Source organism: Eschscholzia californica, unplaced genomic scaffold (genome assembly GCF_041429995.1).
Source record: "Eschscholzia californica isolate CP2 unplaced genomic scaffold, dmEscCali1.0.p SCAF_5, whole genome shotgun sequence".
NCBI classification, from domain to species: domain Eukaryota; kingdom Viridiplantae; phylum Streptophyta; class Magnoliopsida; order Ranunculales; family Papaveraceae; genus Eschscholzia; species Eschscholzia californica.
Window position 1 is genome coordinate 21015236 of NW_028238472.1, and position 118546 is coordinate 21133781.

Below are 118546 nucleotides of genomic sequence, written 5' to 3' on the forward strand. Positions count from 1 at the left end.
TCTCCATCAAATCTCTATAATCCCTTTTGATTTCTTTTTCTATCTAGGAATATCATCCTTCAACCTATTTCTCTTTCTACTGTAAAATGAGAAATCAATCCATCCTCTCTCTGTCTTCAACTTAGGTAATCTTCAATCAACCGAATCAATCCTTTCCTTCTCTGTTTCTGTTTGTGATCTTCAAATCTATTAACCAAGTCTCTCTCTATCTAAATATAATTCTTCAACCGAATCTTGCTTTCGATTTCCAATCTTTACCAATTATCAATCTCTCTCTAGAATATATCATCATAGAGAGAGAGAGAGAGACAACCGATCAGCTATCACTTTACCTTTCTCTATGTTCTCTGTTTTGTAAAGAGAAACTTTCTCTTTCTCTCGTATCTTCTTTTCTCTTTGTTTCACGCTCTCAATCTCTCTATCTTCTCTTTCCTTTCCTTCTTAAACTTTCTACTGGTTCCTTTAGTTTTAAAGAAAGAAATTTGAAGAATATCTTTCTCCCTCTTGTTTCTGTAGGTTGTGTTTGATTCTAAGTTAGGGAAAGGAAAAAAAAAAGGGGAAAGTAATTCTCGGAGTAACAATTTCTCCTAGAAAATGATTCCTATGAAACATTTTCTAAGTTTCTACTGTTTGGTTTAGCAAAGGAAAATTAAGTTCTGTTTTCTTCTTTTTGCGGGGTTTTTACTTGTATGCTTAGTGTTCTTAATCTTATCAACCCAAACTATTATAATCCAAACTCCTATTATTTGATTCTTTTAATTAATGGAGAAGGGAGTAGCTCTATTGTGACCATTCTTTTTTATGGGGCTTCAACTGCTTATCCAAAATGGTTATAATTCCATGCATGGGTTTACTTCATCAGTGAAGATGGTGATGATGGAAGATGAAATTATCCCAACTCCTACAACCACCATTGTTACTTCGTCAACAATAAATCAATGTCTGATACAACACCAGACTATCCAAATTAATCAAAATGCTTATAATTTCATGCATGGGTTTACTTCATCACCATCATAAGTGGAGATGATGATGATGATGATGATGATGATGATGATGATGGAAGATGGAAATATATGAAAATTGATTTATGAAATTTATTGATGATAAATTAATCAAAGTGCTAGATCTTATCTTGGTCTTGCTTTTGTTTTCTTCAATTTGTTGCTCTTATATAGCTTCTATTTAGAGAGAGATTGTGAAACCAAATATAATATTGTTGTGATCTATATGTTAGTCGGTTGAAGAATATAGCGTAGTGGGTGAAAAGAGTAGATTCAAGGAGAGAACATTGGAAATACGGTTGAAGGGGAAAAATGGAGATATTTTTGGAGGATTTTGGGTTGGGAAAGAGATTTTTAAGGTGGAGGAGAGTAACAACTTTCCCTTATTTTGTGGAAAATTGGGAAAGTTCAATCACGTGATTGAAAATTTATGTTTCCTTAAAATAACTAACAAACAAGTGAAAAATCTTATTTTAGAGTAACTGTTTCCATTTTCCCCGTGAATTTTCCCAATCAAACAGACCCTTAATAGTAGTAGATAGGAGAGAATAAATTAACGGTCATTCCACCCTTCCTATAACCGTGGGACCCAATAGCATGTTGCATAGTTGGCTGTCACGAGCACTGATTCGTTGCTTCTCGAACTGTCAACTTAGTGTGTGACACAGTAGACTGACCGTCAGATGGAAGCTTGTCATCGCTTACAATTCGATCTTCGCGGACTACCTTTTAAACTACATCGCGTCACATGCAATCAGACTTGTGAGGGGATCCTGAATAGACTCCGTGTTTGACCACCACTGTACCGAAATTCTCCATCATCGTTGGACTGTTCACCACGTGTCACTGACCGTATGTTGACCTTATTTTGACCCAAACTTTGACTTGCTCTAGTTCTCCCGTGCGAACTCCGATTGGACTCCCGTTTTCGTCGTTGGGTTCGTCTTGGACTCTACTTTCTATCAGAGCATCACCATTTCGAAAAGTTACCAGACTACCCTCATCATCAAATGACCAAAATACCCTCAGAATGTCTTTCTCCTGATTTTATCCGTTTTTCACATTAAACTCCATAAAAGACAACTGAGAAAGATAAATAAACAAATCATCAGAGTAACTGCTCGAAATGAACTAACTAGCTCAAGTTAAGAGATTCAGATGAGACATTTTCATGTCTCATCAATAAGTCAGATTCAAGAAATCTTCTTGACAAGTAATTTCAAACCGTCTCTTAATAACACCATTATAGCCCTCATTCCTAAGCCCAGATCTCCCACCAGAGCAACAGACTTTCGGCTGATCGCCTTATGTAATACGTTATATAAGTTCATCACAAAAGCCATAGCTAACCGCATCCGTCCTTTCCTTGAGAATTGCATTAGTTGGACTCAAAATGCCTTTGTTCCTAACCGTTAAATTCTCGACAATATCATCATTACTCAGGAACTTCTTCATTCCATGCATATTTCTCATGCAAAAAAAGGGGGGTTTGCCCTTAAGGTTGATATGGCTAAGGCCTACTATAGAGTCAACTGGACGTTTTTAGAAACCATCATCTCGGCCACTGGCATTCAAGGCCTTATTTTAGGCCTCATAATGCATTGTGTTACCTCGGTTAACTTTAATATTCAGATAAATGACGGCCTTTACGGAGATTTTTCTCCGTCCCGTGGGCTGAGAAAAGGGTGCCCCCTATCACCCTATCTCTTCATTATTATGGCCCAATCTCTATCTCTACTAATTTCACTATACGAGTTACAGGGTACATTTACAGGATATCAGGTGAATAAAAATTGCCCTTGCATCTCTCATCTACTTTTTGCTGACGACCTTATCATTTTCGGATATGCTACTTCTCAGAATTTACAGATAGTTACAGAGATAATCACTCGGTATTCAGATTTCTCTGGACAGGCAATCAACCTCGACAAATCCTCTTTATATTTTGGTTCTTGAGTCCTCAACGACATCAAACAATCCTATGCTCAGGAACTTTCAACACCTTTGATGGATGACCGAGCCAAATATCTAAGCTCCTTAATACTCAAACCTGGCAACCGTATACAAAGCTATGAATGGTTAGTAGAGAAATTCAGCAAGATGTTAGCTCATTGGAAGAGTAAAATAGTAACACAAGCTGGAAGGACTACCCTTATTAAATCGGTACTGAACTCTTACTGTACCTACCCATTTAGCCTACATAAAGTCCCCATAACGGTTACTCCCAAATTGGAATAACAAAAAAGATCGTTATGGTGGGGTCACAACATAAATGAGAGGAAGATGCACTTCATTAATTGGGATATTATTTCTAGTTCGAAGTCAGATGGAGGACTGGGAATCAGATCCTTAGACAAAGTTAATGACTCTTTGGTTGCTAAACTCATCTGGCGATTGTTAACTAACCCAAATACTATCTGGGTAAAATTACTTAAAGGCAAATACTATCCACATGATAACTTCTGGACTTGTAAGCCTTCCAAACCTAAGACGAGTTTATGGCACTCTATAGTGAAAATCAGAGAAACAATGCACCAAAACACCTTATGGATGATAGGTTCAGGTAAAGACATAAGTATCACCGAAGACCCTTGGATCCCAAACTTACCTTTCCACTTACCTACCCTACACACTGATCTCCCAATTCATATTAACAAAGTAGCAGGTCTCATTGATAGTACTTCAAACACATGGAAAGAAGATATTCTACAATAATATTTTCAACAAAATACAATAGATGCTATCGAGAATAACAATTTATCTCACATCAAAATAGAAGACAATTTGATCTGGTGCCCACACCCAACAGGTAAGTTTTCTCCCAAGTCTATCTATACTACTATTAAATCGAGACCTATTTTCCATGAAACCATTTCAGACTTTCCCTGGAATAAGCACTGGAATATTCAAGATATGAGCCCTAAGATCCAATTATTTATTTAGAGGCTAATTCATGATGGTCTAGCAGTACTTAACAACATTAGTATTAGAGTACCACACATCAATAATACATGCATCATGTGTAACAATGAAACAGAGACAATAAACCACCTCTTTGGGACGTGCCCTAAATTCATTCAACTACTCAACTTATTCAACATCAATTTAACAAACCAACATGCTTTAGATCCGGTCATTACTACTACAAAGACACGTCACAGTTATAACGGCCATACCCGTTACAATAGGCCGAAAAAGCCGTTATAAAAGGCTTTTTGTAACGGCCTAGAACCGTTATATAAAAAACAAGAGCCGTTATAAAAAATCCCGTTGCAGATACAGTTGTAACGGTTCCGGGACGTTACAATTCCTCTTTTTATAACGGCTTGGTGTGGGGTTAGCCGTTATAAAAGAGCTCACCAAACTGGCGGGAAATGTGATGGCGCCAAATGAGAAGGATAATTTGTAACGGCAGTTTTGAATATGACCATTATATATGCCTCCTCTTGTAACGGTCATTTTGAAGGTAGCCGTTATAAATGCCTGATTTGACAAAAAAAATCAAAAGCTCTGGAATCCAGCTGCAAAATATTGCAGCTTTTACTGATGACCCTGTTTATAATTTAGAAAACTAAACAAAAGAGACATCTCAAGCTAACCACACAATAAATAAAACGAAACAACTGTATTTGATTGATATTCACACAAGTTTCAAGCTCATGCATCAATCCAACCCAAACGTATTACATTATATAAAATCAAAATCTCACACGCTTATCCCTTCACATGGTACATTCAGATCATCAGCAGGAGTTGGACCACTTCGTACCTCGACCTTGTATAGCTCCACATTTCATCATCTTTAACTCCTATAGCTGTTAAAAAAGAGTTACAACACAAATTAACCACATTTAGAATCAGAATTTCATACAACATATGCTCAAGCTTGTCTCTCTGCCATTTCAGCTTGTCTCTCTATCATTTCACCCATTGCAGTTTGGCCTTCCTTAAGTTGATCAACTTCCTTTCTGAGCTAGTTATTTTTATTTTGAAGATTTGAAATGACACCCGAGTTTGGCTTTTTAAAACCTGTTTCCTTTGGTGAAATAAAGGGCATGAGTCGGATTCTCCCACGTGTCTCGGGTGGCATCTGGCTCCCGAAAACATCATTTGGACCAGGGGTGTCGATGAACTTGCATCCTGAGGTGTTCTCGCTTCATTGTTGTTCCAGGACGCTCTCACACTATTCCTGTTAATATTATACACACTCGATAAGATTGACAAAAACCACATGATATGAAATAAAAACAGTAATTAAGTTTAATTAAAATTTTATGACAAATTTTGCTGCTTCCTCGGTAACCCAAGTTCCATCACTTTTTAATCTAGTCTTCTTCCAAACTTGAAATCGACTAGCCTCGGTGCCATATTTCTTTTCAAGCTACAATATACAAGTAAATGAAAATTATCATTTTAGTACAAAAGTAATTGAATTGACACAAAAAAACGTAAATGAAACTGAAAATGTTACATCATGGTATTGTTGAGCCATAGATACACGCCCTCCATAGTACGGGTACATTGTTTTAGCCTTATTTCTCCTGTTGGTCTCTGCTACCTTCTATATTTCAAAAAAAATATCTTGTTAGTACATAAAAGTTTAACTAATATAGATATGGATCGAGAAAGAATATAACCTGTACTGTGTCCTTGCTCCAATAGTCGACTACTCCAAGCCATTGAGTAGCGGCAACACCTGGAGGGACACATGATTTGCACTGCTCTATATTTGTAAAGTAAGGTGTAAAATATTTACGCTTCACTTTTGCTTTCCAGGTTCTCCTTCTCTCATCAACCCGAGTATAAAGGGTTGTTCAACTGTTGTAGCAACCTTTCAAGGTATTTGTTTTCAACCTCGTTTGTCCCACCCTCTACATCTACTCCAGAGTCTTCGTGAACCCCATAAACGTCTCACACCAACCTTTCAAGGTCGTCGATAAAGACTTCTTCGTTTGCCACCTCTACCGGTGCAGGCATAGGATTCGGTGTTGTCGGTCTAGCTTCTCCATGCAAAAACCAGGTTCCGTAATGTTTCGCCATCCCGTAGTAATACAAATACTCCATACCATTTTGTCTAACTCCGTACCTAGAGTTATTACAATTACCACACGGACACTTTATTTGATCACCTCCCAAAACAGGTCCGTGGGCAAATGCAAAATCCAAAAACACCTCTACACCATCCGCAAACTTCTTTGAACGTCAATCATCATCGATTTGCCAAGATTTGTCCATGAATTCTAACTATCATCAAATATATAAAGTTTTGTCCATGAATTATAAGTAAAAAGTAAGAAAATCAATGTTGAAGTTTCGTAAAGGATGCACATTAGCAGTATAGAAATTCATTTATTTAAAGTACTATTTGTTTTCTAATAAGCATGCATCCAAAAAACTTAAAAACATATTTGAGATATATATATATATATATATATATATATATATATATATATATATATATAGTACGCATAAATATCCATACTTAGTCCACACAAGAGTTTTCCGAGCAATCAGAGAATTGAGATATATGAAGTTGTATACTTAAAAACACATTTGAACAACACCATCATCATCATCATCTCTCATTTTCACATTAATACAGTGGTTAGAAACAAATCTTGATATTCTTTTCTGGTTAAAGTTATGTTACATAATGTAATCATATTTCGACAACAAATTTGTGAAGATGAGAATGGTTTCAAGTGCTCTAGAAATTTGGGGTGGAAGATACAAGTTCAAAACAAATGAATGGACTCGGAAGGATGATAATCAAGCCCTGGAATAAATTGTATATGAGAATAGTAATCTGTTTAATTAAAAGTCAAATCTAAGCTTTTTACCTGATTATATTCTTAGAAGTGATTCTAGGAGCTTTGATCGCAGCACCAATCAAACTACTACCAGTTATATAAATTCCCATATAAGATTCAAAACCCACAATTAAAAGAAGATCAAATGAAATTTAAACAAACGACAACCCAACTCAGAACTGCAACCTAGACCTAGAAGTTCATTAAAACATAAATTAGATTTGATAAATTCAAACAAACGACAACGGAAGATTAAACTAACTCCTTCTTGAATCAGCGTTTTATCTTCTTCAATATAAACCTTCAAATCCCTTAAAATGTAAGCAATGTGGTATACAACTAACTTAATATAAAAGATTTATCATACAAAATTAACCTTCAAATCCAGAAGATTTAATGCCTCTTTCTCAAACCCTAATTACTCCTGACCTAGCTTTAGCTTTTGATATTAGAAACCCTAATACTAATAATTTAAGTCCTTAACAACAACAACCTAACCCTTAATTGATTGTTGCTGCTTGAACTTCTTCAATTGATAAACTTCTCTAAAATTCTTGTATAAATCAAAAGATGAAATTCTGAACATCACAAATTATACACATTATCCACCAAAAGCGCAGACCCACTTGTCAATATTCAGCCACAAAAAGAAGAAGAAGAAAACCCTAGAAGACAGAAGAAATGGGGTTTGGGGGGTTTGCCCTAGAATCAGAAGATCCAACAACTAAACCCGAACATATGATGTTACTACTGGGGTGTTGTCAATATTGAGTTATCATTGAAGTTAAAGTAAAGAATGTCTTTTGAAACCCCTCAAACTCAATTTACCTCAATCCAGAAACTTCTTCTTCTTCCCCTCCAATTGAAACAAATGAAACTTGAATCGAGTAACATTAATGACCTAAGAAGTAGGGAAAATGATAATCTAAGCTAATTTTGTTGGCAAATCAGAAATTGGAATGAAGGGGAAAAATAAGGTTAACAGAGAGGAGATGCTGCTACTGCTACCTAGAGGAAAGAAGAAAATAAAGTTCTTCTAGATAATGAAGGTTAACAACTCACTGAAATCCGAACCTAAACCTAAACTAAAAGAAACCTTAATTGATTGTTGTTGCTTCGAATCCGAACCCTCCCTCTCTTTGAAATCCTCTTCTAAACGCAGTACAAAGAGAAAACCGAAATAGGAAGAGAACTGGGCGTGTGGTTTCTAGGGCTCACAATAATAACGGCCAGAAGTACGAAAAACCGTTATATATAGACTCAGTTGTAACGGACATATGCCGTTATTATATATCCAACTCATTTATAACGGCTACGCCAAAAAAGCCGTTATAACAAGTGTCTGTTATAACGGAAAAACACCCGTTATAATAAAACGACAACACGCCAGAGGTGAGAAATAAATAGGCGCCATTGAAATGTTGGCGCTAACTTAAATAGTTAATTTGCAACGGTTATCCATATTAAAGCTATTATAAAAGAGTAAGGTCACGTTTGGATGAGCTTAAAGTCGGCTAAAAGCCGGCTTTTGGCTATTTTAAAAGTGTTTTTCAATTTGGTAATGTTTGGGTAAAAAAAGTAGTAACTTTTTATAAGCTATTAAAGCACTTTTAGACGAAAAAGCCGACGCTACAATTTGTAGCTTCGGGCTCATTGCTCTCTTGGCAAGCCACACGGAGTAAAATTCGGAAGGCTCAACAACCCAAAACAAAGTAGGGTTTTTATCTTTTTTTTCTCTCCCTCAAGAAACCTGCCGAAAAAGTACAAGAAAAAGAAACTCAGGTATGTTCTTTCTTTCTCTACCTCTTTATGATTCATTAATGCATGTACTTTTTCACTCTCTACATTGATTGATTGTACTACTACTTTCTCTCTCTCCTTTGATTTTTTTTATGTTTCTTCTCTCTCTTTTCTCCAAAATAATATACTAGTACTGACTTCTTTATATGATCATCAAACAAGAAAAGTAGTCCAACAAAAAAAATCAAACAAAAAAAGTAGTCTTCTTTATCTCTCCTTATTAATTGGTAAAGTACTATTTTCCTTCCCTCATTAATGGTCATCATCTCTCTACATTGCATATGTTTTAATTTTTTAATTATTCTTTATCTACATCAGGTATGTTTGTACTAGTAATTTCTTCTCATGTTATTCTTTGAGTTTTTAATTTAGCTAGACACAATTAAATCCGATTCATCGTATTCTAAACACTTATTGAACTTTAATTATCAACTGAAGATGGCGGGAACTAGCAATACAACTAGGGCACACTGGACTCATGAACTTCACAAAGTATTTGTTTACTTATGTTTAGAACAAGTACAAAAAGGTAACAGACCAGGGACACACTTGAACAAGGAAGGGTATCAAAATCTTTGCGATAAGTTTTTCACCAAGACAAAGAAGTCATATGATAGAAAAAATGAAAAACCACTGGGTACCACAAAAGAATCTTGGAAGTTATGGCACCAGTTGATTAACAAAACAGGTTCTGGTTGGGATCCGATAACCGGTACAATATCTGCTAGAGATGATTCCTGGAATGATTTTATCAAAGTAAATTATTGTATTAATATAATTTCAGTGGTTAATAATTTTTATTTTTATCTAATCTATATTCATCTTGACACAGACATACCCAAAGGCTGTAGAATTTCGAGACTCGGGCCTAAAATTTGAAAAAGAACTCGACTATCTTTTTGGCGATACAACTGTTGTTGGCAACACGACATTCACTCCTAATTCTGGTGAAATGCCATCATTTCTTCAGAATTTAGAAGTAGAAACCCGAACAAATGCAGATATCCATGAAAGACGATATACGGTTGATACCCAAACTTATGAAACGCAACAACAATCTTCGGATGATGATTTTGTGTTAGAGACAAATGAAACTCAACGTGGTACTGGACAATCAATACAAGGTCAAAAGCGAAGAAGATTGTCTGGAGCCTCTAAGATCAGCAATTCAATGGAAAAACTAGTTGAGGCAGTTGAAAACAGGACTAAAAATACGGAAAAAGTGCATACAATTAAAGAATGCATTGACACACTAACCGGAATGGAAGATGCAATACCAGTAGGAAGTGAATTGTATTTTGCGGCCGTAGAGAGTTTCATGGACAAAGATGTAAGGGAAGTGTTTATGTCGCTTCCACCTGAAGTTCGATTTGATTGGTTACAAAGGCGACACTGCAATTAGAAGATGATATTTCTTATTTAATTCATACAATTTAGATAAACTTTATAGATTTCTAGCACCCAAGTATGATTTTTTTTTATTATTCAATTATATTTCTAGTTATTTATTGAAAGATGTTCAAACAATTTTCATATTAATATGTTATTTCGCCTTCGACAGAGTCAATGGATTCAGATGAAGAAAATGCTATTATTCTTGCAGTTGCTAGTGTGGCAGAGTATTATAGTCAGACATATATAATTAAGAATCCAGTTAGGAAGTCTATTTTAAGAGGGCATGCATACGTAATGGAACTCTTACATGGGGACCCTCAACCATGTCGTGATTTGTTGCGGATGGATCAACATCTGTTCATACGCTTATGCCACACACTTATAGAAAAAGGGTTTTTGAAGAACACAAGACATGTGTCCATTGAAGAGCAGATGGCAATATTTCTCATGACTATTGGTCATAACGAGAGAAATTCAATGATGTGCGACCGTTTTCAACACTCTGGAGAAACCGTCAGTCGCCATTTCAATTCTGTTTTGGAAGCCATGTCCAAATTTGCAACTTTCATTATGAAACCTCCTTCACTTGATGTCGTCCCCTCTCATATTCGTCATAATTCAATGTATTGGCCATTTTTCAAGGTAATAACTTTACTTAATCACTCTTATGTAAAACAATTTAATTTATGCTACCTAAAAATATGAATTTATTTTTAATTGTAGGATTGCATTGGAGCAATTGATGGGACACACATAAGTGCACACATTCCTTTGGCAAAACAAGTACCTTTTAGAGGGAGGAAAGGCCAATGCACACAAAATGTGATGGCAGTATGTTCTTTTGACATGAAGTTTACTTTTGTAATGGCAGGATGGGAGGGAACATCTAATGATTGTCGAGTTCTGTTGGAAACAATAAATAACCCTTCAACAAATTTTCCTCATCCACCAACAGGTAATTTCTCAATTTGTATTTTTGCTTTTCACGACATAAACTTATCAGTAAATTTATCTTATCATTGGTAAATATTATGTGGTTGATGTTGGATATCCTAATATGAATGGTTATTTGGCTCCATATCATGGTGTACGGTATCATCTTCTTGATTTTCGTCGTAGTAGTCAAGCAAGAAATCGAAAAGAATTGTTCAATCATCGTCATTCGTCACTACATAGTGTTATAGAAAGGTGCTTTGGAGTATTAAAGGCGCGATTCCCAATTCTTAAATCTATGCCTCCATATCCATATGAAAAACAAGTATTAATAGTTGTGGCTTGCATGGCGGTCCACAACTTCATTCGCCAAGAGATGGCTACTGATTGGTTGCTACAAGAATATAACGATGAAACAGTAGAACATAATGATGACAATCCTGAAGAGAATGAAGAAGACCGCGAGGGCTCACAACCAATTAATCCGCAAAACCAGATACAAATGGACATTGTTTGTGATTCCAAAGCAAATGATATAGTTACTGGAAACTGGGAATCAAGTAATTAAGTTACAAATTTATTAATTTAGACTTTATTCTAATGTTGATTAAGATACAATAATTATTTTTAATGATTTGGTCTTATAAATTGAAATAAATCATTTAATAGATTCATCTTATAAATATGGAATGATCTTTGTTTTAATATACAATTATTGCAGAAAAGCAATTTTAGCTTATTTTTGCCAAATGCGCCACGAAATTTGTTATGTAACAAAAAGCACTTTTTAATATTGTTACCAAACGTTCAAATATAACTTTTTTAAAGCACTAAAACTTAAGCGCTGAAAAAAAAGCTGCTGCTGAAAATTTTCGCTTATCCAAATGAGGCCTAAATACTTATAACGGTACTAAAAAGCCGTTAAATTTACTTTATTTGTAACGGCTCACGTGGAAGCCGTTACAGATAGGACGTATTTTTGTAGTGTACACTTAAAAATCTACTGAATCAAGGTAGCAGATCTAAAAAAACTTGGTTTGATTATACTTATCTGCTTTATGCTTGGTGGAAAGCTCGAAATAATAAGCACTTTAATGGAGGAGAACTGAATCTAAATCAGATCTACAGAGCATCTCTCCTCGAAACAAGGTACGTCCCTTCGAACTCGACTAACACCTCTGACCCTATCTCTAGTGATGAACAAATACACCAGTGGGCTCCCCCACCGCCTGGATCTATAAAAATCAATGTGGATGGAAGTTTCTCATCTTCTAGAGGAGCAGCAGCAGCTGTTGCTAGGGATTCTTGCGGTGAAGTTATCGCAACTCTGAAATCAGTCTTCAACCCCATCTCGGTTTTACACAATGAACTGAGTGGAGTAAACTTGGGGTTGAAATTTGGGCAACAACTTGGCAAAAGGGGTTTTATAATCGAGTGTGATTCATCGCTAATCGTTGGATTTATATCCAACGATCTACAAGACCCCCCGTGGCGTCTATCGGATCAACTAACGGATACAAGAGCTTGGTTAGATGAAACGGAGGTCCCCATTACCCACTGTTTAAGGGGATGTAACCAACTAGCTCATGAGTTGGCTACGTCATGATGTTTTTATTTTCACGCTAATGTTATCTCCTATCCGGTCAAAACTTTGTAATTGACTCTTGACTGTAATTTTATTGGCGTTCCTCAAAAAAAAAAAAAAAATCTGGGACCTCTGCATTGCAGAGTAATGCACTAACCAGCTGGGCTACCAGTTGTTGGCAAAATCCATACTTTATTGAATTTTGATATAAACAAGATAAATTTATAAATAAGTGGGCCCTCGTGTCCCACAAGATGACCTTGAGATTCTTTATATGACTCTCAACGCACAAGATGTTTTTGAGATGGTAGTTACTAAACTTGTTTAATTCATGGTGTAATATGTTCATAATGTATTCATACCATGTAATAACTCTTGGGTGCATATAAAATACAAAAAAAATATGATTACCACACTTTTTCAATAAGATATTAGCTATTTGAGTCAAAATAATATTTCAAATAAGAAAAAATTGTCTACAAATATTTTCGTAATTATTACCTAGGTCAAAATATTTACAAAGACTAAACTTTAAATCTCGCAAACTCAATTTGTAAAACACAAACTCAGATTGTAAAGTTCAAATTCAATTTGCCAATCTTAAAAAAATTGGTTTGAGAAATGCAAACCTAGCCTGCTAATTTTGCAAATTTCGTTTGTGAAATGCAAGCCCGATTTGCAGATCTTGCAAATTTCATTTGCAGAATGCAAGCTCGATTTGTTGATCTTCCGATCTTCATGTGCCCAATGCAAACTAAGTTTACAGATCTTGCAATTCCGGTTTGTAGATGTTTAATAAAATAATCTGAAAATTTTTTCTTCTTCATATCTGACAAAGCTTCTTGTCCAATATGTAGTTGAGCTCTGAGATACTTATCTGATGGAGAATTTGTATGGACTTTTTTTCGGTGCGAGTGATCATTCTATTGAATTTTGGATGAGTATTTTTGGAGAAATAAATATTAGATTTGCAGTAATTGGTCATTTGACTCAAAATTCCAGAAGATTTGAGAGCGGATTTGAGAGTATGGATTTCCTCTAGGTTATTTTTACCGAAGATAATGCAGCCAACCGCAAATAAAAGTTGATAGATATATATTGAGGTTCGGATTAGGAAATAAAAATTCCGGAAAGATTTATAAACCAAGGTTGCAGATAGAAGTCCACGACTGAAATGAAAAGAAAAAGGGACAGGGGATCTCCTTGTCTCAATCCCTTGGTTGGGTGAAAAGTAAGACATGGCTGACCATTTATAAGAATCGCAGCTAAATAGGTCGAAATGCAAGTCTTGTTGAGATTGCACCAGTGAGAGGAAAAGTCCATTGGGTGTTGACTAACGCTCAATCAGATCTTTCTTGAATGTAATTGTCATTGTATTGACGATTAAACCAAGTGAAGGGATTGTCGATATATCCCAAATTATCAATAATCCTATCAATCTTAGATGACTGAGATGGGAGAGATCCAACTCCTTCTTCCTTTTTATTAGGGTAAAGGATGCTGTAAAAATCTTCGGTAACGACCCAGAGGTCGGAGATGATCTCTCCTAGAGAGTGGATAGTTCTACATGTGATGTGATGATCCAAAAAATGGTCATCAGTTGGCTGAGGTCAATGAGTCAAGAAAAGACCCAAAGTCTGCGGGTCAACCCGTGTCGAGTCAACAGGGAGGTTGAATCTGGACGAGGTTTGTCGTTCAAGCCTAGAACTAGGGGTCGGTACGATTGTCCTAGGTGCCTTAAGTATTGTCTTGACTCAAACACAACCAGGTCAGCCTTGGGATTTACGAGAAGGGAATTACGTGTATTTAACTAACTTAGGCTTCAATCCCGAAACATGGGGGGTAGAAGCGTGCTCAACCCTTACCGACTTAATCCTGAATCTAACCAAAGATCCCAGTCGGTGAGGATGTTAAATATTTAACTAACTTGGGCTTCAAGAGTCTTCCAAGGAGGAAACAACACCTAAAGGATTTACAAATTCGTAAACATATTTATCAAAGATTGTTAAACGAGGGAACTCCTAAATACAAAGTTACGGGATAACCTCAAAGGGAACCCCTAATATCTTCTAACTACGAAATAATAGTTTCAATTTAACACAGTGGATCTCAACCGCCTCAATTCACCGTCTATCAACAGTCACCTAAAGCAGCCTATAAACATCAACTAGCCTCGAAGAAGGTACGAACTCAACGATTCCCTCAATACTCAATTTTTTTAACTGCAATGACAATCTGATTGTCTTGAGTGTTAGAGATGTTGCATAGCTCCTTGCAGGTTTTCCCGTAGGTTTAGCAGAGGAGAAGCGGGAACAAGATTGATTACAACGGGATCCAACATCACGGTCTCATCATTCTGAATGATACCAGATTGATAAATTTTGACATCAGCAGGATGAGTTTACCCTTTGTGTAAGGGTTTCCATAAAAACCAGGAAAGAATAATTCTGTTTTGAGATCAGGTGAATATGATTTGTATGTTGGAATCGGGAGCCAATTTTGGCTCAAATCGATTCGTCCAACTCAGAACTGGAGTATATCGTTGCGTTCATCTCATCGAGCTTTTGAGTTTAGAACCAAAAATCACTAGAACCCGATTTTGGATGAATGATATATTCATCCAGAATTTTATATGAAGTTTGATTAATTAAGGGACTAAACGACAAAAATAAACAGTTAATTCAGAGCGCATTTGGCAAAGGAGAAATCACTAAGATCTAACGCTTCACGTTGGTTCCGTGCAAAAGCGATAAGAGGCTTGCGTTCCTTTGTTGGGCACGCTTCGGGAAACCTTCTAGAAGGTCTCGAAGCGCCCAGATCAATGGCCGAGATCTCCTCTCTCTGGGACAACTTTGATATCTGGTGTTAGATCTAACGGATGGCGTTAGCTTCCGCTTTTCCTTTGGATATAACGCCACATATCTAGTCCCAACTGTCACCTAACGCATCTTAACGCCAATAGATGTGTCCCTTTGACAATACCTATTCGATTCCTATAAATTGAACCAAATGGACTCCAAATGTGATTTCGTTTTCACCTATGCATTCAACATTAAGAGCTCTATATTCTTGTGTGTCAAAATTATAAGTCAATGGAGAAAGTCAGGAGTATTCTAGTGTTCCTAGAATAACACCTCAATGGGCCAGAATGTCAGAAGGAATTCTTTTAGTCTCCCCTTCTCTTTTGAAATATTATGCATTCCATGTGTGTTTTGAATATAAGTCTTAATTCAGAAGATGAAAATCAAGATCAGGAATCGAAGGCATTCTAGTATGTCAAGATTACGAAATCGAGAGCTTTCCAATATGTCTAGAATCTAGAAATCCAATGCTTTCTAGTTTATCCACAAGAGGATTATACTGAATCTCGAAATTAGAGTCAACACCATCCTATTATATCTAGAAGACAAAACCGAAGTTAGGAGTTATCTCAAAACCAAGTCAGAAGTTATAACCAAGTCAGGAGACAAAAGTTATCAAGAAGGTCAAGTCAAAGAGTTCACATTGCTGACGAAGGTTCGTCCGCTTTCAGATCTGTGAAGTACCATCACAACCCCGAAAGGAAGTCGTTGAATCCTGGGGTCATACACCCAATCGTTAGTACTGTTCGTCCGCTTTCAGATCTGTGAAGTACCATCACAACCCTGAAAGGAAGTCGTTGAATCCTGGGGTCATACACCCAATCGTTAGTACTGTTCGTCCGCTTTCAGATCTGTGAAGTACCATCACAACCCCGAAAGGAAGTCGTTGAATCCTGGGGTCATACACCCAATCGTTGGTACTGTTACTAGTATGTAAAATGTCTTAAGGAAAAATATCATATTATCGCCTCGACCTAACTTTACTTCTATCTCGGTGATGTCCGAGTGAATGCTTATTATTACGCAGAAATGTTGTCGATCTCTCTAAGAATTAGAGAAAAGGCTATTCTGATCCTAGTACAATAAGAAATTTTGTTTAACGAAACAGATAGACTGACAACTCGAACATAGCCAAACAATTCTACTCCTACTAAGAATAGAAATTCGATTTTAATGAGTAAACCAGATAGCGCGAAGACTCAGATCGAACCAAGGAAACAACATTGTATGAATCATATTGTGATCTAAATGAATGATATTAGTATTGATGTTGTCTTTCCTGTAGAGGTTAAAGCCTCTGAATCTCTGAATAGGATTGACACACTGGAACTTATAGATTTCTGGGACGTACACAACAAAAGTTATAGTAAGCAAATCCCTTTTCTCGCTGTCTGCTTGTATCTTTGTATAATTCATTGATATTATTTTTCTGAATACTTTTTTCGCTCTAATTCACTCAAATCCCGAAATAGTCTTGGAGTATGCGTGGTTGCAGGGCCGTGCGGTGCCCAGTGCGGGCAGGGCGCCCGCACTGGCCCCCCCACTCAGGTGGGCCCAAAATTTTTAATCCTTGTTTCCATTTCCTAGGTTCGAAAGTCAAAGTTTTACTCTTTAAAAAAGAAGCTCAAAGTTAAAACGCACTTAAAGAACTACGGTAAATTCACGTGGGCCCCCACTTTACATTTCCCAATTTTTTTCCCTCTCTACTTTGCACGGGTAAAGCAACTAGGGTAAATAGTACACTCATGTGAACGTGTTAAATTTTGTTCTCTCCCTACTTTTCTTTGGTTATTAAATTTTCCTCTCTGATTTATTTTGGTATTACATCACTATTTTTTTTTTACACTTTTTTATTGATCATATTTTATTCTATATCTATATTTTATTATTATTACATATTACGACATTGTTTTTTCTTCTCTTCTTTCCTTATTGTAAATCCTCTCTTTTAGTGAAGACCAAATTTCTTATCAAATTGATTAGTCTATTACTGTTCTTATTTGTTAGTTTTTTCTTTATAAATTGTGAGTGCAACAATTTTTTCATTAGCTTTGTTGAGCACTGAAAGTGAATTCTTAGACAAGATTGATTACGAACCGTTAGTTGATGATTTCGCTTCAAAAAACACAAAGAGAAATTTTTTTTTTATGCTTGGAATGCCTTTTAAATACATTTTGAGTTGATAACTAAACAATCAATTATCTTTTTATGGTCAAATTATTTTGAATCAGTGTTTATTAGTTTGTGTATATTTTTTTATATTTTGATTGTACAAAGGGCCCAAACCAAATTTTGGCACTGGGCCTTCAAAATCTCAGGCACGGCCCTGCGTGGTTGGAAACTGAAATTATATTTTGGTAGAACTATATCATCATAAGTAATGAGAAGTGCCCAAACAATATCGATATAGTGGGAGAAATTTTGTGAAATTGCAATAATTATATTTAGTTATGCATAATCTATTACTCTCCATCGGATATGATTGCACCACATTAGACATGAGAATTCTGTCAATAGTATTGTCTCCATAAAAAATTAGAAAATTGATGTTTCCACTTTGAGCCCTATTGCATTAATTTAAGAATAACCTCAGCTTGGCTTTCTTTATTTGATCTAGCTTTTAATGATTGGCTTTGACTGAAATGAAATCGTGTAATAGTAGAGCCATGATTTAATGAGCTCAAGCTCATAGGGAGAGTTATGAGCTTGAGCTCCTTGTCCGTTGATCTTCTAAGATCAAACAATATGGAAATAGTACAACTGTACTCCTTGAACCAAGGTAGAATCAATATTTTATAAGTCACACTTTCTCAGTTTAATTACAAAATTGCCACCCAATCTCTCATTCGCCTCCACACCGTCCCATTCTTCTTTTTTTTTTTTTTTTTATTGGAATTGAAACTTCATTTATAGCCATAAGGCAACTGAGATTACAATGAAGTTAAAAGACAAAATCCAAGAGACCTGAAGTTCCAGGGCAGAAAGTGAATTTGAAGAACTAAGAAGGATGTAAAGCAAAAATTGCCATGTTATGGGCTGCAGTGTTTGCCTCCCGCGGGACCCAATGAAATTCACTCCTTTCAATTTTTGCCACCTGTTCCTTAATCCCTCGAATTATGCCGTTGATCCTCCACGGTGTTGTCTCCTCACCGTACGATGTTGCTAGGATTACAATCCTTGAGTCCATTTCAAATACCACTTTTTGAAACCCTAGCCTCACCGCTGTTTCAGCCGCATATAAGAGAGCCCGTGCTTCACTATCCAGGGACGAATTAGGGTTTAGCGTTCTTCCCTCTTGGTAAAGGATTTCACCATTTTCATTCCTAACAACCACTCCAATAGCCGCACCATGAGTCCCAAATGCTCCATCAAAGTTTACTTTAACCCACTCTGCATGAGGCGGAGTCCATAACCGATCTGGTATATTTGGTGCGTTTGTTCCTTCTCCATCTGAGCTAAGACATGCTCTTAATGTTTTGGTGATGATACTTGGGAGGTGAAGATAAGATCCATTAAAGTGTATGTTGTTTCTCTCCTTCCAATAAAACCAAAGCAGGTAAATATAGAACTTTACTTTTTCCTGGTTTCTCTTGCTCTGATTGATTAGTTCTCTGATCAAATTTTCTGGTTCTTCATCTCGTGTGAGGGGTTCGTGAACTTGAGCAAGCAACCAAAGATCTCTAAATTTTTGGCACTCACTAAATAGGTGAAGAATAGATTCTGGTTCTTGATTGCAAAGCACACACACTGTTGATATATGTCGGTTCCCTCTGGAGATGCTGGTTGGCACAGGTAGGCCTTGATTAAGTAGCTTCCATATGAACTGTAGAATTTTTGGTTCCACATAAGATAGATTCCAGAATTTTGACCATGGGAAATCAGCATCTGTTCTTGGGTTCTGGTGGTGTGGTGTAATCTCTTTGAAAAAAGATTTTGGTGTAAACTCCCCCCTGACCGTAGGTATCCAGATTAATCTATCTAAAGGAGTGAGTATAGAAAGATTAATTTGCTGAATTGCTGCAGTAGTAGCTTCATCAAAATAAGTATTCAAAACATCCACTTTCCATATCATATGATCTCTCTCTATAAGGTCTGAAACCCAATAAATGTTTGCAGGTAAAGGTTGGGTACATCGAGGGATGAACTCCGGTAACTCGGGGATCCAAGGGTCTTCAGTTATCTTCAGTGTGGATCCATCCCCCACTTGCCAACAACTCTGTTTACGCAGGTCCTCCTTCACCTCCATTAACGCAGACCACAAAGGAGATGCATTCTTTTTTTCCTTTCATTCCAGAATGTATTCGTGCTGTAATACTTAGCAATAATGATTTTTGCCCATGTAGAAATAGGATTGACCAACAGTCGCCAGGCTAATTTAGCCACTAAAGACTGGTTTACTTTTGCCAAAGGCCTAATACCCAGACCACCCACCTGTTTAGACCTCTGGATGAGTTCCCACGGAAGAAAATGCATTTTATGTTCCCCTTCGTCTTGATTCCACCAAAAATTCCTCTGTAACCTCTCGAGTTGATTAATTACTCCTTGAGGTAGTATAGATAAACCCATGAAATACGTGCATATAGGGCTCAAGGATTAGTGAGCCCAGGTATTTCTCTGAATCATTCATCAGTGGGGCTTGTAACTCCGTAACATATCGATTTTTTATTACTGTTGACGTCCTTGAACTAAAGAATAGAGAAGATTTTGAGAAATTAACCGCCTGTCCCGAAAACCTGCAATAATCTTCAATGATCGATTTGACCGCCTGTAGGTTTTTATCGGTAGCCTCCTCCATGATAATTAAGTCATCTGCAAATAGGAGATGGGAGACTCGAGGCGCTTTTCTGTTTACTCTGTATCCGTCAAATAACGATTCCCTTTCAAACTGCTCAATAAGTATAGATAAGGCTTGTGAGACAAGAATGAATAAATAAGGCGATAGGGGACAACCTTGTCTGAGACCCCTAGTCGACCTAAAATTCCCATATTTCTTCCCATTAATCAATACACTGAATGTCGGAGTAGTTACACAACACATGATTAAGTTCAGAAGTTTCCCTGAGATTCCGATTGTTGCCAGCACCATTTTTAGGAAGGCCCAATCGACTCGATCGTAAGCTTTAGCCATATCCAACTTTAATATGAATGCCCCCGCCTTGGCTTTAGATAATCTCATCGAGTTGAAATTGTATCTTCTATATTGGTTGGTCTATAGGATCTTGATTTTTGTTGGTCTTTAGGACATATAGGTTGCTCTGAATTACCGTAAGTTGACAACTAGTTTCATTGCAAGGCTACAATGGAACCAAATGATGAAGAATTCTTGGCTCAATTAGCTTCATTATCAACAGAAGAGCCAGAAATCCAAGTAATCCAGGGTACTCGAGAAGAAATAGAGACGTTTGACTATAAACGTCACTGTGTCATCAAGGTTCTAACTTACAAGACAATATCACTGGATCTACTATACAAAAGACTCAAAGGTATTTGGAATCTACCCTTCCCTTATGAGTTTAGTGATATAACTGCCAACACTTTTCTTGCTAAATTTGGCACTACTGGAGAGGTTGAGTACGTAACATCAAAAGCACCATGGTTCATCAAAGATGACATTTTCTTGGTGGAACGATGCTGTCTGGAGAAGTCCCCACTAGAACATGATTTTGCGAAGGCATGGTTTACGGTTCAATTTCACGACTTGCCCTACCACTTGTTGAATGCAAAAACAATTAACTTGCTAGCACAAGGATTAGGGAATTATGTACAAGCAACACTAGCTGAAGCATCCAAATGGACATCATATGGTCGGGCAAAAATCGAGGTATCTATTGCACAACCCCTACCTCAATCGGTATACTTACAAATTGTTGGTGGTGCCACTAAGAAAGTATCATTAAGGTTCGAGAAGCTAGGTAGGTTCTGCATGTTCTGTGGATTTTTAGGTCATTCGATGGGATTCTGTCAACGGAGGCTGAAACTGTTGGACTTATTGGAGGAAACTACTTCGACGACAAGAAAAGAGGCAATCACGATCAAGGCAAACGCGAAGTGTCCGGAATTTTTCAAAGTTCCACAAGTCTGGGAGGTGACGGTAAGAAAGAACAGAGACAGAGAGCTTGAGAATTAGAAATGGCAAGATTCTGACCTGCCGGAGGAGGCGACGTCGACGGAGCAGTACGATGGTAACGATTCAGTATGTGGTAACGCTCAAAATCAGGGGAACAGGTCACTAAACCGTTTCTGCTCAAAGTAAGGGAACAATTATGACCGAACCTCATGCTTCCTCTAGTGGGCCCATTAATGCATTTGAGGCGTTAAGGTTGGACAAAAACAAAAAGGTGGTGGACCCAAGGCACATTAGTGTGACCCCACAACGTGAATTTCCCCCACTATATCGAAAATTTAAACCCACTAATCAAGGCAGGGCAAACCAACTAATAACTGGTGAAAGCCCAGTACAAGGGGTAAATAGAGAAGAGGATCAGGTTGAACCATCAAGGGCGAATCTCAAAAGACTAGCAAGAGGCCAATCAGGGCGGGATACTCTACCCGCTAAAATCTTCAAAAACAATTCTTTAGATGTGAAAGAACATGACAGGGTCGTGGCGGCTGCTCCCAAAGAGCCGCAAGGCCAATGTTAGTTTTATCGTGGAATTGTCAAGGATTGGGGAACTCCTTGACTAACCATACTCTTCACCAGTTCCTCCGGTCAGTAAAACCAAATGTTTTATTTCTGGCTGAAACAAGATTACAAGCAAATGATCGGTTATTCAATCTTGACAGATTTCACCTTTACAATAAAGTTGTAGTCTCCTCCGTGGGTCGAAGTGGGGGAGTCACGGTGCTCTGGACTAACGAAGTCAGCATGGAAGTGGTGAGTCAGGACTCAAACCTGATTCATATGAAAATGTTGAATCAGGCCGGTGAACATTTTTGGGACTTGCTATGCATTTATGGGCCTCCTCGAAATGAAAATAGAAGGAATTTCTGGGATGGAATCCAGGAGACCCTGCTACATCTTCCTGTCCCATACTGTTGTGTGGGAGATCTAAACACAATTAGGTCGTTGTCTGAAAAATTCGGTGGTACTAACTCTGCACCATTCATGGACCAATTCAACACTTTTATGAGCAACTCGGGTCTGGTAGATTTGGGCTATAATGGACCAGCCTATACTTGGTCAAACAATAGAAGCAATGGGGCTCTGATTCGCGAAAGGCTAGACAGGGTGCTAGCATCAGTTAATTGGATGGACTGTTACCCTAATGCAGGTGTGTTTCACCTGCCAAGATACAATAGTGATCACTGTCCAATCTTATTAAAAACAGAAATACACGCTCTTCCAGTCGAGTTGAAGGCAAATTTGAATCTTTTTGGACCAAACACCATGATTATAAAGAAAAGTTATACCATTTGTGGCAGCAAGATGATATGGATATGAGTTGTAGATTAAAAGGGGTCAAGGAGAACCTACGGCAATGGGGTAAGGATTGTTTCGGTAATCTGGACAGAAGGATCGCCACACTGAGATTCAGACTAAAAAATGTACAAGCTCAGCCTATCTCAGATTGGGTCCTACAACAAGAATCTAAAATACAGGAAGACTTACTGAAGCTGGAGGAGTATTAGAGAACGAGACTGGAGCAACGAACAAGACAGTTTTGGGCCTTAAACGGAGATAGAAATTCTAAGGCATTCCATGTTGCAGTCTCTAATAGAAGAAGAAAGAACCATATTCAATATCTTGTCCAAACTGACGGTTCGAGGATTACAACCAAAACGGGTATTGCAGAGAACTTAGTCGCTCACTTTCAGAACTTGTTCACGGCGGAAGAGGTATGTTCTACCCCCCTGAGGTGTTATTCCATTATAAGCAGTTTTCAGCTAATAGCCTTCTATCCATTTCGATGAGTCCATCGGCCGAGGAAATTAAAGATGTGGTATTCAAAATGGGGGCCCTCAAGAGTCCGGGCCCAGATGGCCTACCATGTTATTTTTACCAAAATGGGTGGAATATAGTGGGACTCGGAAATCATAAGGTTTATTCAAAATTCGTTCCTGACAGGTTCGTTCCCCCCGGCAATTAATGAGACCAACCTGGTCCTTATCCCAAAAACCGATCACCCGTCGAAGACTGCTGACTATAGGCCAATCGCTTTGTGCAACACCCTCTATAAGTTCATCACAAAGATCATTGCAAATAGACTGAGGCCACTCCTAGATTCCTGTGTTAGTTGGAACCAGAACGCTTTTGTACCACACAGACAGATAATCGGCAACACACCGTCCCATTCTTCAATAATCTTCATCGCCACTTAATTCTTCTCTCTAAAACAATAAATTGTGAGTCTAAACAGAGCTTAGAGAGACAGAGAGATAAAAGGGAAGTTAGAGAGAGAGGGAGAGGGAAAAATTCAACATTTCTTGGAAAGACCCATTTCCAGCTTGTGAGCAGGTTTCATCTATGAGTCTCAAAATTATGTTACCTTTTGGTAAGTTGATGTTATGAAGATCCCTTGACATTGTCTACAATCTTGAATCTGCCCACATGATCATTTATATGAGGTACATGGCTAGCAGATATAAAAATCTTCTAAAGTGGTTTCTCCTCATCTTCCTTGGTGTTCAACTATTCATGAACTTGGAGAAGAAGAAAACGATGATAATACTCCATGAATTTATTTCCAAAAAAAAAAAAAAAATATACTCCATGATTTCAGATCGTGCCTCAGCTTCAATCACCCATGTTTACGAATTTCAAGACGTGTAGTGACTACAATCTAAACTCTTTTCATCGGAAGAATAATCGGATCCACTCCACTTTGAATTAAAGTGCTTTAAGAGATAGATTTCGAACGTTCTTCTTTTCCGGCTGGAGAACAAGAGAAATTAGAATAAACTCCCTATCTTTCTCTCTCTCTAACTTCCCCCTTATTTCTCTCTCTCTCTCTAATCTCTGTTTTCAAGTGACTTACTTTGAAACGGTGAAGAGAGAACGGAACTGTGTAACGGGAAGGGGAGACAATGTGGCAATTTTGTAATTAAACTCAAAAAATTGTCCTATAATATATTGTTTTTACCTCCTTTTAAGGAGTACAGTTGTACTATTTCCATATTGTTTGATCTTAGAAGATCAACGGACAAGGAGCTCAAGCTCATAACTCTCCCTATGAGCTTGAGCTCATTGAATCATGGCTCGTAATAGTATACCGATTCTTACGCCTTCTTTCAAAGATTTAAATTACGCATAAATAATCATTTCCTTGCATGGCGATGTAGGGGAACTCAATGAGAGCTATTAGTCCAACGCATCAATATTCATTTCTTTGGGGAAAGCCAACTCTTCCTAATATCGTTCAGGGGTGAGCAATAATATGTTGAAAGAATCAATTACATCTAACTTTCCAAATAAACCAAAGAATAGTTTTATATTGTGATTCCAGATCCTCATCATACTGAGAGGTTGAGTCCCTCCAATTCAGTTTCCAATCATTCGAGTAAATAGATTAGGCATTTGTATAAAAATAAAACCAAATGCTTCCAGCAAATGTACACTGGAGAAGCGCATATTTAATAGTTTCTCTATGATTGCAAGAATCACCATTCAAGTTGCTTCCTATGTATTTACCTATCCGTTTCTTAGTTGGAAGTAGGGCTGGGAAAACGGTCCGGGAACCCGGGGTCCGGCCCGTTCGGCCCGGACCGTTTTGACCCGCAGCCCGAGTCCTACCCGAGCCGGGCATACCCGGCCCGATGGCTCGGGCTTATTGGGCCGGGACTCGGACATACCCTCAATTCCGAGTCCCGGCCCGTTAGGTCCGTCCGCCACCCGCCCGCATCAACCCGCCCGCGAGAACCCGCCCGCGAGAACCCGCCCGCGAGAACCCGCCCGCGTCAACCCGCCCGCGTCAACCCGCCCAAATCTATTATAAAAACCCTCCTCTCTTCAACAAAGAAACCCTAATATCAACCTAACTTTCTCTCTCTGCCTCTCTCTCTTAGCCGCCTCCTCTCTCTACTCTCTCTCCCCTTCTCATCTATTCAACACCATTTAGTGATGTTGGTTGATGAAGTTGATAAAATCCATGAAACCCTTGTTCTTGTTGATGAAGGTGAAGATGTGGGTGTTGATGAGTTAGATCTTCTTCTTCTTCTTCGTTTTCTTCTTGATGGGGATGGGTCTGATGATGATGATGATGATGATATTGATGGGGAATGACTTATTCATCACCTTTCCGAGTATCTTGAAATGTCCGATCTCTTTAGGCGTGATGATATCTTCTGGTTTTTTTTTTTTGTTGTTGAACCTGATGATATCTTCGGTTAGTCTATGTAATGGAGTTGCTTATGATCAATCTAGTATTCAAAAATGGCTTGATAGTGGTAATAATATAATACATTTTTCTAGGGGTGGGAATCTAGGGTTTCAGAAATAGTTAGGTTAATTAATAAAAAAATCTTCCCAAAAAAAAAAAAAAAAAGGAAAAAAAAAAAATTCTCAAAAACCCGAGCCCGCCCGACCCGAGCCCGTTGAAACCCGTTCGGGTAGTCGGGCTCGGACGGGCTACGGGCACTTCAAGTCTTTGATACGCCCGGCCCGATCCGCCCGGCTCACTACCTCGGGCTCGGCTTATCCGAGCCCGATCCGCCCGAGCCCGGCACTTGGTAGCCCGAGCCCGACCGAGCCCGCCCGTTTCCCACCCCTAGTTGGAAGTGCTTTAGTATAAAATTCCCATAAAAATAAATTAATGCAAGGAATAATAATTCATTTTCCAAATAAAATTCCGACTGACCGTGTCTGAATTACCTGAGTAATAAGTTTATTTTTCAACCGTGATACACATCCCGACACGAAACCCGGCCGAAACCCGGCGGGGTGACGTGTCGGGCTGTGATCTAGAGAGAGAAAGCGACACGTCACCCCGCTGGGTTTCGGCCAGGTTTCGTGCCGGGATGAGGGTCATTTTCCTTTATTTTTATGCCTTTCACCCAACTCAAATAAAACTTGAGGTTACGTCCCCAAATAATTCCATGAGAGAGAGATACAAGGGTCTTCAAGCTCTCATTCTTATTTTATGTATGAAATCTCTAATGAATAATGGGAGATGATACATGATGGCTGCCACATTGGAATAACGACCATAAGAGAACCATGGCTGTGGATTTCTCTTCAGAACTGCAGCCACAGTTTTCTTTGCAAATTCTTCTCCTGGCGTCGACCTTATACCTTGCGAAAAATAAGTTCTTGCACGAATCAAATTCTCGTACGGTTTGTATAGCTTCCATTCGGCTCCCATCCTGGTATAGTTGGCTAGTGAAGCATTGCCTATGTTCGATCTTATTGCACCTGGAACTACAGTCATGACATCGATTCCAAAAAGTCCAAGTTCCAATCTGCAAAAAGAATATCGACACGACAATGACGTAAGTTAATGTGGATAAGTTTATGTATTTGAAGCAACTAAATTATGCTCATTAGATTCTTCTCATCATTTATATCACTAATTCTCCTCGATCAGTACGTATTATTCACAACAATAGTAAACTATTATTCACAACAATAGTAAACAGAGGCGAAGCCACTAGTGGGCTCCGCCTGGCTGCAGCCCGGGTCTAAATTTGAATAACTAAAGAACACCCTAAATTCATTCATTCATGGAAGCTTTACAAATAGGTGGCAAAGAGATGGGAGATATGTTGCTTAAAGGGACATGTGTTCCAATCCTCCTCTTACCAGTTTTTGCCCTTTGTGCCCAATTAAATTTGGCAAGCTCAGGTTTGGTTTTGTACCAAAAGAACCTAAAGGACAAGTTGTGTTTGGTTTTTTCTGAATTCTCAATTTTCTCTGATATATTCCATATTTTTTCTTTCGTTTTATTCACCAAATCTTAAATACCATAACTACAACTATTTTCTACTTTTTGTAATTACAAAAAAAAAAAGAGTATGAATTAAGCTAACATAAGTGTAATCATCATATATATAGCTCAAATGTTGAGTATTGATAGTAATTGAAAATTCGACCTTTTCATCTTCATATTATATTTGATACATTCCATGAATGGTGAAATAGGATTTACGATATAAATAGTTTAATCTGTTACAAAATAGGTACGTGGATTTATAGGTAATGAATGAAAATTGACTAGATACGTAGAGTAAAAAACTCCTGCATTATTGATATTAGAAATTATTTTTCTATTAGTTCTTATTTTCAGCCCGTCCTATAGTTAATTTCTGGCTCCGCCTCTGATAGTAAAAGAGCATCAAAAGTGAGCCATTTGAAGAGATAATTGCCGAAAAAGATTAGGTTGATACAAGAAAGAAGAAAGAGGTTTTACTAACCTCAGGGTATCGGTTAGGGCATGAAGAGCAGCTTTAGAAGCAATATAAGGACCTACCCATGGTCCAGAGGTCAAAGCTACAACACTTCCTACATTTACTATCTTTCCTTTTCTCCTCGCCACCATGTGAGGAATCACAGCTTGGATCAACCTCATCGGACCTTATCAATGGGAAAAAAAACTTATATCAGAGATTTATCCTACTGTCATGAAGCAATTCTAGACTTGAAAATCGAAACTGTTTTGATTCAGGCGGTTAAGAAAAAGACCAATATAAAGTAAATAATAAAGAGAAATGAAGTTATGGTCTCTTTCTTTAGATTACTGATTGTCCCAAATCGAAGTAATTCTAGGTGTATTGAAAATATCTAAATGTGAAGAAGCACATATAATGAGTTAATTAGATCCTTACCTAATATCTAAGAGGCTAAGACGACCACTGCCTAATCACATCTTAAAAAGGAAAGCATATTTTCATTTCATGACTTCAAAAATTGATCTAGCTGGGGGACAGTTGAAGGTTGGCAACAAGATAGCCAAGCTTATTATAGCTGGTTTAAGGTATAACAAGTACAGAGACATTCAAGATCAATTTTGCTAACAATGTCAGAACAAGAGATAGGAAATCCTAGAAATGTTGGTAAATGATTTGTCACTCCTTTGGTTTTTGAGATAACAGGAACAAATTTTGATTCTTTCATACGACACAGAAGTTCAACCAGCAGAATTAATGATGCCAGGAGAACCGATGACGTCGTCCCAATTTCATTATCATATATGAAATACATAATTAAACTACGGAAGCCGCAAATGTAAAAGTTAACAATCAAAGAATTCATAATCAAAATATAACATAACATATAATGTGAGTGACACCGAAGAATCATATCTAACTTACAAATTAGTATGGAAAACTCTCAGAATTAAATGATGGATCACTAACAGAAAGAAAATGTAAACGGAAAAAAAAAGGAAACAGAATCTTGCAATACTAGTTCGTTAAGTCACAGAAGTGCAACAATTTTGTTGAATAAAACAGGATTCAGTCCTTTTAGTTAGCAAAATATGATTTTCGAAAATATTGCAGAACAATATGTGCGTAAAACTAATACCAACTGCTCAAGTGCCAAAGAACCCACATTCAATAGTTTGAATCTTGAACTTCGGAGTTTTGGCAACCACAAGCTTCGATCTTGGCAAAGAAACAGGGGCATGTTTAAGGGGGTGCGACCGGTATGGTCCCACCGGACCCCCCTAAAACTTCTAGCCTCAAGCATGACGTCACAAGTTCAAAACTCCCCCTTGTCAATTTTTCTGTTTATTTTCTCAACTCGTTATTGTCTGACTATTAGTGACAAGAACAACTATTAATTATGGATAATCAATTACTTTAGTTTATAAGCTTAAAGATTAGTTAAGAAATTCAATAATTACTGTTTAGTTTTTTTCATAGAAGGAATGTAGTTCAATGTGTATTGTCATATAAATATTCGGGAGCAAAAAAATACACATCTTCGATCATCTAAGATAACATTTTTTTTTTTTTCATCTTAGCTCAATTTGAATTTTTGTTAAATGCATTACGTTTAAAACGAAAAAAAAATTACGCTTTAAGGTTCTCAATTAAAATGCCCCAAATTCTTGTTCGCTCCCTCAAATTTTAGGCCACACCACTGGTAAGAAAATTCTAATTCAACTACTAGGAAATCATGAAATGTGATTGCTACTTTTGTATATTGAACAAACTTAAAGACATTGAGAAAAATAGTGGTGGGCTAGAGAGCCTCAACTTTTGTGTGTAAAATCTATATAATCCAAGCCCATTCTCTTATCAAGCATTTGTGTTTGCTGATATTTTTGTGGGGCTGAAATTTATACTCATCCCTATCTATTGTTCGCATTCTACCCATTAGCAAAAAACATCAAATTAACAATTTAGAGAGTTATTAACATAATTAGTAGGAATTAGGGCATGGTAATCATAAATAAACAAATCATGGAGGAATTATGATTAACAGGAGCAGATTAAACATTGAACAAGAGAGAGATAGAGATACCATAGACATTGGTGTTGAAAGTATTTTCAATAGCAGAGAGAGGGATTTCAGCAAGAGGACCAACACAATGAACTCCAGCATTATTAACAAGAATATCAATCCTATTAAACTTGTCAATAACATTACTAACAACTTTCTTGATACTTTCTTCAGATAAAACATCTAATTCTTGAAGAGAGAATCTATTTTGATCCTCACTCTGAAGGTCTTTCATGGAAGATAAAGACCTACTTGTTGCCACAACTAGACATTTCTCAGAAGCGAAAGCTCTTGCTAGACAATTACCAATTCCTCCTTCACTACATCCAGTTATCAGAACTACTGGTTCATCTGAATCATCCATGGAATTCAAAAGCAGATTTTGAAGGGTTTTAATTCCTTAATGAAACTGGTTTATGGGTTTAATCTCCCAATTGTTTTGTGTATTTTGAGTGATTAGGAAGAGAACCCATTTCTCAAAAATTAGGTTTTTATAAAATTCGACAAGGACAAGATCATGTGGAGGACTGGAGGGTATGGATTTAATGAATTAAAAATTGAATGACAGAAAAAAAAAAAAGGAATATGTGAACATGATAATTGGAAAGCACCCCTCTACCAAATAAGCACTTATTAGTCTCTTTTAGTGTTAAAGCCCATGGCACTCTGTCAACCGAAACACAATAATTAACAAATTTATTGGGCTTTAAGTTCTATCTTGTTGGGCTTCAGGCCCCTTTAATTATCGGTTTAAGTTAAGCTATCATCATGTTTATCATATCTTGATGATGTATCAATATTTCGTAAATTGTAATGACTATCGTAGTTCGTAGTCGATTTTTCACAAAAAAAGATTATCAACACGAATATGTTTATTTTATTTATTTTTTTTTGTTGAAAGACACAAATATGTTTACAGTGTAGAGTATTACATATGTATATTTAATTAAAGACGAAGCTATAATTTTTTGTTAAGGAAAGTTGACCATAAGTTAAAGAAAAAAAATTAATTCATATGATTAGTTTTGGAATCCATCACTTATAGACTTGTGTTAAAAGATATAAATAAAATAATGCCGATGTGGCTTTTACCCCTACTATGATTGCCTTAAAGGGTCTATATATGGCTTTTACGACCCATGATGTGTCAATATTTCTTCCAATTCTTCAAACCCTATTTTCTTCTTCTTATTCTTCAAACCCAATTCTCTTCCACTTCTTCTTCTTCAAATCGATTCATAAACCTAATCACTGCATGATTCATAAACCCTAATCACTGCATAATTCATGATTCATAAACCACATCCAAGAACAAAAACATTCAAGTCAAACACAAATTCTGATCTATAAACAAGTATCAAAATAACTGGGTTTAAACCATTGAAGAAATAAGGGTGGGGTTTTCATTGCTTTTTAGTTCATAAACCATTGAAGAAATTAGGGTTTTTAGTTCATAATCGATTCAGACTCAAGTCAAACCTAATTGATTCAGATTCATAAACCATTGAAGAAATTAAGGATCTTTCAGTTCTAAATAACTGAGGATTTATAGAGATTAGGGTAGGGTTTTCCGGTTTGAACAAATTGGGGGATTATTACTATTTGGCAGAGATTCCTGGTTTGTATTTCATCTTCTCTTTTATTCAAAATACTAATTAGATTTGATAAAAAGTTTTATTGAGATACATAAATTTGCTGGACAGAGATGAGAGCGAATGAGAAAGAAATCTTTAGGAGAGAGACGAGTCCGATTGTGAGAGGAAGAAATGTAAAAAGAGTTTAGACAGAGAAAGTCTCGAGGAGAAAAAACGCAACATTGAGTGGGTGAGAAATATGTTTTCCCACCTTTTGAGTGGGAAAAATATCAAGCCTTTTGCCCACTTTTTTTTACCACGAGAATTCTACTTTCCCATGTTTTGTTCCAATCAAACAGTGGAAAATCGATTTTCTTACGAAAATCGATTTTCTTACCCACTTTACAAGTGTATCAAACAAACCCATGTTTTGTTTATCACCCACTTCTTTCTTCTTCTTCTTCTTCTTATTCTTCTTCCGACGTACTGTCGTCGGCCGGTCATTTTCGGGCGGCGACTGTACTTTTTTTTCTTTCTCTTCCTTCTTCTTCTTCCTCCTTTTTATTTCTCCTTCCTTCTTCTTCCTTCTTCCTTTCTCTTTTCCTTCTTTTTCTACTATCTCTCTATAACTCTCTGACGATGAGCCTCTCCTTCGTCGGAGATTTGGGGAACCAGACCTTATTTTGTTGCGCCGGGTGTGCGGTAGAGATTACAATGAGAAGATGGATGTTTGGAGTGAAGGATATTCCTTTGTAAAGGAGATGTCCTTGAAGGAGATGTCCTTCGACCAAATATGCAATGCGAGCAATTTGTCGGATAGGACAATTGATGAGGAAGATTATCAAGTCTGGTTAATTTAGGGGTTGTAGTGTTTAGCTAGAAACCAACTACGATCGTCGAATTACGAAGTAATTCGCGGCTAACTTCGACCGGATCCTACATCAGGTTACACATAAGAATGACGATTTGATCGGATGACATGACTAATGAGAATGAGATATATAATCATGGGAGAGTCCCATAAATATGTCTCATTGGCCTAAAAGAAGTTTAGGCAAAGATAGCACAAAAGGCCCAAAAAGAGGGATTTTGGGTCGGGGCACCAAAAGGGTGTTTGGACCCAAAGGGGTGACCGACCATGATCAATGGGGTGCCCATAAGGGGTCAGCCAGATCTGGAAATTCTCCCTTAAAGGGGACGGCCACATCAAAGGAAAAGAGAAAATAGAAACTAGTTTCTATTTTCGACTATTTCCTTAATCTTATTCAAAAGGGACTTTATAGGAATCTAATTAGGGTTGGACTCTAACTTAGAACTCTATATAAGGCCTTTTAGGGACTTGAATAAGGTGTGTAATTTCTCATTAAGCTTTCTTACTCTACCACATCAAGTAGAGAAGAGAAAGTGAGCTAATTCCCAAGCTATCAAACTAGTCAATAAAGAAGAAGGTGTTCTTCGTATCAAACCACCATTGAAGTTCTAGCTAGCCACAAGGTGGGAGATCAATAGATCATTCGGGTGTCTTGAGTAGAGGAGCAACACGTGGGGCTCTTGGTCTTCGCATTCGATTGGAAAGGTTCGAGGAAAAACTAGCTATTAAGGTAATTCTAAACTCTTAGTTAAATATTAGCTTATGCATGATGATCTTGGGACCATACTAGTGTTAGAAATGAGATGTCTGAGATTCCGCTTAGAACACTAGGTGACACCACAACCCAACATGGAGTGCTGGTGTTATTTTGTATATAATGTTGGCCGAAATTCCTTCTTTTTATGGTGAATCGGCCACTGAAATTTTTGAAACGATTCTTAGAGGAAATCTGGGGTTTCCAACTCGGATCTTTCATTCTGTTTCATCTTCTGTTAAAGATTTGTTGAGAAGAGTGATCCGGAAGGATCGTTCAAAGCGTTTCACGACAGGACAAGTTTTAGGGGATCCTTGGATTACAAATGGAGGAGAGACAAGATGATCAGTGATTGATCTGGCTTGAAGAATCATATTCTTGACTAAGCTTGAGGACAAGAACGGAAGCCTACCGGAATCATCATCATCATCATCGTAATCATCTTCAGAGGAAGTGTTGAATGTGGAGTAGCAGCTGAGGAGGATTAATGAAGTACTCCCTCCGTCCCATATTGAATGACCTAATTTCTATTTTAGGTTGGCCCATTTTAGTGTCCTGTTTCTAAAAATAAAGAAAAGAACTTTTCACTCTTTCCAACAATACCCATTACCATAAATTTAATGACAACTTTATTTAAAAGTAAATTCAACTTTTTCATTATAAATTACAAAAGTTAATGAGGTGTTACAATTGGAAAAACCATGTTATTTCTTAAAGTCAAACTCTAATTAATGATATTCCCTTGAAAAGTTGGGTTTTCAAGGTAGGTCATTCTGTTTTTGGACTGAGGGAGTAGTTATTTTCTTTGTCCTTCTTTCTTTATTCACTAGTGAGAGAATAATAGTTAATACATCATCATCCTTGATCACTGTTTTTATTGGTTCATATTAATGTCACTCCTCTTTGTTGCTATTATTTTAATTATGTGGGAATGGTTGACTGGCATTGGGTTAGGTTTGTGTAGGGACATAATTATTAAGTAGTAGGAGGAAGAAGAAGAAAGTTTTTTTTCTTGATTAAGGTCGCCGGTCAACGATCTCTGGACGGTGACACCTAACGGCGTCAATTGTACCGTTAGGTCAACCATTAGATGGAGTTGCCTCCTTTGCATTCATTGCCTTTAAGGGTGTGTTTGATATCTCCCATTTCCATGGAAATAAAAGAATATCCATGGAAATAGGTATTTCCACCGTTTGATACGAAATGTAATTCCATGACTTTAATTCCCTAGGAAATCTATTTCCATGAAATAATCCACTTTTAATTCCTTGCCCCCCCTAAGAATTAGTTTCCGTGGAAATTCAAAAATTAAAATAAAAATATTTTAATATGTTCGGATACTTGAAACTTAATATTTATGTCCATATATGTTCAAAATGATATTTTTACACATAAAATTTTGCAAAATAAATTTTTACTTATGCATTGGGCAAATGACATTTTTGTCCTTCTTACGAAATGACATGTTTGCAAAGTTGTCAAAATGACATTTTGGATTTTTATAGCCAAAATTACATTCTTACCCTTTTATAATATCAAATTGACATTTTACCCTTATGTTGTCAAAATGACATTTTCACCCTCGTATAATATCAAAATGACATTTTTACCCTTAAATTAGTACAGTGACACAAGGTTAAATAATTGTACAAGATAGGGGTAAAAATATAATTTTGAAAACATAAGGGTAAAAATGTAATTTAGACAACATAAGGATGAAAATGTAATTTTCGCAAAAGTAAAAATATCAAATAGACTACATAAAGAGTAAATAAAACTCTTAATTGAATATTGTATTGAGGTTATATTCGTAGAAGTTAGTTGTCAACCAAATAATAAAGTTCGTAATTCCACGGAATAATAAATGACTACCAAACGAAAGAACTCTTATTTCCACGGAGTAAATTCCGTGGAAGACTTTCCATGGAACTATTGAATTTTCATGGAATTGTTTCCCTGATATCAAACACAACCTAACTATTTCAGGAATTGTCCTCAGCAAACTTGCCTTTAACAAATTTGGACATTGCCTGTAAAACCTCCCGTTACACAGTTGCCTCCCTTCTTCAACTTTACTTTCGCTTCTTCTTTTATTCCAAGAATCACCCAAATCAACCCTAATTTCCACACCTGTGCCCTCTAAATCTCCTTACCCTTATTCAGGAATCACCTAAATCAAACCCTGATTTTCAAACCCTTACCCTCTAAATCTACTCACCGTTACCGGGGATTCACCCAAATCAAACCTTCTAAATCTCCTCACATTTAGATCTTCTAAATAAATATTCAAATCATCACCATGCCATCAACAGAACCAGATGATCTGACACGAAAATGTCACATTTGGAGAGTCTAACTTAGACTAATTAGTCCCTTTTCGAGTGTTATCAATAATATTTTATGTGTTTTCATGTTAGGTACCTATTTTGGAGTTAAACATGTAAATCGGAATAAAGGGAACGAATTGTCACTATCATTTCATGTGCCGAAAACGAGAGAAAAAGACTTCAAGCAAATCAAATGACAAGAGGAGTTAATGACGAGTCCGACAGTAAAAACGGAATTCAATTCGGAGTTCGGACGGGGAAGATGTGAAAGATAGAAGCTAAGGTCTTTTCTTGAAGGCACCCTCCCTTTGATTCTAAATGTAAAGACAAGATGAAGGCACTCGCTTGGTTTCTAAACCAAGCCCAAAGCCCACACAAGCCCAAATAAGATGACAAGGAAAAATCTTGGAGGCACCCACTTTATGGTTCAAAGTAAAGTCTGAGTCAAAGTCAAACATTGACTAGGGTTTTGAGTCACAAAGAAAGGATCACAAGTAGTAAAGAAAAGAACTATTCATCTTCTTCTTGAATCATCTTCAACCTTGGAAAAGAGTTAGGGAGAGAAAGAGGCAAGAGGGTTAGGGTTCTTCATTATTTAGTAGAACTTAAGGATTCATCTTGAAGGTTGAAAGAGAGAGAAAAGAGATAGGCAAAAGGAGTTCTAGGGTTTGAAGGGTTCAAGAGTGTGAAAGAGAGGGAAAAAGAGAGAAGAAGGAGGAGGTCGGCCAAGCTAGGCCGGCCAACACTAGGGCCGGCCTAGTCTTGGCCGGCAGCAACTCGGGATTTAGCATCAAGAGCTGCTCGGGTAGCACGGACAGCAGCAAGAACGGCGCTTCCCTATGCACGGAACGGCAGCAGCTATCGGGCGTGCACTGGAGCACCTTCCGGGACGCATCAGCAGGAGCTCCGGGTTGGACTCACGGGAGCTGCTGCTGCTAACGGGAGCACCAAGACGGGTGCGACCAGCAGCTTCCTTCTCATGCACGGGAAGCTTCCAACACGGCTGCAGCTCGGAACGGCCGGATGCTTAGGGTTTTGGCCGGATCTTGATTTTGGCCGGATTTTGACAAGCTTTGACCGGATTTTTATGTGTTTTCCGGCCACTTTCTTGGCCGGATATCTTAGGGCTTTTACTCCCCATCATCTTGGCTAGCTACCCATGTGGTTTGATTTGATTTTGGGTTACAAATTTCTAGAGAGAGAAAGCTAGGGTTAGCTTTAATGGAGGTTGTGTTCTAAATGGAGAAGATGATGGTGGTCGCTATGGGGAACCCATAATTTGCTAAGGGGAGATCGGCTGAACCTTAAAGACTCATATTTTCCGACGATCTTAGCCTCGAACCACATCGAAAAAGGGGGATTCTCTCACCATTTCCTTTCCATTTCTTATTCAATCGCCATGTTAGCTAACTTTAGTGTGTCGATTATATGAGATGAAATGTGATGAATTCGTGATTATGTTTAATATGATTTGATGTTTTGATTGTGAATTGATGTTCATTTAATTCGATTATCGTTTTGATCGTATTTTCATGTGTCTTGTCAAGCACTTCGCATAGTTAATAGACGAAACGAAGTATTCGATATCGATCGTAGTCTAAGTCATATTTTCATGTGTCTTGTCATGCACTTCACATAGTTAGGCGACTCGACAACACTTTCGTTGACTCGGGAATAATCGATTATGATGTTTGTTTGACTAAGTATGATCTCCGGATATACGTAGTGCTATAGACATCACTTTAGGAGTCGAATATCGATTGTACCTCGACACATCAAATCGGACTACACATAGTCGTAAGTTTATCATTATGGATTCCCGGACTTCGACACCTCTCTCACTTATTTATCTCCCGACTCTTGTTGCCTCCCGACTCTTGTTTCTCCGACACTTCTCTCGAATCTCTCTCGCCCGTTTACTTTATTGTTTAGTTTTACTTGCTTTATTCTCTTTTTGTTGCTTATTCAATCATAAACCCCCATTTACCTTTGTTCATTTCCTTTTTAGCCTAAGTTAGTATTTGATATCTAAACCAGGATAAGACCCTTCGTTATCCAAACTACCAACTTATCCTTGGATCGACTCCGGTTTTACCGGTTACTACTTGATACCTCCGCTTGGGTGTGCAACCTTTTCGGGTGCATCACCAGACTTCTCAAAATCAACATCAGTTTTTTATTTCGGATATCATCAGTAGAACCAGAATTCTAAAAAATGAACCCTAATTACCATTTTCCATAACGGGAGTGCTATAATGAAAAAATCTGTAACAAAATTCTTGACTTACTGACTCATTTTCACTAAAAGACAAAACTTTTTCAAAGTTTTATAAAGTTTTTCAAAGTTTGACTTTAATCTAGACTGTTCTTTTATCTGTGTGACTCATCGAGTCAAGTATTTTGTCAAAAATTCTTTGTATACTTAGCATTCTCCTTTCCATAATCAACTTCAGTATCAAAATCAGCGAAACCAAATTCTCAACCTGCAATTTTTCATGATCTGTTTTAATTTCGGGCTCCTTCGTTTCTTTGTTTTCAGAATCTTCACCATTAAATTTGAAGAATCAACCTTGGATTCAGACCCATTAGATACATCATCGTCACATCCCAACCTTTAATCATCATCATCAACCTTGGATCATCAACGTCATCCTTCAATCAACATGCGAGTTTCAATGAGAAAGAACAGGAAAAGAGACTTTTAGGAGGTAGTTAGGAGAGAAAAACATGAAGAGGGAGAGAACTACCAAATATGGGAGGAGGATAGAGTGCATCAACAAAAGAAAGGGTGTGAAAATCGTTTTCACACCTTTTTTGTGGGAAAAAATTCAGACCTTTTTTTACTTTATTCCATTAGAAAGTCGTTTTCCCACTAAATGAGACCAACCAAACGATAGACAATCGACTTACTTAGGAAAATTGATTTTCCCATCAAATTCTCGCACGTATCAAACATACCCTTAAACAAAGGGAATAAGAAAAAACAGTTGTTTCAACATTTTTTTTATGTGAAACCAAACTTAAATGAACATAGACATGGGGTAAACATAGGGATGTAAACGGGGCGGGTTTGGGACGGTTCATCCCTTCCCAACTCCGTCCCGTTAGTAAACAGGTTTTACCATAACCGTCCTAATAATTAATCGGGGTGGATATTCAATTATCATAACCGTCCCAATTAAAAATTGTTAAACCATTACCGCCCCGCCCCGTCCCGTTTAATATAAATGAGTCGGGTCGGGTTCAAAGTATTTTGTTTCACAAAAGTTATTTTAGTTTGAAGTAACATAACAATTATTAACAAAATTTTGTAAGACTTTGAGTTTATCAATCATAAACACTACAACTACTTAAATAATATAAAACATAAAATAATTAAATTGGTAATATAAGATTAAAGTTTTAGAAACATAACCTTAAATAAAACATATATTTAATATATAACATACTAATCGGTTCGCGGCGGGGCGGAGTTTACTATCTAATACCAAACCCGCCCCGAACCCAATTAGTTTTTTTAACTTCATACCAAACCCGAATCGTTTAATTCACATGGCGGTAAAACCTGTCCCATTAGGGCGGGTTTGGGAAAAAACCCGCTGGTTCGGACCAAATTGCCACCCCTAGGTAAACATTGTTGAACTTTAACATGGAGGCAGTGGTGGATCAGTCGAATGCTCGAAAGTACGACTCACCCGAATAAGTTCGAGGGCTTTCCGATCCCTAATTCCAACATTAAAATTAAGCACCTCCTCTTCGCAGATGATTGTATCATCTTTGGTCGTAACTCACTTGATAACATTTATAACCTTAAACAAATTCTGACGGATTTCAGTGTTGCTTCGGGCCAAATGATCAATTATACTAAATCCACCATTTTCTTCTCCAAAAACTCCCATCCCAAGTTCAAGAAAATGCTCATTAGAAATCTGAAAGTCCATCAATCCTCCTCTCTTGATAAATATTTGGGCACTAATCTCTTCATCAATAAAAATAAGAAACAAGTCTTCTCGTCTCTTCTGAATCAAATCCAAAACAAGTTCTTCAAGTGGCAAACCAACCTTCTCTCACAAGCTGACCGCTCTGTAGTTATCTCTTCTATAGTTGCAGCCGTTCCCCGATACCAAATGCAATGCTTTGCTATTCTAAAAGGCACAAGCATTCGCATCGGGACCCTCCAAAGGTCTTTCTGGTGGGGAAAACCCAAAACCATCCACACCATTAACTGGTCCTCCATTTGCAAGCCTCGCAAATTAGGAGGATTAGGTTTCCGATCTCCTCATATTGATAATGATGCTTTCTTGAGTAAACTAGCCTGGAGAATGATCAATAATCCTCAGGAACTTTGGGCTCGTATCCTGAAAGCTAAATATATCCGAAAGCTCATAAACCTAACCCTCCTAAGTCCAATCACTCCTAGCCTTGGGAGTCTATTTGTAAACATTACGAGCAAGTGGCGAGTCTTATTGTCTGGGATATTAATAAAGGCACCAAAGTGAATATTTGGCTTGATAATTGGATTCCCAACCACCCGCCTCCAATACCTAACATCAGAAACATAGAGCTAACATGGGTTAGCCAGCTTATTACTAATAATGAATGGAATATGAATATCATAAACAATTGTTTTACCATTGATATTAGAAATGTCATTACTAGTATTAACTTGCAGATGGATGTTGATGACACAGCAAAATGGCCGCTAAGCAAATCGGGAAATTATACTATTAAGTCAATGTACAATTATCTCAGAACCAACAGGTATGCTTCGAATAATAAATTACCATAATTGAACTACATTTGGAACATGAATACGATACCGAGAATTAAACTTTTCCTTTGGAAATGTTGTACCAATAGTCTACCCGTGAGGGAGAAAATAGGTAAGTTTATTGGAAATGTCTTCACTTGTATTAACTGTAACGCGAATGAAACGATCGAGCATTCGCTATTGCATTATCACTATGCCAAAGCAATATGGTTGCATTTTCAGGTTAGGATATGGAACATCTAAGTTCGGTTAAACAATAGATTCTTCTTTGGAAGGATCTAGATGAGGAACTAACAAACTTATATGCTAAAATTATGTGGTTTATTTGGAAAGTCAGGTGTGAAACATGCTTCTCAGCAAAAAACCAAACTCCTATTCAATTAATCAAAGGCTCTTCAACAGTTCCACTAAAGATTGCCACTAAAGGCAAAGAACCAAAGCAACACCAATGGAGCCCTCCATCGACACCATTTCTCAAAATTAACACAGACGCATCCTTCACAGACTTAGGAGAACCAGCAGGGATCGGATGCATTATCTTTGATGCGGAGTCAAACTTCAGATCATCGCTCGCGGATACAGTCAGAGGTCAAAATGCGGAAGAATGTGAATGTTTAGCTATCAGATCGGCGCTCCTATGGGCAATAGATCTTCAGTTGCACCACGTACATATAGAGAGTGACAACCTCAACGTTATTTCTTATTTGGTAGATCAAAGCTACTCCACTCAATGGCAATCCAGAAAGCACTTAGCCGAAATCCTCAACTTGAAAAGCGAATTTAGGAACATCGAATTCTCCTACATTTCGAGATCTATCAACGTCAAAGCGGATGCGTTAGCTAAATGGGGAAGGAAGCATCAACGAAAGAATATTTGGAACTCCCTCCCGGCTTTCATTAAGGATGATGTTTAATTTCCTTTTTGTTTTCTTTTCCTTTCTTTGTAAGTTCAACAAAAAAAAAGGCAGCGGTGGATCCAGGATTTACATCGAGCGGAGGCTAAAATTTGAGACAAATTTATGAAAGAATGTCATTCAATATATGTATTTTTATAGGACAAATTTAATTTGTCATAATCAACACTTCTAATAGTTTCGTGGATTCTTATTCTCCAATTTATGCAAATATCACATTTCCAGTACTTGAACCTCTAAAGAAAATTGCAAGTATACCATTGAACTGATGCCTAATTGAAGATTATTTGCGTTCGACAAAGAAAATATCATACTTAGAGGATAAAAATGAAAAAAAATCAATATGAATATGAAAAAATTCTAATCATATTGAGACACATAAAGAAAAAACTCAAAGATTTATAACTATAATTTGTGTTATGGTTAGCGAAATAAAGTGGAAAAATACGATTTTAAAAATAAAACCTGAAAAAGAAAATTTGAACATTATCAACGACAAAATGGACGCCACACAGGGCCGACCCAAGTATATCGGAGGCCCCAAGCGAAATTAAAAATTGGGGCCCATAGAATGGATATTAGAAAACAATTAAATAAAACTTAAACAATGCAAAGGGTAGGAATCGAACCCTTAACCTTTTATCCAAGATCTAAACTCTTTACCACTAAGCTACACCTTAAATTATGTTTGAACTTGGTTTAAAGTATGATTAGTTTTTCGAAAGTTACATACGAAATAGGAAACATGAGGCCCTTGATTATTTGGGCCCAAAGCGACCGCTTTGGTGGCTTTGGTCACGGGCCGCCCTGATGCCACAAATTTCAATTTATTTATCGCAAGAAGCTAATTGTATTTTTTTAAAAGCAAAATCTAACGTACAGAGGAAATGAAAGTATCGACAATTTACGAAAGTCTTTTTAGTTAGATAGTTACATATAAAACTCTAACTTTGAGAGAAATATAATAAATTCTTTTTTAATAATTTCATCAACTTACCTTCTAATCTATAGAATTCGAGGGAAAAATACTAGATTTTAAGAGAAATGAAAATAAAATTTGAAGATTGGAGCAATCTATTAGAAGAAATTCCAACATATGTGGGCTTACATATGTATAGCCATGTGTATGGCTATCTTAGTACATTGTCTAGTCGTAAAGTGGTCTAATATAGATTGACTTGACCAGGAGGTATCAAAGTGTCATGGAATAAACGAGTAGAGACCATTCAAAGATTTCTAATTTGATGAGGGGCCAAATTAGAAATATAAGTCTATAAATAGGGGTTATGGTCCCCATTTAGGCTTCTTCTCAACCTCTCTAATTTCTTGATTAAAGTGTGTCTTCCTTCTATCACAAGAGAGGTTTTCAAGAGAAGCATAACCAATTGGAAGATCAACCCTACCCAACCATCTTCAAGCTATGGATCAAGGTACACTTTCGTGATTAAGTTTATCTCTTTGAATCTTGTGGAGATTATGTGTAGTTTAGATTATACATGACATATTGTTTGATGTTCCATTAAGGTATATGCATGTATAAAAGTATGATTTAATCTAACAATTGGTATCAAGCGCCACTCCAATTTTAAGATTCATTGAGAATATTTAGGAGTCTATGGTATTTGATTTATCTTATGGCACATATACGAAGGTTTCAGTTTGTCCAAAATTTGAAATTAAATTGATCATACCATGTGCTTGTTAATTATTCATCATGTTGATTGATAAAGTAGATTAACACATCAAGTTTTATACATGATTTTTATGTGTAAAACTATATATTACATTTTTGTGTTAATTGATTAGATTAATGGATTTTATTGACACAAAAAATCTAATTTTATAAAAAAGATAAACTTTGGTACATGACAAAAGTTCTGTTTTACTTTGTTTTAGTTTTTTTAATAAAATAAAACAATAACTTAAAAAAAATAATTTGGAGGTTAATTCCAAGTGGGGAATTAACCAGACCCTACTTTAATGTGGGGCGTTTTCTCCCCACATTAAAGTGGGGTGATTACTGGCCCACTATAAGGCGGGGATTACTGCCCACTTTAAAGTGGAGAAGGTGCCCACGTTCCACTAAGGTGCCCGATCTGACTGGGTCAATTACAGACCAAATTAAAGGTTCTTTTTGGATATTTATTTTATAAAATTTAAACAATTAATAACCGGTACATCCCTCAAATAATATCTAACTTTTGATAGAGCTAATTGAAGTAAAATGTCGCCAAACTGACCTCTTTTATGTAGATTAGTTCGATGACAATGTTGGAGTAGGTCGTGTTTGTGTAAATTCATGCGGGTATTAAGTCGACCCAAAGGTAGTTTAATATTTGGCCGAACTACATATACACATGCGGTGATAAATGTGAGGTGATTGTAAGGTGTCCATGTGAATAATGAGTTGGTCCAAAGATAGAATTATTGTTTGACAGGATTTATCGTCTATATTTGATTACTGCAATAAGATACGACTTACAAATTAGTATTACTGTCCAAAGGTCTGCCCGACCTCCGGCGAAGGGAAACCCCCTTCGCCGGAGTTTAGAGAGAGAAAGAAGACAAATGAAATTAAAAAAAAAAAATTTAGAGAGAGAGAGAGAGGAGAGATCAAAAAAAAAATTTATAAATGTTTGAAGGTCGTCGGCCGGAAAATTGGCCGGCCGGCGACCTTCGCCGGAGAAGATGATGAAGTGGCGAGAAGATGAGGTGGCAGAGAGAGGTTATGAGATGGAAGAGAGAGAAATGTTTAAAGGTTAACGGTGTTATAACGGAATCTCAAAAAGGAGGCCATTTGAGTATTTTTGACAAAATAGGGGGCTAGGCTGGAAGCTAATCACAAAGTTGGGGGCAATTTGGGAAATAACCCTTATCTTTACCAATTTCTAACAGTAATATGTTTATTTCTTGTCAGGTCATATAAAGACAATGGAGGACAAAAGGACGAATTATAGGTGAGAGAAAATTAAAAGAAAAAAGTAGAAGAAATTCAAAAGATTCTACTTAATTTATACTATAAATTTTCTAACATGGGACTTATTGTACACTCGATTTTAGAGGAGATATAGATTTGTCCAAGGACTCCATTGTGAAACTCATCCAATTTATCATTCATGTGAAGATTTGTTTTTGAAGAAAAATAAAATAATTCAAAAGAAACAAAAAGTAATACTGAAAAGATAAAAACTCAAAAGTGATGCAAAATAGGAGCCAAAATGAGTTGTTAGAAATTTACAGGGGTCTGGAGAGTCAAATACTCGAACGATAAACATTGATTGGTTACTATAGAAGGAAAGAGAAATTAAATCTATATTTTATTTATGCTGAAAAGCAACTTCAAAATATTTATTTGATATCAGGTAATGTGTTAAATCGCCATTGCCATAAAACATTCATAGTTCTTTAGTCACTATCTCACATTAATGTCCATATAGTAGCATATAGTAGTTTATGTGAACATTGCTTTCTAATCCAGCTTTTTAGCGGGACAAAGTTGGGTCAAAAGTCATTTTTTCACATACTACCCTACTACATATATAACCACCATTGTTGTATCTATAGTCACCATCTTCTGCACTTTGGAGTTTCAGGCTCCTAGTCTAGCGACCTTCAGTTTAGTTGCTTTATCCAGCGGCCTTAAGTATTGTGGTTCGGACCCGTGGGCTTTTGTCGTGAGCCTTTTTGGGTCTTTTGACCATAGACACTCCCCCTAACAGTGACCTCTCCATCCTCGCTTGGAATGTGAGAGGTTGTGGTAACTTCCTTAATCGTAACCACTTCACTGTGGAGCCCACTAACAAAGTTGGCGGGTTCGCCATTTTTTGGACACAAGCCTATACTTTTGAGATTTTGCATGCGGACAGCAACATAATCCATATTAAGGGCACCCAGGCCAGTAACAACTCCCAATTTATCATTTCCTATTTCTACGGGTGCGCTTATAACTCCCATCGCATGAGACCTTTGGACAAATTGAGTAACCTAGCCCCTGAACGTAACATTCCCTGTGTGCTTATAGGTGACCTCAACACGATCCTGCATCCGACTGACAAAATCGGTGGCAAAGAGGCCCTCCTGGCCCATGCCAGGACAATTAAAGCCCACATCAATAACTTGGGCCTCCTTGACTTAGGTTTTAGTGGCCCTTCCTTCACTTGGTCCAATAGACAGTTCTCGGGCAACCTTATTTAGGAAAGGCTCGACAGAGCCTTAACCAATTACCAGTGGTTGATTGACTATCCGGCCTCCACTCTCTATCATCTCCCGGGCTTAGGCTCGAACCATGTCCCTATCCTCCTCACCACAAAAATTAAATCTAACCTTGGTAAAAAACCATTCAAGTTTATCCGCACTTGGATGTCTCACCCGGAGTGCGGTAATTTTATTAGTAGTAACTAGGTCACTTCTTATAATAAGATCTAGAACAAACTCAACTCCTTAGCCATTAAACTTTCTCACTGAAATAAAGCGGTTCTTGGTCATCTAGAGACCAAAATCAAAAATCTTACCTCGACTATCCAGACTGTCCAAAACCATGAAGCTTATCAAAGTTTATACCACCAGCTCGAAGAGACTTATAACCAGGAGGAAAGTTTTTGGAAAGAGAATTATAGAATTGCGAACATCCAGTTAGGTGACAGGAATACCAAATACTTTCATGCTAAAGCCATCAACTGTAATCGGAAAAATCAAATATCCACTATCAAAAGAGACGATAACACTTGGTCTCACGATTTTACGGAGATCGCCAATATCTTCTCTTCTCACCTTATCAACATCTCCTCTTCGGTAGACACCATTATCTCCAAAGATTTGCTCTCCCTCTTCACTCCTCAGATCACCGAACTTCAAAATCACATTCTCACTGGCACCTCCATCGAGGATGAGATCCGTAAAGCGACCTTCTCTTTAAAACCTGAGGCAGCCCCGGATCCGGATGGCTACCCTCCTTTCTTCTATCAGTCCAATTGGGACACCGTTAAAACTGACGTGATCAATATGGTCACTGATTTTTTCAATCACCCTCACCTCCCCGCCAGGTTTAACCATACCCACATTTGTCTTATTCCGAAAACCAAAACCCCTCAGACCAAAGCAGATTATCGTCCGATCAGTCTTTTGAACACCACCTACAAAATCATAACCAAGATTCTGGCTAATCGTCTCAAGAGAACTCTCCCTGATATTATCTCTCCTATCCAAGCTGCTTATTTTCTTGGGAGACAGATTACTGACAACATTATGATCAGTCAGGAACTTTCCCATTACTTCAAAACCATGCGTGGAGCTAAAAGCTTTTTCGGTTTAAAGCTGGACATGTCCAAAGCCTTTGATCGGATTGAGTGGCCTTTCCTTGAAAAAATTATGTCGCAACTAGGTTTTAATAATCATTGGATCCAACTTATTCATGCTTGTATCACCACCTCCTCCATGGTTGTCTTGATCAATGGTCTTCTGGGTCCCACTTTCAATGTCGCCAGGGGGACCCTCTCTCTTCTTTTATTTTCACTTTACCCATGGAAGGGCCCAGTAGACTTTTAGAATCCCATCAAAACCCTAACCATTTCATTGGCTTCATTATTCCCAAGTCTAATATCACCATCAAACATCTTTTTTTCTCTGATGATTGTATCATATTCGGCCAGAACTCTATGGATAACATAAGCAATCTGAAGCAAATTCTCACCACTTTTAGTGCGGCTTCCGTTCAGATGATTAACTACACCAAATCTACCATCTTCTTTTCTAAGATCACCCACCCCAAATTTAAAAGAATGATCATCCGGAATCTGAAGGTTCACCAATCCTCCTCGCTTGATAAATAACTTGGCACCCACCTCTTCATCGGGGCCAACAAAAAACAAGCGTTCTCCTCTCTTCTTGTCCAGATCCAAAACAAACTCTCTAAATGGCAACTAATCTCCTTTCCCAAGCTGGCCGCTCCATTGTTATTTCAACAATTGCAGCGGTTGTTCCCCGATACCAAATGCAATGCTTTTCCATTCCTAAAGGCATAAGTAATCGCATTGAGACACTTCAATGGTTTTTCTGGTGGCGAAACTCCAAATCCATTCACACTATTAACTGGGCCTCCATGTGTCTTCCCTGCAAATTCTGTGGTCTTGGTTTCAGACTCCTTACTCTCGATAACAAAGCTTTTCGCAGTAAGCTGCTCTGGCACATTCTGAAAAACCCGGATACTCCTTGGGTTAAAATCCTTAAAGCCAAATATTTTCCCAAGGAGGCCAGACCCCATTCGGCTAAATCCAACCACTCCTGCTTTGGAAGTCTTTAGTCAAACACTTTGAGCGTGTTAATAGTTTGATTTTCTGGGACGTGAATAAAGGCACTAACATCAATATTTGGCAGGATTTCTGGATCCCGAATCACAAACCACCCATCACCAACAAGAGAAACTGCCCCCTTAATACTGTGGCACAATTAATTACTAATAACGAATGGAATATGAATGTTATAACTTGATATTTTAACAGGGATATATGCAATGCTATTCTTAGTATTAATCTACAGGTATAACAAGAAGACTCTATGAAATGGACATTAACCAAATCAGCTAATTTCACTATTCGATCTATGTATTACTACATGATAACTAACCACTATGAGTATAAAACTATGGAATGGAATTTTATTTGGACGATACCTACGATCCCGAGAATTAAAGTATTTCTTTGGAAATGTTGTACGAACAGCTTACCAGTGCGAGACAAAATTGGTAAATTCATCGGTAACGTTTACAACTGTGTTTACAACTGTGTTTACAACGATAACAATGAAACCATCACTCATGTATTACTTAACTGTTGTTACGCTCGTCCTATCTGGTTTCATTTCAATATCATTACAGAGAATATCAGCAATCTTAGAGACTGGATACTTCAATGGAGAAATTTGGAAACAGAGATAGTAACCCTATACGCTAAAATCTTATGGTTTATTTGGAAAGCTAGATGCGACAAATTCTTTTCCTCGATTAAACAATCTCCAATGCAGGTTATTACTAAAACACAAGGATCCATCACTAGTTTGAAATAAGAAAAACCAATACAGATATCAGCATTTTGACCAACTGGACTCCACCTGAAGCGCCATTCCTCAAAATTAATGTGGACGCCTCCTTCTCATGCCTTTCAGACCCAGCGGTTATAGGATGCATTATGTATGATGAGAAAGCAGCCTTAGCAGACACTATCAGAGGTCAAACTGCCGAAGAATGCAAATGTCAAGCCATTTTACAAGCCATGCAATGGGTCGCAGAACTAAAAATCCAACACCTCCATATTGAAAGCGACAACCAAAACCAAATTCGCTTCCTCTACAACAACACAGCAATCAACTGGCAATCTGAGAATCATATGGATAAGATCACCACTCTCAGGAACAATTTCGAAGGCATTATATTCTCGTACACTTCGCGGAATCACAACGAGCTAGCAGACAAATTGGCAATATGGGGCAAGAGAAACCTCTCCAGGCGCACATGACATTCCGTTCAAGATTTATCCCACGCTTTTCTGTCTTAGTTCTGTTGTTTTTCTGTCTTAGTTCTGTCTTACTTCTGTTGTTTCAACAAAACAAATAAAAGAAGAAAAAAACAAAATTATGCTTCAAAACACTTGATGTCAAATTGCTATCAAATAATGATGTCAAATAACGGGTTTTTGAGGAGAGAGAAGGAGCCGAGTGACGTCAGCAAAGCGACTCCCCATTTCTCCTTTTTCCCCAAATTGTAACCCTAATTTTCACTCTTCTCTCCCCAATTTGAGAAGATTTTAATTGCAAACAGCAAGAAATCTGATCCAAAAAAGGACAAATCTAATAATCATATAGATCATAGGATCAAATCTACTGAATATAGAATCAGTTCAAATTAAAGTCATCTCCGACGATCACGAGGTAATCACTACAAGTGTACATCAAAAGGAAGAAGAAGAGTCGATTCTACCTAGGGAACTAGCAAATTGACAGTCGAAGAACAATCAAAGCAGGTACACCAACCAAGGTTTGTCTTCATTAATTTAATTAGCTTTTAATTTCGTTTAACATGTGTCAAATTTAATCTGTGAGAATTGGACTGTTCATCTTCCCTCACCCTTGCATGCACCGAACCGTAGGCCTTCAGACTCCTGGCTGCCTCCCACGGTCAGAATTCACGAGCCTCCGAATGCTTCTCTCTCTCTTATTCCCGAGAAGCACGAGTGTAATGATAACCTGTTTGCGTCTAAATCTCCTACTGATGTTGTTTCCAAAGTTATCTTTTGGTTGTTACCTCAATTATCTGCCATATATTCTCTTAGTTCATGAATCCTCATTTAATTTCCCTTCTAATTCTTCTCAGTTTAAGTCCAAGTTCTTAGTCTTCACCCTCACCCTTTTAATATCGTCCCGTTCATCCGAGGTTAACATAGATAATCTTACTAGCAGCATGGCCTTACATCTTAATCTATCGGACTATGGAAATTTGACCATAACCTATCCCAAACCAGCTGAGAACAAGGAACTTCAAGAGATCTCTGCTGGTTTTGTGGCAAGATTATGCTGTCACTATAACTATGGGATTGGTTTTATCAGGAGAAATCTCTCTTATCAATCTAAGTTTTTCAGAGAGTGTAAGATTGATCCGATCAATATGGGTCATAATTATTTCTCTATCCAACCGAGGAATAGTATAGTGATGAATGAGATTAATCAAGGTCGACCTTGGATCATTAGAGGCCTTCTAGTAGTGATGCAGGAAGTGGATTTTCCTCTCTCAGGTGAGCTGCCTGAGCTCATGCAAGAACCGATGTGGTGCAGCTTCATTGGTCTTCCTTCCTACATTCAGAATCAACATGATCTTGAGATAATTTTTTCGTGTATGGGTCATATCATGCAGGTGCAGCCAAAGAACTTTAGTATAGTGACGAACTCATACATAAGGATCCAATTTACGTATGATGTTCGCACCCCTCTCCTGGCTATCTGAACTCGATATTCACAGATGGAGGTAAGCCAGTGAACTTCAGCTATGCCAGATTCCCGAAAGCTATCTGCCATGTTTGTCGTATTATTGAGCATCCTCTCACCCCCTGTATCAGAGCTAATCGCCACCAGGTATTCTCTCCTATGGATACTACCCCTCCCAACCCTCTCCCCCCTGCCAGTTGGGCCCTCTCAGTAGCTAACTCTCCTGTCATTTCAAATTCACCTATCCCTCCTCATGAGTTATTCCAGTTTAGAGGTAAAAGGAAGGAAGGACAATCTTTGATTGAAGTGAAAGTTGAAGAAGGAGAATATAGAGACTATTCTAAGAAAAAGCAAAGAGAGATGTTTAAAGGTGGTAGTTCTTCTGGGGCTCTTAGTCACTTCAACAGGTCCTCAAGTAACTCTTCTGATTCACTCAGTCTTTCTCCCATCATCCCTGCAAGCTGGTATTGCCCTCCTCCAGAATCTATCGACAGCCAGGAGGAAAGAAGGAGACATATTTTCGCAGACTCTCTCTTAGAGTCTCCTGGCTATAATTCTATAACAAAGGATGATGTAGGAGATGGGCAGTCCAATTCTCAGTCTTAATCTTGTTAAGTTCAGTGGTAGTTGCTAAGTTTTTAGTTGTTATTTTCATGTTAAGGTTGAATGTTTGTGCTAGTTGATATGTTTCTTTTTTATTAGTCCATGTGGATAGCTACAGGTCTTTTGTGTACTCGACTAATATAAGATAGTCGGGAACTTTTAGTTTTGTTTCTTGCTACCTTCTGGGGTAGCCTTCTTGTAATGGTGGATAGTGTTTTGTTAGCAGGTTCATGTTTGTTATGTAAGTTTCTGGTTAAGGTAGCTCACTTAGTTTGTATAATTTAGTCTGTCTTCTTTAATAGTTATTATCTCTGTAGTTCTTCTTCCTGTATGCGTATCTCTTTTTTAGTTTTTGCTCCTTTTTAGCTCTTTTAGCCTAGTGGGAAGTAGTTCTTCCTCTCTCTAGGTTTTTGTCCTTGGTTTTACTGCTAGTTTTTCTGTTCTAGTGTCTTTCTGCTTCATCTTTTCTCCTGGTGAGAGTGGAGTGGACGAGATTACTTTAGGTTGGAGTGCCTTTAGAGTGAGGTGTTTTTCTTCTGAGGGCGCCTCTAGTTTTCCTTTGGGTCGATATGGATAAACCTACCATCTTAAGTTGGAATATTAGAGGCACTTCTGCTTTCCGCACCAGGAAGCATTTACTCAATCTCATCTGGAAAAACCAACCAGACATTATTTTCTTGTCTGAGACTAAAAAAACAAATCCACCACCATGAATAAGAATATCCCGATCACCAAGAACTATGCTAGCCATATGGTGGAGCCCATTAACAAAGCGGGAGGGTTTGCCTTTTACTGGAATCACCATTTAGCGTTAGTATTGAATACTCGGATAGTAACATTATTCAGGCGGTGATTCGAGATAATACCAAACAACATCGCATCAATATCACGGGCTTTTATGGGTCTCCATATAACAAAAACAAGCTCAAACCTTGGAAGACCCTCCGAGATATTAATTTAGACAAAGACACCCCGTGGATTATGATGGGAGACCTTAATTGCATATTAGACTCCACGGAGAAGAATGGAGGTAGCAAGGGATCCAACTCCATCACTAACAGGGTCAGGGAGATAATTAGTGATCTAGGACTTTTAGACATAGGATTTTAGGGCAACCCATTCACCTGGAGTAATAAGCAGTTCGGAGAAAATCTTATCCAAGAGAGACTAGATCGAGCCCTCGCGAATCTTTCGTGGCTTCATAAATTCCACACCTACGGAGTCTCCCACCTAGACACAGTAGGATCCGACCACTTACCCATTCTCCTAGATAATAAAGTTAGTAGTCTTAGTAAACCCAAGCCTTTTAAATTTATTTGAACCTGGATGTCTCACCCGGACTGCTTCAGCTTTATAGCATACAATTGGAAGAACATTAAGAGCAACCAAGACCAGAATAACATCCAAACAGACTTAAAGAAGCTGAGCAAAAAACTGACTAACTGGAATAAGAAGGTATTCGGCAACATAGAAAACAACATTAACCGGATCATCAAAAAGCTCCAAAACACCAAGACAAAAGAAGTCTACAACAATCTTAACACAGAGCTAGAAGAGCTATACAATCAACAAGAGAGTCTCTGGAAGGAAAAAATCGAGAAACAATTTCCTTACCTTAGGAGATAAAAACACGAAATTTTTTCATTCCCAAGCCATTCAACGCAACAGAAACAACAAGATAAATGCGATCAAGAATAACGACGGAGAATGGATAGAAGACATCAAAGATATTCAAGATACTTTTAGTGCTCATCTGCTCAACATCAACTCCTCTATCCACCCTCGAGAGGACCCTAACACCCAGAGCATGTTCACCCCTTCTATCTCCTCTGACCAAAATCATGAACTTGTTACCACCATTAGTCTAGAAGAAATAGATTGGGCTATTAATAGCCTGAAAAAGGAGGCAGCCCCGGGGCCGGATGGGTACCTTCCTTTCTTCTTCCAGTCAAACTGGGATATGATTAGAGGGGATATTTATGATCTGGTCAAGGACTTTTTTCATTCGGCTTATCTTCCCCCTGGAATTAACCACACCAATATCTGCCTTATACCCAAAACTTCCACTCCTCAAACACCAGCGGATTATCGTCCTATTACTCTTCTTAATACCACCTACAAGGTCATCACTAAGCTGTTAACTGAGAGACTTAAAGCGACTTTAAACCCCATCATCTCACCATTCCAAGCGGCTTACGTTCCGGGGAGGCAGATTGCAGATAACATCAATATGGGCCAGGAGATAATCCACTCCTTTAAGAAGTTGAAAGGTGCTCAGGGATACTTTGGTCTAAAGTTAGATATGTCTAAAGCTTTCGACAGAGTTGAATGGAAATTCCTTATGGATATTATGAGAAGCTTAGGGTACGATGATCATTGGATTAAGCTTATCCATACATGTATCTCCACCTCCTCCATGTCAGTCCTCATTAATGGGCGGCCAGGGCAAACCTTCTACCCTACTAGGGGTATCAGACAAGGAGGTCCTTTATCGCCATTCCTTTTTACGATTGCTATGGAAGGCCTTAGTCGAAGATTAATGTCGAAGAATGGCCAGAATAAGTTCCAGGGGTTTCCAACGTCTCACTCTGATCTAGAGATATCTCACCTTCTCTTCGCAGACGATTGTATCATTTTTGGTAAGAACACTATCGATAATATTCACAATCTGAAGGACATTCTGCAAGATTTCTGTGATACGTCGGGACAAATGATTAACTACGCTAAATCTAATATCTTCAACTCGAAGAACTCACACCCTAAGTTTAAGCGTCTCATAATGCGGGCTCTTAAAGTCAGACAGGCTTCCACGTCAGAGAAATATCTGGGAGCCCAGTTATTTATAGGCGCACAGAAAACTAAGGTGTTCAAGGATATTCTTGATCAGATTAAGAACAAGCTGAGCAAATGGAAGCATTCGTTTCTATCCCAAGCTGGTCGCACAGTGGTCATATCGACCATCGCTGCAGCCGTACCCCGATATCAGATGCAATGCTTTGTTATTCCTAAAGGAATTAGTAAAGGCATCAAGTCCGTCCAACGGAACTTCTGGTGGGGTAAGTCTAAAGGTATATGCACCAAAGCATGGTCATATATTTGCCTTCCGAAAAGTCTTGGAGGCCTAGGTATTCACTTACCTGAGTTGGATAGTAGCTTTAATTTCCAAGATGGCTTGGCGTCTCAAAACTGAACCGGAAGCTATATGGGCCAAACTTATCAAAACTAAATACTTCCCCAAAACTGATACCCCTGGGCCAGCGAAGAACCACCACTCGTGGAACTGGAAAACTATAAGAAAGCACTACAATATCATTAGCGATCTTTCCACTTGGGAGGTGAATTTTGGTAAAGAACATTTGGACTGACAAATGGATCCCAGAAATAAACGCTACAGTTCAAAATGTTAACAACTCCACTCTTACCAAAGTTGCTCAATTGATCACTAGTAATAACTGGAATGAAGAGATTCTCAGGGCGAATTTCGAACCCCATACGCAAGAACTTATCAAAGCTATCCTAGTTAATAGCGAAGGAAAAGACCAACTTAAATAGAGGCTCACCAAGACGGGCAAATTCACAGTCGCCTCTATGTACCAGCACCTAATCAGCAGCTCTATCAATTTAGATCCCAGCACGCATAACTGGAAATTCATTTGGAATCTCCCGACCATCCCTAGAATCAAGAATTTTATCTGGAAGATCTACAACAAGGCTCTTCCGGTGAGAGATAGAATTGGTAAATACATTGATAATAACACTAACTGCCCTAATTGCAACACCACCGAATCTATTGAACACGCGCTGTTACATTGTTCTCTAGCCAAAAACATCTGGTTTAATTTTAACATTATCTCGGAGAATATTTTGTCCATTTCGGACTGGATTTTTTCTTGGGAAGTAAATGCTTACCTTTGTTACACCAAAGAGAATATTCATTTTTCTACTGTTCTTTGAATTTTATGGAAAGTTAGATGTGATCACTGCTTTCAGCATGAAATCAATGATCTACATAAGATCATCAAAATGATAAAAAACTACCCGAAATTCATTAAAAAACCAGGAAATAACCAATCAGGTAAAAATGTACCTTTAACAGATGAGAAATGGCAACCCCCTCAAAACAATTCTATCAAGATTAATGTAGATGCATCTTTTACGAACATAATATCTGGGAATCAGCTTAATTGCTCATAATGAAAAATCTAAATTCATCGGTGCACAAGTAAAATCTTGTAGAGCTAGAAATAGTGAAGAATGCGAAGCTATGGCTATCTTACTTGGTATTGAATGGGCTAAAGAATTGAATTATACTTCCATCATCATAGAAAGCGACAACATCAATCTTATCAAACATCTGCAAAACGGAAAACATGCAGTACAATGGCAATCTCTCATCCACATAAAGTAAATCAAGGAATGCAGGAAAGAATTTCAGATGATCAAATTCAATTATACCAGGAGAGAACTGAATTCAAACGCAGACAAACTGGCAAGATGGGCGAGGAAAACAAATCGTAATAAAGTGTGGTCGAATGTTCCTTGTATCTTAGCTGATAGATATTGTAATAACTTTTTGATCTAATTAATGCAAGCTAGTTCAAAAAAAAAAAAAAAATTATGTCAAATTGATCGGAGTAAATATTTCTCATACTTTCTTTTTCCATTCCCTATAACCTATGTCAAATTTTAAAAGGCCCCCCCGTTTTTGTTAAAAGGCCTCCCCGCTAAAAGCGCCCCTCATTATAACCCATTTGGTTATAGGGCCCCCTCTGCAAAGGAGCACCCCCCTCTTCTATATTTGACCTAACGGCAAAGTTAACGCCGTTAGGTCAAACTTAACCCAAGACCAAAATTGACCCTAAAAGACCATCTCCTTCCCAAGTCCCAACCAGTTTCATCCCTTCTCTCTCTCTATCTCCCGCCTTCTCTCTCTCTCTCTCGTGCTCTAGGTCTCTCTCGTGCTCTAGGTCTCTCGCCCTCTCTCTCATTCTTCACCATTGTACCAACGGTTAGTATATCTCTCTCTTTCCTTATATCTTTCTCTCTCTCTCTGTATATATGTCTCTAGATTTGATTTCTGAATTTAGGGTTTTTATTGAAAGGGGTTTTCGGTTTGTTGAAGGAGGGATAGTTTCATAATACATAGGGTTCTGTTATTTCTGATGTTGATTTAGGGAAAGTTTGATTTTTACATACCCAATAGTATAGTTAGTTTATATTAGTAATAGGGTTTTGATTGGATTGATTTCTGGATTGGATTGTATTAGTTGTTATAATGTTCATGATTTTTGTTTAATTTAGTTTAAGTTAGTAATTTTAATGCTTAAAAATCATAATACGGTCGTACCAGACCGTAGAGATAGAAAACCCCCAATTTTATCTTCACCAAGCATAATTTCGGTCGAACCAGACCGAAAATATGACAAGTTACGGCTCGAGGTCACCGTAAAAATGCACAGTAGCTACTGTGCATTTTTACGGTGGGCTCGAGCCGAATTTTGTGCACATTTTCGGTTCCAGCCCACCGAAAATATGCACAGTAGCTACTGTGCATATTTTCGGTTGGCTCGAGCCGAATTTTGTGCACATTTTCGGTTCGAGCCCACCGAAAATATGCACAGTAGCTACTGTGCATATTTTCGGTGGGCTCGAACCGAATTTTGGGCATCTCACGGCTCGTGCCCACCGTATTTTGGCCAGTAGGTCAAATTTTTAGGCATCTCTCCTCTCTCTCTCTCTCTCTTTAAAATCTCCCACTCTCTCTATATGAATCATCAACCTTGCCTCCTCAGAATGAATGAATCATCTTTTTTCTTTTTTCCAAGTTGTTTGACTTTATTTATATATCCTATTTTATCTTTAGTCATGTCTCAACGTGTCGCACAAACTGTAAGTGCGAGAAAGAGGAAGGAGGATGCCAGGAAGCAGATTGTCGACGGTTCGACAAGTGAAGCAGGTGCGGATCCTTTTCCAGGAGGGCCGACGGACCGTAGCGTTCTCAGGAACTATGAGAACCATATTGCTTACCAGATTTGGAATGGCAAGGTACGTGTATGTTTTTCTATTTTTCGCACTTATCAATGTTTAATATAATAATATATTGTTAACTTTCAATAAACGTAACTTTTATGTTTGTTTACGTAGGATCGTCCGGTTTTGAAACTACATAATCACGCAAGTGGTGTGCAAGTGGGGGCCCTTGAAAGTAAAAGTATACGGGATTCAAAGAAGGAACATGTCTGGGACATAGAACTCGAGTGTAAAGTAGTTCGTGAGAAGGTGGAAGCATCAGGACTTCTGCAAATCGCTAAATACTCTTACCAGAAACTTGACCGGGTTCTTATCACGGCTTTCACGGAGAGGTGGCATGAAGATACTAACACCTTTCACATGCCATTTGGAGAAATGACGATCACACTAGAGGATGTGCATCGTATTACAGGACTTCAGATTACAGGTCACTCGGTTCATCTTGATAATGATCATGTAAATGAATGCAATCTTCTGGTGAAAGGTTTAGGGGTGACACCTGAGGCTGCGGAAGCAGAATTGAAGACGACTAAGTGCAAGAGTGTCCGAATGTTGTGGTTGAGGGAAATCTGTTCGGGTAGCTTAGACAAAGATGACGCACGGAAGAAAGACTTTTGCGTCAGAGGGTACCTTCTCCATCTTATGGGCTCGACTCTTTTTTGTGACAAGAGTGGTTCGAAGGTGCCTGTTTGCTACCTTACATATTTGATGGACTTGACGAAGGTCCCTGAATATTCGTGGGGCACGGCTGTACTTTCTTATCTTTATAGGCAGCTCGGTCATGCTTCCACTAAGGGTGGAAAAATGGCGGGTTATCTGCCCCTCCTCCAGGTATTTCTCACATTATTATAAGTTGATTAATTTAGGAGTCTATCTTCTTGGTAGTAATAATTGTTTTCTTGTTTAGGCATGGATTGACGAGCACTTTAAGCTTGGTCTGTCGGATTTGAAAAAGGATTTCGACATTAGGCCGGATTTGCCTCTGATGGGTAGATGGACGGAGCATGATGCACATGGAAATCTAGATGACAGACTGGTTAACCTCCGAGAGATGATCGACGATTTAGAGGAGCGAGAGGTAAAATTCTATATACTATGGTATTTTGCATGTTAATTTGACATTGAATGAGCATCTAGTATAATAATTGTGTTATTTAGGTTATTTGGGACCCATATAGACTCATGGGCATTGGTGAGTCATCTCCCCCACTATACGCCTTCTACAGCGGTTGTATCGTATTTGATGATATTGCCGAGCCGTATCAACCCGAAAGGGTGTTGAGGCAATTTGGTGTGGTTCAACATATTCCGTCTGCCCCCATGAGAGCAACAAAGAAGAGAAGGAGTGAAGCAAAGGATTATGGAGAACATACATGGTATTGGGAGAACTGGGAACATCATGTCCTCAACGAGAAAGATAGGTCGCAACGGGTTAGTTCGGCTTGGGAGGTCGATGATAGATATGCTGAGTGGTTTAGTCGAATTTCACACCCGAAGGTCCAAAACCCAAACCATCGGAAGACGAACCAAGCACAAAGCTCACTCGGTTCGATTGCTTACTACGTAAGTACACATAAAGCATGTAATCTACTTTATTTAGTATTGATGGAAATACATGTTAACAGACTTGATTTTTTTTTCAGAGAGAGGGTATTCGGCATGCCCTTGCTGCACTAGATTTGTCTGGGGTGGATGCAGGAAAGGAAATTCTTCACCAAGTATTGAGGGAGGAGCAACTTCCAGAGGCACCCCAGAGGGTTCAGGAAGAAAATACAAGGAAGAGGACAAAAACAAAGGCCGTGGGCAGGAGGAAGACCTAGAACGACTTTAGATACTTTTATATTTTGAGACCTATGTCGGAAACTTTTGAATGATGTCGGATACTTTTATAATTTGAACGGCTTTAGATACTTTATCTTTTGATATGTTAAAACGGTTGGTTTTTTATATGGTTGAAATGTTATATTTTGATATGTGCCAAAAGAGAGAGAGAGATACAAAAGAGAGCGAGAGAGAGATATGTGCCAAAAGAGAGAGAGATACAAAACTCCGAGAGAGAGATACAAAAGAGAGAGAGAGAGAGAGAGATACAAAACTCCGAGAGAGAGATATGTGCCAAAAGAGAGAGAGATACAAAACTCCGAGAGAGAGATATGTGCCAAAGAGAGATACAAAAGAGAGAGAGAGATACAAAAGAAGATATAACTTTTCGGTGGGCTAGAGCCGTTTATGTTGCTAAAAACGGCTCGAGCCCACCGTATTTCTGCACAGTACCTACTGTGCAAAAAAACGGTGGGCTCGAGCAGTTTTTAGCAACATAAACGGCTCTAGCCCACCGTTTTTTTTTGCACAGAACCTACTGTGCAAAAAAAAACGGTGGCCTCGAGCCGTTTATGTTGCTAAAAACGGCTCGAGCCCACCGTATTTCTGCACAGTAGGTACTGTGCAGAAATACGGTGGGCTCGAGCCGTTTTTAGCAACATAAACGGCTCGAGGCCACCGTTTTTTTTGCACAGTAGGTACTGAAATTATCGGCTCGAGCCGTTCTTATTTTAAAAAATAAAATAAGAACTTCAACTAACAGTTAGTACTAAAAAAACTTTACGTTTAAAAAAAAACAACTTCAACTAACAGTTAGTACTAAAAAAAAAAACAACTTCAACTAACAGTTAGTACTAAAAAAAAAACAACTTCAACTAACAGTTAGTACTAAAAAAAAACAACTTCAACTAAGTTTTCATTCCATATCTATTGCTATTGCATTCGATGATGTGTCCCCTTCCTTCTTTATACTTGATGGAGTTTCTTCCAATTGCGGATTGAAATTATCGCCACTGTCAATTTTATGTTCGCAAATAGTCAACCACCTTCTTGCATCTGAAGTAGCGTATCGAGCCCATTGCCTAGCAATCGGAGGAAGTATAGTTTCGTTTTGTAGCTTAACATTAAGGAAATGACAATTGTTTACATAACCAATGCATACCATTGTATGTGGTTGAGACAAACCTTCGGAAGATGGTGTTGGTGGACCGGTGATTAAAGGTAAAAATGTCGTTGAATCATATTTCGCCAAATGAATCAACATTATATTAAAATGAGTGGCAATTAAATAACTCGTCTCTCCGTGAGTATACCAAAACTCATGTTCAGCTGGTATATCAAAATTGTTGGTCGAAACCAACAATTCGTCATAAAAAGACCCAAACATGGCTTTGTATAACTCTGGACGTGTTTCGAGTTCATTAAGAACACCTTTTCGGATCTCAATCCAACCTACCTCCGAGGGATACCCGAGACCAAGAGCGACGGCTCTAAAACCACAATGACCGTCTCCTGGAACGTTTGTAATAGTACTGATAAACGGATAAATCACCTCAGGCATTAGACGTAAAAATGAATCACCACTACCGCGAGATCTCCTGTTGGCTTTCCGTGCACTTTTAACCGATGGAACCGATGTTTCCGGAATACATTGTGCGTACTCCCAACGAGAAGGATCTCTCTTAGTAGATATGGCTGCTTCCTTCTCTTTTCTGTTTCTTGGTTTTTTTGGGGCTCCTCGGGTTTTCAATTTTGCCAAAGGTTCTGTCATGGATGTCATTGAAGGACAAACAATACTCCTCAACCTTTCTAATATGGCTTTTCTCTCAGGACCGGTCGACATATCCCACATGGAGTACAACAATCCTAATTCGTAAGAACTCTGAAGTTCGTTATATACCTCAGGAGTAGGAATAATTGAGAGTTTAGTCCATTGTGGGTCAATGAGTGACAAAGATATCACCTCACCGCGTCTCATAATGATTTCCATCTCGTGAGCACAAGGGAGACCATACACAGACCTATACACACATCCACACAAATTTGAATCAATTCCTATAGTTTTTGCCCGCTCCACCTCATCTGCCAACAGGTCAAGTGCATTGTGTGAGACATAACCCCTGAGTTCCCTAAAGGCGTTGATTTGATGAGACATCTTCACTGATGTACGACTTTTCTCGAATGTAGCTTTAATCGCAACAATCTCTGTCTCAGTCATTGAATGTATAGATTCCCAACATGTGACGAAGTTACCCTCGGATGTATCCAAGTTTCTTTTCAGCTTCGCATGTGCACCTTCAACCCTATTCGTTGTAGTATTACCCAAATGCATCACATTATCGGTCCATGCCGTTACAAAATGTTCCCTAAGTGGCAACCAAGTCTTCTGAACATAAATAACATCAATGGCGTTACTCTTCGACCACGTTGTGACGAAATCTTCAACAGCGCGATTATAATCCGCCTCGGTTTCCGCAAACATGATTAGTCGAAACATTGACATGAACTTTCGGAATGGTTTGTTTTTCAAGTGTGGTTTAACCTTTCCAACCACACACTTATCTATATGGAAAGTACATAATAAACGATCTGCATGTGGGAAGACTTCACCTATTGCATTGATTAATGCTTGTTCCCGATCAGTCAAAAATACCTTCGGCATAGAGTTAGGAGGAAATAATGTCCTCAAACGATTCAAAGCCCAAGTGTATAGATGTTCTGCCTCTCCATCCATAAAAACCATAGCCGCGGTGAATGATTTCATAGTCGAAGTCATCCCAACAATCTCAAGCAATGGTTTCCCGTATCGGTTTGTTTTGTATGTACAATCAAGCATTAACACCGTGTGGAAGCACTTCAGCAATTGGATAGATTCCGGGTGTGCCCAAAATAAGTTAGTAATCTCCCCTGTTTCCTTCTTCATTGAATGCCAATAAACATAATTGTGTTGAACTAACAATTTCATCAATTGTTGCATAGGAGTTCTACCTTCTTGTTGACTATGCCGGATTCGTATCCTTTCGTTGTATATGGTACGCATTGTCGAGGTATTATCGTTGAATTTTTTCTTTATTTGAGAAAGAATTTGTCGTGGTTTTGTACCACATTCATATAGTTCTTCAACAAAAGCCTTTTCTTCATTATTCAATCTATTGGCATATGCATGCCCAATTAAGGTCTCTGCAAGTTCATGATTATGGATCCCACACAAAACTTCCACCTTCCACTTGTCTCCGTCTATCGGTATTCCTTTTAACTTGAAGGGGCAATTGCATTTCTTAGTACTCGTTTTTCTCTTTTGGTGGACGGTTCTTTTGTTTTAGGAATTATTTCTGCCTTAAGATGAGAACGATACTCTCCACTTCTTTCACATCGTAAATCCATCTTCGGTTTTTTACCACCTTTCCGCGCAGCAGACTTACCAATCATAACAACCATCTTGTTTTTTATACCAATTTCTTTTGCCCATTTAACTAACTCGTCTCTCATTTCAAACACTTGTTCAGTTCGAAAATACTCACTAACATCAATGCTGACAAAACCTTCATATGGTCTGTTTTCTTCTTGATTTTCTTCTTTCTTATCTGGAACTTCAATGTTGGGTTCTTCTTCTCCACATTCACGATTTACAATTTTAAGACATCCAAATTCCGATGATGCTTCGTTTTCTTCGACTGCATCATGCCACCTTTCTTGTGTATTAGAACCTCCAAAATCCCAAGTGTCTGTAGTAATTTGAGATGGAAGTTGAGAAGAAGCCACAACAGCAAAGCCCTATAAGGAAAAAAGAGAATTTTAGTCAAAACGGCCCGAGACCACCGTTTTATGTATTACTTTTCGGCTCGAGTCCGCCGAATATATGCACAGTAGCTACTGTGCATAAATTCGGTGGGCACGAACCGAATTAATTGACATTTTTCGGCTCGAGCCCACCGAATTTTTGCACAGTAGCTACTGTGCATATTTTCGGCGGACTCGAGCCGTAAAATGGCATAAATTCGGTTGGACCAGACCGAAAATACCCTCCGTGTTCAACAACCAAAAAATTTTCATACAACCAACGAATATATCATACAACTTGGAAAAAAGTGTTAGGATATGTTCATATACCTCTTGGGAGACTGAATCTTGTCCAGAAATTGATGATTTAGGATCCTTTGATGTTTCTCCAAAACTTTTGAAACTTGCTTCATCCATGGTGGTTTAAGAGTTTAGAAAGGGATAGAGAAGTGGTTTAGGAGTGCAACAACAATGTGAGATTGTTGCACAACTCCGATGAACTTTCCCCGTCGATGATGGTCGCCGGTGATGTTGACAATTCCGGTGGAAGAAGAGGGAAGAAGAATATAAGAGAGGAATTTCTAGGGATTTGGGGTTCTAGGGATTTGGGTTTTAGGAAGTTTAATAATTAACAACTAAAATCTTAATGTGGGTGAAATACACCCTTAAAGGGGGTTTTTTTCACCCATTCAAAGAGGGGGCCCTTTAACCAAGCCAAGTCAAACGTGTTTTACCAAGTCAACGAAACATGGGGAGGCCTTTTAACAAAAACGGGGAGGCCTTTTAAAATCTCCCATCGAACATTACCTAGTGCGACTTGGGGTTACAAAGTCACGCTTGATGTCAAATTAATAATTTCACAACAGCTATCGTAATTGCGACTTCATGAATACGACTTAAAACATTTTACGCAACGAACCTCAGAAGGTAAACCCCTTTTCCATAGTCTCTCTAGTATGTTAACTTCGAATCCTTGAAAACCCTAATTTTTCAATTGGGCTTCTTCCCTTCTTCCTTAGATCAGTTAAAGGTAATCTCCATCTCCAATTTCATTTCAAATGTAAAAAATTGTAAGGAGAGCAAAAAAGCAAAACTCTCTATTTGTTATGATCTATTTTACTTTTTAATCAAAATTCTAGTTCAAGTTCATCACCTGTTTAGATTTCACAGGATTTATGTTCTCGGGTGTTCATTTTTTTTTCAGTAACGAGTTCTTAAGTCGTTAAATTGGTTTCTTCATAATCAATTTTGATTGTCTGTGAAAATTAGGGTTTTTTCTACTACTTTTGATGCTTGAATTAGTTTTGTTTGTTGGATGTAATTTAGAGACTTTTTAGTAACATATTGAACTGCCTTTCGCTTCTTCTGTTAGAACCTAGAAGGTGATTTGAAACTATAGAGAGAGATTTACCCATTTCAGTAAAATGCTTTGAAATTGAAAGGGGGATTTATCCAATTTTGTTGGAAAAGAGGTAGCCATTTATATACATACGAGTGTATCGATTAATACCGATATTTAATGTGTTATAGTCATTCACTGAAGTCTTGAAACAGATGGAAATTTGGAATGAGAGACTCTTTCTTTTTTTGTTGTGTTTTTACCTCAGGTAGTAAGAACTTTCCCAGAAGCTTGGGTTAGTGCTCCTTATCCTATTTCTGAAATGTTTACACGTTATTTCGTCCATGCATCTGTAGTATTTTATTGAGCTCTGAGGTATTTCCTCGTCATTTGCTTGCGACTTTTGTTAACTTGTCGAAATAAAATGGTGTTATTTCTTTGCTTTAGGTAATAGCTTATACTTTGTTAAATCGCTAAACGTGGTGAAGCTCAGAACTTTAATGTGACTTGAGGGTTCTTGATGGGCCAATTTATTAGCTCTGCTAATGCTAGAGTTGGAACGGCAGAGTTTAATGAAGTTCCACAGTGTGAAACTTGCAAGAGGCAAAGGATGTCATTGATTATTGATGAGGAAAATCCGAGACTAATTCCCAGTCTTCCTGACGAGATATCAATTCAGATTCTTGCTAGATTACCCAGAATATGCTATTTAAATGTGAAATCAGTATCACGAAGCTGGAGAAATACTATCATGAGTTCTGAACTTTTTAGTTTGAGAAAAGAACTTCGAACAACAGAAGAATGGCTTTACGTATTAACTAAGGTTGAAGACGATAAACTTTGGTGGCATGCTTTTGATCCTTGGTCCAGAATCTGGCAAAGGTTGCCCCCAATGCCTGATGTTGCTTATTGCGAGGAATCAAAGAAAGTTTTCTCCGGGCTTGCTGATGTAATAAAGACCTGGTTTGGGCGAAGATGCCGACCGGATCAGTTGCCATTTTGTGGGTGCACAATTGGTGCTCTTGATGGCTGCCTATATGTCTTAGGTGGGTTCTCCGGAGCTTCAGCTGTGAAATGTGCTTGGCGTTACAATCCAGTTTTAAATCAGTGGAGTGAAGTGGCGTCCATGTCTGTAGGTAGGGCATACTGTAAAACGGGTATACTAAATAACAAACTTTATGTGGCTGGAGGAGTTAGTAGGGGCCGAGCAGGTCTAACTCCACTTCAATCAGCCGAGGTTTTTGATCCATGTACAGGGATATGGTCTGGAATACCAAACATGCCATTCTCAAGAGCTCAGGTTCTACCTACTGCCTTTTTAGCAGACATGTTAAAGCCGATCGCAACTGGAATGACTTCCTACAGGGGAAAGTTATACGTGCCTCAAAGCCTTTATTCCTGGCCCTTTTTTGTTGATGTTGGAGGTGAGATTTATGATCCCGAGTCAGAAACTTGGACTGAAATGCCAATTGGGATGGGAGATGGTTGGCCTGCTAGGAAAGCAGGAACGAAGCTTAGTGTTGTGGTAGATGGAGAATTATATGCTTTAGATCCTTCTAGTTCTTTAGATAGTGGTAATATCAAAATGTACGATCATCAAGATGATGCCTGGAAGGTAGTTGTAGATAAGGTCCCGATTCAAGATTTTACTGATACCGAGTCTCCATATTTACTTGCTGGTTTTCTTGGAAAGCTTCATGTAATCACAAAAGATGCCAGTCATGATATTGTACTAATGCAGGCTGACCTTCATCATCAGGTTGCATCTTCTTCCTCAAGTTCACCATCTCTAGTTAACTCATCTCAAGAACATTTGGACTCATTAGAAGAAGCAGATACAGATCTATGGAAAATCATCGCCAGTAGAAATTTTGGATCGGCTGAGTTGGTAAGCTGTCAAGTACTTGATATTTAATATGATGGTGCTGTAAATTTGAAACTACCCATCTTCAAATATCAGCATTTTCAGTATGTGAGATCTTACTACTTCAGATTACAACTTCTTATTTCGAAAAGATGTGTACCTTTGAGTGGGATTTTGTACACCAACCTGTTGGTATTAAGGTCTCCAACTGTGCATCTGGGTAAGAGATTTTTAAGTTGTTTGAACAGGTATTATGTGCTTCTCAACAAAAAAAAAAAAGGTATTATGTGCTTAATTTCTGTATCGCTGGAACTTGTAGTTATATTTGTATTTACATAATAATTCTGTATTTTATCTGATTTATTTATGCTATCAATTCTTATGAAAATGTTAGAAGTATTGCAAGAATAACTTCTGCTGCCAAATTTAATGGCCCAGTTCTAGTTCCTAGCGGAATTCTAAGTCTTTAAGCCTGTCATCGTGGGTGTCGTTCCTGTTGAGCCTTCCGCTTCATCTGTAGTTAGTTATTTTTTAGACGTGAGATAAGTTAGGTAGTCGTGTGATTGTGTCGATGCACAGCCATCGTTACAAAATTTAGATGAAATGTTTTTCTCCCACGAGATTTTGATTAATGATTATTTAATTTATTTCCCGTATTATTATTTTCTTAATTGTCAATTTAATTGGCCGATATTACTGTTACTTTATTTTGTAAGACTTAGGATTTGTTCTCTTCTCGTGTTTCCCGCGTTAGTAATATACAATGGGAGATTTTAAAAGGCCTCCCCGTTTTTGTTAAAAGGCCTCCCCATGATTTCGTTGACTTAGTAAAAACCCTTTGACTTAGCTTGGTTAAAGGGCCCCCCTCTTTGAATGGGTGAAAAAAACCCCCTTTAAAGGTGTATTTCACCCACATTTTCTCTCCTCCATCTCATTTTCTCTCTCTGCCACATCATCATCTTCTCCGGTAGGTCGCCGGCCGGCCAAACTTCCGGCCGGCGACCTTCAAATTTTTTTTTTTTTTTTTTTATTCTCTCTCTTCTCTCTCTTCTCTCTCTCCAAAAAATTTTTTTTTTTTTTTTAACTCTCTCTCTCTCTATATATCTAGAGAGAGAGAGAGTGCAGCCATTGAAGGTCTGCGAACAGACCTTCAATGGATCTGTTCGCAGACCTTCAAAGGGTCTGCGAACAGACCCTTTGAAGGTCTGTTCGCAGACCTCTAATGGGTCTGCGAGCAGATCTGGATCTGCTCTCTCTCTCTCTCTAGATCTCTAGAGAGAGAGAGTTAAAAAAAAAAAAAAAAAAAAAAAAATTTTTGGAGAGAGAGAGAGAAGAGAGAGAATAAAAAAAAAAAAAAAAAAAAAAATTGAAGGTCGCCGGCCGGAAGTTTGGCCGGCCGACGACCTACCGGAGAAGATGATGATGTGGCGTGGTCAACATCTCTGGTCTTGGGTTAAGTTTGACCTAACGGCGTTAACTTTGCCGTTAGGTCAAATATTGATGAAGGAGGTGCTCTTTTGTAGAGGGGGCCCTATAACCAAATGGGTTATAATGAGGGGCGCATTTAGCGGGGAGGCCTTTTAACAAAAACGGGGGGGGGGGGGCCTTTTAAAATTTCCCATATACAATAAGGGGGTATATTTTTGGCCAGCGCTTTGGGGAAAGCTAAATAGTTTCTGGGGTGTGAAATTTTAAGGGTGTGTTTGATATCTCCCATTTCCATGGAAATAAAAGAATTTCCATGGAAATAAGTATTTCCATCGTTTGATACGAAGTGTAATTTCATGGCTTTAATTCCCTAGGAAATCTATTTCCATGAAATAGTCCACTTTTAATTCCTTGCTCCCCCTCGGAATTAATTTCCGTAGAAAGTCAAAAATAAAAATAAAAATATTTTAATATATTTGGATACTTGAAACCTAAAATTCAGTTCCATATATATTCAAAATGACATTTTTACTCATAAAATTTAGCAAAATAAACTTTTACTTATACATTGGACAAATGACATTTTTGTCCTTCTTACCAAATGACATGTTTACAAAGTTGTCAAAATGACATTTTGAATTTTTATAGCCAAAATTACATTCTTACCCTGTTATAATATCAAATTGACATTTTACCCTTATGTTGTCAAAATAACATTTTTACCCTTAAATTAGTAAACTAACACATGGTTAAATAATTTTACAACATAGGAGTAAAAATGTAATTTTGAAAACATAAGGGTAAAAGTGTAATTTAGACAACATAAGGATGAAAATGTGATGTTCGCAAAAGTAAAAATATCATTAGACTACATAAAGAGTAAATAAAAACTCTTAATTCAATATTATATCCGTAGAAGTTAGTTGTCAACCAAATAATAGAGTTCGTAATTCCACGGAATAATAAATGACTAACAAACGAAAGAACTCTTATTTCCACGGAGTAAATTCCGTGGAAGATTTTCTATGGAACTCTTGTATTTTCATGGAAATTGTTTCCCTGATATCAAACACAACCTAAAGGGAATATGTAAAGTTTTGAAAATTTTCCGGGGATATATATTTTATGGGGAATATTTTCTAACACCTCATGTATTCGCCACCTCATCGTCTTCACCGGTGAAGGTCGCCGGCCGGCGACCTTCAACCATAAGAAATTTTTTTTTTTTTCCTTCTCTCTCTAGATCTGATCTAGAGAGAGGAGACCTCCATTGGAGGTCCGAACAGACCTTCAAACCTCCAAATGGAGGTCTGGAACAGACCTTCAAAGGGTCTGTTCCAGACCTCCATTGGAGGTCGGAACAGACCTTCAATGGGTCTGTTCCATACCTCCATTGGAGGTCCTAACAGACCCATTGAAGGTCTGTTCAGACCTCCAATGGAGGTCTCCTCTCTCTCTAGATCAGATCTAGAGAGAGAGGAGAAGGAAAAAAAAAATTATGGTTGAAGGTCGCCGGCCGGAATCGGCCGGCGACGACCTTCACCGGTGAAGACGATGAGGTGGCAGAGAGAGAGAGAAGTGAGGTGGAGAGAGAGAGCTGAGGTGGAGAAGTTATTTTGCTTTCCCCCTAAATAAAATTGTCAAACAAAATTGACCAATTTTTTACCAAGTCTTCACACCCCGGAAACTATTTTGCTTTCCCCAAAGCGCTGGCCATATTTTTTTGGAGGTGAATCAAAACGTAAAACACTAAAGAAGTCTTTTTTTCCATTCTATATTGCACTTGCACATGGAGCCGTGGACCCATCTTTTTCTGATTGATTCGGACGGAAGTCTTGCATTACATTCATTTCTAATCAATGAAAGTAAAATTTCTCATGTAGATTTCTCTACCCATCTTGCGTGTTCTATCTCCCTCTCTTATATCTTATATTCAACTTTATTGTTTTTCTAAATTATTTAGATTTTTTATTTCTCTCTCTAATTTTTGCTGAAATCCTTCTCTCTCTCCCTCTAAAATTTTTGTTGAAAGTTTCCTCTCTATATCTCTTGTGCCAATATTTTTGTTCTTGAACAAAGATTATGTCGTTATAGATTTGTGTTCTGAAAGAGACCTTAATGGATTTTGGAGAAATTTCATATTTGTGTTCTGAAAGAGAGCTTAATGTGCGTTGGAGATTTGGATATGCCGTTTTGTATCAAAATCGGCCCAATCAAGAAGGCGAACAGGTCATCAACAACAAAATCCATTAATTTTTCTTTTCTCCTTCTAGATTTCTTCATCTTACAGATCTTCATTACTAGATCTAGATTTTTCTGTACTATATCGATCTAAAAATTGTAGACTTGAAAGCTTGAAGATGAAATTATTTATCTCTTTTTGTGTGTATGAGGATAATGATGATATCCGGAAGGATTGTGTATTTTTTTTTGGTATGTACGATGTTGTTGAGGATGATTCAGTAAAGACGGACTGCTTTGTAATTCATTAGTTAATGGTAACCAAATTGATGTTGATCTTGTTAAGATCTGTAAAAAAATAGAGAACTGTCTGAAACATAATTATGTGTATAGGACATAGTCATATGTACAGTACAAGACGTTTGATTATATATTGTACATAACAAAATTTCTTATAACTTTCCAGTGAAATAGTTTACCTTTTGTAAGGAATGTATAGGAAATGTTATTATGTAATTTACATAACAAAATGTCCAACAAATTTTCTGTGACCTTTTGGAAGGAATGTATAGAAAATTTTATTATGTTCTGTACATAACTAAATGTCTTTTAAATTTTCATGTATAGGAAATTTCTTTATGTACAATACTAACAAAATGTCCTATAAATTTTCAATGAAATAGTTTATCTTTTGAAAGGAATGTATAGGAAATTTTGTTATGTACTGTACAAAACAAAATGCCCTATAAATTTTCAATAAAATAATTTACATTGTGGAAGGAATGTATTGGACATTTTATTATGTACTGTATATAACAAAATATCCTATGTATTTGCATTACAAAATCTTTTAAAAAAATTTGCCATCATATAAAGAGAGAAAGTTCAGAGAAGGAAAGTAATTAAGATTGGAGAGAAAAATATTTTTAAAAGGAAAAAAATATGGAGAGAGAAAAATCTGAATGAAAACAAGAATAAAACTGAAAGAGAAAAGAAAAAAAATGGGTAAAACTTGGAGAGAAAAAAAAACAGAAAAGTAATTTCAGTTTGGAGAAAGAAGAAAAAAAAAAAAAAGACGAGTCATTATCCTGATGGATGACACATTTGTAATTTACCAAAAAAGATGCCATATACGTCACTTCTCAGATTTGCACGTGATTTTATTCAATGGCAAGCCCGTAAATATCGTGTAAAGTAAATTCAGAGCAGAGCTTTCGCCAAAGCTGACCTGGTTTCTCTTCTTATCTCATCCCTAAGCCAGAGCAAGGATCAAGGCACCTGAGACAATTGTGCCAACCCCATGTCAGGTCTCAGATGAAAGGGTTCCGTCGGATCGACCCCCTAATGACTTTAGCGATGATTACCACGCGTATACTTTGGTCGATCTGTTGACTTCTTGGCTTAGTCAAACGTGACCATTATTTGGCTCAACATAGCAGATTGTATGTTATGTTCCTTTTTTTTTTTATGAAATTTGTATGTTATGTTCATGAGTTCCAATTGTAAAGCATTCCAAACATTATATTGTTTCAACAAAAAATCAAGTGTTACGCTTTACAAACTATTGCAAATAATTTGCAAACATTGCAAGCACTTGGCATACCATTACAATCATGTCACAAAGCATTTGTAAATGGTTTGCCGCTCATTCCATTCCTGCTACAAACAATTGCAAATACCATGCAAACCACTGTAAATTATTCGCAAACTATTGCAGATTGTTTGCAAATTAAGGAATTCCACAAAAGTTTGCAAACTATTGCAAATACTATGCAAGCCACTGCAAACAGATTGCATAACACCTCGCAAACTATTGCAAATTTTTTGCCAATATATTTCAGAAAAAAGTAATTGTTAAATCACATTCAAGATAAAATATTAAGGTTCAACTCTTCATTTTTGTTGTTTGAAGATTAAAAGTAAGTTGCGACCACTGATGGAGCTTGAAGATCGTTCTACTTCTTCTTTCATGTTGAAGAAATTGAATCTTAGGGTTTGTTGTAACAGGATATTGGGTGGGCCAATTTTTTATTTTCTTAAGTTGAAAAGGCAAGTTATATTTTGTTTGGTTAAAAAAAACCCAAAATTTGTATTTTGTTTGGTTAAAAACCTAAAACTTTTTATTTTGTTTAGTTAAAAAAACTCAATATTTGTATTTTGTTTGGTTAAAAAATCCTAATATTTGTATTTTGTTTGGTTAAAAAAAGCCTAATATTAGAATTTTGTTTGGTTCAAAACCTAAAACTTCGTATTTTGTTAGGTAAGAACCTACAGTAATATTTTTGCAACATTTTTGCAAGTAGTTGCAATCCATCTGTAGTGGTGAAGCCATGATTTTTTTTATGTGGAGGCACATTAAGTTAAAGGAAATACAAATTCATATGTTTCAAGAAAATAACTTTTATAGATTCATAAAATTTTGGAATTTTATCTATCTACATATTTATAGTTGTCCTGTACGAATTTTCATCTTCTGAAATTGTTGCATAATAACTTCGTTACTTATGGTATCAAATAAATTTTTCTCAATATATCCAAGTAAATTTTTAATTAGCCATTCGATTCCGTGATCGGTTAAGTTTTGAGTGAAACAAGCTAAGATGATATAAACTTCAATTTAATTTAAATAATGGTGAGAATAGAAAAGAAAAATAATATATCTCTTTTTTTGATGTCACGGCCAATAAAAAAGATGAGATCGTGACTTCGTGAAAAAGAAACTGACTACAAAAATTTGTAGTTTTTGTGTTCTTTTTTATTTCCTATTTGGTTTGGAATTAGGATTCAAATTAGTTTATATGAATGAAAAATATACTAGTATACGATGATTGAGTGGAAATTTTTTTATTTTAGTTACTCGATCAAGAATTTAGTGTTTAACTAAAAATAATGTCCTCCATGGTTAGGGTGAGTGGATGTGTTGGGGGCAATTGCTTTGTTTAAAACAACAAGAGAAATTTTAAATGCACTCACCAACTTTGTTAGATACACACATAAAGTTAATTTTTGTATATATAAAGAAAGATGTGAGTGCTATAACAAAAAGGATTATTTTCCAAATGGCCCCCAACTTTGTGACCAGCTTCCTGTCTAGCCTCTTAGATTAGCAAAAATATCCATATGACCCTCTTTTTAAGATTCCGTTATAACACCGTTAACCAGTCAACATTTCTCTCTCCTCCATCTCATAGCATCTCTCTGCCACCTCATCTTCTAGCCAACTCATCATCTTCTCTGGCAAGAGTCGCCGGCCGGCCAATTTCCGGCCGGCGACTTCAAACCTAAAAAAAATATTTTTCTCTCTTCTTCTCTCTCTCGCTCTAAAAAAATTTTTTTTTTTCTTTCTTCTCTCTCTCTCAAAAACTATTCTAGAGAGAGAGAGAGGGGACCTTCAACAGATCTGTTGAAGGTCCTTTCTCTCTCTAGAATTGTTAGTTCTAGAGAGAGAGTGAAAGAAAAATAAAGTTTTTTTTTAGAGAGAGAGGAAGAGAGAAAAAAATATTGGGTTTGAAGTCGCCAGTCGAAAATTGGCCGGCCGGCGACTCTCGCCGGAGAAGATGATGAGTTGGCTAGAAGATGAGGTGGCAGAGAGAGGTTATGAGATGGAGGAGAGAGAAATGTTGACTGGTTAACGGTGTTATAACGGAATCTTAAAAAGGGGGGCATATGGGTATTTTTACTAATCTAGGGGGCTAGGCAGGAAGCTGGTCACAAAGTTGGGGGCCAGTTGGGAAATAACCCTAACAAAAATGGTGATTGTGTGGTTGGTTCAGGATTCCTAAGTAGGATTCTTATCAAAAATGAGATTTGGTAGGATTCAAGAGTCCTTGGTCTATTTGACTACCAAGAATACTAGGACACTTGAATCCTAAGGATTCCTAATTCCAAAATTTGTATTGGACTAAAATCTCACCATACTCTCTAGGATTTTGGATTAATAATTCTAGATTTCAAACTTAAAAATCAACAAAATAATTTTTTTTTCAAAAAGTGTTTTCCCCAAAAATCATTTTTTCCTTCAAAATTTTTTTCCCCGAAAAGCGTGTTTTTCAAAATTCGATTTTTTCGAAAATCGATTCTTCTCCAAATAACATTTTTTCCTGGAAAATTTTGTTTTCTCCATACCCGTTTTTTAGAGAACTGAAATTTATTAATCTCGGTTATCGAAAAAAATGATTTTCGAAGAAAATAAGTTCGGGAAAAAATTTTCTTTTATGAGAAAAAAGGTTTTCGAGGAAAAACGATTTTTCGGAAAAAAAAAATTTGTTTATGAAAAAAATTGGAGAAATGGTTCTTGAGAAAAAAATTATGAAGAAAACGGAGGGTTCTCGCGATATTTCAAAAAACGAGTTTTGAGAACAACGTTTCTTCAATATTTTTTTTAAAGAAGCGTTTAAAAATAAACAAATAATAAGAAATCATAAAATTCTTATAAGTTGCCAAATAAACAAAAAAGGGAAGTTTTATAAGGCCTCCCCAATTTTGTTAAAAGGCCTCCCTATGAACCATTTTACTTGGCAAATTATCATTGAGGGGGGCCTTTTAACAAAAATGAGAGGGCCCTATAAAATCTCCCAACAAAAAAATATCACTTGGATTCATAAATTCCTGGAATCATAAATCCGAAGGACTCATAATCCGCGGATTCATGATTCCGTCATCCAATTACACCATACAAACAATGGAGGGTCATAAGATTAAGAAATCAATCCCGTCAAAGACGGGTGGGCCATGGGCTATTTGAATTCTTTAGTTTTGCAATTAATAACACCCTACAGTGTTGGCACAGTACAAACTTAATTCGTGTAGAAAGACACTAAAGGCACCAAGGAGTTCACATTTGCACCAAGGAGTTCACATTTGGGCCTGTGGGGACATGTTCCGCTACGGGCCGCTATGTGGGTCCGCCCTTGCCCATTTGTAAGCAATTACAATTCTTTTGCTTACCAGATGCAACCATTTTGCAAGTAGTTTGATCCTTTGCAAGTTGTTGTAAATTACGAAAATACTTAGAGAGTTGAAGACTAGAAAAAAGTTTAGTTATGTATTTAATGAAAATAAAAAAAATTATGAGTTTTGACAAAATTTCCTTTTTTGAAAGAGAAAGAGAGAGTATATGTTTTGTTTGAAGATTAAGAGGCGTCGTGGCTAAAAACTAAATTGAAAAAATTAAAGTTTGGAGTATTGAATCAAATATGTTTTTCCTAGAAAAAAAAGTAAGGAAGAAGAACATAGATGATTTTGGGTGTGAAGATTAAGGGGTTTTTGGTCTTTTTTCCTCTATAAGGTTTGTCTGCACCATCCTACGAAAATAAGTCATTATTTTTACCAAAAGCTTCCCTAGGTTTGACGATATTTTCCTAAACAATTTTCTTGAACAGAGATCTGATTATCTGAAACCATGGAAGGATTGTTTCAATGTTGGAGTTCTATATTTAGATGGGTGTAGTTGGTATATAAATGAACAATGGTTTTGTTCAGCACAGAGATTTGCAAGTTTTATTTCAATGAACAGTTTTTGAATTCTGTAGATAGTAAAACCTAAACAATGGAAGGTGATAATGGTGGACATATTCATAATCTGCTGGTTACCTAACGGTTGGCTCATACGCTTTTGACCAGACTAATTGATTAGGTATAGTCAAGTCAGGGTTCGGTTAAATGTTGATTGTTTACTACTCGATGATACTAACAAAAAACATTTAGAACCAAATGTTTGTGCTTTGATTAAGATACAACCCTAAAAGGGCTATTGTACTTCTGACTGTATAAGTCAGACTCAGAAGATTCATAGGAGTAAGATTCATGACTATTGTACTTCTGAAATGTCATGCTATTTCCGTAGCACTAAAATTTCAGTTAAGTCTCGCCTCTAGACGAAGAAAGAATACCGGCTTAGGGTCTAACATATACAAGAATATTGAAACATCAAACAATTAAGTACCTTCGCTCACTCATATAATTCGTAAAAATGGTTTCTCTGACAAAATAATGATAAATCCCCAACATAACTCTAAGGGATCGATGAAAGAATTTTGATTTACTTTTTACAGCACAAAGGAAGGTAATAATATGTATTACATGTATCCTATATACCGTATCATAATATTATAGTTAACCTACAAAGAAGAAGAACGAATCTAACTCTACTGCATTTAGAAACTCGGGCATCCTGACTTTATAGTTCAGGTATTTACAGAAGTTCAGTAGCCCATCACCATCTGGTTGTGGCCCGAGTACATATGCCAATCGTCGATTTTCCTTATGAGGACTGGTAATGAAGAATTCGAGACTTACAGATGTGATCCAACTGTGGAATATAATGATCTGACTGAGTTTAGCCGTTACAAATGATCTGCCAAACCTTCTGACGTAGAGCGATACAAGAATGCAGCTTTTTTAGGTGTTTTAGTGTTCTTGAGTGTCATTACAAGTTTTTGTCTTTCTCCTTCTACTTCGGCAAATTGGAGACTTAGTTGAGAGTACCGATCGTGCATTTCTTTCAGCTCCGTCTCTACTGTCACATATTTTCCTTTAAGATCCAGCATGTCCTTGATCAACTCATTTATGTCTTTGAAACTCTGAAATATGGCTTCCTCATCGCTGTGTTGTTTGAGGAAAGAACTGAAACAACGAACAGAAATAGTAAATGAGGTTTCCTCTGGAGTTCAGAAAGATTTGGATGGTCTCTTGATGAGCTAGAGAAGTTTGTACACAAATCATTCACTGAAACAATGTCTTAAGGTATATTTGACCCGTCAAGTAGTAGAACCAGCAATAGTATGAGACAGTGACAATTGATGAAACTGAATGTTCAAATAAGGGCATAACAATTGTGTAACATCACGTATCCTTTACCATTATAATGGAAAAGCAATTGCCCTAAAGGTTTTCTTATCGAGGAGAGGTACTGTAGAAACGTTAGCTGTAGGATCCGGTTACTAAAAACCGACCATTATTTCCGTTTTAACAGCCGTTTTTTTAACACTTACGAGAACACTGAAGTATTTTGATATACCTTTGAAAATGAATACTTGATTTTCTGTTTGCTTGTAATGCTTCTGCGAGCTCCAACTCCAATGCCAGTACTCTCTCCATTGCATTGCCACAACTTGAAAATTCACTAAATAAAGGAAACATGCTCCCCAATTGCTTGTTTGCCTAAGGGAGCAAATTTTTAAGGAAGGAAATTAGGTGTATGGAATAGTTAGAGGTCGATTATGTATGTAGATGAATTCTTACCTTCTGTAATTGCAACAATTCTCTTTGTAAGTCTTGAAAGACCGGTTGTACATGTTGCTGACCTTCAGGAAGAAGAGAAGCCAAATTGTCATTCTTCATTTTCTCCAACTGCAAATATACCACAACTGGTTTAGATTGCATTCGATATACAACGCTGTAGATAAATTTCAGTGAAAATCCAACAACTTCTTGTGGGTAGTCAGACTCAGGAGAGTATCGAACTAGGCAGTAGCCGGAGCGAAGTGGGACACCTTCTCCTTTTCCTTTTTCTGAAGAGAAAAAATCTATTACTTGATTGTGGAGTCTCTCCCGAAGAGACTTTCATCAGATTAGGCTGGACCCAAGCCGCACCGAGATCAAGACTCAAATCCAAGCAACCAAACTACCTAGAAATTCCTACTAAACAAGATACAGAAACATGTTTCATAACCATGCAGATACCTCTTTATGAAGGTCGCCCATTCTAGATATCAAGTGCTTTGCATTATTTTGCAGCAGATCCTCTTGGCTTAAAATAGCTCTCCTAGAAATTCCAAGAGCACCTCTTCCAGTGATACCATCCTGTTTGAGGGTTAAGTACATACATTAGGGACTATATAAGAACAAAGAGTGGTAGTGAAACACTCCTGTAAAGAAGTTCTATAGCCACTGAAAATCAGCTAAAAGGAAAAACGAACTGCGAGATCGAACACTACAAGCTTAAATCAGCAGTTCTATGATCGCATGAAGTATTGTCTATAACTATTTTCTGAATTATTGTGCTTTTGAATCCAAATAAGATGTAACAAGAAAAAATTAAGCTGTTACCTGCACGGCAACGTCAGATGAAACGTTAGCTTCTTCACGCAAAACCTCGTCTGTGACCATTTCAGTGGACATGGACACCGGAATGACTGTTTCTGAGTCTCCTTCATCTTGAATACTGCACAAAAGCCGTTCTTTCACAGAATCAAGCTCAGTGGTAATTTTAGATCTTTCCTCGTTGCATTCTTTTAAAGTAGCTTCAAGCTTTTGTTTTTCTTCCTTACAACATTCAAGGCTTATCAATGAGCATTCCAGCTCTGCTTTCATTCTGTCGTAGTTGTTGACCTTTTCTCGCTTATCAGCAAGTACTGTTTGTAATTCAGACTCCAATTCGAGAATCTTTGATGATAGTTCATCATTTCGCTTTATGTGTAAGGCCTCAGTTTTTCTTCGATTCTCAAGCTCATCAAGGGCATCTTGCAATTTGAATAACATTTCCTCGCCGTGCTTTTTAGAGATAAAAAGCTGGCTTTTCATTTCTTGTAGCTTCGTTTCACATTGTTCCCTTACAAAAGCCATTCTCAAGGACTCTTGTGTAGCAACTGATTGACCTTCAGCTTCTCTTTTTTCACGAACCTGGAGACACTCAGCCTCTGCCTTATCTTTAAGTTCTTTTAAATGGGTTGACAAGTTCTTAAACTCTTCTGTTCTCAAATTCTGCTCAGACAACTTATGCATAAGGTCTTTCTGCTGGTTACGCAGCACTGTCAGCTCATTATCATAATCCTGCAACAACAGTAATCTGGGACGTTGTTCATTCAGTTTATTTTGAAGGACTATAACTGCGACTTCGAGTTCCGTCATGGAAGAAGTCATATTATCTATAGCTTCTTCAGAACTCAATAGTTTACTCTTCATATGTTCAATCTCAATTCCATGCTGATGTTTAGCTTGCTCTGCCCCCATTTGGTGCTTCTCGAGTTCAAGAGAAATCGAATTGCTCCTATCCAGAAGGGTCATTTTTTCAGTGGCTGTAGCTTCTAATTCAGACCTCAGAGAGTTCAAAATTGATAAGAGTCCTGCATTTTCTTCAACATATTGTACTTTGCAAGAAATACTGCCATTAACTGTGTTCAGTACATCAAGATGCTTGAAATGAAGTTCCCTGTAGCACCGGTCTAAAGATTCAAGTTGCTGAACAAGCTCCTGCATTCTGCTCTTGAACTGGTTTCTTGTGAAAGTGAGTTCCACATCTGAAGCTAATAAATATTCAACGAGAGCAGTTAATTGGCTCTCGAGATCAGTAACTTGGAGACGAAGGGATAACATATCTGTATCAGCTTTTCTTCCTGAATCTTCACTCTGCAATAAAAGACAACAAACTCTTGCCTTCTCTCGTTCTATGTCAGATACTAGTTGCTTGAAGTGGACAAGTTCAGCTTTGCATGTGTCAAAATGAAGCAGCTCTTCATTTTTCTCTTTCAATTGAGAGGAAAGATCTGCAACTTCACTCTGCAGTTCATCCCTCAAGATTGTCTCGGTGAGCAAGTCATCCTGTGCACACCTCAAATTTTGTTTTACACTCTTAAGCTCATTTGCCAACTTGACAGATTCCTCATTGCTAGCATGTAAAGAGATTGCCATAGCTTGGTTTTCCCTTGCAGAATCAACAAAAGCCAATTTTGTACTCTCAAGCTCTTCGATAACATTCTGTAATGCCAGGATCCTCTGAGCAAGGTCCTTGTTCTCATCAGTAACTACTTGGACCTCAGCTTCAAAAACTGCAAGTCTTGAAGACATATCTTTGGAATTCTCAGCAAATCTTTCTTCAGTTTCTAAGCTAAGCTTAAGTTTACTGGCAACATTTTCAATATCTCGCTGAAGTTTTTCTAGATGGTACTTTGACATATCTAGCTTAGTCAGCATTTTCTGCACATCAGATGTAAACTTTTGCTTTATGTTTACGATTTCTGATTGTGTGCCGCTTAATGATCCTTGAGCAAGGTCTCTTTGTTCCTCCGCGCTTTTTTTCTCTTGGATGAGCTGAGCAATCTTTTCATATGCTTTTCCTTGAAGTTGTTCTAAATGCAAGAAGGTACTCGTGAAGTTATTATTATCCCCTTCTTTCTGGACGGATAGACTAGTAAGAATTGGTCCATCAACTTGCTCATTGTAAGAGGCCATGATTGAGATAAGATCCCTTAACTTCCCTTGCAGATAAGAGATAGTTTTTTCTAGATCATCTTTGACTGAAGACTGAATATCAAAATCTGCTTGCAATTTTTTTAAATCATCACGCAGGGAACTAACTTCATTTTGAAGGTCACATTTTTCTAGACTTTCCTGGGTTAATGAGTTCTGCAACGACATTTTGTCTGCAGTGCAAACTTCATATCTGTTTTCATAACTTCTGTATTCTACACTCAACCTTTCGTACTCTGAAACCTTTTGCATTAGAACACGATTTTCAGCAGAAACTCCCTGTAATTTCTCTTCTAGCACTTGATTCTGAAAAGACAACTTCTCCTCCAAAGTGGAAATGGTTTTTTCTAAATTTTCCTTCGACGAAGACTGGATACCGAACTCTGCTTTCAAGTTGCTTAATTTTTCCTGTAAATAATCAACTTCGTCATGAAGGTTGCTTTTTTCCATAGTTTCTTGCTTTAACAAATCTACTAGTCCAGCTTTTTCTGCAGCACAAATCTCATACTTACTTTCGTAACTTTCACATTTGCTTACTAACTTTTCATACTCCAGAACCCTTCGAGTAAGAACACTATTTTCATCAGAAGTTTTCTGTAATTTCTTTTCAAGCATTTCATTTTGCACACCCAACTTCTCTTGCAGAGTAGATATGGTTTTTTCTAGCGAACCCTTCAGGGATAACTGAATATCAAAATCTGCCTTTAGGTTTCTCAACTCCTCCTGCAGATATCTAACTTCATTCTCAAGGCTACCTTTTTCTTCAGTTTCCTGCTTTAACACATTCAACAATTCCATTTTTTCTGCTGAACAAACCTCATATTTTTCTTCATAGCTTCTACATTCCATGATCATGTCTTCATATTCCAAAACCTTTTGAGCGAGAATATCATTTTTATAGGAAGTCCTTTGTAATTTCTTTTCCTGAATTTGATTTTGCAAAACTAATTCATCATACTTGGAGATACATTCAGCATTGCTCTTGTTCAGGACATTGAGATCATTTAGGGAAGATTCGAGCCTAAGCATCAGTAACTCCTTAGACGCAGTTGAATAGATTAGCTGTTGTGAAAGATCATCCAGCTTCTCTTTCATGAGCTTGATGCCATTGCTTGATTCACGCAATGTTTCTTGCAAAACCTTTGAGAATACATCCATATTTAAATTTACCACATGCATGTCATAAAGTTCATCTTCAGCCTTTTGGTAAAGCTCCTCCTGCAACTGAAGTGACCTTTTCATATCCTCGAAAAGTATCTCTCCACTCAAAAGTTGCCTCTTGAGCTCCATATTGTGGTTATGACACTGTAAGGGTTCAGGAACAGCAAATCCAGGAGCTTGAATTGCACGTGCACTTGTCTGTTCATGAAGCAGTTGTGTGTAATCTTTCTGTAAGCATGAATCAACTGCTTCTGAGTTCTCATCTAGGTACTCTTGTAAACAATCTTGGGAAGATTCAACAAAGGCTTGTTTAATGAGGTTATCATTTGTCTCAAACATTGACAAGACTTGGAAAGAAAGCAATTCAAGGTCCTTCTGTAATTGACCAACTGCAACAGAGTGATTCCAGCGAACCCTCTTGAGGGCTGCTTCTGAGGCAATAGCCCGTTTCTCAAGTTCCTGGTTAAGGGACTCCAAATTATGCATATCATCAGTGAACCTTAAGAATTGTGTATTCATATCTTGATGCATGGCTTCCATCTGAGTTTTACAAGAAGAAAGTGTGTACAAGCAAGTAGAATGCTCATTTCTTAGGCTCTGCAACTCCCCTAGCATTTGCTTTTGACTCTCCTCAAGCTCCTGGATCAGAGCTTCATAGTAGCACTCCATCTGGTCCAATTTTTTAACGAGGCTATCTCGTTCAAATTTGGAGTCCTCCAACTCCTTGTGGAGTTCACTAATTTTACCTTCTAACACAGTGGTTGCGTCAACAGGGTCAGGTTGTTGAGATACAGTAACAGGCACGTGAAGTATGTCTTCATTCTCATATAAATTTCTATCAATATTCTGCAATCTATCTCTTGATAAGAGTTGCTGAGATTCATGAACACTCGTTCCTTTGATCTCGATGTGTTCTTCTGCTGGTTTCAAACTTAGTGACAGAAGTACTTGTGTTGTCCCTTGTCTGAGATCTTGAAGAAACTTTTCCAGTAATTCCAAATCTGGGTAAAAACTGAAGTCTCTTTCATGGTATTGTTGACCTGCTTTATTTTGTACCTCTCTCACTTTTTCCTCTACAACCAGAAGACCTTGTATCCATCTTGTATGTAAATCTTGAAATAAGTGAACCTGATCTTTTGTGATAATGCCACTAGCTGTTAGATCAGAAGTCAATTTGGATTGCTGGAGTTGTTCAAAATCATTTTTTATCTTTGAACACTCTGATTTGAGTACAGATACCTCTTTTGCCAGCTTTTCTCCAGAAACAACCTCTGCATCAAGTACTTGAGCAAAATTTTGTGTTTTAGCACCTAATTCAGTTGCATGATTTTCTAAGGAACTCACTTCCAGCTTGAGATCTAAAATAGAGGACTCAACCATATCCAAACTTCCCCTAATTCTACTATTTTCCTCGAAAGCAGCTGCCAAATCATTATCCATTGAATAATCTGAACTCCAACCCTGGATCCACTCATTGGCACCTTGTGCTGAAAGCCGATGATCCAAGTGATCCCCTTTATCTGGATGAGAACTCTGATGAAGGGAAAGTCCACCAAGATCCCCAGAGGTTGTGCTTTTGAGGCTATCAATCTCATGTGTGCTGGAGTCATGCTTTTCAGCGTAAATACTTCCTGATGTGGTCGATGATACATCTATCCCAGTTGCGGAGTCTGCGTAATCTTCATTCAACTCCGACACCTCTTCAAGTGAAGGAAGCTCTTTAGATTCTGATTGGAATCTAACTCTTGAACTAACCTATTTTTAGAATGAAAACAAGGAATAGTCTTAGTAGTCTTGATCGGAAGAAAACTTATTAAATTGATTTGCATAAGAAAAGAGAAATAGTAATAAGTGCTCCGGAGGGTGATGAAGAAGGTGCATTGATCAACTCCGCAGTTGACTCACTTGAAATCAGGTTTACATCTCAACCACAGTAAGATAAGTGGTGAGACTTTTAAAACCATTTTCATGGTTGTGCAGTTGTGCTTATGTAAATAGTAAATAGCACTGGCCTGATTAAAAAGGACTATGCCATTTTTATGAGAAATTAGAAAGCAACCAGTCAAGCAGTTCTGATCATTTTTGTTTCTAGGTATCAAACAGTAAGCACTCCCTCGCAGGAATTCTATAGTGATATACTCTCTTTCATAATCAAAATTCTACTCTCACAGTTTTAAGGGGCAGAATTTCTTGATCAAAACTCACAAATGTACGCTAGTCTTGACTTTAATATAATCGAGGTAATTATATTTGTTTGACGTTGCAAACCATTACATGCAGTACATTTTATTACTTTTTCTACGGGAAGAGAAAAGGGTAGAATAGTGACCTGAATGAGCTACTATGTAGCCAACATGTACAATGAGCTAACTCCTAGACCCGGACAACAGCTAAAATATATGAAAAAGCCAATGAGCTTCTAAATATGCACATATATCAGCTTATTGTGCAACCTAAATACCTTCTCTATCTGATCACTGGTAACTTGAGTACAAGATAATTTTGCTGAAGATTCATCATAAACATTGTTGCTAGTAGTCTGGAACCCCGTCTCTCTTAGTTCCCTTTGTTGCTCAAATTCTCTGACAAAAGAAATGAGACCTAAGAAGAGTTGGAAAATAACCAAAATCCTAAGAGCATAGTCATACAAGTCAATAACTTATCTGTGAAGGATTACCTGAACCCAGTTTTAGAATTGAGTGGTTGGACTGTAACCTGCATTACATATGAAAATTTATCAGAATATGTCCAAGATATAAATAGTGATTTGGAATTATGGATGTGTATTGTTGTGTCCTCGGTTTGAATAGTACGGATCCAAATTTTTTGTGCCATTGTTATTTCCTTCCAAGAAAAAACGGAATTCTAAGTATTCAGCAGATACGAGATTCCTCTATTTTTTTTTCTAAAATTTGTAAGGATGTACTGAAAGACCACATCTCACTTTTTTTCCACTGAAATCTGAAAGCAGGTAGACTACCCACAGGAAAGTCCACAGAAAGCAGATAAGAGATTCTCACGTGTAAAATAGTTCCAAAGTTGCAACCCTGAAGAGGAAGTGCTATAGCAGAGGGCTGTGATGCATCCACATAATCAGCAAGGTTGATGTTTGCCTCACCAAGCAAGCTAGATCGAGAAGAACCCTGGTATTAAGAAGATCCAAAATCAAAACCAAACTTGAAGAGCATGCAAACTAAGTATAATGCTGACTATGAACGTTAGAACCTTGAACGTTGTCTACATAAATGAGAAGCAAGGGGAGTTTGTAAACTTCAGTCACAAGTTTTTTACTTCTAACACGTACACAACAAAGGAAATATAGATTCAAAGAAACACTAATACCATTGCGACGACAAGCTTGTAACGCTTTTCGTCATACAGTTTGGATTTGGTATCTTGGATAACCCTCGTTGTCTCATATATAGGATCTGCCCATTTGCAAGTCCCATTTCTCACACTTGCTTTGCTTGTTTTTGCAGTTGCCTTTACAGAATCAGTAGGAAAGAAAGACACAAACAACTTCTCCCATCCAGTTTGCGGTATCTGTTCAAGCAAAGAATTTTGGGATTACTGCAGGACTTGAAAGAATTAAACAGATGCACAATTCTGGTCTGCATAGGCCGTTTTGATTTTTTCCAGAAATGGAAAAAAGCCTGCGACTATTAGACATTGGGAAAAACCTTAATTATCAACTCCTGGAAATCGAAGTAACATTTATAGATCAAATTTCAAGCAAAACCAGGGCAACTCAATCATTGTTAATAATCGCTACATACAATCTTATTTCCGAAGAGCACTCTCCATATCAGAAAGGAGTGGCATCAAGTCTCGGATCTTAGTAGAAGCAAAGATCTGTGAATCTAACAGACATTCATTACTTTCTCGGACGATTTCACCTCATAGACTAAAAGAGTACATTTTTCTCTTGAATACTTAGTACGAGCTATGAGGAAAAAAAAACTGAAACTATAGCTTGAAACTAAAGAACCCATAATACAAAGTGAAAAAGAGTATTATTCCATGAAAGGCGCTCAAAGGGTGACGTATGAATGGCTTCTTCTGTGCTCACCAAAGTAAATTAGGCAAAGCTTGAATAATTTGTGAACAAAGGCCTCGTAAACCACTAGTATATAGTTGCTATGTTACCAGACCTAGTTGGATTGAGTAAGCCATCAGACAGAAGGAGATACTATCGATGAAAGGAACCGTATGTCTCACAATGTTATCTGTTACCAGCATTAAAACCAAGTCAGCAAGAAGAACATAACTTACATTTGTAGCATGGAACTGCAAGCGGAAAACCACCTTGACTTTTGTTTTCTCAAGTTTCCACTTCGCAATCCTCGACATTTTAGTCAATAATCAGCAGATGCTTTTCAGCCTCACCTCTTTTCCGACATTCAATCTCAATCAAGTTCAATGCCCTATGTTGTTTATATAAATAGATTAGAATACAATATAATAATTCTCAATGCTCAAAAGATAAGAAATCTGATGCCTTAACAATCTTCAAAATCAAAGAATTTATAATCTGCTTATAAGCTCAAACTGATTCTAATTTCTACACAAAAACACGGGAACATCGTTAAGGGAAAGAATAGACGATTTCTTTTGAAAGTCAAAGATCAAAATAGGTAATGACAAAAAAATTGGGGATACTAAGAGCATTATATCAAACTCAAATCTTGATAAAGTGATATCAAATTAGACAGTGTTCCACTATATCAAGCTAAACGGTAAGCAGTACTGTTAATGCTATAAAGAATGTGGATTTAACTGATGATGATCTACCAATTTAATCCTCTACGAGAAAAGAAACATTTTTCATTTTGGAATTCAACCAAAGCACTAAAAGTGAACTTCAAATTTAACATTAACACTAAAATTACTAGCTAAATTTGTATAATCAGCTCCCAATCACTACTACCATTAGTAAAGAAAACTAGAGATCTCATGTTTCCAACTAAACAACACCTCCCCAAAACTAAAAATCAACCAAATTTCCCAAAAAAATCATAAACTCCAAACTTCATAAGTAGCAACTTCAGTAATCCAGTAATACAGAATCAAAACAGAGTATCTGAAACTGCAAGCTGCTATATCTTAACTAAACAGAAGCAGTAAATATCAGAATCATACATTTTGTAAGAGAAACACATGAAATTTCCCAACTATCTCAACCACATTTCACGGAAAAAAAGTAAGAAATTAAGTAAAACGTCACTAACTAAGAACTTTAGATTGAAATCTGAAACCAAAATGGAAAGTTGATTAAAAAAAGATTTACTTGTTCCAGCTTCCTTGCCTAATTCTGGATCTACACTGCTTAAATTGTAAGGAAGGTGATTGAATCTTTCAAGAGAAGTTTTGAAGGCGGTGAGTTGATTAAGATTTGTTTTAAACTGAGATTGGAATTTGAAAGAACAGGAAACCTAAAATCTAGGGTTTGGTTTTTCTTTTACAGCATTGACAAAAAGAAAAGTGAAATGAGATCGATCGATCTGATCGATCGATGACGATCATGACAGGTGATTATTATGATTATGAAATATCAGCTCCTGAAAAGGAATTAATGAAAAGCGACATACCGCCAAAGCTAGTGAGTGAGTTACTATTTTCACACCGAATGAGAATATTTTTACCATTTTGCCACTTCATTTTGACCGAGATAATTGTCCGTACTTTATGTTCGGAATCTCCACAATGAACATTACTATACTTTTTTTTTTTTTTTTTTTGTTGAAACGAACATTACTATACTTGGGGAGCGTTTTTGAAACAAAACTGAATTTGGATGTTTTATAACACCATTAGAGCTACTCCAAATGTATATTTTAAGTCTCGAACTCAGCTTAAAAAATTAACTACAGTACATTCAAAGCTTAGACTTAAAATTTGTGTATGTAGAACACACGCGTGTGGATTTTTTGTGAGTGTCCGAAAAATGTATAAAAAAACAAACTTGAGAGCTAAAAGGTGAGGTAGTGGTTAATGTGGAGTAATATATGAGGGTTACCTCAAATAGGGGCAGTGTTCGTGTTGGGTCAAAAGCAATTGAATATGAGGGTACCTTTGGGATTCACATTTTGGCTTGTAGGGACATCCATGGGCGACAGAGGCTCAAAGCGATTGCTTTCGGCCCCAACATGATGAAGGACTGGATTTTGTATGTTAGCTTCTAAATAATAATTAATTTCTAACAAAAATTTTAACATGAAATTAAGTTGTAATTCAGTGGCTAAGAGTTTTGATCGCATGTAAAAGATTTATGGTTCAAATCCTCCCAAAAACATTATTAAAAATTTAATAGTATATTTTTTCTGACATGCTTCATATAGGGCCCAATTTTATATAGGCCCCTATGTGCCCCCACAAGCCTTTATGTGGGCCCGCGCCTGCTTTTAACTTGATTAAAAAATACCTTTGATTCAATTGTGTATAACAAAAAAATAGTTAGCATGCTTAAACATCACAAAGATGACATCCTATTTCTAAAGATTTTTGATGGTCTAGCTTAATATTTTTAATATTTCAAATAAAAAACGCAAAAAAACTATCGAACTCTACCTTATTCGCCCCATCGTTTCTATCGACTCTTGAGAAATCAAACCTCATCTACAAAAAAATAAATTAAATCAAATCTCCGCAAGTAAAAATAAAAACAAATCAAACAATATTTTGCTTCTTCTTCACTCTTTCACCAAACCAACCTTACTTTTCACCTAAATTAAATAAGACCAAGGTAATATCTATATAATAAAATAGGTTGAAGAGTGCTGACTGGGACAAACTCATGATAAATCTTAGCCTTTCATTTATGTCATGATAAATCATGGCCTTCCATTACCGGTACGTAACTCTATTGGTCATTAAGTGCTTTTAATGCAAAATTCCCACTGTATTAATCCCATGATAAATCTTAGCCTTTCATTTATGTCATGATAAATCATGGCCTTCCATTACGGGTACGTAACTCTATTGGTCATTAAGTGCTTTTAATGCAAAATCCCCATTGGTCTTAATTTCCTTCAATACTCTCAACAAAAAAAAAAATCCCTCAATTCATTCAATTCCTCAATGGGCAGTGCTACTAGCGCCCCAAAATAAAGCACAATGCCTTAATGCCGAACTTTACATGTAAACTCTAAATGCATCTTCATCTTCTTTCCCCGAATTCCTTAACGCCTCTATCCCTCCATCTTCATCTTTAATTTTATTCAATTTTTTAGTTACCATACCAATATCCTTAACGCCTCTATCCCTCCATCTTCATCTTCATTGAAATATGCTCCAAAACTCCCATTTGGTTTATGTGGCCGAAATCACAAGCTAGGGTTTTACTTAAATATTTACTCTTTCGTTATCCTTCTTAGATGGAACAGTTTTGTGATGTTTCTCTACAAATCGAGTTTCTTACAGGTATATCTAGCCCTCTTTTATTCAGTTTTTTTTCCTTTTGCCAATGTGACTCTGAAAACCTAAATCTCTTCCTAAAGAGGTAAAATGATTTATTTGATGCTGAGATGAATTAAATTAAATAGTGTTTTGATCATTTTTCAGTGGGATTTATTTTTCCTGTAAAAGTAAATCTCCTTTCTTAGAGAGACACATTGTCTATTAATAGGACTTGGACGATTCATTTTAAGGAGAGACTTTATAGAATGTGAACTTTGACTTGATTCTAGACGAAAAGCAAGAAATGTGTATCATATTTGATGCTCTTGTAGGATGGAAACACATCAAATAACAACTGTATTGGTGTTTCCGGCATGAACTTTATGTGTAAACTCTAAGTTTGTAACAATTCCAGCAGAGAAGATCTTTGGTTTTTCTCTTGCTTCTAAATCTGGAATAGATGTTGAGAATATACAGTTAGTCTAAGATAAGATGTTATGGTTGTTAATTGATCTGGTTTCCAGGTTCTCCAAGAATCTCAAATGGACAACCATCACCTTTGGGGTTGATTGTGTTTTTCTAGATTTTTTGTTTTCCTTCTCCGATATTTCAATCATATTCTTAGATGAAATTCATTTTATAGGAGGTACTCATTGATTTTTTTTTGATGAAATACCAACTCATTGATTTGAAATGGAAAACTTTACCTATTCGGATTCCATCACTGATTGCTTGAATACTTTTTCTGTTTGGTATTTTGATTTATGATTTCCCCTACTCCTTTGTTGCAATTTATGTTGAACATATTTATTCTTAAACTGTGCCCAAACTAATAATCTGATCTTCTTTTATGTTATTATTTATAGTCGGAAATGGAGCCATTAAATCAATATTTCGAAGTGGTCAGCTAGGAAGAATCAACTGAGGTATCTATCTTTGAAATACGTTTTTTATGATTATTATTTTTCTTAAGTGTAATTTTGTACAGTAAAATTACCACATGTAAGTAATCAGTTGAGATTCTAACTACTTGCGTCAAATAAGATAGAGATACATTTAAATATAAGTATTTTACTACCTAAGTTTTCTGCCAAATACATATAGTTTTTATAGTCTATTTTCTATTAGTAGCAGAGAGATTCACACCGCACCTGCCGTTTCTTTTGGTATTTATTCTGTTACCGTTGTATCTATGCAATTTTCAATTCTTCACCTAATTACGTTATGTTGCTTCACCTAATTACATGTCTTTCTAATAGAAAAATTGAAAGATCTTATTTTTTCATAGTTATTTCTTACGATCTCTTATTTTTGTTGTCTTTCACCAGGAAGACAGAAGAAGATAACGAGGGCATGATGTTAAGAAAATAAAAAGAATAGTTGTCAATTTGGTACTATGATCAATTTCATTGATATCCATTAATATCCATTCAGTGGACCACGACTCGTAATCGAGCATCGTCAAACGTCACCCGTTTCTTTCTTCTCTGTATTTCAGCTGAGAAGTATTCTCCGAGTATCTCCTTCTCCCTCTTCATTTGTGAACTCAACAGCTCAAATGGCGAACAATAATTTACCGTAAACTCTATTTGAATCATAAAGGTTAGTTACGATTAATATACTTCTGAATCTCTTCGGTTTGTTCGACCTGCTTCTTTGTAGTCAAGTTGCTCATGTATGTTTCTAATTAATATTAGTTGTGTCTTCCATTACCAGTATGAACAAGGATTGTGTCTTATTATGTTATATCGTACGAAATGATTTTTGTTTGGGTTATTAGGGGTTTAGGCTTGATTAACAGTAATTTGTGTTCTCTTTCTGCTTTAGTCTGATCATAACTGGCAAATTTCAAGAATTGTTTGTTTGTGATTCGCTTTTAAATTAGGCTTGATTAATAGTAATTTGTGTTCTTAATACTAAAATTTGTGTCTAAGTGGGTTATTCATGCTTTGATTTACTGTTTTGAGTCTCAATTATATTCCTTTTAAAGTTTACTTATGCTTTTAAATTTTTTGTTCAGGCTTATTGTCTTTTCCTTTCATCTGCGCTACAACTTGCGAACGTTTTTTTTTCTCTTTTGTCGTGCTAAGGCTACCATAATATCTTTCTCTTACATAACCATGGGATTATATTCAGTCGAAAACTACTCTAGATTTTATTATGTACTATTTTTCTTTTTGCAAGGTCGGATTGAAGAAAAAAACATTTACTTCAATCCCATTTCTACACCATCTAGAATCACACAAATACTTGCGAATCATATAATTTTTAGCGGCGGTGTATCTGGACTATTTTTTTTCCTAGGCTTTGTTAATCAATACAAATAATTTAACATTGGCGCTGCTTTTTTGACATAGGAAATGCACATTAGGTTCATAGCATTGTCGATGGTTATAGTTTTATATATGTCAGATCAATTCATATTCTTGGTTGATATGTTGGAAATCGTATTTTTCTGATATAAATCACCAACTGGGATTTCTGCTACAAAATAAATTATGTTGCTTAGCTTAACCTCATAATACGAGAATTGTCTAACTGATGCGGAATTGTAGAATTCTTACATCTTTAACTTCTTGAGAAGTTCTTGATGGCTTTGTCTATAAAGAAAATATTTTTCGATCACATAACGATAGTTTTATTGGTAAAAGTAGCATAATTGGCTGGTTTTCTACCCAACTAATTCAATAAATATTTCATGATTTGATTAATTACATAATTTCAGAGATTCAACTTCTTAATTATTTAGTTGAACACACACACAAAACTTATCATGCTTAACGAGCGGAGCGTTGTGACGTTTAAAATGCTCAGGGAGAGTGTCCGTGCCGGAGGCACGGGTTATATCTAGTATATTATATAAAACGCAATGGTATTTTTTGAGATGGACCGCGATTTATGTTTGAGATATTTACATCCGTCAGATATTCATCGAGAATATTGTAATCTAACGACTAAAATTGGATTTCAAACCCACTAAATCAGAAGTTTCATAAAAATTTTTCTCAATTTTTTGATAACCACTCACATAAAACAACTATATACACGACCAAAACTACCCACTCATGTACATTTCTGATTGCAACAAGAAAAACTCCTTGATTTTCTCAATAAATCTAAACTAATTGAAGTAGTCAGATTTAAACTCTCTTTCTCTCAACGTGGACATTCAGTTTTAGAAACTGAAAAACTGAATTTGACAAAGAATATGAGAGATCAATCTGAGTATAAGATACTGATTTCTTTCTCTCTATCTCTTTGTTTTTCAGATTTTTAAGGAAAAATAGATGGAAGAAACAATTATTATAACCTATGTTTCTTTCTTAATTTTCATTTTATTCTTCAATGAATGTAGTTGATTGTGATATTCATTTATGTTCTTCTTCATCAAAATTCGATTTCCAGCTAATGTCTTATTTCATTGTCTTCTTTTCTTTGTAGTTCATTTATGTTCTTTGGCTTGCAATGGTGTTTTTATTAATGTTGTTTGAAATGTCTAATGCAGGTATAAGTCTATAAGATCACATGTTCTCTCAAAATTAATCTGCGGATATGATTCATTTATTTTCTTCTAAACATTGGAAAGTTAATATAATATGTAAGTTCATGCAAACTTCTTTAATTCATGTGTTTTTTCTTTCTCATGGAAATAAATCTACCTTTCCCTCTACTTTCTTCTTATATATCTCAAGTTTTAAAATTCGTATTGATATTGTTTTTACAGGTATATATCTCAAGTTTTATAACTTATATTGATATTGTTTTAAATTATGTTTTGTTTGCAAATTTAATCAGTTCTCATGGTGACTTCGGAAGTTAACATTTTGCAAGTGTTCGGGGAAATATCTTCCTCAATTTTCGTAGGTGTTTGAATTTCAGGTCAAGGAACAAAATTCCGTGGGTTAGTTGGATTTTGATTACTTCAGTTTATGTACACAAACTGTTTGAGAAAATGCTTCTCAGAAGTTTAATATTTTGTTGTTCACTTTTTTCTGTTTTAATTTTTTGATTGTTTTTGTTAATAGGGATTTGTAAGAAGTTCTCGCAAGTTTTAAATCTCCCTTCTTTCTTTTATCTCTTGTAAAATGAAGGTTACTTTGCCACTGATGTTCCTAAAAACATCATTTAGTGTTCATTGTTGTTGTAAGTAACTCTCCTTTAGGTATGTAAAATTCTGAGTTTTGAGAATGTTAAGTTCTGAGTGTGGATTCTATCGTGGTGTATATTACGGGAGTTGTGAAGTGGCCACTTCACATTCTTAGCGCATCTCATCTTATTTGGCATAATTTGTGTAGAGAAACAGATATTTGAATTTTCTCTTGCACACTAAATCAGTGTGTGAGGTTCTCATTATATAGTAATCCAATACATCTATATATGGACAGATTACATGGATTTGAAACTCAAAAATCAAATCTACAATAATAATTCCAGAAATCAAAGAAATATTACGAATTTAACAGCATCCCCCTGCCCCTTGGTAGCGAGAATATCTAGGCTTTGAGAAAGCATCCTTGATTCTTTTCTGAGTCTACTAGCCGTTTGGTTTTCGATGAGCAGTGATTGAAAGAAGGAAGAATCCTGCGAGCTGTCATCTGAGCTGATAGAATGGTGAATTGGGTTGTCTCTGGTTTTCTTTCCAGAGGAAGAAAAAAGGAGATGAGGAGGAGTATTATGAAATACAGGAGATGGTGGAGGGGCAATCAGAAGTGGCTCTTCAGGAGCACGATCAGGGGAGACTATGACAATTGTATCCATGGGGTCAATATTAGAGTCATCATCTTCATCAGATGAATTAACTAGGTTTGGATCAGGGCAGTGGCCTAAGGGATGCTCCACAATTCTGCATGTCTGGCAGATAGCCCCAGGAAATTTCTGGTAACTGATGTTAATGTCGAGTTCCCTGTCCATGAAGATAGTATTGATGACAGCAAAGAGAGGTGATCTGACATCATAAAGGAAGTGGACTCTGATCATCTGGTTGTTAATGAAGCCAGATTTCTTGGCTTGATTTGAATAATTTTCCCATTCTCTCGAAGATGGTGTCTAGATCTTCCTTATACTGTATGGCTAAGGCAAGCTTGTAGAGAGTACACCACATGGGTTCAAAAAATAGGTCATCTACTGCTTCAGTAAGAGGGAAGTCGACCTGTTTTAGAACTAGGAACATACCCCTAATTATCCAGGGTCTACCAAAGTTTAGAGCGTTTAGGATGAATATACTTTTTGGTTTAGTGAGAAAGGTATTGATGGGGCCCTCGACTGGAAAATAGTGGCAATCCCTGAAGAAGATGGATTGAGGAAAGAGAAGTCGTTTGATTTGTTCTAGACTGGCTTCATGAAGACAGCACCATCGGGCAACAAACCGCTGATTAATGGTTTGGAGATCCTGGTTAGTTGAAGGTTTAGGGTATTTGAGAGATAGATGACCTCGAGGGGAGATAACAAAATGGGTAGCCATTACAAAAACACGAACATGATAGTGTTGCAGGATAGGACTGGAAGAGAAGAGAGGGAATTGGTGATTTATATAGGCCACTAGGGTAAGAGAGAAGAAGATGAACCAAGAGGTAATAAAAGGCATGCATGCAAAGGGATTGGGGGGATGCCACCCACCAGAGTTGTCTACTCGCCGGAAGTGACTATTGACATACTACAGAGAAAAAAAGACAACCAAAACTAGAGAAAAACGAAAAACGAGAGGGAGGAGAGAAGAAAACCCCACAAAATCCAAAAAGAGAAGGAAGGAGAGAGAGAAAATCAAGCAGAGAGACAGGGGATACTTAACTGCTAACGAGAGGTTGTTGCGTGTTTGAGATTGTTCTTGAAAGTTGTAACTCACCAGTGAGAATTAACCTCAATCTGATTAGTGCCCAATGCTCGAAGTTCCTTCTGGGGATACGTTGAAATCACATGCAGCTAGGTTGAAGACCTTTGGTTTTGCTCGAAGACCTTCTGGGGATACGGTGAAGTGGTCACCATAAGATATTTACTTGAACAAGGTGAAAGAAAACATAAAATTTGGAGAAAATACACTTATCTCCTTTGGTTTTGGTGGAAAGCAAGAATTTACAACCTCTTCTCAAGGACTCCAGTAGATCCCAAATCGATCATGCATCGCATAACCATGGCTCTAAGGTGCGACTCTCAACCCTCCATTTTCCTAACTAGTAATATGTCCTCACAGGATGAAGGTTGGAAACCTCCCCCTCCAGGTCAAATTAAAGTGAATGTTGATGGTGCTTTCATTCCCACTAGTGCTTCAGCAGGAGCTGTGGTGAGAACATCAGAGGGCGAGATACTTGCATCCAGGCATGTTGATTTTCCTACCATCTCTCCTCTTCACAGTGAACTACAAGGGTTTGTTCTGGGAGCTGCCCTAACAGATGAACAAGGGTTCAACAATTATATGCTTAAAGGGGATTTGAGATCCATCGTAGGATTTCTCACGAACGACAAAGACAACACTCCATGGAGGTTGTTGGATATTATATTGGAATTGCGTGTACAGTTAGCAACTCGCCGTGGGTCGGTGAAATACTGCCCAAGGGAGAATAACTCATGTGCACATGGAATTTCTTCCAACTCAGCACCGGCTAGTTGGCAGTATAGCTAGTTAGGACCTTCAGTTAATCATTTTACAATTATTAGGCCCTAGTTTTACGTTTCTCTTTTAATTAAGGACTATCTTGTAAACTTTGTTTAGGTATGGAAGGTTTTCAAAAAAAAAGAAAAGAAAGTTAGGAATTAGTTTATTGATAGAAATTAGTTTATTGATTAAATTGGCAAAAAGTCTCGGAGTTGGTTCTACTTTTCAACGTTTTATTGATTCTAGTCAAGCTTAAGAGCTAAGGAATTTTTTTTTGGAACTAGGAGTTAGATCTTAGGGACATAAAAAAAAATGTTGAAGAAATAAACAATATTAGTGGTGGGAGAGTGAACCCAAACATATTGTACTGCATTTGAGAGATTAACACCATGGGTACACTTATATGTGTTCATATAATCATATAAGGTTGGAGGATGAGAAGAGAAGCAATTTATTTGAATTATAGAGCTCGCCTTCCCAGACGAAATTTTGTGCAATTTTGGATTACACATAATATATTTTGTTGTTTCTTTGTTTTTTTTTTAAATATGCAAGATATTATTAATAACTAAGAGTAAAATTACAGTACATTAGAGAAATAACTAGAGGAATATCATTCCATATCTTGTCGTGATGTTGTATTCTTGTCCATTTAGCTAGTTTGTGTGTCTGAATATTACTAGCTCTATGCGTGTAAGGAAATCTTATACTGCGAAAATATGGTGTAAGTTGTTAATTTGACTGATTCGATGAGATATCTGCCATTGGATGACCTTCCTTTTGTCGTTAAGATGATGGATTATGTTTATGTTGTCACCTTCAATGGGGATAAATTGGTATTTTTGCTCTGCTGCCTAACAGATCCTCATTAGGATTGCTTCTGCTTCGCTTTTTTCGCTTGTTCTTGCTTTGATATTTGTTGTTTTAGCTGCAACGAATTATAAAGCTAATACCTTTGCTTATATCATTTTTCTTTAAAAGATACATCCGTATTTATTTTAAAGTAAGGATGTGCAGGAGGAGACCATGTGATATTGTTACTTTCTTAGTAGTTACTTATTCGACTTTCGAAGACCAACAAAGAGTTTCTTTCATATTGATTGAGAGAGAGAGAGACAGAGAGAGAGAGAGAGCGAACATAGTGCAAAAAGGGGGATAAGGTGAGCGAACAATTTTAACACGAGAAGATGCTAAAAATGTGTAATGCTAGAAAACAAGAAAAACTAGGCAGACTCTGGGTAGAAATTCTATATGGTTTGGCATGATTCGCTGTTTAGTGGATCAGAATCATCAAAAGCACAAATCACGACAATCTACATAGGATTTCTGCCTGGAGTCTGCCGTGTTTTTCTTGTTCCCTAGCATTTTATTTCCCATTTTTTCACACCTTTTCCCACGACCAAAAATCGAGTCTCACATATTTTTGGTTCAACCTAACTGTTGAAAATGAATTTTCCCACCCAATTTTCACGCATATTAAATGGGGCTTTAGGTATAAAATTTGAAGGCTCGGGTCTCATATGTAACATGGAAATGTTACAATATGTTGATCTAATGCACATTTTGTATGCAAATTAAAGATTAGTATCTATTGCACACCTTGTATTTTTTATATTTTTATTCAAAACTAGTATGTTGGAAAATACGATAGTTTATTTCAAATATACAATAATATGTTTTGGACAGATAGGTATATGTATTGCAGAAGTACTAGAATGTTTTTCTAATTTTAATCTTAATTTACGAGTTTTGGTGTTTAAGACTAGTGGTGGGGAAAAACTTAGAAAGACCGCCCGGCCCGTTCGTCCGAGAGAAAAAAGGCCCGTGGCGACCCGACGGTCAAAACTGTCACTACCTGACCGGCCCGAAAGCGTAAGCGGGCCGGTCTCGATTAAAATTCCATGCCTGGAGACCGGCCTCTAACCGATCGTTTGAAATGGACCGAACGAATGACCGAATGTTTCAAATGGACCGAATGATCGTGGACACCCAAAAGTTTTGTAATGTTGTAGGTACTTGTTATATTTTGAATGATGCCAAGATGCTATGATGCGGAGGTGGATGCAATCCCATAACATTTGATTTCCAGACTTCCAAACTTGTAAATTTTTTATGGGTCCTAGTGCCTACTGCTGCATCTTTTGTTATTCCATTTTTGATAGCTCACTTGTATAAATTGACATATTTTGGACTTATCTTTTTGCAAACAAGGTCGATATGTTGATCTGATGCTATTTATGATGGTTTGGTATGATTTTATCGTGGAGCTAACCTTGAATTAACAATATATTATCCAAGGATGTGCTTTCTCTTGGCCCTTATAGTGGCAAACGGTGTATGTTATCGAAAATGTGAAGGTAGATTCAATGATTAGCACATGTCTTAATTATATTTTGCCAAATGATGATCAAATTTATTTTTATAATTATTTGTGTTTTTTTGGTTTATCTTTTTCATCTGCAACATGTAACTTGTAGTTTTGTTTGTCTAGTACTGAAAAAGATTTATAACCTTTTGCAAAATTTTAATTGGAAAGCCCGGACCGAGATCGTCCGGTGTCCGACTGGCCCGATAAAATAAACGGTCTTGGACGGTCAATGGACAAATAATTCTTGAAAGTGACAGCCCGAGTAAATAGGTGGTCACCAACATTTTATGTCTGAAACCAACCAATCCGATGAAGTTAGAGCCCGGTACCGACTGATCGACCCGAACTGATTCCCACCACTATTTAAGACATACAATAATAACTTTCTCCCATCCACCACCTATTGGTAGAGTGGTTGGACACCCACTCTGCAACTCGGATATGCCAAGTTCGATTCCATGGAAGTACAAATCCAAGATTTATTGGATGGAATTTAGGCCCCCTTAGGATGGCCTTTAAGGGCAAATATAATCCTGAGAAAAAATGAAAAAAAAATCGAGAAATAAATCGTCAGTAGTATGAACAAAAACAATAGTATGTTCAAACTATAGAGGTGTATGTTGTGGACAAACAGTAAAATGTTTTACCTGAGGAAAAACAAAATAACGTCTTTTTTTTCCCAGGATTTTCATTTCTGGACTTGTTGTTACCTTTCTCATAATTTCAATATGTTTGGACTAAACAATTATTTTGAAATTGCGCTGGGGTTTTCCAGTTATTTCTGAATTTTTTTTGGACTAAACTGCCTTGGGTCCCTTCGCATATAAAATCAAACCTAAAATCCCCAAAAACTATTTGTTCTGGCAACTAGACGACTATCTCCTATTTAGTGCCGAGCTCTTGTGGTACGAAGACAAATGATCGGGAAGTCCTTGCAGGTCCTAGACTTTTCTCCTGTTTCCATTTGACAAAAGACATTATCATATCATATTGGAATACGTGGGGTTGTTATCTTATTTCTTATATAAAAAGTCCCAAATGTTTGGTATACCCGAGCACTGTTTAGAATAGAGGAATAATTCTTTTATAAGAGTTAATTCCTATTTGGCCCCCTACTTTGTGACCAGCTTCCTTTATGGCTCCCTATTTTCTTTAAATTCAAATATGTCCCCCTTTTTTGAAGTAAATGTCCTAACTGCCCTTTCTATATTTATTTTTTCAAAATAAAATCGAAAAGAAAACTTCAATTCCACCTCATTTCCCTCTCCCCCACACATATCTCTCCACGCCACCTCTCTCTCTCTTCAACTCACCTCTCTCTCTCTCTCCAACTCACCTCTCTTCTCCGATGAAGGTCGCCGGCCGGTGACCTTCGTCGAAGAAGAGAGGTGAGTTGGAGAGAGAGAGAGAGGTGAGTTAGAGAGAGAGAGGTGAGTTGGAGAGAGAGGTGAGATGGAGAGAAAGAGAGGTGAGATGGAGAGAAAGAGAGGTGACGTGGAGAGATATGTGTGGGGTAGAGGGAAATGAGGTGGAATTGAAGTTTTCTTTTTTATTTTATTTTGAAAAAATAAACATAGAAAGGGCAGTTAGGACATTTACTTCAAAATAGGGGGCCATAAAGGAAGTTGGTCACAAAGTAGGGTGCCAAATAGGAATTAACTCTTTTTATTATAAGCAAAAGCTTCATATTGTTTTTTAAATACCACTGGAAACATTCGAGTAACCATGTTGAAATGCTAATATATACTCAATTCAACTAGATGTTATTTCCAAATTATAAACTTATTCAGACAAATCGAACATTCTAAATTATAAACTTATTCAGACCATAGGATTTTAGGATAAAGGCTTGTTGGTTTATTTGCAATGTTTTCCCAGGTCGTAATCCAATCTTCAACTGAGTTAATGTAATCTATTCTTATATCAAAGTAAAACTATATGAGTCTAGCATAAGTACAATGTAGCAGAGCGTGTTCCATAGTTTCGATATGATGACAATACGCACAGTTAGAAGTTTGGTCAATGTATTGACCAATTTTATTTTTAACGGGTAAGCTATTCGTGCAACATTTTAAAAAAAAAAAGTTTGATTCAGGGGGTAGTATTTATGTTTCAAATGAATAACCAGTTTTTTCCGTCAGTATATTGTTTGCCTGATTTTCTCTAATATACCTCTAAATATAGCTTATGGAGTAGTTCTCCATTCCATCAATGGCCATCTGATTGTGTGTATGTTTCTTGTTCCTGTAAATCCAAAGAGCAGATAATATTGCAAATATCATTATTAAAAATACTAGTAACAACCGTTTCTGTCCATTTGTTATCATGCATTAATTGAGCTACCCTGGGAGGTTAGAGTTAGTGTGATTGGTGAGAGGGGTGGGTATCTCGTGATCCGATAGTCGTTCCGAATATTAATTTGGGTTCCTCTATGCACCTCCCAGAAAACGAGATCATTTACGAGGGTGAGGTTCTTGCTGATAGTTTTATATATCCAAGAATGGGCATGTTTAGGAGGGCCAGGGCGAGGGGTATTGGGAAGTATTTGGCTTTGATGATTTTAACCCACAGAGCTTCAGACTCATTAAGGAGGTGCCAACCTAATTTGCCTAAGAAAGCTTGGTTGTCAAGTGTTGGAAGGCGTAGACCTCGCGAGGACCATTTAATAGTGTGAATGGTTTTAGATTTTCCCCACCAGAAAGATCGTTGCACGGTCTCAATGCGATTACTAGTACCCTTGGGAAGGGCAAAGCACATTGCATTTGGTATCGGAGAATGACCGCATCTATCGTGGAGAGGACAATAATCCGACCAGCTTGAGAGAGGAGGTTGGTGTTCCATTTGGCGAGCTTGAGCTGGATTTGGTTAAGGATGGAAGAAAAAGTCTGGATCTTACTAGCGCCAATAAAAAAAACACTAGTGCCAAGGTATTTGCCTGTGAGGGATGATTGTCTGACCTTGAGATTACGAATGAGCATCCTTTTGAATTTAGGGTGAGAGTTTTGGAGAAGAAAATGGTGGATTTGCAGATTCTGCTTGAGATTGTAGATGTTTTCCAAAGAATTGAGACCAAAGATGATACAGTCATCTGCAAATAACAAGTGTTTGATACTCATATCGGAGTGAGGAATAAGGAATCCAATGAATCTGTTGGGCCTAACATTGCTTTCCAAGAGGCGACTAAGACCTTTTATGGCAAGGGTGAAAATGAAGGGAGAGAGAGAGAGAGGGTATCCTTGTCTGATACCTCTTCTAATCTCGAAACTAGGGCCCGACCGACCATTTATGAGGACTACCATGGACGAGGTATGGTTAGGCACTCCTTAATAAGGGAGATCCACTGATCAGAAAATCGAAGCCTAAACATGATTGTTTCCAGGTACTCCAAGTCAATCTAATCGAAAGCTGTAGACATGTCAAGCTTGAGCCTGAAGTAGCTTTTGACCCCCCGTTGTTTTTTTAAAGAATGTACCAACTCTTAGCCGATAATGTTATTATCCGTGATTTGTCGGTCTGGGACGTAAGCAGCTTCGAAGGGGGAAATGATGGCTTTAAATCTATTAGCCAGGATTTTGGTTATGGTTTTTAAGTTGTATTCAATAAACTAATGGGGTTTGCGGAGTTTTAGTTTTTGGGATGAGACAAATGTGTGTATGATTAGCCCGCTCGGGAAGCTGGGCAGTAGTAAAGAAAGATTGTACATTTTGGTGATATCCAGATAGACAAAGTCCAAATTGGCCTAATAAAAGTAAAGGGGATACCCGTTCGGCCCTGGGGCTGCATCGGCTTTGAGATAAAAAAATGCAACCTTGATCTCATCATGGGAGGGGATGACAGTAAGGTTCCAGTTTTGTTCCTCAGTAATTTGACTCCGGAAGAGATTAGAAAAGTGTGCCGGACTACCGGATCTGGGAACCTACCCAAGTTGAGATATTATGAAGGTGCGCAATGAAAGTATTAGCAATTTTGTTCATGTCAGTGATCCAATTATATACCTTCAAAGTCTTTGATGGAAAAGATTTTTTTTTTGGAATTTCTATTGATGGCTAGAGAGTAAAAATATTTAGTGTTACGGTCACCTACCGTAATAGCAAGGTTGCGGGATTTTTCTTTCCACCGGCTTTCTTGTCTATGGTATAGGTCCTCTAGTTGTTGGTTCAGGGCCAGATAGCTGGATTGGTCGGAGGTGGTTTGGAGAGGGCGGGTAAGATATCGAATTTGAGCCCAATGTGTCCAAAAACCTCCTTATTCCATTTGGATACTTTAATGGCGAGAGAGTTGAGTTTGGGTTCAAGTTGGGCTTGGGAGCTGGCCTAATTCCTATAAATGAAAGGGGCGCACTCCGAATGGGTCATCAAGGTGCGGATGAATTTAAACGGTTTAGGGTTCGCGTTAGAAATTCAGAGCGAAAACTTATATGCGAGGATGACTTTCTTAATACGTAATGGAGTAATACTATTCCATAAGCAAAGCAAATCTGACGGGGTTGTGGGCTGTAATATTATAATTTCTTGAAGTGTATCAAAGTCAAATATCTTCAAAATCTCGAGCTCATACTCGAATGTTTGCGATCACGGGTATAACACACCAAATAGCAAGATCAATGTGATTTGTACATTCTTTTAAAATGATTTTGAGTGTCCCAATACTTTGACTGACAACTGACAATTTAGAGGCTCGATGCCAAACTTTAATCTGGACCCTTTTGTATGGATATGAGGGAAGAAAAAGCATTGCACATGCAGTAATAAATACAAATTTAAAATAATATATCTGTAAAATATTATATTAAATAATTGATGAATCCAAACTCAATGAATGGCGGCGGTTCTATATGACTGTCTAACATCTTTCCACATAAAGCTTTTCTTGATTTTTATAGGCTTTTATTCAAAATTAGAAACCTAACTTCGCCTTCTCACACAATAAACAAATATAATCTAGAAGACTAGATAGATAGATTTAATAGAGACAAAATAAAAAGATCAGATACAGGCTTCCAAAAGAGGAGAGAGAAAGATGGGGGCAGGGGGGGGATATGACGTAAATACAAGTTTGTGTGAAAGAGATGAGATTTGCAAATAGGGTGAAAAGACGCGATTTGAGAAGCCTTATGGTTCGTTTGGTTCCAGGATTCCTAAGTAGGATTTCTACCAAAAGTGAGATTTGGTAGGAATCAAGATTCCTATTTAGCTATCAAAAATCTTAGGACACTTGAATTATAAAGGTTCCCTGAGTCCAAAATTTGTATTGGACCAAAATCCCAACCTACCCCTTAAGATTTGTTAGGATTTTGGATTATTAACCCCAAATTCCAAAATTAAAATCAACCAAAGAAAATATTTCATTAAAAGATTTTTTTTCCCTCGAAAACCTTTTTGTACACAAAAACATTATTTTTCAGAAATCGTTCTTTTAGAAACTTCTTTCTTCGAAAGATCATTTTTCTCGAAAATCATTTTCTAACCGTTTTTTCCTGATTTTTTTAAGACGTTGTTTCACAAAAATCGTTTTTCTCTGATTTTTTCAAACTCGGGTATTTTTCCGACAACTATTTTTTTCAGAAACTTTTTCTTTTTTCAGAAATCGTTATTGTTTTTTTCAGAAACCGTTTTTCTTTTCCATAAAGTTTTTGTCAACTATTATTTTCAGAAATCGTTTTTTTTCAAAAACCATTTTTTTCCAGAAACGGTTGTCATGAAACGAAATTGTTTTCTAAAAAAATCATTTTCGTAAAAAAAAACGGTTTTGGTGAAAAAAAATATTTTCGTGAGGAAAACAATTCTTGTGAAAAAAAGGGTTCCGAAAAAGAAACAGTTTCGGAGAAAATGATTTCTTGAAAAAACGATTTTCGTGAAAAAAATGATTTTCGATAAAAAAATAATCTTCGTGAAAAAAAAAACTTTTTTCGCTTGGACAAAACGATTTTCGAGAAAGGAAAACGGTTAAAAAAAGGGTTAATTCCCAAATAGCCACCTAGTTTATGACAAGCTTCTCGCGTAGGCCCCTAGTTTACCGAAAAAGACCCAGATGGCTCCCTTTGACCGTTATCGCCCATTTGACTGTTAACCTCTTTTTGGATTTCTTAAAAATACCCTGATTTTAATTACTTCACATCAATTTTAATTTTTTACTCTCTTCTTCATCTTCCCCAAATTTAGTCAAGTTCATAAACATAGGTGGACTCACATGGGGACCCGTGGGGACACATGCCTCTACAACTCAATGTGGATTCCCCTTATCAGTATTAATGGGTTTTCTGTAATACATCCACATTTTTGTTTTCTTATGAGAAATTAAATCCGGACTTTACTTTCACTATGGTAGCTTACGTAATATTCAAAGGTTCCTGAGCCGCCCCATTTTTTGGTCAAATTCTCGAGTTTCAGTCCAACCCACAAACAGTTGATGGTGTGTTTGGATGGCGGAATCATGAATACGCAGATTCATGATTCCATGAATTCATGAATCCAAGTAGTATTTTGTGATTTGTTTGACAACTAATAAGAATCTTATTATTTATTTTTATTTGAGTATTTTCAAATGGTTCTTTTAAAGAAAATATTCAAAAAACCTTATTCTTGAAACTCGTTTTTCGCGAAAACCAACTTTTTTTTTTGAAAACCATTTTTTGCTGTAACCGAGATTTCATGAAATTGCTTTTTCACGAAAATCGTTTTTTCCCTGAAAACCGTTTTTTCCTGGAAAAAAATAATTTGGGAAAAACGGACTTCATGAAGCAAAACACTTTTCAGGAATTTTCAGCCACCGAAAAAAGCGTTTTTCGAGAAAAAAAAATGATTTTTCGTTAAAGAAAAAAACCGGTTTGGAGGAAAAACGTTTTCAAGGAAAAATCTAGTTTCAAAAAAAAATTGAATTTCGAGAAAAAAATTAATTTGGTGAAGAATCGGTTTTCGGGGTAAAAACGGTTGTCGGAAAAATTGGATTTTGATAAAAAAAAACTGTTTTTTGAAAAAAAAAAATTTAAAATAATTATTTGTAAAAGGAAATTTGTTTGTTTGATTTTAAGTTTGAAATCTAAATTTATTAATCCAAAATCCTGACAAATCCTAGGGGGTAGGGTGGGATTTTAGTCCGATACAAATTTTGGAATTAGGAATCCTTTGGATTCAAGAGTCGTAGGATTTTGGGTAGCCAAATGGACCAAGGATTCTTAATTCATACCAAATCCCACATTGATAGGAATCCTGCAACCAAACACACCATGAATGAAATTTTGGTGTCTCACTTAGTTTCTTTATATATACAGTGTATTACTTATATGTACTCTAGTTATCCAATATTCGATCTACTGAGAGACATTCGTATTTGTTCACTAACTAATGATAGTAACTGTAACCTCACGATGGTATCACAACTAATTGAAAATAATAAGTGGAAAAAGGATGTTTTAAAACATATCTTTAACCCGAATATATGTAATGCTATTCTTAGTATCAACTTGCAGGAATCAACAACATGAGATGGACACTAACTAAGTCAGGTAAATTCACTGTACGGTCTATGTTCAATTTTCTTCGAACCAATAACAAAGAATATGAATCTATGGAATGGAACTTTATATGGAATATCAACACCCGCCAAGAATCAAACTATTTTTATGAAAATGTTGCACCAATAGCTTACCGGTAAGAGACAGAATAGGGGAATTCATTGGCAACAACACGACTTGTACCTATTGTGACAGTAGAGAAACGATCTCCCATGTATTATTACATTACTCATATGCTCGTTAAATATGGTTTCATTTCAACGTAAGAACAAATAACATCAACGATCTGAGCGAATGGATCATTCAATGGAAAGACATCGAAGAAGAATAGGTAATTTTATTTTCAAAAATATTAATTACAGTATGGAAGGCAAGATGTGACAAAATTTTTGCAGCAAAAGGACAATCTCATATGCAGGTGATATCGACTATAAAGAATACAATAACCAGTTTAAAGAAAGATAAGAACAAGACACCCAAACAAAAGAATCAACCATCTCAAGTACACGATTTCAACTATTCAACAATCAAGGTAGATGCGTCTTTCACTAATGTCCAGGAACCGGCAGGCTATGGATCTATCATCAGGGACGAACAATCAACATTCGTAAGAGCACTAACGGATACTATAAGGGGACAGAACTCAGAAGAATGCGAATGCTTAGCTATCTTATTTGCGATGCAATGGGCGTTAGAGCTAAGGATTACTCGATTAGAAATACAGAGTGATAGCCTAAATCTCATCAACAATCTCAATAGTCACGGGGCAACGATACACTGGCAATAAGAAAAACACTTAGAAGAAATCACAAAGACCAAAGACAAGTTCGACAACATTATCTTCACACATATTTCAAGAAACAACAACATGGAAGCGGATATGCTAGCAAAATGGGGGAGAAAAAACCAACAGAGATGCTCTTGGTCCTCGCTACTAGTCATGGATGCGGCTCTTCGTTCTTAGTGTAGCGTCTTCTCAACAAAAAAAAAAGACAATTAACGATATGTACATATAATCTTCGATATTTTATTACTTGTAATTATTAATCTATGTTTGTTACTTTATATTCTTTTGTGAATTAGTATTTTCACATTCGTATTAAGATAAAATTACGTAATAGATATACTAAAATTTGAAAACTAACTATATTTTGTATTCATTAGATAAATGGAATAGATTCTGAGTCTTCAAACATTAAGAGATCAAATAGTAGTTCAAGAGAGAAGACTAAAGGTGCCTCATCATTATTAGTGTTAAATATGTACCTCCATTAGCAGAAAATGCTAGGTTCGTGACTGTTCTTAAATTTTGCTTAGTTCACACCCAACTTGTGCCGTTGCCGACTTGGCTTCAAAAGGTTTCGTCTGGGATGTTAAGAGAGAACCCTTTTTGTCAAAGGGAAAAAACTTCCATTTAAAATTTGAAGGTAGGACATCCGATATTTATTCTTCATCTCTCGTTTTTTCTTCTTATTCGAAGTGGTGAACCATTAAAGTTGAAAATAAATGAAAGGAAAGCTTAGGGGAAAATGGCTATTTAAGTCAATATAAAATACATAATAGCTAAAAAAACCAACAACATTTTTAAATAACCAAAGTTGTCAACTTTATTATTGGTAATTGTTATTTAAGTTTAAAATAATATCAGTAATTGTCATTAAGGTCATTTTAGATTTTTTCCATTCCAAATAGGAAAATGGTTATTTGGGTTCAAAATATTAATATAATAACTGAAAAAGCCAACATCTTTCATTATTAACCAAAAGTTGCTAGAATATTACGGGTAATGATTCCTAAAGTTCAAAATAATATAAATAATTATTAATAAGGTCATTTCTAAAAAAATTCTTCCTAAAATAACCTTACCTATTTCTCTTGAGAGAAACCAGAAATGTTTGGGATTTTCCACTTTTTCTCTATTCTTCTTCTTCTTCTCGATTTTCTTTTTTAATCTTCTTATTCGACTCTTCTTATCTTCTTCATCTGATCGTCCACTTCTTATTCTTCTCCACTAAATCAATAAACCGATCACAGATCAAATGAAATGTGGAATAAGAAGATCATAGTGGATTTGATTTAAGTTTCTTACAAATCTAGAATGTCTTCATCATCCTCTTTGTTGATGACTACAGTTCTTCAAGCTATATGGTTGGAGTTGCGTGGGAGCTGGACTAGTACCATGAAATAATTTGAGAATTCTTAGCCAGTCATGTTTGCCGCTTTCATTATCAATGTTGTTGTGATTCCATCTAAAAGCATGAAGTATCATAACACTTTAGGAGTCCTTCACAGTATTTGTCATGCTCATGTTACTCCATTCAATCGCCGTCAATTCCATCTTGCTTGGGTCGCTCAAAGAAAACTAGATCAGGAAGTTTCTACAATGTCTTCACCACTGGTACATAATTCAAACCCTTACCAATAAGATCCCTAATGTCATTTTTAATGCACTACACATGTTTGATAAAATGATGAGGAGAAAAATAAGTTCAGGTTGGACTGAATTCATTAGTTTACTTAGTTTGTTATGTGAGATAACTATGTTGTACCCAAAAGACATTTTTCTTTTTTATTTCTAACTTGAATTTATGCAATTTAGATCACTCTATAGTGAACTGAATTCAATAGCCTGAAGTCCGAATTTTTCATGTTGTAATTTCTTGATTTTTCATTTTTCTTCTTCTAAAGTCGTAACTTTTTTTGTTTCATTACAACTCTAAGAAACTCCGTGCTTTAGTCTATCACTATTATGAAACTAGTTTTTTGTGGGTTTTCAATGTGTATCATGATATCATCTTGTACTTAAAGATTTTCTTATTCTGTGCGATCATAGCACATTAGTACCAAGATGGCTAATCCTCCTTCATCAAGTAAGAACTTTAACCCAATCTGGTTTAGAACTTCCGTTGTTTTACGGGTAGGAAGTTGTTATTGTGTTTGTTTACTTGCAAGTTTCATAAGTTTCTGTTTGGTTTTAAAACTTTTAGAATCCGGGTTCTTAATTTTTGATACCATTTTTTCCAATGTTTGAATCTGAATACAATATTGGTTGATTTTGAATCCTGGGTTTTGCCCTGAATTAATTATGAGATCAAAACAAGTTGTTTTAAAACATGGGTTTTTTTTGTTTTTGATTAATAACCAGATATCTTTAAAAATCCTTTTATTGTAGAGATTATTAGAGATGAAATTAAACAACTTATAATTTTAGTAGAATGAAATGTTTATGTGAGATCCCTGGAAATTGGGTATACTGGGAATCTTGGATCAGATTGGGGCATATAAAGAGTATGAATTCTTGATGTGTGATTTCCAAAAGATTAGGAAAAATATAGATCAGAGTTGGTTAATACTGAATTTGGTTATTTTTCCTCATTTAATGTGTGAGTTTGGAAAACGCCACAGAGGATGAATCAAATCTTGATTTTGGTGGATTTGTGGCATCATGTGGATTTGTTAGAGCCTTCATTGTCGAACCACATGAACTTGACCTGGCAAGAGCTTATTGGGTATTACTGTTCTGATCTAAACCCGCATATACCTGTCACCTGTACTATGGAGTTTGAGCATCATAGCCAAGTATATATGCCTATGGTTCTACATTTTCAATCTCTAAATTGGGTTATCTTGTTGTTTGCAGACCGAGCACGAGGCCTAAAGGCTGCAGAATGCTGAATTAGTTATGATGCTCTCACGAATGCTGCAAAAAGGATCACAAAAAGGAGAACAAAAGTTCAAACCTGCTAGAATTCTCTCGTTTCTTCGATCTATTTTTCACTATGTACAGTTGTGTTTCCTTTGTGAGCTTTAAACTGCAAAAATGGTCACTATTTGATTATGAATTTGGTTTCTCCTGTTTCTTGTACATGTTGTCTTGCTTCCTATTCGGCCCCAAGTTTCCAGCAGTTGGGTCCTCAATATGTTTATTTTATACGACTTCCAAAATTCTTCTATAGATTGTTGCAAACACGTTCGCATAACAGATTGTTGCAAACACATTTGCACGTTTGCATAACAGATTGCTGCAAACACGTTTGCATAACAGATTGCTGCAAACACATTTGCATAACAGATTGCTGCAAACACGTTTGCATAACAGATGGCTGCAAACAAGTTTGCAGAAAAACGTAAAGGCAAAAAAAACGCCGTTTTTTTCTGGTTTTTTTTTTAGAAAAAAAGTATTGAAAGTGGATCTTGCTAGAAAGCTAATGAAAAATCATTTCTAAATATATAATTTTTATAAAAATCCGACATCTCAAACAAAAGTTATATCGATTTAAAGTGTAAAGAAAAATAAAAGAATTTAGTTACACAAAATGACAAAAAGGGGTATTTTAGTATTTGCACACTTTTTTGACCTGAATAATAATTTTCAAATGTTTTGTGCTTTTCTACTCATTTTCAATATTATTTTGACCTTTCTAGAAATTACCTCTTCCAAATATACCTCTCCATATGTTAAACTAATTTAGGGTTTTTTCATCCTTTTCCCACATATCTTCTTCTTTTCCTTTGCTCTGTTGCCTCCTCTCTCTTTCTTCATCAATGGCTTCGTCAAGAGCAGAAATCAAAGCCATGGTCTCTTCCAGAGTTTCTTCATCAAAACATTCTTCTCTTCGTCGGAGTTACAAAAAATCAAGGTTTCGGAAACGGTGTTTATGGATTTTAAAGTAACAAAAACCCGATTTTATATATTCGGTCGTGTATAACCATGGTTATTTGTTTGAAAAGGTGAACACGCGAAATTCTTTTTTGGTATTCATCGTCCGAAAAAAAACACCTATAGAACCAACAATAGCCTCATCTTCTCCAGTAGCTATTCCGACAAATCATACTATTTCTCCGACAAATTCATTACGTTCAACAGTTGAGTATGTGAAAATAGATAGCTTGTAGTAATACATATGAACGATTTAAAATTCGTAATTTGTAGTAATACATAGCTTGTAGAAGAAAATGAACAGTTGGGTATGTGAAATGTGGAGAAATTGAACATGCCCAGAAACTATTTGATGAATTGTCTCATAAGGATCCTCTTTCTTAGACTGTTTACTATGTACATATGGACGATTTGGTTAAATGGTTAAATTAAATCAACCAACTTAACACTCGATAAATATACTCTTCCATGGTAGTTAATGTTGAAACATCCACAATGATTGTAACCCGCTTTTGGTCCACTCGAAGAAGTGAGAGTGCTAGCATTGGCAAAATGACTCATTAGTGTTACAACCACAATAGCCATTACAACCGAAATTAGCAAGACTGAGTTAATCTTGTCTACTGCACTAGATTATGTGTAAAGGATATGGAGGTTTTATATGTTAAAGCATTATGTATGTCAATGTCTTCAACAAGAATTCTGAAGGTTTGATCTTAAAGTCGACCACACAATTTCTTCATGAGTTTTATATGATGAAATCAATTCCAAACTCAAAATTTCGTAGACACATACTCTTAGTTTATATTCTCAATTTGCTAATCGTGTTTGCAACTCAAGATTATATTTTGCACAGCTTGCAAATCATGTTTGCAATCTATATTTTGCAAACACAAGTTTGCAGTTTACATTATGCAAACATATGCTTGCTGAACTGACTGTTGCAAACCCATGTTTGCAGAACTTGTTTGCAAATACTTGTTTGCAGAATAAATTGTTGCAAATACATGTTTGCAGAACAGATTTGCAAACACTTGTTTGCAAAACAGATTGTTGCAAACACATGTTTGCAGAAACGCAAGGGAAAAAACGATATTTTATTCTGGGTTTTTTTTTTGAAAAAAAATATTGAAAGTGGATCTCGTAAAGAAAGTTAATGAAAAATCATTTCTAAATATATAATTTTTATAGAAATCCGACATTCCAAACAAAAGTTATATCGATTTAAAGCTTAATAAAAAATAAAAGAATTTAGTTACAAAAAATGACAACAAAATGTATTTTAGTATTTGTATACTTTTTGACGTGACTAAATAATTTTCAAATGTTTCATGTTTTCTTGCTTATGAGTTATGATCTATATTATTTTGACCTATGTAGAAATTACTCCAATATAAAATTGAAAGCGACCTATGTAGAAATTACTCCAATATAAAATTGAAAGCTTGAGGCATTTTAGATGTGCTCATTTGAGGAAGTTGATTTTGATTTGTAGAGAGTTAATATAAAATTGGGTCTACTTGTTTATAAATGGATATTATATGTCTAGTCAATTGTTTCTTTTGTTAAAAAATCATAATAATATTAATACTGAAAGGTGGGATTACAATATAAATCCTAAATAACTGAAAAACATGATTCCAAATTTTTTTTCTTTTTATTTGTTCTTTTCAAAACGAATCACACGTGTCATCCTTGTGTGCATACAAAAGTAGTTGGTCAAAAGCGAAGATCATGTGAAGTGTTTTAAGAAGGTAGGACAATGTGCACATGACTCTGCTCTGTGAGTAACATAGTGGTGGTTTTACCTTCCCCACTTCCACTTCCACCCAAAATTTTCTTCTTTTGTCAGAAAGCTGGTGGCGGTATGCTTTTATATCTTTTGAACGTTTGATTCACCAAGTTCCTCACTACTTGTCACGCGCATTCTTGCCATCTTCTTATACTTTTTAGGTTATTTCTTATTTGGTCCATGGTTTTAGACCAGTTTGTTTACTGGTCATTTAATTTTCATAAATTCCAAAAAGGTTTTTTTTTTTTCAAAATTAAGTCTGTTTTAGCATTTAATTTTGGGACCATAAGGCAGGTATGATCATGTAAATCTCCCAAAATTTGGATTGATTCCCAATTGTATGGGACATTTCGATCCGACATATATTTTGTCAAAACTTCAATTTATACCGTTATGACAATTTTGTCATGGTTAATTTCTTTTATGTGTTTACCTCATATTCTTTTCTCTCCTCCGCTTCATTCTTCTCTCTCCCACCTCACCTTCTTATATCTAAAAAAGTCGCTGGTTGATGACTTTCGACTAGCAACCTTGAGTTATTTTGAATCCTTCTCTCACCTTCTTCTCCAACCACCACCACCACCTTAACCTCTCTATTTATCTCTCCGTCCTCCTTTCTCTCTTTCCCTCCCTCCCAATTTTCTCTCCCTCCCACCCTTTCTCTCTAGATTCAGGCGAATAGAGAGATAGAGAGAGAGAAAGAGAGAGAGAGAGAGAAAGGGAAGATAGAGATAGGGAAAAAAAATTTAAGTCGCTAGCAAAACGTTATGGACTAGCTCGCAACAACCTTAAGTTGAAGAAGTAGAAGAAGGTGAGCTGGATGAGAGAGAAATATGAGGTGGAGGAGAGAAATACATATGAGGTAAAAAATGAAGAAAATTATAATTACAAAAATACCATAAGGGTATAAATGGAAGGTTAATTTTTTTTGTACCAAATCAAACTATTTGACACAACTAGAAGCAAAATCAAACTATTTTTTTAGTCGTCAGTCAACTGTAGTAGCTAACTGACTCTTTGCTTTAAAAATAATGTCTCCTTATTTTTATATTCTCCGTTACGAGGTAGGTCAGCCAACCTCTTCATGAGAAATAAAGTTTTCTTCTTCTTCTTCTTCTTCTTCTTCTTCATCTTCTTCTTCTTCTCTCTCTACCTTGAACCTCTTTTTTACTTAATTTGCAACAGATTTGGGTGAAAACCTCCAAGATTTACCGAGGACGATAAAGGGGAAGTTTTCTTCTTTGCCATCTCTACGGCAGCTGCTACACCGTTCTTCATTATTAGCGAATTGTTGTTGCTTATAATTTGTTGCATCTTTAGTCCGTACAAAAGCGATTCAGGTATAACTCTAACCTGAACTAGTTCATCTTTAGTATATGCATGAGATCTTGGGAAACTTAGAGTTAGATGTATAGACGACTGAGATTCCGCTTAGAACATGAGGAGACTCCATAAATCAACACGTTTCTGCTACTGAATTATCTTCTCAGAGACTTCAAGTGTATCAAATCTCTTGAACTATTTTTGTCAACTTCTTTACTTTTTCCATGTATTCAATGAGGCCTTTCCATCGGAATACATATTCTCCGGACACTTGGTTCACGACTAGCTGACAATCGTTGAAAACTTGCACTCTTGCTGCTTTAACCTTGAGGGCTAGCTTCAGGACGTCTAGTGAAGCTTTATATTTAGCTTCGTTGTTTGTTACTGAAAATTAAAATTTCAAGACTTTTTATACCCTCTTGCTTTTTTTTTTTAATGAAATCAGTATGATTCATGCCCCTTTTTGAGCTACCCTTTAAGCTCCATCGACATATAACTGCCAGATGACCTCGAGACCAAGGTCTGTCAGGCTGACAAAACATTCTGAAACGAAGTTTACCGAAGCATGCCCCTTAATTGTATTTCTTGGCATGGATTCTATGTCGAACTCGCTTAATTCTAATGCCCACTGTAGCAATCTCCCTCCAGCGTTGAACTTCTATAATATGTCTATAATATGTTGTGAAGGGGTTGATACGTGTGTACCTAAATTGTCCGTGCTTGGAAGTACGGTTGCTCTTTTCTTGTTGCCAATACTTGTGCGGAGACCAATTATTCTATGTTAGGTGATTGATCTTTGCTCCCGAAATGACCTTACTCACAAAGTATACGGGATGTATGGCCTCTTCTACAGTTTTATCATTACTTAAGATTCCGCTTCTTTCGACGTGGATAGGCATACTGTTAGTTTGTATCCAGCCCGTAGGCTCATCAGCAGGGGTAAGGTCATTACGTGTCATTTTAAGTCTTACAAGGTTTTCTCCGCCTCTTCAGTTTGAAGAAAAATAGAGTTTTGTTTCATATCTTGCTTAAGAGTCGTGATAGGGAGGCCAACTTCATGTCAACCTCTGCCCTTGTTTTTGTTTTTTCTGGCTAGGCATGTCTACTAGAACGGTTATTTTAGCTGAGTTGTATTATATCCCCGATTACAGACCATGAATTCCAGGAATGTACCTGAAGTTACCCAAAGGCACACTTTTCTAGATTGAGCTTCATAGAGTATGTTTGAAGTCTACCGAATGCTAATTTAAGGTTTGCATGAGATTTTCCCTAACCTTACTTCTGACTATCATGTCATCCAAGTAGTATTCCATTACTTTTTCTATCTACTTTTGAAATTTTTTTTAACCAGTCATTGGTATGTAGCCTCTGTATTCTTTAAGCCGAACAACATCTGTTGACAGTAGTAAAGGGCTCGATTTGTACTAAACACTGTTGGTTCCTGGTATTGTTTGGTGATACCCGGAGAAGGCATCCATGAAACCTAGCAAAACGTGTCCTGACATCAAATCTGATGACCCAAAAAATGATCATCAGTTGACTACGGTCAATAAGTCAAGAAAAGACCAAAAGCCCAACCTGCCAACCTGTATCAAGTCAATAGGGAGGTTAAATCTGAAAGAAGTCTGCCACTCAAGCCCAGAAGCGGAGGGTCAGTACGATTGGCTTAGGCACTTTAAGCACTGTCCTGACTCAAATACAACCAAGTCTGCTCTGAGATTTACGAGAAGACTAGGGGGTCTGTGTAATTAGGGTCGATTCCTCAATCCCGAAACATAGGGAGTAGCAGTGTGCCTAATGCTTATCGAGTTAATCCCAAAATCCTACAAAGATCCCAGTCGGTGAGGATCTTAAGCATTTTTTTAACTTGGGCTTCAAGTGTCCCTCAAGGAGAAAACTTCTCTGAAAGAATCTACAAACTCGGAAACCTAATTTGTCAAGTATCCTTGAACAAGGTAACTTCTTAATATTTAACATTTTAACTGCAAGGGAAAGTTGACTATCTTTAGCGCTTGAGAGGTTTCCGAGTTCATTGCAGGTTTCGGCCACCAGATCGAGAGGAGCAAAGAGCTTTGATTCAATGTGGAAGTCTCATCATTCTGATTGATTCCAAAAAGACAAATTTTGACATCAACAAAATCCATTAGTTGATCATTGATCGATGAAAGGTTGTAAGAAACTATCTTTAGAACAAGCCTTGCTCAAGTCCGTATGGTCGACACACATCCTTCACCTGTTGTTCTTTTTCCAGAACCAACAGTCTGGGTAGTCTGCCTGTTGTATTACTCTTGACAGATGATCCAAATAATGGTCATCAGTTGACTAGGTCAATAATTCAAGGAAAGACCAAGAATTCAATGGGTTAACTCGTGTCAAGCCACCAGAGAGGTGAATCCGAAAGAGCTCTGCCACTCAAGCCCATAATTAAGGGGTTAATACGAGTGTCCTAGGTGCCTTAGCCTTGCTCTGGATCTAAATATAATAATCTATATCCAGGATTTGGGAGAAGTAGAGAAAGGTCTTTGGAAATGAAGCCGATATCTTAATCCTGGAACATGGGGGAGGGGGGGGTGGGGGGGGGGTTGAAGCGCGCCTGATACATTCTCAACCAAAGTATTTTGGTAACTTGGAACCCAAGAATCACTCAGAAAGAAACTTTCTCAACAAGATGTTGATGCACCCGAAAAGGTTACACACCCAAGCGGAGGTATCAAGTAGTAATCCGGCAAAGCCGGGATCGATCCAAGGATAGGAAGGCAATTTGGATATCGAAGGGTCTTATCCCTCGGTCTAGATATTAAAAGATAACTTAGACTAAAAGGAGAAAAACAAAGGTAAACGAGGGTTTTGATTGAATAAGCAATAAAGAAAACAATTAAAGCAAGTAAAACTAAACAATAAAGTAAACGGGCGAGAGAGATTCGAGAGATTTGTCGGAGGAACAAGAGTCGGGAGACGGTAAGACTCGATTCGGGCAACAAATAAGTGAGAGAGGTGTCAAAGTCCGGGAATCCATGATGATAAACTTACGACTATGTGTAGTCCGATTTGATGTGTCGAGGTACAATCGATATTCGACTCCTAAAGTAGATGTCTCTAAGTACTATGTATATCCGGAGATCATACTTAGTCAAACAAACGCCTAAATCGGTTAATCCCGAGTCATCGAAAGTGTCGTCTAGTCGCCTAACTATGTGAAGTGCATGACAAGACACATGAAATTGTGACTTAAACTACTATCGATATCGAATACCTCGTTTCGTCTATTAACTATATGAAGTGCTTGACAAGACACATGAAAATACGATCAAAACGATAATCGAATCAAATGAACATCAATTCATAATCAAAACATCAAATCATATTAAACATAATCACAAATTCATCACATTTCATCTCATATAATCGACACACTTGATTTAGCTAACATGGTGAATAAGTAATAAATGAAAGGAAATGATAAGAGAAATCCCCCTTTTTCGATGTGGTTCGAGGCTAGGTTTGTCGGAAAATTTGAGTAGTTGAGGTTCAGCCGATTTTCCCTTAGCAAATTTGTGGATTTCCCCTTAACAGTGCATAATGGGTGTCCCCGAGCAAAAATCAGATCTCCCCTTAACAACCAGACTCATCTTCTTCATTTAGAACCCACCACCATTAAAGCTCAACTCAAGGTTTTTCTCTCTAAGATTTCACCACCAAAACCAAATCAAACACAAGGGATATCTAGCAACTAGTGAGGGGAGTAAAAGCCCTAAGTTTTCGTGCCAAGAAGGTAGCCGGAAAACCCTTGAAAATCCGGCCAAAGATAAGAACAAATCCGGCCAAAAAGCATGAAATCCGGCCAAGAGAGCATGGAGATTCCGGCCCGTGCTGCTGCAGATGCATCCCGTGAAGGCTGCAGACGTGTCCCGTGAAGACTTCAGTCCGTGCCAGCAGCTGCTGCTGTGCACGTCTCTGCCCGTGCCAGAGCTGCTGCTGTGCACGTCCCTGGCCGTGCCGGAGCTGCTGCTGTGCACGTCCCTGGCCGCTCCCGCTCTAGCAGCAGCTTTCCCGAGTGGCTGCTGGTTCTTGCAGCAGCTGCTTCCGCGATTTTTCCGGCCACGCTATGGCCGGCCTTAGTGTTGGCCGACCTAGCTTGGCCGGCTCCTCTTCTCTCTTTTCCCTTCTCTCTAAACCCTTTCAACCTCTTGAACAAAAACTCAAACCCTAGAAACCCTCTTGCCTCTTTTCTCTCTCTTGCTTGGTAGTTCCTTTCTTGGTGAAGAAGATGATGAATAGTCGATAGATCCCTTGACCCCTTTCTCTCACTTGTGTATACACAACCCTAGACTTAGTCAAGTTTGACTAAGTCTTAGACCATTTTGACTTAGACCAAAGAGGTGCCCATAGAATCTCTATTATTCTCTTCCTTTTTGGGCTCTTGGGTTGGGCTTCTTTCTAAAGCAAGGGAATGCCTTCATAGAATCCTTGTTTCAAGACCGAACCTCGGCTACTTTCCTTCACAACTTCTCCGTCCGAACTCCGAATCGACTTCCGTTTTCACCGTCGGACTCGTCATTGACTTAACTTGTTGTTTGACTTCTGATTTTGACCAAAATACCCCTGGTGCTCTTTTCTTCCCTTTTGCCGCATAAGATGAAAATGTGATAATTCGCTCTCTTTATTCCGAATTACACGCCAAACCCCAAATAAACTACCTAGTAATAAAAACACATAAATAATTAGAAATAAAACTCGAAAAGAACTAACTAATCAAAGTTAAGTGACCTAAATGTGGCATTTTCACGCCACATCAGATGTACAAGATAAGCAATACACTTTATCAAAAGTATAGAATATCCTTCAACAAAAAAAAAACTAATGTCTAACAAATATACTAGATAAACCCGATTGAGAAAGTTAAATCTCTTATGACTACGAAATAATAGTTTCATCTATACAAGGTGGATCTACGCCGCCTCTGCATAGTCGCCTATCAAAAGCCGATTAACGAGCCTATATAAAGTAACAACTTCACCTAAAGAGGTAAGCTTAAGCTCAAGCAATAAATCGTTGGTCCAATTGCTAAACTCCAAACTTCATGCTCAATTAATTTAACTGTAAGAACATTCGACTTGAGTGTGAGAGAGGTTTCCTAGTTCGATGCAGGTTGCGCCTCCTGGTTCTGAGGTGCAGTTCCAGATTAAAGCAACAACCTCTTTATCCTGAATGATAACCTAAACCCTACATCGTTAGATTGGTGTTAGAAGGAGGTTGACTCTAGCAAAGATCATTGTTGTTTGGTAACCCGAATTACAAACTCTATTCCTGACGGAATCCATTTTTACGTTATGTTTACAAAGAACTACTTTAAAATCAACAATGTATTTTAAGGAAGATTTAGCAGCAGTGGTTGCAAGCCTCAGAGAAGAGAAAAAATTAGGCATGGAACTCATCCCTGAAATTGAGGATGACCAGTCATTCGATACCCAACCGATGGAAGGAATCGTTATCCCCAAAGATCAAGACCATGTAATGGAAGAAGCAGAAAAGGAAAACGCGAAGGGGATAATTTTAAACTTCGGAGCTGAATCCATGACAGAAAAGATTAAGAAATACACGAAGATAATGATATAAGTATGAAAGAAGCGGGACCGCACCTTGTAGAAGGGGTCGACAAAATAGTCAATACAACATTACCAGTTTAAATCAAAGATTCGCCTTCGAAAGTTATTATTTGGGGAGTGCATCATCAGAAGAAGAAAGGCAAGAACAAACCTAGTTCTTGCATATATTCTCCATTTGAAACCGACGAGGTGTGTTGGATAGATTCTTCGATTATTTCGTATAGGCTAAATCTCAAAGAAGATAATAAAGCTATCAAACAGAAGAAGAGAAATTTTGCACCAGAGAAGCAAGTCGAAATAGGGAAACAAATAGAAAAAGGCATTGAGGGTGATACGAGAAGCTCACTACCCCAAAGATAGTGATGTAGGTTGCTGCAGAAGCGTTAAAGTAATGGAATCCACCATTAAAACTATGATCGACTAATTAAATAAACCGATAAAATAATGATAAACGACGAAAGGATAAACTTAATAATAAACTTGATTGATTATTCTTCCAAGATCTGAATAACAAAGACATACTGGGACTTCCTTTTATAGGAACTTAGACACTTCTAGATAGCCTCAAACTAGGATTCCTAAATATCATATATACTCAAACATAGAAACTTCTAAACCTAGACTTGGTAGGAAATACTAAAACATAGAAACTCTCAAATCTAACCGTAATGGACTTGGCCGTGAGGCCTAATGGACTTGGCCGTGAGGCCTATGATGATGGTCTCCATCATACTCCCTGTCCGAGAACGAGCTTGCCCTCAAGTGAGACTCAACAATGCGATCCTGAATTCCCACTTCACACGAAATTTGCCGAAAATCTGAAGTAGACAAATATAGACCAAATCACTACCTGGAATCTGAATCCCATAATGACAAGATAGTTGCAAAATAGATGGTAGGATACAAACTTCCAACAAATTTCTACATCTCCCGTTATCCAATCTATCACGTTCCAA

General features: G+C 37.1%; 7 protein-coding genes across 17 annotated transcripts; 3 read left to right on the forward strand and 4 right to left on the reverse strand.

Moving 5' to 3' along the window:
• The first annotated feature begins 9052 nt into the window (after window positions 1-9052).
• On the forward strand, window positions 9053-10030 carry LOC147537767 (L10-interacting MYB domain-containing protein-like). Its single transcript, XM_086642838.1, has 2 exons — window positions 9053-9370; window positions 9447-10030. The coding sequence occupies exons 1-2, from the start codon at window positions 9053-9055 to the stop codon at window positions 10014-10016; spliced, it is 888 nt and encodes a 295-aa protein (XP_086498964.1). The 3' UTR covers window positions 10017-10030.
• A 10657-nt stretch (window positions 10031-20687) lies between these two features.
• Window positions 20688-21515, forward strand: LOC147537768 (uncharacterized). Its single transcript, XM_086642839.1, has one exon. The coding sequence runs from the start codon at window positions 20688-20690 to the stop codon at window positions 21513-21515; it is 828 nt and encodes a 275-aa protein (XP_086498965.1).
• A 4614-nt stretch (window positions 21516-26129) lies between these two features.
• On the reverse strand, window positions 26130-30448 carry LOC147537769 (short-chain dehydrogenase PC-15-like). 2 transcript variants are annotated; one of them, XR_015226054.1, is made up of 4 exons: window positions 29790-30447; window positions 27734-27893; window positions 26363-26782; window positions 26130-26206 (listed from the first exon to the last, which is right to left on the reverse strand). XR_015226054.1 is itself a non-coding variant. In XM_086643644.1 (3 exons), exons 1-3 carry the CDS (start codon window positions 30130-30132, stop codon window positions 26443-26445), a joined length of 843 nt encoding a protein of 280 aa, XP_086499770.1. In that variant the 5' UTR covers window positions 30133-30448; the 3' UTR covers window positions 26130-26442. The 2 variants fall into 2 exon arrangements, 1 of the variants encoding a protein (XP_086499770.1); XM_086643644.1 differs by having other exon boundaries at window positions 26130-26782; window positions 29790-30448.
• Window positions 30449-42303: 11855 nt separating this feature from the next.
• Window positions 42304-65774, forward strand: LOC147537770 (Galactose oxidase/kelch repeat superfamily protein). 8 transcript variants are annotated; one of them, XR_015225383.1, is made up of 4 exons: window positions 63024-63110; window positions 63791-63817; window positions 63970-65634; window positions 65667-65774. XR_015225383.1 is itself a non-coding variant. In XM_086641060.1 (3 exons), exon 3 carries the CDS (start codon window positions 64043-64045, stop codon window positions 65435-65437), a length of 1395 nt encoding a protein of 464 aa, XP_086497186.1. In that variant the 5' UTR covers window positions 63003-63110; window positions 63791-63817; window positions 63970-64042; the 3' UTR covers window positions 65438-65774. The 8 variants fall into 8 exon arrangements, 3 of the variants coding, with proteins under 3 accessions (XP_086497187.1, XP_086497186.1, XP_086497185.1); XR_015225381.1 differs by having other exon boundaries at window positions 63099-63213; XR_015225384.1 differs by lacking the exons at window positions 63024-63110; window positions 63791-63817 and adding an exon at window positions 42310-42409.
• Window positions 59320-61443, reverse strand: LOC147537771 (PKS-NRPS hybrid synthetase cheA-like). Its single transcript, XM_086642840.1, has one exon. The coding sequence runs from the start codon at window positions 61441-61443 to the stop codon at window positions 59320-59322; it is 2124 nt and encodes a 707-aa protein (XP_086498966.1).
• On the reverse strand, window positions 61656-62896 carry LOC147537772 (uncharacterized). Its single transcript, XM_086642841.1, has 2 exons — window positions 62514-62896; window positions 61656-62177 (listed from the first exon to the last, which is right to left on the reverse strand). Exons 1-2 carry the CDS (start codon window positions 62598-62600, stop codon window positions 61656-61658), a joined length of 609 nt encoding a protein of 202 aa, XP_086498967.1. The 5' UTR covers window positions 62601-62896.
• Window positions 65775-74915: 9141 nt separating the features above from the next.
• LOC147537773 (sporulation-specific protein) lies at window positions 74916-86065 on the reverse strand. Of its 3 annotated transcripts, none has more exons than XM_086639136.1 (11): window positions 85632-86065; window positions 84617-84768; window positions 83687-83887; window positions 83365-83487; window positions 83022-83059; window positions 82806-82926; window positions 77045-82099; window positions 76679-76798; window positions 76238-76345; window positions 76014-76156; window positions 74916-75619 (listed from the first exon to the last, which is right to left on the reverse strand). In XM_086639136.1, exons 2-11 carry the CDS (start codon window positions 84692-84694, stop codon window positions 75340-75342), a joined length of 6267 nt encoding a protein of 2088 aa, XP_086495262.1. In that variant the 5' UTR covers window positions 84695-84768; window positions 85632-86065; the 3' UTR covers window positions 74916-75339. The 3 variants fall into 3 exon arrangements, with proteins under 3 accessions (XP_086495262.1, XP_086495264.1, XP_086495263.1); XM_086639138.1 differs by having other exon boundaries at window positions 85484-85645; XM_086639137.1 differs by lacking the exon at window positions 85632-86065 and adding an exon at window positions 85272-85513.
• Window positions 86066-118546: the final 32481 nt, after the last annotated feature.

Excerpts from the sequence above, each read along its gene's own strand:
- LOC147537767 (XM_086642838.1), top strand. The coding sequence starts at position 9,053 with ATGGCGGGAACTAGCAATACAACTAGGGCACACTGGACTCATGAACTT. Across the intron at positions 9,371-9,446 it reads CCTGGAATGATTTTATCAAA|ACATACCCAAAGGCTGTAGA; the intron begins GTAAATTATTGT and ends ATCTTGACACAG.
- LOC147537768 (XM_086642839.1), top strand. The coding sequence starts at position 20,688 with ATGGAACCAAATGATGAAGAATTCTTGGCTCAATTAGCTTCATTATCA.
- LOC147537769 (XM_086643644.1), bottom strand. The coding sequence starts at position 30,132 with ATGGATGATTCAGATGAACCAGTAGTTCTGATAACTGGATGTAGTGAA. Across the intron at positions 27,894-29,789 it reads TTTCAACACCAATGTCTATG|GTCCGATGAGGTTGATCCAA; the intron begins GTATCTCTATCT and ends CCCATTGATAAG. Across the intron at positions 26,783-27,733 it reads GCCCTAACCGATACCCTGAG|ATTGGAACTTGGACTTTTTG; the intron begins GTTAGTAAAACC and ends TTCTTTTTGCAG.
- LOC147537771 (XM_086642840.1), bottom strand. The coding sequence starts at position 61,443 with ATGCGTACCATATACAACGAAAGGATACGAATCCGGCATAGTCAACAA.
- LOC147537772 (XM_086642841.1), bottom strand. The coding sequence starts at position 62,600 with ATGGATGAAGCAAGTTTCAAAAGTTTTGGAGAAACATCAAAGGATCCT. Across the intron at positions 62,178-62,513 it reads AAGATTCAGTCTCCCAAGAG|GGCTTTGCTGTTGTGGCTTC; the intron begins GTATATGAACAT and ends TTTTCCTTATAG.
- LOC147537770 (XM_086641061.1), top strand. The coding sequence starts at position 64,043 with ATGGGCCAATTTATTAGCTCTGCTAATGCTAGAGTTGGAACGGCAGAG.
- LOC147537773 (XM_086639136.1), bottom strand. The coding sequence starts at position 84,694 with ATGTCGAGGATTGCGAAGTGGAAACTTGAGAAAACAAAAGTCAAGGTG. Across the intron at positions 76,799-77,044 it reads CATCTGACGTTGCCGTGCAG|GATGGTATCACTGGAAGAGG; the intron begins GTAACAGCTTAA and ends ACCCTCAAACAG. Across the intron at positions 76,346-76,678 it reads TGGGCGACCTTCATAAAGAG|TTGGAGAAAATGAAGAATGA; the intron begins GTATCTGCATGG and ends GTATATTTGCAG.